The following is a 133,541-nucleotide window of genomic DNA, read 5'->3' as shown; positions in this document are numbered from 1 at the left end:
AAAGTCACCACAGGGTAGATCATCAGCTCAGGAGTCCATCTTATGCAAGGTGTCCGTTCAATAGTTTTATAACAGCAAGATAGAAGTTGTCCTTGACTATGGTGTACCGAAGTTAGGTGACCTGTAAAAGAGATCAGGAAATTGGGAAAAAGTGCTTATCCAAAAAAAAAATGCATTGTGGATATTTTCACTGTTAATGGATTATAAAGTCTTTACCTCTGTTGCTTTTGGTAGCAGTTGTCTGCAGAGCTCATAGCTGCGAACTAGGGGAAAGCAGTCAGAATCATTGAAAAAAATCTCTCTTCAAGGAGGTCACAGAGAAACTGCAAGGTTGCCATGGAGATGAGGGAAAATCCAGCAAAGGTGAGTAAAAAGGGAAACACCTGCCTTCATTCAGTGTGTATGGCCACCCACCCCTTCCCTGCAATCATCAACAATGACTACCGGTACCAAGCTGTAGGTGTGGTCCCAAACACTGCAAGCCTCAATACCATACCTCTTGCAGAGACTGCAACATGATGTGGAATAATGCTGTTATTATGCATTAGGTCTGCACCCAGCAAAAGTTATGGCTGGCAAATACAGGGAGTAGTGCATTTGTGCCTGTTGAACCACCATGGGGCTTGCTCTTGGTGTTCTAATGAGTAATAAACAGGCCGAAGTTCAAAGTATATTTATTATCATAGTATGTATATGCCACCATATGTTATCCTGAGATTCATTTTCTTGCAGGCATTTACAGGGGAAAAAATTACATTAGAATTTGCAAAAGACTACATAAACAGACAAAGATTGACAAACACCAATATGCAAAAGAAGACAAGCTGGGCAAATTAACTGAGAACATGAAGAAGGGCCTCAGTCCCAATTGTCAACTGTTTGTTCATTTCAATAGATGCTGACTGACCTGCTGAGTTCCTCCAGCCTTTTGTGTGTGTTACTGAGAACATGGGTCTGTAAAGAGTTCATAGGTCATGGGATCAATTCAGAATTGTGGTGATTAATGTTTTCCATGCTGGTTCAGGATACTGATAGTTGTAGGATAATAATTGTTCCTGAACATGATGGTGTGGGACCTAAGTACCTCCTGCCTCATAGTAGTAGTGAGAAGAGGCACGATGTAGATGGTGGGGATCTTTGATGATGATGATGATGATGCTTTCTCATGGCAGCACTCCATGTAAATGTAATCAATAGGCTTTGCATGTGATGGACTGGACTGCATCCACCACTTTCTGTAGCATTTTCCATTCTTGGGCATTGATATGTAACACCAAGGAATTTGAAGCTATGACCCTCTCTACCTCTGATCCCCTAATGAGAACTGGCTCATGGATATCCAGCTTCTTCCTCCTGGAGTTGATAACCATCTCTTTGGTTTTTCTGACATTGAGAGGTTGTTGTGGTACTATTGAACCATATTTTCAATCTTCCTTTCTCTATGTCAATTTTTCACAAGCTTTAATTTGGCCAACAAAAGTGGTGTATTTAAATGCTTAAATCTTCAACGTTAAATATTTAAAGTATCAATCAACAAACTTAAGTCATAGGTTGCAGCTTTGAAATCCAGTTTCTGCTAATCACAAAAAGACAACTGTAGAAGTGATGGCATCATTGAGGGTGTACGTGACACTGAGAACATGTAATATTGGGTACAATGGATGCTCCTGAATTAATTTCCAATTAATAACTGGTGTGATATACTTTGCTGAAAATGGTTCTAATGTGTCAGAATCAGAATCAGGTTTATTATCACAGAACTACACTCAGTGGCAACTTTATAGGTACAGGAGTGGAACCCAGTGTGCTCTTGGGCTGCTGTAGCCCCTCCACTTCGAGACTTCTTGTGTTGTGCATTCAGAGATGCTCTACTGCACACCACTGTTGTAACGAGTAGTTCTTTGAGTTTCTATCGCCTTCCTGTCAGCTTGAACCAGTCTGGCCATTCTCTTCTGACGTCCATCATTAACAAAGCATTTTATGCCCATGTATCTGTCCCTCATTGGAAGATTTTTTTGTTTTTCTTACTATTCTCTGTAAATTCCAGAGAACATTCATTTGTGCATAAAAATCCCAAGAGATCAGTAGTTTCTGAGACACCTTGTCTGGCACCAAAAATCATTCCATCGTCAAAATCACTTAGATCACATTCCTTATGCATTCTGATATTTGGTCTTGTTTTGTGGTAGCAGCACAGTGCAAGGCATAAAAAACTAAAATAAGTTACAATATAAAAAAATAAGTGAATAGACAAGAGGAATAGCATGGTAGTATTCATGGGCCATTCATTAATCTGATGGCAAAGAGGAAGAAAACATTTGGTGTGAGTCTTCATTTCTTTGTACCTCTTCCCTGATAATAGTAATGAAAAGAGAGTGTATCCTGGATCTTGAAGGCCCTTAATGATGGATGCTGCCTTCCTGAGTCACCACCTTTTGAAGATGTCCTTGATGGCAGGGAGGCTTATGCCTGTGATGGAGTTGCCTGAGTCTACAACCCTCAGCAGCCTCTTTAGATCTTGTACATTGCAGCTTCCATACCAAGAGGTATGGAGTTTGCAAAACGATGACAAACTTATATATACACAATGGAGAATATCCTGACTAGTTGTATCACAGCCTGGTATAGACACACCAGTGCTTAAGAATGGAAAAGCCTACAAAAATTGGTAGATGCAGCCCACTCCATCACAGGCAAAGACCTCCCCACCTTTGAGCACATCTACAAGGAGCATGGCCATAAAAAAGCATATCCATTATCAAGGACCCCCATCATCCAGGCCATGCTCTCTTCTCATTACTGCCATCGGGAAGGATGTACAGGAGCCTTAGGTTCCACACCATCAGATTTAGGAACACCCTTCAATGTCAGGCTTCTGAACCAGTGTGGATAATTCCATTCACCTCAACTCTGAACTGATTCCACAATTTACAAATTTACTTTCATAAGTCCATCAGACATAGGAGCAGAATTAGGCCACAATTTAATCTTGGCTGATTTATTATCCCTCTCAACCCCATTCTCCTGCCTTCTCTTCATAACCTTTGACACCTTTAATCAAGAACCTATCAATCTCCGCTTTATCTCTCTAATCAAGGACTCTACAATTTATGAACTCAGTTCTATTTATTTATTTGTTTGTTTGCTTATGTATTTATTTACAGTTTATCTTCTTTTGCACATCAGTTGTTTATCAGTTTTTGTGTTTAGGTTTTCATTGATTCCATTGTATTTCCCAGTTCTACTTTGAATTCCTGCAAGAAAATGAATCACAAGTGAGTATCTGGTGATATTTATGTACTTTGATAATAAATTGGCTTTTACTTTGGCTTTTTTAATACAGTCAAAATGCTCTCAACAGTACATCTGTAAAAATTTGTTAGAGTCTTTAGTGACATACCAAAATATAATGTGTGATTTGGCCATTAAAATTGTAAATGAGTCCAGATTTTATGAATGCATATCCTTTCCTTAGCAGGTTTTAGGTAACTTTACTCTGGGGCATCTACTTAAGTTCATTAGAATGCTATTTTGCGTACAAACAAGCCAATTTTCAAATGGCGCCTTTGTGAAACAACCTTCCTAGCATTTCAGAAAGATAAACTAATGTTGCTAACATCGACTCTTCCTGTTTTATAGGACAATCAGAATCAGGTTTCTTATCACCAGCATGTGATGTGAAATTTGTTAAGTAGGCAAACATTCAACATACAATTAACACTCCATGTTATGAAAGTAGACATAATTAAACCTAATTAGTTATTTCAAACACTCTTCATTAAGCTGCTTTATGACATATTTTGCAACATGCCATTTTCATTCTGGCATATGGAATTATTCCAATAGGATTTGTCAGTAGATTTCTTTCTGCTGTATTAGGAATCAAGCTAATTACATAAACATCTCATATTCACATCCATTTAGATCACTTATTGAAGCATATATAACAATCTACAACATGATTTAGACAGTTTGAAGATTAGGCTGACTACTATAGGTTAATTTATATATATATATATATATATAGGTCAGAGGAAATTGTCACTCCAGCAGGGAAAGACTGAACAATGTACCACGATCTTGTATAGAATGAGCATCCAATAGTTTCAGAACATCAACATCCTCCAAGAACATGAAGCAAAGTATCTCATTTCCTACCATGTCAAAGACTCTCCACCATATTTTGGAATGGTTCTGGGATCATTTCTTTTCATGTTATATAGTTTGTGAATGATCTGGATGACTTTTTGATGGCTTTGTGGCCAAGTTTGCAGACGATACAAAGATAGGTGGTGGTGCAGATAGTGTTCATTTGTGACATATATGATTATATGATATATATGTACAACGTTTGAAATACATCTTATGGAAATGTTTGTTTGATGACGAACTTCAATAAAAAAAATAAATTACAAAAAAAAAGCAGTGAGTCTAGAAAAGCACTTGAACAGATTTGGAGAATGAGCAGATGGAATACAATGTAGGGAAGTGTAAGGTTATACACGTTGGTAGAAGGAATAAAATGTTAGACTATTTTCTAAACAGGGAGCAAATTCAGAAATTGGAGGTGCAAATGGACTTGTGAGTGCAGGATTTCCTATAGTTTAACTTGCAGATTGAGTCAATGGTAAGGAAGGTAAATGCAATGTTAGCATTCATTTTGAGAGGGCTGGAATTTAAGAGCAAGGATATAATGCTGAGGCTTTATAAGCCATTACTCAGTCTGCATTTGGAGTATTGTGTGCAGTGTGGGCCTCTTAGCTAAGAAAAAATGTGCTGGTGTTGGAGAGAGTCCAGAAAGAGCTTCACAAAAATGATCCTGGGAATGAAAGGGTTAACATATGAGGATCATTTGATGGCTCTGGGCCTGTATTAGCTGGGTTTTGGAAGAATAAGGGGGATATCACTGAAACCTATCAAATATTGAAAGGCCTTGACAGAGTGAACATTTTCTATAATGGGAGAGTCTAGGACCAGAGCACACAGCCTCAGAATACAAGGATGTCTTTTAGAACAGAGATTAGGAGGAATTTCTTCAGCCAGAGGGTGGTGAATCTGTGGAATTCATTGTCACAGATGGCTGTGGAGGCCAAGTATCAGAATATATTTAAAGCTGAGGTTGATTGGTTCTTGATTAGTAAGGGCGTCAAAGATTACGGGGAGAAGGCAGGAGAATCAGGTTGAAGGGGATAATATGATGGAATGGTGGAGCAGACTTGATGGGCTGAAAAGTCTGATTCTGCTCCTATGTTTTATGGTCTATGTTCTTATCTACAACTCTTTGAATAGTGGATGCTCATGAATGAAACATGGATTATCCTGAACAGTGTTAATTAGTTGGTCTGCACGCTGATGTCAATGACCCTGTGTTTGGGTTCAATAGTCGATGAATGGTACTGATTAGGATTAGCTTTATTTGTCACATATAGATCGATACGTTGAAATGTGTAGTGAAATGTGTCGTTTGCACCAAGTCATATCAGTGAGAAGTGTGCCAAGGACAGCCCAAGAGTGTGGCCTGCTTCTGGTGCCAATGTAGCATGTCCATAACTCACTAACTCTAACCATACGTCTTTGGAATGTGGGTGGAAATCAGAGCACCTGGAGAAATACAGCCATGGGGAGAATGTACACACTTCTTACAGACGGCGGTGGGGATTGAACCCCAATTGATGATTGATGGGGCTATAAAGCAATTACACCAAGCACTATGCCATTGAGCCACTGTGGTACTGTGCAACCAGCAGTTTATTATCCTTTCATTGCCCTTCAGGAACAAGTGCATGACAAAGTAGTGTCAATGGCAGTTTGGAATTATGCAACACACTCTCAATGGGCAATCTGGGGCCGCTGGGAACAGGACAAGCAAAAGCATGCCTCTTCAATCAATTGAAAAATCTTAGAGAGTCTGAGCCAGCAGGTGAAAGTTTAAATATTTAATTCAATTTAAATTCAAATTTTTTAAAAACAAAATAAAGAGAAGGAATGAAAGATTGAATCAGGAGAGAAGGGACAGAACAGAATGAGGAATTAAACTTAAGAAGCAGGTCAAATTAATAGATAGATAGATAGATACTTTATTCATCCCCATGGGGAAATTCAACATTTTTTCCAATGTCCCATACACTTGTTTTAGCAAAACTAATTACATAAATTACTCAGTAAAAATATGATATGCATCTAAATCACTCTCTCAAAAAGCATTAATAATAGCTTTTAAAAAGTTCTTAAGTAGTTTACTTAGATACATTAAATACAATCAACCCCGGCACTTTAACATATCTTACTCCTGGCGGTTGAATTGTAAAGCCAAATGGCATTGGGGAGTATTGACCTCTTCATCCTGTCTGAGGAGCATTGCATCGATAGCAACCTGTCGCTGAAACTGCTTCTCTGTCTCTGGATGGTGCTATGTAGAGGATGTTCAGGGTTTTCCATAATTGACCGTAGCCTACTCAGCGCCCTTCGCTCAGCTACCGATGTTATACTCTCCAGTACTTTGCCCACGACAGAGCCCGCCTTCCTTACCAGCTTATTAAGACGTGAGGCGTCCCTCTTCTTAATGCTGCCTCCCCAACACGCCACCACAAAGAAGAGGGCGCTCTCCACAACTGACCTATAGAACATCTTCAGCATCTCACTACAGACATTGAATGACGCCAACCTTCTAAGGAAGTACAGTCGAGTCTGTGCCTTCCTGCACAAGGCATCTGTGTTGGCAGTCCAGTCTAGCTTCTCATCTAACTGTACTCCCAGATACTTGTAGGTCTTAACCTGCTCCACACATTCTCCATTAATGATCACAGGCTCCATATGAGGCCTAGGTCTCCTAAAGTCCACCACCATCTCCTTGGTCTTGGTGATATTGAGACACAGGTAGTTTGAGTTGCACCATATCACAAAGTCCTGTATCAGTTTCCTATACTCCTCCTCCTGTCCATTCCTGACACACCCCACTATGGCCGTGTCGTCAATGAACATCTGCACATGGCAGGACTCCGAGTTATATTGGAAGTCCGATGTGTACAGGGTGAACAGGACCGGAGAGAGCACGGTCCCCTGCGGCGCTCCTGTGCTGCTGACCACCGTGTCAGACCTACAGTCTCCCAACCACACATACTGAGGTCTCTCTGTCAAGTAGTCCACTATCCAATCCACCATGTGAGAGTCTACTCCCATCTCCGTTAGTTTGTGCCTTAAGATCTTGGGCTGGATGGTGTTAAAGGCACCAGAGAAGTCCAGGAATGTAATCCTCACAGCACCACTGACCCCATCTAGGTGAGAGAGGGATTTGTGCAGCAAATACGTGATAGCATCCTCCACTCCCACCTTCTCCTTATACGCAAACTGAAGAGGATCCCGGGCGTGCCTGGTTTGTGGCCTCAGATTCTGTATTATCAGCCGCTCCATGGTCTTCATCACGTGCGACGTCAAGGCAACAACTTCTGTATTTTATTATATACGAACATAAAAAAAGAGAGGTAGATGTAGGCCATTCACTTTTTGCAAATACTTTGCCATTCAATACTAGATATAGAAAAAGGTTTGAGAGAAGACAACATCCAGGGTGCAGTTCTGAAGATGTGGTCTGCAGAACTAGTTGTTCCTCTAACTGCAGAAGGTCAAGAAGTTTCAACAACATTTGAAGAGCAGTCAATGATGGGACATAAATGCTACCCTTGCCAATGACACTGTGATCTCAAAAATAAATTAAGAAGTTTAAAAAAAACTGGGAGATTTGACTCAGCAATGTCAGAATTGACCACAACTTATTCAATGCCCTTCAAAGTCTGCCAAGGTTGCTTAAGTTAACATTGAATGTATTCTCGAGTGCTTTTCTGTTGTTGTACTCTTACAGAATGTGCTTCAATAATGACACAATGAGCAGCACTCCAGTCCTAGAGCTTTATTTTAGCTTGTGATGGGTCTGGGCCATTGGGTCAAGATGCAAAGTATGTCCATCAATAAAGAACTTACTCTCAGGGAATTTTCAGGGACACAGCATTTTGTCTCGACCACTAATGAGTTATGTGCTTGCAGGCATAACTATTCCAGAAAGTGGCACATGACATTTAGTCAGATAACCTACAGCTATGTTCTTGTGTTTGGAATGCTCACATTATTCAGCTCAAGACCATGTTGACTTTCAGCTTTCCAAACGCCCACGGCAGATCTTTGCATAATTGCTGCTCACAGAGAAACAAATCTGAGAAGGTGGCCAAACAACATATTTGTAATCCATCTGGGGAAATACAACAAACTAATGAAATATACAATAAATACAGGTGAAGTAGAGGAAGAGATGGACCATAGTGTGATTGTTCACATTTCCTTATCGGTAGGAGGACAGGCTAATAAGATATTTTAAAAAGTTACATTATTCTGTCCTTCCTTAGTTAACTATAAATTGTGCCTCTTTCTCATTCACTCTCCCTTTTTTTTTGATTGGGATAGACTCTTGCTGAACATTATAGACCAGTGTTTGAATATCTGCCATTGTTTATCTACTGACATCTGTTAGCTTATTTACCCAGAACATCTTGGGTAAGTCCTCTCTCATGCCATGATGACTGAAGACACTGATTACGCCCCAAAGGTGTTCATTCTCAAACTGCATTTGGAATTCTATCATATTGTGGTCACTACCCCCTAGGGGACTTTAACCAGAAAGTTGCTTATAAGATCAAGGATGGATCTGTAGCAATAGGGGATACCCTTGAACACCAATTTAAGATGGCACTGGTGAAGCCCAGTGACTACTTATGGCAGCAAAGAGTACAACTAGATACCTTATTAATAGCACTCCTTCTTGGAATATTTATGATAAATGATCACCATAAACAACGGAGAAGCAAGCAAAGGTGATGCGGAGTCGAGGGTCAAAGAATGAGGATGCAAGGCAAAGTCAAGGTGAGGTCAAGGCATATTGGATGCAAAGTTGGGTTGAGCAGAGCAGAGCAAAGTCGAGGGAGAGGAGAGGCAGATTCCAGGCCTGTCCACCTAAACCGAGAGCAAGATTTGATGGATCTAAGCACCGACTGATTTGGAAAGGTTGAGCATAGGCTGAAATGTGGCAGTGGGGTCCAGACCCAGAGCCTAGGTCCTATTGTGAGGAGCAACCTGATGTTTGGACAATTTAAATGCCGGGCCAGATGGATTGAAAAGGCATTGTGTTGGGACAGGAGGCAAGGGTTAGGCTGGTTCTGCTCGCTGTTCCATGGTGTTTACTCTGCTCTGCGCTAAACTGAGGCTGAGGTTGTGGCCTGCTCTGGGCTTCGTGTCTGTGGACCCACTTTTGTTCTGAATGCTGTTTGCTTACTTCTATTGTTTGCACAAATTGTTTTTATTTCTCTCTACACACTGGGTGTTTGACGGTCCTTTTTTAATGGGCTCTTTTGGGTTTCTTTGTCTTGTACCTGCCTGTAAGGAGACGAATCTCAGGGTTGTATAATATACACATACTTTGATGGAAAAATGTACATTGAACTTTGAACCTTTACTGCATGGCTCTTTACAATAGCAGGCTCTCCAGTACAGGATCTGGGTGCAGGTACAAAGAGCTACATAAGGGCCAGAATAGTTTTGGGAAATGGCACTGGTCTCTGCTGGATAAGATGTTTTAACCTGCATCAGTCCACTTGCTCACTGTAGTATAGACCTTGCACATGTGGACAGTTCACTGCTGTGTACTGAATATTGTACAACCTCAATAGACTAAAGCCAGTAGCTAATGGCAGAGGAGGAACAGGAGATAATAAACTGCAGATGCTAGAATCTGGAGCAAAATACACAAATGGCTGGAGAGGCTCAACAGGTCAGGCAGCATCTGGAGGGAAATAGAAAAGGTGAAGCAGTGGCTTCTCAGATGAAGGGTCTTGACATGATATATTGTCTGTAATAGAAAAATGAAGTCATAGAGTACTACAACACAGAAACAGGCCCTTTGGCCCATCTAGTCCATGCTGACCTGATCTTCTGCCTAGTCCCATCTACCTGAATCTGGACCATATGGCTCAAAATACCTCTTATCATTGTACCTATTCAAATTTCTTTTAATTGTTACAATAAATCCCATATCTACCACTTCCACTGGCAATTGATTCCACACTTGCCCCACCCTCTGAGTGAAGATGTTTCCCTTCTGATTTATTTAACTATTTCACCTTTCACCCTAAACCTATGACCTCTGGACTGAGGGGGATAAGCCTGCATACATTCACCCCATTTATACTCCTCATAATTTTTGTATACCACTATTAGACCTGCCCTCATTCTCCTGTGCTTCAGGGATGGCTAAAGTCCTGTGTCTATGTGTCTGAATTCCACTAGGAAAGTCTGTGTGTTGTGTGCATGGTTGGCTGGGTGTGATGGAGGAAAGGGGTTTGTTTTGCTATTGTTGTTTTGTTGGTTGTTCTGTCCTGTTTTGTCATATTTTGTGTTGTTCTGCCGAGCATTGTGGGCATGTTAGTGCCGGAACGTGTGATGACACTTGTGGGCTGCCCCTTACATATCCTCAGGCTGTGCTGGTTGTTAACAAAAACAATGCATTTCACTGTATGCTTCGAGGCCCATGCGATAAATAAATGAATCTGACTAAAGTCCTAACCTATTCAACCTTTCACTATAGCTCAGGTCCTCAAGTCCAAGCAAAATCCTTGTAAATTTCCCTCCATAGGTGTTGCCTGACTTGCTGAGTTCCTCCAACAATTTGTTTCTTGTTCCAGAGGAAGAACATAGTGAAGATATGGAGCTTGAGGGCCACAGGGCTAAGTCTGAGGAATGGCAGATTGAAGAAGACAGCAACAGTTCAGTTTGGACAGTCTCATATCTCAGCTAAGGGGAGGAGGAGATCATTTTTGGTATGGTCTATAGGTAACTCAATAACAGAAGGATACTTTCTCTTAAAGAGGCAGCAGAATCAATCACCAACACAAATTATTGGAATTGGTGTTGGTTTATTATTGTCACATGGGTGAAGATACAATAAAAAGCTTGCCTTGCATATTGTTCATGCAGATCAAATCATTACACAACACTTTGAAAAGATTATAATGGTGAGGAGATCTGCAGGGAGCAGCTTGCAATCAGTCGCCACACTCTGGCAATATCTTGCATCAATCTTCTATTCTTTTTTTGTTTCCATCTATTGCACAATATGTATCACAAATCTGTTATTTGTGTCTTAGAAAAGAATATGCCAATATTTTTGAAGCACAAGGTACAGCCAAAAATCATAACAGAAGGAAGGACCAGGATTAATCAGTGGAGTCTACGAGTCTATTGGAGCTTCACTGAAAATGGGATTTGGAAAGATTTGTATAGAATTTAAAACATAAAATAACTAAGTGAGATTATCCACACTCCAACTCCTACCACTGTTATTGTTATATGTCTGTGCGGCTGGTGCAAGTACAATTTTCATTGCAGCCGTGCATATGACAATAAACTCAACTTTTACTTTTGACTTTGACATTGTAAATGAATAATCCAACAGAGGAGCACAGATGGAAAGTAAAAATTCCTTACTTTCTCTTTTTTTGGGTGCATAGATCTCTGCCTACATTTTCTGTACTTTCCCATGATGGGCACTTCACTTGAGGAACCTAATCCACACTTAAAATACATTTTACTGTAAGGATCCCCATTCTACAGGTATAAACAGTAGTCTGCAGATCTCCAAGATGTACGTAGCAATAAGATGAATTGTCTTTTCACACTTGCTTTGTGCAGAGATTTTCATTCCTAGGGCAAACTGCCAAAAGCCTCTCTCTGAGCTCTTCCTGAGCATTCAGGACTTACTTGCTGGCATGTCAACCTAAACTTGCTTATCCCTCTGAATGAATGTGGGAATTGTATCCGTCTCCTCTGGTTCCTTCATGGCAGCCAACATGTGTATTACTACTGTGTGGCTGCAATCGGGGATGTGCCTTTAAGGCTGATAGCTTTTTCTGTCTGCTGCAGTGTTGGGAATTGTGCTACTGTGAGTGATGTTCCATCACAAATTGCATAGTTTTAAAATTTGTTTTCATACATAAACCACCATTAAACTGTTTCAGACCGGATTTTGGTAATTTTTTTCTTTTTCTTTTATAAGTTACCAGCTTGGCTTTGGCACACAGTACAACAATGTTGCAGAACATCAAAAATAAAATAAAATCAATTTCAAGCCATCTGAGACTTGAGCCTAGAAAATCAGTGAAAACTGGATACACAATTGATATACAGAATGATGAAACTATTTGAATATTCACTGGACATTATTCTTAGCACAATACAACCTGGGGCTGGTTAAGCAATGTTCAGCAGGTAAAATAACAGAAATCAATCTTATTACATGAACATGGTTTTAAAAGACCTGGCTTCTCAAATCCATTGAAATCCCTTAAGAAGGAAATTAATTGTTTTGTTTTCCAATAGTTATGTGAGATATGAAAAAGATTGGTATTGCTATTGGTTTTTTATCATCACATGTACCAAGATACAGTGAAAAGCTTGTCTCACACAATGCATTAAAGACTAATTGCATTTTTTTTGGTTGATGTGACAGTAATTGGTTGGATATCAGCAACCGACTTTGGAGATTTTTTTCTGGATCTTGCATTGTTCAGACTATTCATAAATAGCATTGCAATGGATTCCTCTTGTAAAGAAAACGATCATTGATAACATCAAGCAATTTATTGGGCTCGTGACAGCTTGGTAATATATATGTCTCTAGATGTATTACGTAGAGGAGTTAAAGCAAGACTAGTCATTTTGAGACTTTTGAAACATCCCTGCTTTATGGGAGTTTTCCAATTCCACTTTTCTTTACAATTCTGTCTAATCTCAACATTGCTTCTGTTAAAATGCCATTACAACTTACTACTGAAAGAAAGAAATTATCATTACCATAATATTAAGGCTCTGAAACTGTCTCTGACCCATTGAACACAATCTACTAATGGTCACATGCACTATTTAGTACTGCTCAGATCTTCCATAGGCAGCATGGGTGTTCAATGGAATAATTGACTGCATGACTAACTGAGATGATCAAACTACAACCTAGCATTTTGTTTTAATGTTTTATGACAGACATATTATTTGTTGTAACAGGTCTCTGGAAATGGATTAAATAAGTGGGATCATAGAGTGGTTACTTAGTGATTGTTGGACCAGTAATGTAGAGTTCTAGACTAACGATGCAGAGTAGTCAATAATTCTACTATGAGAATGGGGAGATTTAAATTCCATTCATTAAATATTCTGGATTTTTGTTTTAGAAATGAGAGCACTTGCAAAGATGACTTAAAAACTACCAGACCTCTGTAACAAGGTATCCAGTTCATCAATGCACTTTGTTAAAGTCATTTTTTCAGGATGACAAAACAGATAGATATTTTTCCATCCCAATTTTAGGTTTGATAACATTGGTTCTGGGTGTAGTTGTTGTAGGTTGAACAGCATCCCTTTAGTTCTGAAGATTTGTTCCTTGCCTCAGAGGTTTGTTTGAGGTGAAATATCTAGGCTTTTGCTGAAGCTAGAAGATGTTGAGTCTTATTCTCAAAGCCAATTACACTGTCTGTGAGATAAAGGCTTTTTGTTAATCTGCTCCTGCTGTGGCACATCATTCACCAATAGCCAATAGGAAAATGTGGACCTCTTTTGGCAAAGGCAAACCAATAATAAAGTTCAAGCTTCAAAATGCTAGCACAGTTTTGGGTGTTTGAAGATCAAAATCTCATAATTGGCATACAACTTACGATCTAGCAGGCAGCAGTGATCTGTAACCTCCAATCTGCTTCTGAGACCTGGACAGGAATCTCAGGGATCTGTTCATCAATACTACCAATGCTGCCTTTGCAAAGCCATCCAAGTTCACTGGAAGATTAAACAAACCAAAGTTAGTGTCCACTCCCAAACCAACATCCCTAGAATTCAGGCCCTGGTTGTACACTTCCTGATTCTTCTGCACATTACATGTTGTTCACATGTTGTTTTCATTGAATTTTTGAAAAGGAATCTCTATTCAGAGCTCTGTTCTGGGGAAAAAAAATTGCCATGTAAATAGAAGAAAGACATTCAGGACATCCTCAAAGCTTCCTTGAAGAAATGCAACAACTCCATTTGCTTCTGAGAATCTTTAGCCCATGGGTGTTCAAAGTAAAGAATGAGTATTTGGAAAGTTATCGTGAATTTCAAAGCCATGAATCAGAAACAGTTGACCATGGTGGTGTAGCTCTGTTGGTAAAAAAAATGAAATCAAATCATTAGAAAGAGGTGACATAGGTTTGGAAGGTGTTGAGTCATTGTTGGTCAAGCGAAGGAACTGTAAGGGTAAAAAGACCCTGATGGGAGTTATATACAGGCCCCCAAATAGTAGTAAGGATGTGGTCTACAAATTGCAACAGAAGATAGAAAATGTATGCCAAAAGGACAATGTTACAATAATTGAGGGGATTTCAATATGCAGGTAGATTGGGAAAATCAGGTTGGTGCTGGATCCCAAGAGGGAAATTTCTAGAATGTCTATGAGATGGCTTTTTAGAGCAGCTTGTGTTTGGGCCCACTAGGGGATTGGCTATTCTGGATTGGGTGTTGTGTATTTAACCAGAATTGATTAGAGAGCTTAAGGTAAAGGAACCCTTAGGAGACAATGGTCATAATATAGAATTCACCCTATAATTTGAGAGGGAGAAGCTAAAGTCAAATGTATCAGTATTACAGTGGAGTAAAGGGAATTATAGAGGCATGAGAGAGGAGCTGGCCAAAATTAATTGGTAATGAACACTGGCAAGGATGATGGCAGAATAGAAATGGCTGGAATTTCTGGAAGTAATTCAGAAGGCACAGGAAATATACACCCTAAAAAGGAAGAAGTATTCTCAGGGCAAGATGACACAATCATAGCTCAAAACAAGAGAACTCAAAACCAACATAAAAGCCAAAGAGATGGCATATAATGGAGCAAAAAGTAGTGGGAAGTTAGAGGATTGGGAAGCTTTTAAAATCCAACAGAAGGCAAATAAAAAGTCATTAAGAAGGAAAAGATGGATTACATAGGCAAGCTAGCCAATAATATTAAAGTGGATACCAAAAGTTTCTTCAGATACACAAAGTCTTAAAGAGAGCTAAGAGTAGTTATTAGACCACAGGAAAATGATGCTGCAGAGGTAGCAATGGGGAACAAGGAAATGGCAGATGAACTGAATAAGTATTTTGCATCAGTCTTCACTGTGGAAGAGAGTAGCAGTATGCCAGAAGTTCAAGGTGTCAGGGGGAAGAAGTGTAGGAGGTTGCCATTACCAGTGAGAAGGTTCTTGGGAAACTGAAAGGTTTGAAGGTAGATAAGTCACCTGGACCAGATGCTGTACACACCAGGGTTCTGAAAGAGGTGGCTGAAGAGATTGTGGAGGCATTACTAACAATCTTTCAAGAGTCAATTGATTCTGCATAGTTCCAGAGGAATGGAAAATTGCAAATGTTACTCCACTCTTCAAGAAGGGAGAGAGGCAGAAGAAAGGAAACTATAGGCCTATTAGTCTGACCTCAGTGGTTGGGAAGATGTTGGAATTGATTGTTAAGTAAATGGAATACTTGGAGGCAGATGATACAATAGGCCATAGTCAGCTTGGTTTCCTTAAGGGAATATCTTGGATGACAAATCTGCTGGAATTCTTTGAAGAAATAACAAGCAGGATAGATTAGGAGAATCCGTTTTGTTGTGTACTTGGATTTTCAGGAGACCTTTGACAAGGTGCCACACATGAGCCTGTTTAACAAGTTAAGAGCCCATGATATTACAGGAAATATACTAGTATGGATGAAGCAGTGGCTGATTGGCAGCAGGCAAAAAGTGGGAATAAACAGAACCTCTTCTGGAAGGCTGCTGGTGACTAATGGTGTTTCATGGGGGTATGTGTTGACACCGCTTCTTTTTACATTATATGTCAATTACAATTACTTGTATGACAGAATTGATGGCTTTGTGACAAAGTTTGTGGACAATATGAAGATTGGTGGAGGGGTGGGGAGTTCTGAGGAAGCAGAGAAGCTACAGAAGGACTTAGACAGATTAGGAGAATGGGCAAAGAAGTGGCAGATGGAATGCAGTATTGGGAAGTGTATGATAATGCACTTTGGTAGAGATAGCATTGCTATGGGGTCAAGGTGCCAAAGACATGAACAGTCACACACAGTAAGTACATACAAGTCAACAAACACATATAGATTATCAGTGAAAACACAATGCAGAATATGCATATATGTATATAGTCCAGATCCTCAGCCCACCGATATCATCTGCTGACTGGCTCCCGAAGCCCGCCAGGCCATGCTGTGGCTTTGAGGCCCAGTCCTTGCTCTGATGCCTAACTCCTGCTAGGTGAATCCATGGTTATGAGGCCCAGTTGTTGCATATACAAGTGCATATAGAATATTAGTAAAAACACAACTAGACAAATATATAAATATGTATATTGCCCAGACCTCCTCAGTCCACTTAAGTCTTCAATTGCCACAACTGCACTACACTGTCCCCAGTAGAGCGCAATGGCTCGGACACCTCTCCTCCGGCGGCTAAAAAGCAAGCAATCTGCAGCTTGAGCCCTGAATCCATTGAGTGCCACTATAAAATCTGCAGTTGGCCACAACAGAGCTTGTCTTCTGCCGTGCACAACTCTGGGAGGGCAGTTCTGACTCCATTCTGGACACCGTGCCGTACTGCCCCCCCAGGGAAGCGTAACAGCTTCATCCCCTCACTCTGTGTGGCTGTAAACAGACAACACTGTGGCTTCAGGCCAGGACTCACTAGACCCAGGACTAGGCCCCTCCATCCACCCGTGCTCACATCCAATAAACCAGCGAATTGTACTTGCGGCGTACCAAATTAACAGTGTCTGAAGGGGTCTTGCGATCATAAGAAAAGTGACAATGACGGCCACTTGCTATTTGACTGTAGGCCTCCATCGACTCAGGCAGCAGCACGTTGCACAGCTCATTCATTATCTCCACCAGCAAGCAACTCACTGATGGTGTAGACCTGCAGTCCTTTGAGTTCTTAACTTATAGCAGGACCTTGTGATCATAAGACGTTCATTTAAGTAGAACGGTAGCACCTTTTGTCAACCCTGATGAAGCCACTGCGACCAGTCACGCTGCCATCTTGCCGGAATATAAAAGCAAGGATGCAATGCTGCGGCCTTATAAAGCACTGGTGAGGCCTCACTTGGAGGATTGTGAGCAGTTTTGGCCCTTCTTTAAGAAAGGATGTGCTGAAGTTGGAGAGAGTTCAAAGGAGGTTTGTAAAAATGATTCTGGGATTGAAGGGCTTGTCATATGAAGAGTGTTTGATAGACTATACTCACTGGAATCCAGATGAATGAGGGGTGACTTCATTGAACCCTATCGAATGGTGAAAGGCCTCTATAGAGTGGGTGTGGAGAGGATGTTTCCTATGGTGGGGGAGTTTAAGTCCAGAGAACACAGCCTCAGAATAGAGGGCGTCCTTTTAGAATGGCTATGAAGAGGAATTTCTTTATCCAGGGAGTGGTGGATCTATGGAATTCATTGCCACAGGCGGCTGTGGAGTGCAGGTCTTTGGGTATGTTTAATGCGGAGGTTGATAGATTCTTGATTAGTCAGGGCATGAAGGAATACAGGGGGAAGGCAGGAGATTGGGGCTAGGAGGGAAAATTGGATGAGCAGTAATGAAATGGCAGAGCAGACTCGATGGGCCAAATGGCCTAATTCTGCTCTTATATCTTATGGAGTTATGATCTTATGTTATGGAACACCCACTTACTTGTCCTTATTCGGTACCCGCTCCATCAGTGAAAGAATCTAGTTTCTGCATTGGCTACATTTGCCATCTCATAATGGTGAAGAAGAAGAAAGATTATTATAATTTCCTTTACCTGCTTTGCTGAATACACTACTATCCTTCTACACTAAAACTTTGAATTAACTCCTTAATCCTCTCTGCTACTGCATCTCCTTGTATCTTAAAATCTGAACAAGCTTTTGGTAAGCTTCCCTCACCTTGATGTCACTTTTTTGTTTGACTACATTCCTATAGAGTGCCTTAGGATATTTTTACGAATTAGAATTATATTAAAAATTCAAATTCTTTTTGTTCCAGTTAACATACCATGACATTAGAAGACTAAGTACAAACAGAAAATGCTGTGAATACTTTAACTGGTCATCAATTTCAATGGAAATAAAAGCAGGACTGCTTCTTTTCATTTATGTTGCTTGACCTGTCAAGTTTTTCTTATAATTTCTATTGATATTTCATATAAAGGCCAAAGAACATGAGGAATACAAGCAAGGTAGGCCATGTTTGCTCCACCATTTGATCTTACAGTATGCCTTAAAACCTGCCTTCCTGCTTGATCCCCACATCCCTTCAATCACCTGAATTCTAATTGAGTATTATGTACATAATTAGAGACTATTCACAGCCTTCTGTGGACAGAAGATTGTAAAGACTAACAACCACTTGAGTGAAGCAATTCCTCCTGATCTCTGGCCTTATTGGCTGACCTTTACCTGAGACATGCCTCCTAATTATTATCCAGTTTCTTAGATATCTATCATCTCAGTACCTATTCCAGCTAATATGCTACCTCTCACACTTAACCCATCAACACTTTCAGAATCTCACATACAGTACTTTGATATATATCCTTTCACTCAATCTTTTCTCATAAATCAACTATTCTAGGAATCAATCAAGTGAACCTTTGTGCATTGCTTTGAAGGAAGAATATTCCTCAACAGAGAAGGATAAAACTGTACATATACTCAATTCTTCAACTTCAGAAGTGTTGGAAAACTTTTCTCTGACACTCTAAAGCCAACTCACTTTAAATTTACATTCTATGATGTTGTGAGAAGACACAAACATTTTTCTGAATGCTAATATCCAATTATTTCTCTTTCTTAAAAATTATCCCTTCTGAAACCATACCTACCACTAAATAACCTTATATTTGTCCACGATACTGCATTCTTCCCCTTCTTACCCAGTCACCTAACCTGTCTAAATTCTTTTGAAACTGCTTTAAATATTCTGGTCACCATACTGTAATCTAGATGTGATTGTTTTGAAGACAGTGCAGAGAAGATACACCTAAATGTTGCCTGTGTTCGGGAACATCCTGGAGGTATGGTATAGAGCAAATCACTATTTGGTATATTCCATAACTCCAGGCCACACCGTGACACTGGCAACTTTTTGGTGTATTGCATTGTAGATAAATTGTAACTATAGAATTGTCCTGCTGTTACCTTTGATCTTCAGCATATAAAAATGTCAGGTAATATTGGGTCAGGGAGACCACTTCTTCAAAGAGTGTCTCAGTATGATTCCTGCTTGTTCGGCTGAACAAAGACTTCTGCATCCACCAGCTTCAGTGTCTCTGCAGTGACGTTATTCACAGACACAACATCATCCCTCTCTTGGCCCTTCTGGACAAAAATAATTTTGATCCAGGAATGGCCAAACCTTAAGGGAGATCTAATGAAGTAGGGCAGCAAAAATGCCCTGATCTTCGGACCCCCTTCCCCAATTACCTATCATATCTCTATGTGCATCTACATCTACACTGTCATCCCTAGTGTTGGCATGTGGCCAAGTGGTTAAGGCGTTCGTCTAGTGATCTGAAGGTAGCTAGTTTGAGCCTTGGCTGAGGCTGCGTGTGTGTCCTTGAACATTGCTCTGTGATGACACTGGTGCCAAACTGTATGGGTCCTAATGCCCTTCCCTTGGACAACATCATTGGCATGCAGAGAGGAGTCTTGCAGCTTGGGCAACTGCCGGTCTTCCATAAAAAAACTTTGTCCAGGCTTGCACCCTGGAAACTTTCCATGGTCTATCGAGACTAATGGAGGCCTACACACACATCCCTAATGGCTCCCTACAAGACTCTAAGCAGAGATTGTTCCAGAAATTTGACCAACAGTCTTTAAAGTGCAGCTTTGTCATTCATATGCCTGTTGCCCCCTTCCCTGCTTGCTTTGCGATTTAATCATATTCTTCATCTTCACCCCTCATTCTCTAAATAGCTAAAAATCAGAAGTGGCTATCAGTGGGTGCACCAACAACTAAATGTATCTGGTTCACAGGCAACAGTTCATACTCCACGCCATGGAAAAAGATTGTCGGAATACTGAAAACTAGTCTCTTGGACCTGTGATGAGCAAGCCAAGCTAAGATGGGCTCCAGAGTTGACCCCCCTGTGAACTATGCTGCTAATGAGAGAGAGAGAAGAAGAGGGGGGAGGCATCCTGCTGCAGATGAGAGAGAGAGACATGATTTAATATTATGTCTTTGGCTGATTGTTTACCTTTGCTCCAAGGACACTTTCTTTGCCTGCTTGTGAGGATTTTTGCTGAGACAGCAAGGCGGGACCAGGTGATGGACGGCCGGTACCCTGCAAGTGGAGATAAAAAGCAGGTCTACGAAGACACAAGCAGACACACTACGGGACACTGAAAGAGCGTTGTGCACCCACAGGAAGGTGGGGTTTGGAGGATGGATTCGGGGGAATTGATTAGAGGCTCACAGTGTGTGAAGGTGTGACCGGTGGGGGCTTGTTTTGTGTGTCCACTCTTGCCTGGGTGACAGGCCCACCACTGAAGAACAGTCGTATGTGGTATGGTCACAGTCAGTGACTGCAACAGGAAGATAACGGGAAGATAGACGGCAACTCCATTATCTATCTCTCTCTCTCTCTCTCTCTCTCTCTCTCTCTCTCTCTCTCTCTCTCGCCCCCTCTCTCTCTCTCTCTCTCTCTCTCTCTCTCTCGCCCCCTCTCTCTCTCTCTCTCTCTCTCATGTTACAACAGAATTACCTTGACCTAAACTGAACTGAACTCTTCACCATCATAAGACTATCCATTTACCCCTAGACTTTGAAAGAGCTTGGTTTTGATTCCTATTTCCACACTTCTGTATATATCATTGCTAACCTGTTTCATATATTTGCATTTTGATAGTACTGTATTACTTAGTTTACTAATAAACACTATCAGTTACAGTAATACCGGACACCAATGTGTATTCCATTTCTGCTGGTTTGGTAACCCGGTCACGGGGTACTCGACCGACCCTCTCATTGATATACAGGAGGGGTTGGCGAGGTCTCGATTTGAATGACTGCAAGGACCTCACCCCGTGGCACACCCTTCCAGACTATCCATTCAATCCTTGGCCCAAACACTGAAAGGGACAGCTCGTTTGTATTCACTCCCCGTTCAGGCTGGGTGACTGCTTTCAGATGCTGTGTGTAATTCCTTTACTTTCTCAGTCTTGCACATCATTGAAGTTATGCAACCTGATGTCTCTGCTGTAATGCAGAACTCTTTCCATCTATTTTCACCAATAGTTTTTCCATTCTATGCTATGCAACTAATCATCTTTCTTCAGCAACTAGCCTTCATTACAGAGTACAGTTAACTCTCTGTAACTCTCAGTTGCTGCCTCACTTCCCCTTTAAAGGAGTGATATCCCTCTTCATTGCTGGCCCATGTACTTCTCGGGCACTTTGCTTTCCCCAATCATATATACCTTTGGGTTGCATCTGGTGAACTTCATTAATTTCCTCGAGCTTGCGCCACAATTCTGCATTCTTGCAGGTGACTTTAAGTAATCAAATGCTGTGTTTCTCCCTGGGGGTGAAGGGCTTATGGATAGTTGTAATCAAGGTCAAGGGTAGGCTTGGGTCATCAGGGTTTTCAACCTGACATTGCCTGACCTCAATAGGTGCCATCCCAACAGATATATCTGGGTATAGCCTCTCCCTCAAATATCTCCACACTACATAAAATAGTGATGTTTAACAATTAAACAGTACATTTCTAAAACCACAAAGTATGTACTCTGCAATCTGCCACCTATATGCATCTGAACTCAAAATACCTGTTGTATTCCTTTGCTTTTAAAAACTGTTACACCAAGGTTACGAACTTATTCTTTAAACACTCACAAATGAGCCTGCTACCTAACAGTTCCATGAACGAATATACACACACCCCACTGGCGTCCTCAGCGGTCAGTAACTACCCTTGCAACTGGTGGCCTTGTCTCACTAAATTACACAAACTTTTCTAGTACCTCACATAAATACACAAGCATGCACATACACCACACTGCTTGTATATCTACCAGTTAGCGCTCTGCCATTCTCATGACACTTCATAATCCCATGGTCACTGACTCAAACAGATCCATGTGAGTGCTAATCTTGAAACTACTCACCTACTTAGACTGCTGAGATTGCTGGCCAAGTGATGGGTCATGAACTTATCCTGGATGAGCCCCCAAATGCTGTGATTGTGAACAAAGCCACAGGAAAGACACTGAAGCTGGTGGATGCAGAAGTCTTCATTCAGCCAAACAAGCAGGAATCATACTGGAGACACTCTTTGAAGAAGAGGTCTCCCTGACCCAACATTACCTGACATTTTTCTATGCTAAAGATCAAAGGTAACAGAAGGATAATTTTATAGTTACAATGCTTCCTTTGAAACACATATAATTTTCATACACCTCCATCTTCACACCAACACTCCAGACCACAAAAGGGAATGTTAATTCCCACTGACTCTGGGATGTTTTCATGCATATGCCAGCATCTCAGATCAAATAGAATGTTTCCTTGTTTGCAATCGACCCCAGTCTGCAACTGCAAGGACATCATTGTTCTGGGCTGCACTTTAAACTCAATCTACAACCCACACTCAGGTCTGAAGGCTGGTTGTTGCTGAAATCAGTATTTGCTATATATCATAATTCCAGAATATGCCCTAAGAGGTTGGATTGGATTATCTCATCTATGAAAAAAGATTGGACTTGTTTTCTTTGGATCAGAGATGAAGGGAAAGCTGTACAAAATTATAGGGAGCATAGATGGGGTAGAAAGTAAGACAATATTCCTCTTTAGAGCAGTGTGTATATCTAGTGGCAACACAAACCTATTTACAGATTGCTGACCTGAACATGACTAGTTTAATTCCATTTTGTTCATTAAAGAATAGTGCTATTACATCTAATCTCATTAGCTTTCATCTTCTGTAACAACATTTTGTGTGGCACCTTACTGAGTGCCTTTTGAAATGATCCCCATCAGTTTCCGCTGTGAATGAAATCCTTGAAAATTCTCAAGTCTCAAGTATAAGTTTCTCAAATACAGTTTTCCTTTCATAATACCTTTTCATGCCTAATTATGTCATTTGTTAGTATTATCCAGTGACGGACTTCAGCATTTTCTTTTCAATGAACATTAAGCTAACTGCATAAGACCATAAGATATAGAAACAGTACTAGGCCATTTGGCCCATCAAGTTCTGCTCCACCATTTCATCACAGATGATACATTTTTCTTCTCAGCCCCAGTCTCCTGCCTTCTCCCCATAATCCTCATCTGCATTTCCCCACTTCCGTGATCCCTCCTTTCTTGACTAAGGGTGTTATTTTTTGCTATTTTCTGAGCTGTTGAACCTGCTGGAGACTCCTTATCACTAGAGTTGCCTTTTTACACCTGATGAAGTACTTATGCAGCCACAAGAAACTGAAGATACCGGAATCTGTGGCAACAAGTAAGATGAGGGAGGAACTCAACAGGTTGAGCAGAATCTGTGGTGGGAAATGATCGGTTGTTGCTTTAGTTTGAGCCCCTTCATCTGGATTGAAAAATACGGGTGAGATATCTAGTATAAAGAGACGAGGAATAGGAGTGGAGTTTGGTGAATTTTGGTGAGGGGAGGTGACAGGAGGAGGGAAGAATGGAAATTGTGACAGAAGCTTGGAAGTGATAGGTGGAGGCAAAAAAGGGCTGCAGATGGAATCTGGTATGAAAGGAAGATGAAGAATGGAAGCAAAGCAAGTGAGTTAGGCAGTTGTGAACAGTAGGTTGAGATGATAGGACCATATGTGTGATGGACCAATGGCAAAGGTGGAGGAGGGGAAAGAGTCAGGGTGAGGGGAACTGGGTAATTGTAAGAGAAATTGGGTAGATCAGGAGTAGAGGGAAATTGGACAGATTGTGAGCAATCCAAGATGTCAGGTTGTAGACCACCCAGGTAGAAAATGAGGTGCGGTGCCTCTAATTTGTGTTTAGTCACATCTAAGCAATGGCGGGGGCTGTGGATAGACAGGTAGGTGTGGAAATGGGGAGGAGAATTAAAATGCCTTTCATTGGGGTCACCTGAAGACTACAGCAGATTGAGCCCAGGTGGTAAGGCAAAGTGATTGCCTTGTCTGCACCTGGCCTCACCTATGTAGAGGAGGACATATTGAAAGCATTGGATGCAATAAACATGTTGGAGGAGATGCATGTGAATGTCTGCTTCACCCAGATGGTCTCAAACACCATTTATAAATTTGCTGATGACTCTACTGTTGTTGGTAAAATCTCAGATGGTGATGAGGAAATATATGCAAGTGTGATCAATTAGCTGTCTGTGTAGTGTGTTGGAATAAAAACCTCATACTCATACATGGCAGCAAGGCCAAGGAATTGATTGTGGACTTCTGGAAGGGGAAGTTGGGATAACACCAGACCTCAGTGTTGGGACAGCAGTGGATGAGCAGCTTTAAGTTCATGGGTTCAACATCTCAGAGGATTTGTTCTAGGCCCAGAATATTGATGTAATCATGAAGAAGGCATGTCAGTGGCTCCAATTCATTAGACATTTAAGGATCTGGCATGTCACCAAAGAGTTCTAGCAATTTTCTGCAGAATCAGAATCAGGTCTAGTAAACGTAGAAAACCTACAGCACAATATAGGCCCTTCGGCCCACAAAGTTGTGCCGAACATGTTCCTATCTTAGAAATTACTAGGTTTACCCACAGCCCTCTATTTTATTAAGCTTCATGTACCTATCCAAAAGTCTCTTAAAAGACCCTATCGTATCTGCCTCCACCACCGTTGCCGGCAGCCCATTCCACACACTCACCACTCTCTGAGTAAAAAACGTACCCCTGACATCTCCTCTGTACCTACTCCCCAGCACTTTAAACCTGTGTCCTCTTGTGGAAACCATTTCAGCCCTGGGAAAAAGCCTCTGACTATCCACACGATCAATGCCTCTCATCATCTTATACACCTTTATCAAGTCACCTCTCATCCTCCGTCGCTCCAAGGAGAAAAGGCCGAGTTCACTCAACCTATTCTCATAAGGCATGCTCCCCAATCCAGGCAACATCCTTGTAAATCTCCTCTGAACCTTTTCTATGGCTTCCACATCCTTCCTGTAGTGAGGGGACCAGAACTGAGCACAGTACTCCAAGTGGGGTCTGACCATGGTCCTATATAGCTGTTACATTACCTCTCAGCTCCTAAATTCAATTCCACGATTGATGAAGGCCAATACACCATATACCTTCTTAACCACTGAGTCAACCTGCACAGCTGCTTTGAGCGTCTTATGGACTCGGATTCCAAGATCCCTCTGATCCTCCACACTGCCAAGAGTCTTACCATTAATATTATATTCTGCCATCATATTTGACCTACCAAAATGAACCACTTCACACTTATCTGGATTGAACTCCATCTGCCACTTATTAGCCCAGTTTTGCATCCTATCAATGTCCCGCTGTAACCTCTGACAGCCTTCCACACTATCCACAACACCTCCAACCTTTGTGTCATCAGCAAACTTATTAACCCATCCCTCCACTTCCTCATCCAGGTCATTTATAAAAATCATGAAGAGTAAGGGTCCCAGAACAGATCCCGGAGACACTCCACTGGTGACTGACCTCCATGCAGAATATGACCCGTCTACAACCACTCTTTGCCTTCTGTGGGCAAGACAGTTCTGGATCCAGAAAGCAATGTCCCCTTGGATTCCATGCCTCTCTACTTTCGAAATAAGTCTTGCATAGGGTACCTTATTAAATGCCTTGCTGAAATCCATATACACTACATCTACTGCTCTTCCTTCATCAGTGTGTTTAGTCATATCCTCAAAAAATTCAATCAGGCTCGTAAGGCATGACCTGCCCTTGACAAAGCCATGCTGACTACTCCTAATCATATTATACCTCTCCAAATGTTCATAAATCCTGCCTCTCAGGATCTTCTCCATCAACTTACCAACCACTGAGGTAAGACTCATTGGTCTATAATTTCCTGGGCTATCTCTACTCCCTTTCTTGAATAAGGGAACAACATCCGCAACCGTCCAAGCCTCCAGAACCTCTCCCATCCCCATTGATGATGCAAAGATCATCGCCAGAGGCTCAGTGATCTCCTCCCTCACCTCCCTCAATAGCCTGGGGTACATCTCATCCGATCCCGGGGACTTATCCAACTTGATGCTTTCCAAAAGCTCCAGCACATCCTCTTTCTTAATATCTATATGTTCAAGCTTTTCAGTATGCTGAAAGTCATCACTACAATCACCAAGATCCTTTTCCACAGTGAATACTGAAGTATTCATTAAGTACCTCTGCTATTTCCTCTGGTTCCATACACACTTTCCCACTGTCACACTTGATAGGTCCTATTCTTTCACGTCTTATCCTCTTGCTCTTCATATACTTGTAGAATGCCTTGGGGTTTTCCTTAATCCTGTCCACCAAGGCTTTCTCATGGCCCCTTCTGGCTCTCCTAATTTCCTTCTTAAACTCCTTTCTATTAGCCTTATAATCTTCTAGATCTCTAACATCACCTATCTCTCTGAAGCTTTTGTAAGCTTTTCTTTTCTTCTTGACTAGATTTATTACAGCCTTTGTACACCACAGTTCCTGTACCCTACCATAACTTCCCTTCTCATTGGAACATACCTATATAGAACTCCACACAAATATCCTCTGAATATTTGCCACATTTCTTCCATACTTTTCCCTGAGAACATTTTTCCAATTTAAGCCTCCAATTTCATGCCTGATAACCTCATAATTCCCCTTACTCCAATTAACCGCTTTTCTAACTTGTCTGTTCCTATGTCTCTCCAATGCTATTGTCAAGGGGACAGAATTATGATCACTATCTCCAAAATGCTCTCCCACTGAGAGATCTGACACCTGACCAGGTTCATTTCCCAATACCAAATCAAGTACCAACTATCCTGGAGAAGCCCATCAAAAGCCTCGGACGTTGGTACAATGCAGACCTCAGAGACACCGAGCAGGTGGAACAACTAAGGCAGGATACAATCAGTGTCCTCAAGCTAATCAACAACATGGCTCTCCCAGGGAGGTTGGAGCTTTGGTGCTTGTAGATTGGACTGCTGCCCCAAATTATGTGGCCAATTACCATCTATGAGGTCACTATGTCTCATGCAAATTGGCTGGAGAGGCTGGTGAACTCAAATGTGAGGAAGTGGCTGGGTTACCGAGATGCCTTAGCAGCACAGGACTTTACAGGAATGGAGCCTTTTTTTCTGCCAATTTCTAGCCTGGTGGAGGAACACAAATGTGCCAAAGCAAGGCTGGAAATGACACTCAAAAAATCTCGGGACCCAATCGTAAGAGGCGTTGCTCCTGCTCTAGAAATAGGGAAGAAATGGACCCCAGCTGTAGCAGTACTGGACCCAGAAGCCGCCCTCCGACTCTGGGACATAGTGGGCTATGTCCAACAGGGCAGAGGAGGCTGTGGCCTTGGAGTAATGAAACCTACCTGGCAAAAGGCTACTACAACTGAACGCCGGCACCTGGTGGTGGAGGAGGTGCGCACCAAGAAGCAGCAGCCAGATGTGCCAAAGCAATATCCCAAGCCAAGCGAGACTGCTGGATGAGGTGGGAGGGTGTTGTGCAGAGAAAAATCACATGGAGTGAGCTGTGAAGCATGGAGCCAGATAGATTGAGCTTCATCATCAGAGCAACATATGATGTCCTGCCCTCTCCTACAAACCTAAATCTTTGGCTGGGAGAAGATCCAGCCTGTCCTCTGTGCGCAGTTCTGGCATCCCTCAAGCACATCTTGGTTAGTTGCAAGACCAGCCTAATACAAGGCAGATACACCTGGCGACACAACCAAGTGCTGAGGTGTTTGGCAGCTGAACTTGAGTGTAAGAGAGTAACCACCAACGCCAGGCCTCTCAATGCCCAGACAACAGTCCCACAACTACTATCCTTCATCTGGGAAGGAGAGAAACCAGGCGCTAACCCCTTGCCTCACAACTCATGCCCACTGAGTGCAGCCAGGGACGGGGAAATGTGTGTCGATTTAGGCCGGAAACTTACCTTCTCATCTGAAATTGCAACAACCAACCTGCGGCCTGACCTGGTCCTTTGGTCCAACTCCTGTCTTTATCATTTGAAAAGATCCCACATAGGAGATTGGTGGGTAAAATCAAAGCTCATGGCATCGGGGGGAAGACATTGACATGGATAGAAAACTGGTTGGCAGATAGAAAGCAAAGGGTAGCGGTGAATGGGTGTTTCTTGGAATGGCAGGTGGTGACTAGTGGGGTGCCACAGGGCTCAGTATTGGGACCACAGCTATTTACAATTTACGTCAACGATTTAGATGAAGGCATTGAGAATAACATCAGCAAGTTTGCTGATGATACTAAGCTGGGTGGCAGTGTGACATGTGATGAGGATATTAGAAGAATTCAGGGTGACTTGAATAGGCTGGGTGAGTGGGCAGATACTTGGCAGATGACGTTTAATGTGAATAAGTGTGAGGTTATCCACTTTGGGAGTAAGAACAGGAAGGCAGATTATTATCTGAATGGTGTAGAGTTAGGTAAGGGAGAAATACAAAGAGATCTAGGTGTCCTTGTTCATCAGTCACTGAAGGTGAATGAGCAAATGCAGCAGGCAGTGAAGAAGGCTAATGGAATGTTGGCCTTTATTACAAAGGGAATTGAGTGCAAGAGCAAGGAAATCCTCTTGCATTTGTACAGAGCCCTGGTGAGACCACACCTGGAGTATTGTGTACAGTTTTGGTCTCCAGGGTTAAGGAAGGACATCCTGGCTGTAGAGGAAGTGCAGCGTAGATTCACGAGGTTAATTCCTGGGATGTCTGGACTGTCTTACGCAGAGAGGTTAGAGAGACTGGGCTTGTACATGCTGGAATTAAGGAGATTGAGAGGGGATCTGATTGAAACATATAAGATTATTAAGGGATTGGACAAGATAGAGGCAGGAAATATGTTCCAGATGCTGGGAGAGTCCAGTACCAGAGGGCATGGTCTGAGAATAAGGGGTAGGTCATTTAGGACAGAGTAAAGGAAAAACTTCTTCTCCCAGAGAGTTATGGGGGTCTGGAATGCACTGCCTCGGAAGGTAGTGGAGGCCAATTTTCTGGATGCTTTCAAGAAGGAGCTAGATAGGTATCTTATGGATAGGGGAATCAAGGGATATGGGGACATGGCAGGAACTGGGTATTGATAGTAGATGATCAGCCATGAACTCAAAATGGTGGTGCAGGCTCGAAGGGCCGAATGGTCTACTTTTGCACCTATTGTCTATTGTTTATCATTAAGCTGACGGTCCCCTGGGAGGATGCTGTTTATGGGACTTATGAACGGAAAAGGCTGCGATATGACAACCTTGCAGTTGAAGCAGAGGAGTGAGGCTGGAACGTAAAAGTGTGCCCAGTTGAGGTGGGGTGCAGCAGCTTTGTAGCCAGTTCCACTGTAAGGCTGCTGAGAGAAGTAGGAGTCAGGGGGCAGGCCCATAGGGTGCAATCAAAGCACTTGCTAATGCCGCTGAAATGAGCAGTCACAGGTTGTGGCTGAAAAGAAGGGATGCTGATGGCCAAGTGACCATCTAGAGACTAACCATGTGACACACACCCAGGCCTGATCAGCCTGTGGTGGGCTGCCCCGGCTGAGGGTAAAAGGCCGAAACACCCAGTGATGTTGAGGTACACAACTGAAGATGTGTTGTAATGGTAGTAACATAATCTAGTGGTCATCTTTAAGAACTACTTCCACTCAAGTCAAGTGCAGTGCAGAAACTTTAGGGATTGTAAAATCCAGTCCTATTAATCAACCTGCCTCTCCTCTTGTAGGCTTATCTACATATTGTGTTGAGAAACCTTCCTGAACACACCTAACAAACTCCACCCCATTTAAACCCCTTGCTCTAGGGAGATGCCAATCGATATTTGGGAAATTAAAATCTCCCATCACAACAACTTTGTTATTATTACACCTTTCCTGGATCTGTTTCCCTATCTGCTCCTCGATATCCCTGTTACAATTAGGCGGCCTATAAAAAACACCCAGTAAAGTTTTTGACCCCTTCCTGTTCCTAACCGCCACCCAGAGACTCCGTAGACAATCCGTCCATAGCGTCTACCTTTTCTGTAGTCATGACACTATCTCTTAACAAGAGTGCCATGCCCCCACCTTTTTTGTCTCCCTCCATGTCCTTTCTGAAACATCTAAAACCCAGCACTTGAAGTAACCATTCATGTCCCTGAGCCATCCAAGTCTCTGTAATGGCCACCACATCATATCTCCAAGTACTGATCCACGCTCTGTTCATCCGCTTTGTTCATGATGCTTCTTGCAATAAAATAGACACATCTCAAATCTTCAGCCTGAGCGCGTCCCTTCGTTAACACCTGCCTATCCTCCCTCTCGCACTGTCTACAAGCTTTCTCTATTTGTGAGCCAACCTCCTCTTCCCCAGTCTCTTCAGTTCGGTGCCCACCCCCCAACAATTCTAGTTTAAACTCTCTCCAGTACCCTTAGCAAACCTCTCCACTAGGATATTGGTCCCCCTGGGATTCAAGTGAAACCCGTCCTTTTTGTACAGGTCACACCTGCCCCAAAAGAGGTCCCAATGATCCAGAAACCTGAAACCCTGCCCCCTGCTCCAATCCCTCAGCCACATATTTATCCTCTACCTCATTCTATTCCTACGCTCACTGTCTTTATTCCTGTTATCACTGGCATGTGACATGAAATTTGTTAACTTAGCAGCAGCAGTTCAATGCAATCCATACTATAGAAGAAAGAAAACAATAAAATAAAAACATAATAAATAGATAGATAGATAAATAAATAAATAAATTGTAATATATGTATATTGAATAGATTAAAATGTACAAAAAGCAGGAATACTGTATAGTAAAAAAGTGAGGTAGTGTCCAAGGGTTCAATGTCCATTTAGGAATTGGATGACAGAGGGGAAGAAGCTGTTCCTGAATCGCTGAGTGTGTGCCTTCAGGCTTCTGTACCTACAATCTGATGGTAACAGTGAGAAAGGGTATGCCCGGGGGCTGGAGGTCCTTAATAAGGGACGCTCCCTTTCTGAGACACCGCTCCCTGAAGTTGTCCTGCATACTTTGTAGGTGAGTACCCAAGATAGAGCTGACTAGATTTACAACCCTCTGCAGCTTCTTTTGGTCCAGTAGCCCCCCCTGCCATACTAAACAGTGATGCAGCCTGTCAGAATGCTCTCCACAGTACACCTATAGCAGTTTTTGAGTGTATTTGTTGACATACCAAATCACTTCAAACTCCAAATGAAGTATAGACATTGTTTTGCTTTCTTTATAACTGCATCAATATGTTGGGACCAGGTTAAGTCCTCAGAGATCTTGACACACAGGAACTTGAAAATGCTCACTCTCTCCATTTCTGATCCCTCTATGAAGATTGGTATGTGTTCCTTCATCTTTCCCTTCCTGAAGTCCACAATCAGCTCTTTTGTCTTACTGACGTTGAGTGCCAGGTTGTTGCTGCGACACCACTCCACTAGTTGGCATATCTCACTCCTGTACGCCCTCTTGTCAACACCTGTGATTCTACCAATAATGGTTGCATCATCAACAAATTTGTAGATGGTATTTGAGCTATGCCTAGTCACACAATCATGGTTATATAGAGAGTAGAGCAGTGGGCTAAGCACACACCCTGAGGTGCGCCAGTGTTGATCATCAGCAAGGAGGAGATGTTATCACCAATCCGCACAGATTGTGGTCTTCTGGTTAGGAAGTCGAGGATTCAATTGCAGAGGGAGATACAGAGGTCCAGCTTCTGCAACTTCTCAATCAGGATTGTGGGAATGATGGTATTAAATGCTGAGCTATAGTACAGAGGTACTGTGGCGAGTATTCTGACGTTACATTGGTAAATTGGTTTACTGTGTTATTGTCACATGTACTGAGGTACAGTAAAAAAAACTTTCATATGTCCATCGCGTCAGTAAACCGGGGTAATCTGTTTTGAAAATGTTTCAATGAGGAATAGATGTTGCCAGGATTTCGACTGAAACGTTGACAGTCCCATTGCTCACATTGATTTTGCTGGACCCCGTTAGTTCTTCAGGCAGATTGTTTAGTCGTTCTTTTCACAGATTCTGTCTGACCTATTTTTTGCTTTTACTGCTGAAACAAAGTTAATTTTTCAGATCCTCGCCGACCTGTAATCAGAACCCTCTGCTGGAGAGTTCCAGCGGTTCCAGAGCGATTCCCTGCAACCCCCGATGATGCGAGGCGCTCCTTCCGCCGCCCGAAGGCTGGCCACCGGGAGCGTGCTCGCTCCGGCGACCGGCAGGCGCGGGGCAGGCCGGCGCGCTCCGGGGATCTGGTCGGGCGAGAGTGCGCGCACGTCGACGTCCTGCAGAGCCGGAGAGTGAGACGGAGCGGCGCCGGGGGGTGGGGAGGGGGGAGGGGGAAGAGGGTGGGAAAAAAATCGGATAAAATAAGCATCGGGCGCCATCAGGCAGCAACTCGGTGTCCCTGTGAGCCGACCATGGCTAAACTGGAGCAAGTGTTGATACTAGATCCGCCTATCGAGCTCAAATTCAAAGGTGACAGCCTGCCCGGCTGGACTTTTATTTATTTAATTTTCAATTATTAATAATTGTGTGAAATGTATTTTACTCAGCGGGCAGCGCTGAGTTGTCTTTCCGCCCTTTTTCTACCCTGCTGTACTCCCGGTTCTTTCCCACACCAGGCTCCATTGTAGGTGGAGGGGAGGGTGGCATGCCTGGCTGTCAGGAGTGGCGGAGTAAGGGAGGGGCGCGGCGTTGTCGTGGTCCCCGGCCCGGCCCCGCAGAGCGTGGGCCCCGCCGGCTCTGACTCAGGGCCGCCGGCAGCCGCCATTTTGGGCCAGGCGAACCTACAGCCCGGCTCAGGCCGCGCACAGTGCCTCGGCCTCTCGTAGAAAAGGGGCCGCTGCACACCACGCCCGGCGTGGAGTGAGACGGTGATTTAAAAAAATATCTGAGGGGTTGGTGTCCTGTCCCAGCTCGCTTGAACTTAAAGCGGCGATGGGGGAGGGTGGGTTGATGCGGAAAGCGGGTCTGCAGGCTCCAGGCAGAGGCGGGGTCCCCAGTCTTCATAGCTTACACCGTTGCCACTAAAATCTTGTTCCACAGGCACACATATCCACATTTAATTTCCAAACAGGTCTCTCTATCTCTGTTTAACACTGTAGTGGAAGGGGAGGGGCTTATTTCCACCTTGAAATGGCAACGTGCCTTGCGTACTTGAAAATTTCAAGGAATTCCAACAAAATCTGAAATGCTGCATGGTTAAGAATTAATACATTCTGGCACAAGGTGTCTCTTCTCCCATTTAATGTTTTTAATATAGTTTGGGGGTCCTACTTACTCCAAACACCATAGAAGTTGGGCGCAGGTTTCGATTACTGTTCTTTATTTTTCGATTCTAAATATATAGGATTTGTTGAGACAATCGATTATACTTAATATACTTAAGTATATTTTATTTGATAGAGTAAGGTTCTTTGCTGAAGCAAGACTCAGTTTGTGTTACAGGCTGTGGGAGGTTTCGAGGGGTCAAGGTAAAAATAGTCTTGTCAAAAATTTATTTTCATGACTGGATGCCAAAATTGGGCTATGGCTAGTTGATGAGGAGAAATTCAGTACTGCACATTCTGTTTGGCTGCCTTAATAAGATATTGCTGTGGTGGTCTCATTGACTCTATACTATGGTAATGCCTAGCTCCGCCCAAAGTGCCAACGAGGCTGTTGGAAGCGCGACTGAGCTGCAATCTATGCCCTTTGACACCAGGTGGATTATGTTTCTTCTCAATATCGCTAGGCTTCGTTCCAAAGAATACACACATTTTGTACTGTTGCAAGTTTATTACCGATTTTCAGATAAGGTTTGAGGTTTGACTTTTAAAATTGTGCTGCTTACTTGCAAGCAGATACGCTGAAGGAGGCTGTGTTTCATCATAAATTTTACATAAGAAAAATATCAGTATGAAAGATACAAACAGATTTATGCTTCACTTGCTATTTAAGGTTTATTGTTTTTGGATTTATCTTATGAAATTGCCCTGTTTTCAGTTTATGACTTAAATTTATTCTCAGACTTTGTATGTGATGGATTTAAATCACATTTTTTCCAAACAATTTGATAATTGTAGCAGTCAACTTCTCATAAAGCGGGCCTTTCATTTTGCATTTAATCTTTACTCTGGAGAGTGATTTTAAACAAATAAAAACTTACATCCCAGTTTCCAGCAGTGGTGGAGCTCCTGATGCAGGAGTCTAACCTTCTGCCTCTCTGCATGTCTCGTATTCAGGGAATAGATATTAAGAATTAGTTAATACCAAGAAGTAGAAGACAGGAGGTTGGTTAGAGGCTGACTGGAACATAGTAATCTAATGGTGCTTGAAGTTTTTGGCATAGCAGTAGTTGTAAGTAATGTGAGAGAAATGTCAAAAGATGATCCTTGTGATTGAAAGGATATTGGATTGAATGTGATGTCAAAGTTATGAATAGTTCATTCATGTAGCTTATGTTTCTGGATGCTGTCATTCATAAGGAATATGAATAATATAGGATACAGGAAAGATGATTTGGTTCCCTCATCTTTAAAAATATTGCAATTCATCCAGGAAATGTTGGGAGTGGACTCAATATTTGACTGTCATGTCACTGAAAACATTTTTCCCACATCTCACTGCTGTTTCACTTCTGCTTCAGCTTAACTCCTGAAACTGTTAACCATACCCTCTTCTTAACTTTGGAATTGACTGTACAGACCTGTGTATATTTGTACTAATGCAAAGTGCATCTTAACTCACTGTTAAGATTTTACTCATCACTTAGGGCCATCCTGTAAGGTGTATTTGCAATGTGGAGAGTCTGTTGAGCTGTCTTTGTCAGCCACTGAAACGAATCCTTGCAAAACCATTTCGCAAGGAGTTCTAGAATTTTGAAGTAAGTGCAGTGTAGTTCTCTTGCTATCCAAAAATCTTTCATTCTTCATTTAAAATAAGCACAATTACTGAATCTCCACATTCCTCTGGAGTAGAGTTTCCAACATTCACCCTTTGAATGAAGAAACCTAGCTTCATCACAGTTTTAAATGGCTTATTCTATCATCTGAGACTGTGACTCCTTGTTCTATACTCTCCAGCCAGGAGAAAATTCTCTACCTTCATCCTGTAAGAATTTTGTATGTTTTAATGAGGTTGCTTTTCCTTCTAAATTTTAGAGAATACAAGCCGAGTCTACTCAGCTTTCAGACTTGCTATCTCTAGAATCAATACAATGAATTCATAGTAAGCAGAGTCTTTTTAATAAGGCAGAAACTAGACAGTACTCTCGGTTGATGTCTCCAAGGCTCTACATACTTTTACTCGTGTATTTAAATCCACTTGTGATAAAGTGGTTTATTATCACAGGTCCAGTGAAAATCTTTGCTTGCAATCCGTAGAGATCATTTCATTACAATGGTGCATTGGGATAGTAAAGGCTTACTTGTTACTTGCATTCCTAACTGCTAGTTTCTAGTAATTTTGTCACTTTGAACATGATTATTTTGCATTCAGTCTCAAATAGTTCATTTATTTTGTATGCCTAATTGAATTACTCACATTTTCTATCTTGTAAATTGAAGCCTTGAAAATAATAGTAGCTGGACTGATAAATGTATATTAGTGGATAAGTTCAATGTTAAATCGGGTACTTAAGGTTGGATTCAAAGTGTAGAAACTTAAGTTTTCAAAACTTCAGTATCCAGTTGTTGAAAGAATGAAAATCCACCTGTAAAAATTTCTGTATGAGATTGTGTTTAACATTAATGATCAATTAGTATTATTAAAATTGTACTGTTGGTTGTAATAGCAATATTACTTTCTACAGCACATCTGTAATGGAAATGCTTCAGATTATTCAAGGCATGTCAGTGTGAGGGAGGTTTGCAAAGTGATGGAGTGGTGTAAATCTTAACAGCAACTGGTTTATATTTGCATTTAAGCTGTGCATTTATTCTTGGGATGCATAAGTTAGTGAGATTGATATCCTCATTATTTTGATGATAAAATCTGATATATTGTACATATGTAGGCTGACCAAGAAAAGAAGAGGGATCAAGATAAATGCCAAAGGTAATTTGCTGGAGGAACTAGGCAGTTTGAACAGCATCTGTGTGTGTGTGTGTGTGTGTTCTCGACATTGCAGGTTGAAGCCCTGCATCAACATCTGCTGTCTCCTGTGTCTCTAATGTTAGGAATGATACTGAGCAGTTTGATCAAAGGAGCAAGGAGGTATCAAAGATACCAAGAGATTGTATCAGACCTAAATTGAGGCCAGACCAGCCATTAATGGTGGCAGGGTTTATTTGCTATAGTGGACACAAAACAAAGTTGGTCAGCATTACTGATAACAGCACATCCCTTCCTGATGAACTTAACACATTCTATGCAAATTTTTAACAGAAGGGAGTTGGATGTATAACCTCCCACCTGGATAACCTTCAGTGCACTGAACCCACAGTCACTGCTGCAGATGCAAGCTCAGTCTTCTAAAAAGTCAACCCACACAAAGCATCTGGCCTAGATGGTGTACCTGTTTGTGTCCTTGGATATTATGCAGATCAGCTGGTGGATGTAATTGCAGACATTTTTAATCTGTCCGTGGTTCTCACCTGCTTTAAGAAGGCCCCTATCATCCCAGTACATAAGTAAAACAAGATAACAAGCCTAAATGACTGCTGCCAGAGCTTGAATGTCTATCATCATGACATGGCATATATTCAGCCTTTCAGGCAAACCTGCCCCAGTGCAATTTACCTACTGTTGAAGCAGGTCTACAGTGGACACTATCTTCCTAGCCCTACACTCCTCTCTGAAGCATCTGGACAGTAAAGAGACAAAAATCAAACAATCGTTTATTGACTACAGCTCTAACTTCAATACTATAATTTTAAGCAAACTCATCACCAATGCCTCCCTATGCAATTGGATTCTCTATTACCTGATGAGTAGATTGCTATCAGTAGGATAGGCAGCAATAGCTCTGCCATGATTATTGTAAACACTGGAGTTCCACAAGTTTGTGTCCTCAGCCCCCTACTCTACTGCCTATACACTCATTACAGCATGGTAAGTTTCTGTTTTAACTCCACGTACAGGTTTGTAGGTGATAGCATAGTAAGCTATAACTCAAAAACTCCTGACCTGGAGTACAGGAAGGAAATAAGAGCTTAGTAACATTGTGTAATGACAAAAAACTTTGCTCAATGTCAGCAAAACAAAAGAGCAAGTCTTTGACATCAAGAAAATTTGGGGGATAGGGGTAGTGCACATGCTTTTTCTACATCAATGGTGTTGAGGTTGAGAACTTCAGGTTCCGAGGAGTGAACATCACCAAGCCTGTTCTGATCCAACCACTTGGATGCCATGGCCAGAAAGTTCACCAGTGTCTCTACTTCCTCAGGAAGTTAATAGAAATTTGGCATGTCCCCATCAACCCATCCCAATTTTTATCAATACACTATAAGAAAGTACCCTATTTGGAAGCATACTGCTTGGAATAGCAACTGCTGTGCATGGGGTTGCAAGAAACTGCAGAGCATTGTGGGCTCAGCTAAAGTATCACAGAAACCAGTCTCTCCCCCCCCCCCCCCCACCCCCACTGACTCGTGTATACTTCTCACTACTTCAGTAAAACAGCCAATATTGACCCCACTCGCCTTGGACATTCTCTCTTGTCTCCTCATACATTGGACAGAAGATATAAAAGCCTGAAGGCCAGGCAGCATCTATAAGGAGAAGCACTGTTGACGTTTTGGGCCGAGACCCTTCATCAGGACTGGTGAAGGGTCTCGGCCCAAAACGTTGACAGTGCTTCTCCTTATAGATGCTGCCTGGCCTGCTGTGTTCCACCAGCATTTTGTGTGTGTTGTTTGAATTTCCAGCATCTGCAGATTTCCTCGTGAAAAGCCTGAAGGTATGGGTTCAAGGAAAGCTTCCACCCTGCTGTTGAATGGTAGACTATTGATTGAGATGACTATAGTATGACTAGATGGACTCTTAACTTCAGTCTACCTTATTTTGATCTTGCACCTCATCATCTACCTACACTGCACTTCTCTGTAACTGTTACACTTTATTCTGCATTATGTAATTGTTTACCTCATCTTACCCCGATGTGATTTGTACTGATTTGATCTGTGTGATCGGTATACAAAATAAGCTTTTCACTGTGTCTCAGTATATGTGACAATAATCCAATTCCATTTTTAATTTTTTTTTTGAGATACAGCCGTGGAATTGGCCCTTGGAGCTGTGCCACCCAGCAACCCTCGATTTAACCCTAACCTGATCACAGGACAATTTATAATGACCAGTTAACCTACCAACCGGTAAATTTTTGGACTGTGGAGGAAACCAGAGCACCTGGAGGAAACCCACGCAGTCACGGGGAGAACATACAAGTTCCTTATGAACAACTGTGGGAATTGAACCTGGGTTGCTGATGCTGTGCCTCCAGGATGTCTTGTGACAGTTATGCAAGATCTTGGTGATAACACAGAGAGAGCTATATGCAGTTTTAATCTCCTAATTAAAGGATATAATTGCCATATGACCACAGTGAAGGTTGGTCACACTGATTCCTGGTTTTACCAAAGAAGGCTATAAGGTTTAAAAGGTGTGAAGTGCTTAGTAGCTACAGAGAAGACAAGATCCAGGACATGTGTTTCCCGTGTCTGGGTGGGTGGATTTCTAGATACAAAACACTCAAAGGAGCATAGATTAGTTACTGAAATATACTATTGAGGTAGATAATATGATAATTGAATAATGGAGCAAGCTTGAAAGGCTAAATTATGTACTTTTCCTTTTTCATGTTTCTTGATGAAAATGGTGCTGGGGAATGGTATGGTCACTCATACCATATACTTCAGTGAAGATGAGGAAAGCAGCATAGGGCAACTATTCAAAGTGATGTTTGTCACTTGATCGAGATTACTTGCATAGAAATTTGATTTGACAAGGAGCTAGAGAGTTGGAAAGCAAGCGCAGAATTTAAAATAGCTTTGATAAATAAATTTGGTGATAGAAAGGGAATTTGAAACCAGATATTCTGAGTGCTGTGGATTTGAAATGAAAAGATATCTGAAGAAGGGAATTATTAATGATATTGGTATGTGTGAAAAGGGAAAGGTATAGTGGGAGCTTATTAGTGCAGGTTGTATAATCTGGAAGTTTGAGAATGGCTTTGTATGAGATGACACTGGAGAGAGAATGTAGGAGTTAGAGGGAAATCTATCATGAACTCTTTTTATTTTCTTGTGGAGAAAGAACAGCACTTGCCATGTGCATAGTTGTCCTGTGGTAGGAGTGAACTGAGAAATGCGTAAGGGGATAAGCTTAAGGAACATTTGGTGGAGAGATGAGTCATGGATAATGAATGATCTTTTATCACTGATAGAGTAAACTAAATTGCTCGGGTTTACACAGATTGCCTCAATGGTTGGGATGGATGAGATGAGAGCTCACTGAATCATGACTTTTGTGCAATATGCTCTTGGCAATTGACTGTATGATTAGATGAGTACAAAATTCAAATTGGCTACTAGATCGATTTATTTCTTGTATTAGTAAGTACGCTAATTCAGTTTAGGTTATTGCTCAGTAATCAAATGTTTTAATCTGCAAAATGAATATTATGTAAACTTAATAAAATTTGGTCACATGATTTGTATTCAGTTAAGCATTTTTAATATTTATACACAGAGAAAGTAAATTATGCATAGACAGATTTCTTTCATGGTTTTAAATTCACCAAAGGTATCACAATCTGAAACTGTTGCTGAATATTTGATTACCTAATTCAAGTCATTGAGTTCTTTAACATTGTATATGAACTACACCACATAAAATATATTAAAATCTTAATATGTATAATGCAGTTTTCTTTATGGACTGCACTAATCAAATTATTTAGAGTAATTATGAAGTGGTCTAAAAAAAATTTCCCTATGATATTAGTAACAACTGAAAAAACATGGTCTCCTCATTCTATCTTTGTGAAGCTTCATAGTGTTTCAAATGGGCATCCCATTAAAACAAAATGGACTGGAAGTGATATTTGAATGTATGCTGAATGGAGTTATGTCTGCCTCCTGTATTTGCAAATATTGAAGCTTTTGGCATCAAAATGTAATATTACTCTGATTAGTTCTGAGAAGAAAATTAAATTTAAATGCAGAACACCATATAGGTTAAAAGAAATTGGACCTATGTAGTCACCATGATTAGTCCACTGCTAGACTGCCTTGCATGTTACTAGACTGTTGCAGAACAACATATCCTCTGTAAATAACAGATGAATTGGAAGCTGGGGTGGATTCTCCTCCCCCTCCAAATATACTCTTACCATTTTTTAGTTTCTTGGGATTGAGGATAATTTGTGATGCACTCCTCATTTTCCATAGGTTTAGCTTTTGTATGCTCACAGAACACTGAACTCGGGATTCTTGGTAACATCCCACTCCACTTTGAGTGAGCAGTCCTGGACAAAGAATTCCCATGAATTAGTCTCACTAATCTTGTACAGCTTGTCTTTGGATAGTGAACAGGTTTCGTTTTAACAGACGTCCATAACTTGATTTTTATCTGTAAGTCTAAATATTCACTAGATGTTGTCATATTTCCACAGAATTCTGTTTGGCATCAAAATCACATAAAACAAATTTTAAAGAAAAGAGCAATTACTAAATATAGTAGGGGTGGCGGAGGAGAGAGAGGAAGCCAGTTCTATCATTCACTGGAATAATGGAGTTTGCCCGTATATTGGGGGGAAGGGGGTTGGCATCTTTAAGTCAGGCAGTTGTACCCCAGTGGTGGCCTGTACTCATTTTTCAAGGATTTATCCACCTGTGCCTTCAAAAATTCATATCACTTCCTTAAAGGATAATGAGAGGATAACGAAAATCACCTCATCTCTTTTAAGTGTGGAATCCCTTATTTTTAAATAGTGACTCCCAATTTGAGATTCTACCATAAGAAGAAACATTTTCTTCACATTAATTCAGTTTAGGGTCCTTTTCCCTTTTGTAAATGTTAGTGTTTATAAACTTGTCATGTCCTACCTCTCCTCAGAAGTGCAACCTACCCATTCCAGATATTAGTTTGAAACCTGCTTGAATTGCTTTCAATGTATTGACATCCTTAGATTAGGACACCACAAATGTACACCAGAAGTTATTTTGCCACGGAAATTGAAGCATATCCTTTGCCTTCAATTCCCTGACCAATAAGTGCTAGTATATTGTTAACTTTCCTAATTATTTGCTGTACTTACATATTAGTTTTACATTTCCTACATTGTACTGTTTGCCAGATTTTTGCTGAATCACTTAATCTATTTCACTTTATAGTTCTCTTCATATCTTTTTAAACCTATCTTTGTTTAGTTATTTAACAACTTAGCAATTTAGCAACTACGTCTTCAGTGTCTTCATCCAAGTTATTTATATAAAATTTATGTAAAAAATGCTAAGGATATTAGTATCTTGTCAAACAGAAAAAAGAAACATTTGATTTTACTGTGCAAACACAAGGAAATCTGCAGATGCTGGAAATTCAAGCAACAACACACAAAATGCTGGTGGAACACAGCGGGCCAGGCAGCATCTATAGGGAGAAGCACTGTCGACGTTTTGTCAGGACGAAGGGTCTCAGCCCGAAATGTAGACAGTGCTTCTCCCTATAGATGCTGCCTGGCCTGCTGAGTTTAACCAGCATTTTGTTTGATTTTACTGTTTTCTGTTTACCAGGCAATGTTACAACTAATTTCTATTTCTCAGCAGTTGTTGATGAGGCATCAAATACCTTTTGAGAAATTGACATCCCTGTGTCTACAGCACCTGATTTACTACAAAAATATTCTAATAAATTGTTTAAATCACTTTCACAAAATTTATCTTAAGTTTACCTTGAATTTTTCCAGGTGTCATCATGACTTTTGTTGCCTAATGTTTTCTCTTTAACAAAGCTGGCCTACTTTGTCTCTGTCTTTTTGAATGAAGGAATTGCGTTTACTATTTTCTTAGGAAATGGAATGGGCTTCAAATGTAGGTAATTTTGGAAAACTGAAACTCATAAGGACCAAGGAAGTTCAGTCAATTGATCATTAATTCAGTCCTTGATGATCAATTTTTCTGGGTTGTTTCTTCCCTTCCAGTTCTGTCCTTGAATGATGGGTGTGTAAATTTATTTTTGTGCTCATCATGCTGTGTCACAGTGCAATATCATACACCATCTATTTCAGATATATTTTGTACACAATTGTGTCTGTGACAATGAGTAAAATCTACATGCATCTCCTTTTTGGTGTCTGCTTAATATTGCTGGTCTTCTGCTTTCTACTCTTGTTAACATAGCAGTCAATTTGTACATAGCAACATCATTAGGGAAGATTAGTGTAGGTACAGGTAGCTGTTGATGGATAGTTCCATCTGATACTTCTGAAACAATGTGTGCAAGTTGCAGTGTTTTCAGTCTTAATTTGTTATGCAAGAGAATTTCTGAGAATTCAGCCTGAGAATTTCTCTTGCAGTATCTTCTCCACCCCCCCCCCCACCAAGGAATATTCACAAATAAAAGATCAATTGTCTGGTTTAATCTGTTGAGAGTTTAAGATAATAGGGCATGGTTTCTTCACAAATTCTGCAGATGCTGGAGGAACTCAGCAGGCCAGGCAGCATCTATTGGAAAGAGTAGTCGACATTTCGGGCTGAGACCCTTCAGGTGGGTCTCGGCCTGAAACGTCGACGACTCTTTCCAATAGATACTGCCTGGCCTGCTGAGTTCCTCCAGTATTTGTGTGTGGGATATGTTTCCATAGCTATATTGTAGAATTGGTAAGACTTAACCTCTTAACTCTACCTTTACAACTTGTAATTGAATTGCATTTTGGAGTTTGTAGTGGTTTATATATTTGTTTGGAAATGAGCTAAAGATACTATCATATGGGTTGATTGGCCCTGCAGTGTTTATTCACTGTTGTGATGTATCTTCTGCAAAGCATGGAATAGAAAGGTGCTACTATCAGTACCCTCTATGCCGCAAAATTTCCACTGCTCCCATATTCCCTATGGTTTTCTTGGTGCCTGCTGTGCCCTGATGCATATGTCTTATCCAGTATGTTACAGTGAGTTAATTTGATCTGATTTTCTGTCACACAGTGATTCCAGCTCCCTGCTGATGTCAAGCAGTGTGTATTTAACCCAGTTTGATGAGATGAAAATTCAACATTCAGAATCTTGCTGTGCATTACCCACCACATGAAGGTTGATGTCTAGTTTTAAAAGCTAGTAGGCTTTTTTTTTAAACACATGCTCTTTCTTTTGTTTTGGTGGATTGTGCCTTAAAATGCTGCCCTGACAGGCAAAAGCACTAATCGTGTTCCTGGATGTTTTAAGGTAGGTTGGGGAGTCATTGCGTAAGTATTTCATATGCACTCATATGTACAGCAGACCATGTTTAGTTTATTTCATCAATTTAGTTATGGTAATTTTCGCAATAAACTAATGTTAATGTAACCCCAGGTTAAAATGCTATCTCTGCTGACATGAAAATATTTTCCAATAATTGGTTTTAATGTGATTGAATACATCAGATTTATTACCAGAATGTTAGTGACAAAGAATATGGGAAGCACTCAGTATTTAGCATGCAGTTCTCTGTTCAAGGTTAATGCTGGAGGAGCTCCAGCAGTGTCTATGCCGTGATGAAGGGTCTTAGCTCAAAATGTTGACCATTAATTCATTTCCTTAGATGCTGCCTGACCTGCTGAGTTCCTGCAGCATTTTTGTGTGTTGCTCTGGATTTCCAACATCTGCAGGATCTCGTGTTTATAATTAACTGTTAAAGGTTGTAAAGTCTTTGAAATACTGACAAATAGTTGTCAACTGTTGCCCAGTACTCTTTCTATCTGCTGAGTGTTCCCAGCATTTCCTGTTTTTAAAATCTCAAAAGCAACTGCTGTTCTTAATGTCATTTACTGACTTTTAATCCTTTTAAGTACAAGTAATTAGATTTATGATGTATTTAATTTTGCATACAGCCAATGAAATAAATTTTGATAGTACCAAACTAGCAGATTTTCTTATTGATTGAATGTATTAAATATGAGAGATACTTTGCCCATGTTTGGCCATAACTTTCTAAACCATGTACTGTCCAGATGTCTTTTAAATGTTGTGCCTACCTCAACTACTTCTGTTGGCAGCTTATTCCATACACCTTAAGTTTCCTGTCAAGATTCAAGATTATTAAATGTCATTTCCAGTATACAGTGTGAAGGAGATATAGATGGAGAGAGATACACACAGGGCAGTTGCGTAGGGTGGATTCCTATGGAAAGTAAGGAGAAAGGAAAGATGTGCTTGGTGGTGGGGTCCCGTTGGAGATCTCTTTCCTTCCCCCCCCACTTCCCACTTTCTGCAAGTTCACATGTCGTTCCCCACTGATCTCCTTCCTGGCACGTCCTTGCAATCGGAACAAGTGCCACGTCTGTCCCTTCACCTCCTCCCTCACTACCATTCAGTGCCCCAAACAGTCCTTCCAGGTGAGGCGACACTTCACCTGTGAGTCTGTTGGGATCATCTATTGTATCCGGTGCTCCTAGTATGGCCTCCTGTATATCAGGGAGATCCAACATAGACTGGGAGACCACTTCACCGAGCACCTAGACTCCATCCGCCAGAAAAAGAGGGATCTCCCGGTTGCCTCCCATTTTAATTCTACTTCCCATTCCCATGGCCTCCTCTACTGCTGCAATGAGGCCACATTTGGAGGAATAACACCTTGTACTCCATCTGTGTAGCCTCCAACCTGATGGCATAACATCAATTTCTCGAAATTCCAGTAATTGCCCACTCTCGCCCTCACCATTCCCCATCCCTTTTATCATGTCTCTTTACCTGCCTGTCATCTCCCTCTGGTGCTCCTCCCCCTTCCACAGCCTTCTGTCCTTTCCTGTCAGATTCCCCCTTCACCAATCAACTTCCCAGCCCCTAACTTCACCACTCCCCATTTCCTGGTTTCACCTATCACCTATTACTTTACTTCCTCTCCTCCCCCAACCTTCTTATCACGAGATGCAGATGGTGGAAATCTGGAGAAAAACAAACCCCCCTTCCCAAGGTGGGGATAGGAATTTAGAAAAATTTCATTTTAGGTCAAGATCCTTCATCAGGACTGTAAAGGAAGGGAGCAGTAACCAATATAAGAAGCTGGTAGGAGGGTGAGCTGGCAGGTGATAGTTAAAGAACAGGTGGTTGGTTTGCAGAAAGAAGCTTGAAGAGGATAGATGGATGAGGTAAAGACCTGAAAAAAGGAATCTAGTAAGGGAGAAGGGAAACCAGGGGAGGTAGAAACATAGAAAATAGGTGCAGGAGTAGGCCATTCTGCCCTTCGAGCCTGCACCGCCATTCAGTATGATCATGGCTGATCATCCAATTCAGAACCCTGTACCTGCTTTCTCTCCATACCCCCTGATCCCTTTAGCCACAAGGGCCATATCTAACTTCCTCTTAAATATAGCCAATGAAATGGCCTCAACTGTTTCCTGTGGCAGAGAATTCCACAGATTAACCACTCTCTGTGTGAAGAAGTTTTTCCTCATCTCGGTCCTAAAAGGCTTCCCCTTTATCCTTAAACTGTGACCCCTCATTCTGGACTTCCCCAACATCGGAAACAATCTTCCTGCATCTAGCCTGTGCAATCCCTTTAGAATTTTATACTTTTCAATAAGATCCCCCCCCCCCCATCTTCTAAATTCCAGTGAGTCTAAGCCTAGTCGATCCAGTCTTTCTTCATATGAAAGTCCTGCCATCCCAGGAATCAATCTGGTGAACCTTCTTTGTACTCCCTCTATGGCAAGAATGTCTTTCCTCAGATTAGGGGACCAAAACTGCACACAATACTCTAGGTGCGGTCTCACCAAGCCCTTGTACAACTGCAGTAGAACCTCCCTGCTCCTGTACTCAAATCCTTTTGCTATGAATGCCAACATACCATTTTCCTTTTTCACAGCCTGCTGTACCTGCATGCCCACCTTCAATGACTGGTGTACAATGACACCCAGGTCTTGTTGCACCTCCCCTTTTCCTAATTGGACACCGTTCAGATAATAATCTGTTTTCCTGTTCTTGCAACCAAAGTGGATAACCTCACATTTATCCACATTAATTTGCATCTGCCATGAATTTGCCCACTCACCTAACCTATCCAAGTCACCCTGCATCGTCTTAGCATCCTCTTCACAGCTAACACCACCACCCAGCTTCGTGTCTTCTGTAGACTTGGAGACGCCGCATTTAATTCCCTCGTCTAAATCATTAATATATACTGTAAACAACTGGGGTCCCAGCACTGAGCCTTGCGGTACCCCACTAGTCACTGCCTGCCATTCTGAAAAGGTCCTGTTTACTCCCACTCTTTGCTTCCTGTCTGCCAACCAATTCTCTATCCACATCAATACCATACCCCCAATACTGTGTGCTTTAAGTTTGCACACTAATCTCCTGTGTGGGACCTTGTCAAAAGCCTTTTGAAAATCTAAATATACCACATCCACTGCCTCTCCCCTATCCACTCTACTAGTTACATCTTCAAAAAATTCTATAAGATTCGTCAAACATGATTTTCCTTTCACAAATCCATGCTGACTTTGTCCGATGATTTCACCTCTTTCCAAACGTGCTGTTATCACATCTTTGATAACCGACTCTAGCATTTTCCCCACCACCGATGTCAGACTAACTTGTCTATAATTCCCCGGTTTCTCTCTCCCTCCTTTTTTAAAAAGTGGGGTTACGTTAGATTAGGTGATGGCATGTGAGGAGAAGGGATGTGAAGGTAACCAGAATGGGGAAAGGGAAAAGAGGAGAAGGGAGGGGGGGAGAAATTACTGGAAGATGAAGTAGTTGATGTTTATGCCATCAGGTTGGAGGCTACCCAGCAATTTGAGATGTTGGTTCTCCAACCTGAGTTTGGCCTCATCATAGCAGTTGAAACCGAATTGAAATGGATGGCTACCAGGAGGTCCTGCAGACAGTCAAAGATGCTTGACAAAGCTGTACCTCATTCTGTTTTAAGCCTTACTGATGTAGAGGAGGCCCCATGGGATACAATAGATGACCCTAGCAGACTTGGAGGTGAAGTGTTGTCTTACCTGAAAGGACTCTTTGGGGCCTTGGATGGTGGTGAAGGAGGAAATGTAGGGATGGGTGTCATACTATAAGGATAAATGCTAGGGAGGAGATCAGTGAGGAGGGAAAAAGGGAAGAGTCACATATTGAGTGATCCCTGTGGAAAGCGGAGGCAAAATGTGCTTAGTGCTGGGATCCCTTTGGAGATGGTGGAAATTACAGAGAATGATATGCTGGATACAGAGACTTGCGAGGTGAGGACAAGGGGAACTCTATACAAATATCCCCTGCTTTATGAAAGTTCGCTTTATGCCACTTCGCTTTTACGAAAGACCTACATTAGTGCTTGTTTTCGCTAACCGAAAGAACTCCGAAGAGGATTTTCGATTTAACGAAAAAAGGCGAAAAGGGAAAATAGCATTCAGCATTTGTTTTTGCAGTGAGCCATTATAGAGGTAGTGAGAGCAGAGCAGGGTGCCCCGAGCAGCGAGACGTAATTAAGTGTTTCGATTGTGGTGAACGAAATAAAGTCATTGTGTGCGCGTTGAACTTTCCTTCGTAAGTGAAGCTACACTGTACATATATTATTTCTGCTTTATATAGGCTGTATTTATCATATCATTCCTGCTTTTACTATATGTTAGTGTTATTTTGGGTTTTGTGTTGTTTGGTAGGTTATTTTTTTGGGTCTGGGAACACACAAAATTTTTCCCATATAAATTAATGGTAATTGCTTCTTTGCTTTACGTCATTTTGACTTGTGAAAGGTTTCATAGGAACACTCTACATTCGGATAGTGGGGGAAACCTATACTTGTTATGACAGTGGGAGGATGGAGTGAGGGCAGATATCCAGGAAATGGAGATGATGCAGGTGAGGGCAGCATTGATGGTGGTGGAAGAGAAACCCCATTTTTTCGCTTTTATATGTCCAAAGGAGTTCTTGCTAAATTTAGGTATAAAATTGTCAATGTGGGCTGTGCAGAGGATGCCAGTAGACTTGTGGCGATAAGGAGATGAATATAAAAGCAAAGTATTTTGTTTTAAATAGTTAAGAGATTCAGTGGTGTAGCTGGGAAAAACTACTATTTCACAGACCCAGTGACCAGGATTCAAATCTAATTTCTGATGACTTTTTGGAGATTGCATTCTTTCTCTATGAACTCTTCCCCCCCCCCAGAAACATTCTTCCTATATCAGTGGTCCCCAATCACTGGGCCGTAAAGCATGTGCTACTGGGCCATGAGGAAACGATATGATTTGGTTATATGAAACGATATGAGTCAGCTGCACCTTTCCTCATTCCCTGTCACGCCCACTGTTGAACTTGAACACGCGCGAGGTCATCAGTCGGTCATTAACCCACAACTACACAATGAGTAAAAAACAAACGTCGCTTGAGAGTTTCTTTGGAAGAGGTGGTAGGGACAAAAAAGGCCTAACGATGATGATAACGCAGAGACTGCTAAATCCGAGACTGCAAAAAGAAAAGAAAACTTCCTTCAACAGAAAATACGACGAGTTGTACATAAAATATGGCTTTATTGCGACTGGTGACTCGCACGCTCCAAGCCCCCTGTGTGTGATATGTGGAGACAAGCTGTCTAATGAGGCAATGAAGCCCTCAAAACTGCTTCGGCACCTTGAGTCCAAGCACCCTGCACTTATAGACAAACCTGTTGAGTTTTTTGAGCGAAAAAACGTGAGCAAGCGTGACAGAAGCAAGTGCTGAGAGCCACCACCTCCACAAATGCTGCTGCTCTGAGAGTGTCGTACTTAGTGGCTAGCCGTATTGCTAAGGCTAAGAAACCTTTCACTGTTGGTGAAGAATTGATTCTGCCTGCTGCCAAGGGCATGTGCTGTGCACTGTTGGGAGAAGCTGCAGCTAACAAGATGGCACAGGTTTCTCTTTCAGCTACCACAGTTTCAAAGAGAATTGATGACATAGCAGAGGACATCGAAGCACAGTTGTTGGAACGGCTTAACGAGTCACCATGTGACGAGGAGTGGATAGTAAAACCCGCTTATCTGTATGACATCTTCAATTTGCTCAATCATCTCAATTAGTCACTTCAGGGGAGAATGACAACTGTCTTCAAGTTGGCAGATAAAGTGCTTTCAAGGCCAAACTGGAACTGTGGGGACGGTGAGTAGACAGGGGCATATTTGACATCTTCGCAACATTAGCTGAGATTTTGGGAGAGACTGAGGCTGCACCTTCCTTCTCTCAGCTGGTGCGCGATCACCTATCTTCGCTGTCGACAGAATTCGAGCGTTACTTCCCAACAGCAAATGACCCAGGACGTGCAAAGGAATGGGTCTGTGACCCATTTGAGAATGTTCCCGGTGAATCATCCATGTCAGCGCGGGATGAATATCAACTCCTTGAGCTTGCAAATGATGGTGGGCTGAATCTCTGCTGGCATTCTGGATCAAAGTCAAGGCTGAATATCCTGAGATAGCCATGAAAGCACTGAAAACGTTGCTTCCATTTCCAACATCACATCTCTGCGAAGCGGGGTTTTCTGCAATGAATGCAACGAAAACTAAATTGTGGAATAGACTGGACATGAGGAACCCCTTTCGAGTATCGCTTTCTCCCATCACCCCTCGATGGGACTGTCTTGTTGCAGGGAAACAAGCTCAGGGCTCCCACTGATTCAGCGATATTGGTGTGTTGCAATGATTTTATATGTTCATACGAGGAAAATATGCGCTGTGTGTTTAATATCCAAACATTACTTAAAATGTTATGCTATTGACATAAGTGACGTATAATTGACTGATCACTATATTCATGCGAGGAAACTATGCGCTGTGTGTTTAATATTAAACTTGTTAGATAAACCCTTTAGAAACGAAATTGAGTGTGTTAGCCACTTGTAAGTGACTTATAGTTGATTTATCACCCATATTCCTGTTGTGATTAACACCACCACTCCCCCACACGCCGTCGGCCGGTCCACAAGAATATTGTCAATAATAAACCAGTCCGCGGTGCAAAAGGTTGGGGACCCCTGTCCTACATGTCATAGGTGTGTGGATTGCTAGGTTAATTGGTCCAATTAACAGAGTTCAGGAAAAACTTTTTCACCCAGAGAGTTATGGATCTATGGAATGCTCTGCCTCAGAAGGCAGTGGAGGCCAATTCTCTGGATGCTTTCAAGAAAAAGTTAGATAGAGCTCATAAAGATAGCAGAGTCAAGGGATATGGGGAGAAAGCAGGAACGGGGTACTGATTGTGGATGATCAGCCATGATCACATTGAATGGCGGTGCTGGCTCAAAGGGCCAAATGGCCTACTCCTGCACCTATTGTCTATTGTGTCGGTTAGTAGTAAGAATTTGGGATGAGTTGATGGGAATGAAAGGAGAATAAAAATGGAATTGGTGTAAATTGCTGGTTTGGCACAAATATATTTGGCCCAAGAGCCCGTTTCTGAGCTGGATGACTGGCAGCTGTTGGTGTTTGGTGGGACCTAGATGCCTTGGTATATGCATCACATGCAGGTTGGTAAGCAGTTAGAAAGATGATATATTGGCCTTTATTACAGAATGATTCAAACACAAGAGTAGAGGTGTGTATTGCTTTAATTGTGTAGAGACTGCTCCTGGAATATTATGCTGGGGTCTGGCTTCCCACTTAGGAAAGAAGCCATTTAAGATTACCCGATTAGTTTATGACTTAGAAGTTTGTGACAGAGGATAGATTAGAGAATCACAAAATTCTGGAGGAACTCAGCAGGTCAGGCAGCATCAATGGAAAGGAATAACAGTCAGTGTTTCAGGCCAAGACCCTTCCTCAAGAAGGAAAGGAAGAGGGAAGAAGCCAGAATAAGAAGGTTGGGGGGGAGGGTAAAGAATGCAAGCTAAAGGTGATTGGTGAAGCCAGGTGGGTGGGGGAGGGGAATTAAGTAAGAAAATGGGAGGTGATGGAAAAAGTAAAGGGCTGAAGAAGTAATCTGATAGAAGAGGAGAGGGGACCATGGGAGAAAGGGAAGGACGAGGGCCCCCATGGGGAGGTTACAGGCAGGTGAAGAGAAGAGGTAATAATGCAGCCAGAGTGCAGCGGAGGAAAGGCGGAAGGGCAGAAATTACCTTTGCTCCATCTGCAACAAGCAGGATTTCCTGCTGGCCAAATATTTAAATTCTAATTCCCATTCACATTCTGACTTGTCGGTCTATGGCCTTCTCTACGGACGTAATTAACGAGGCCTCTCTCCTGTGGAAGAGCAACAGCTTGTATTCAGTATGGGTTGCCTCCAACCTGATGGCGTGAACATTGATTTCTCTAACTTCAAGTAGTTTCTTCCCCTTTGCCTTCCCTCCTCATCCACTACCCACTCTGGCTCCACTCTTACCACTTCTCCTCACCTGCCTATCACCTCCCCATGGGATCCTACTACCCATTCTCCCATGGTCCACTCACCTTTCCTATCAGATTCCTTCTTGGGTCCTTTACCTTTTCCACTTATTATCTCCCAGCTTCTCACTTCATCCCCCTTCCCCTATGCACCTAGCTTCACCTGTTACCTTCTAGCTTGTACTCCTTCTCCTCCTCCCACCACCTTCTGGCTTCTTCCCCTTTCCCTTTCCTGACCTGATGAAGGGTCTTGGCCCAAAATGTCGACTGTTTATTCCTTTCCATAGGTACAGCCTGACCTGCTGAGTTACTCAGCATTTTGTAAATGTTACTCTGAATTTCCAGGATCTGCAGAGTCCCTTGTTTAGATTAGGCAGTCTTTTTAATATAGTTCTAGAAGGATGAGAGATAATTGAAAATTCTTAAGTTTGATAGAGAAGATGCGTGGTTTGGTTCTCCTTGGCTGAGGGCCACATTCTCAAAATAAGGTCTCATCCATTCAGGACTGGCGAGAATAACGAATAGAATAGTGATTCTTCAGAATTCCTTATCCATCAGGGCTGTGGAAGCCAAGTATATACAAGGTGGACTTTGATACAGTTTTAGATGATAATGTGATGGTATTAAGGGAGTGTGGCTACTGCCGAAAAGTTGTACCTTTTGTATATGATCATCATTGATATTTATTGGCAGAGCAAGCATGATGGGCTGAATGCTTTGATTTATTTTTATAAACCTTAATCTATAAACATCTTAAGAGAAAAAAGAGAAGACCCAATAGACTCACTGTAACTGTGAAGGTGGAATATGCAAGAACTCTGAATATTTTGTATCTGCCTTCACAGAAAGAGAAGTAGCAATGTAGGTCTGAAATAAAATGTATCCTAACCTCTTAAAAGAAATAATAAAGGGTTTGGCTATTAGAAAGTGCCATTTTCCAAAAAAAGTTAAAATTTAACCCAAAATTGATGGAATTTATGCCAGGATGGGGGCTAGAGTGGGAGAAGTGCCAAAATTGGACAAAAGTAACAAACAGATCATTGGCCTGGTTGGGTGAGTGGGAGAAAGGTGTCATAGAGAAGTGAGTTCATGCATTTTGAGAAGAGCAGAAGAGGCAAGCAGTTTCAGCAATTACAGGCTGTTGAGAATTTTTTTGGGGTCATGCTCACTTTTATGAGGACAAGCATACAAAATACTTGCCTTTTTATAGCTGAAGTATAGAAAACGAGAACATTATGATCATGGTAGAACAATATAAAATTTCCTTTATGCCACTTCATGGATACAGTGTTAAGTTGTGCTCACCACTATAGGAAGGTTCAAGATAATTTAATGTCATTTCCAGGACACAGCTGTAAAGGAGAAGGAAATGATTGTTACTCTGGTTCTGATGAAGCTCAAAATAAGCACAAGATAAAGAACACAATAAAGAATAAAAAAAACAATAAACATGTAAGACCATAAGATATAGGAGCAGAGTTAAGCCATTTGGCCCATCAAGTCTACTCCTCTATTTCCTCATGGCGGGGCCATTTTTCTTCTCAGCCCTAAACTTATGCCTTCTCCCCATATCCCTTAATGCCCATGACCAATCAAGACTCTATTAACCTTTACCTTAAATATATATAAAGACTTGGCCTCCACAGCTGCCTGTGACAAAGAATTCCACAGATTCACCACTCTCTAGCTAAAGAAATACCTCCTCATATCCATACTTAAAGGACACCCCTCTATTTTGAGGCTGCATCCTCTGGTCTGAGATTCTCCCACCATAGAAAACATCCTCTCTACATCCACAGAATCAAAGCCTTTCACCATTCAATCAGTTTCAATGAGGTTGCCCCTCAGTCTTCTGAATTCCAGTGAATACAGGCCCAGAGCCATCAAACATTCTTCATATGACAAGCCATTCATTCCTGGAATCATTTTTGTGAGCTTCCTTTGAACCCTCTCAGTTTCAGCACATCCTTTCCATGATAAGTTTGTAAAGAACTGCAGCTGGGTGCACTTCATACAGATGGTAGTTATCAGAGAGACTGGTGGACTCCCAGAGTACTTCTATCTCTCACAAAGAACATTCCATTGACCCTAGACTCATTCTCACTACATTAGCTATGTACTAATAGACAAAGAAAGATAAAAACACACTAGAAATCTTTCTGGAGCCTTTGTCACTTCTCTTGTAAGCCTTTAGGGTCAAAGCCAGACCACTCTTAATAGTGTCCACTCCCACAATGGCTAATGTGCTTAAACCTAACCTCTTTTTATTGGCTTTTGACAAGTGCCTAATAGAACGTGGTGATTGAAGCTTGTCAAAAAGTCCCAAAGGGCTCTGAGGTTTTTAAACCTCACATCGCCTCACCAACAAGTGAGTGCTCATGGCGAGTGAAGCTTTCCGATTAGCCCCCACCCCCATATTTCCATGCTCTGTGAATCTGATTCTATGCCCATCAATTATCCATTTAAAATCTCTGAAGAAATGGAATCAGCACTGGGGCAGCACCATAGTGTAGACAGTATTACTGCCGTTATATAGCTGTAGCGACCTGGATTCAATCCTGTCTCAGAATAGTGGTTAATTTTACTGTTACAGGGTAAGACTTCGGGAAGGGTGTGGAAGACATTTTATTGAATGGTGCCAGCAAGGAAGCAGTGCTTTGAAGAGATGGATGAATCTTCCATAATTTTGTATACTGTTAAAAATTTCTCTTAACCCTTGCTGTTTCATTATAGCAGAATTTCCAAGATTTTAGAAGAAGAAAACAAAGGCAGAAGTCAAGCTATTTAGAATGAATTAGACACCAGTAATTTATGTTGAAGGGGTAAGAGCACATTTTTTTTGTAATAACTAGAATGAGGGTTTTGAATTTCAAATGTAGAGAGAACTGTGTTGTTACGAACATCTGTGCTCTAGGATAATGATGCAGTCATTGAGCAAAATGAAAGTGCAGAGAGTGTTATTCTAGTTTAGGGATTCCCAACTGTGGTCCACAGACCCCTCGGTTAATGGTAGAGGTCCATGGTGTGAAAAGCTTGGGAACCCCTGTTCTTGTTGAAGTTTAAGAACTAGTTGAGCATGTCAAAACTGTAGGGTGAGTCCAAGAGCGAGGAACAACCCGAGGTTTAGCTGATTTACCGTAGATTCCGGACTACAGAGCGCACCTGATTAAAAGCCGCTGGCTCTAATTTTAGAAATAAAATCAATTTTTTAATTGTAAAGGCCGCACCGGATTTTAGGCCGCACCGCTACTTTTAAATATACATACGTATCGGTAACACAAATTACGTTGCATATACTTTTTTACTGAACAGCAGGAACAACATTCCAATATCTCCTAGCGACTGGTAAAAATATATATACTGCAGCCTACCAGGAAAAGTTATTGATCGCCTTTAACTTAAAAGCAGCGTTTTCGCTCGGGTCTGACGCGCTCGCGTAACGCGATCGGGTCTAATCGGGTCTGATGCGCTCGGGTCTGACGCGCTCGCGTAACGCGATTGGGTCTAATCGGGTCTGATGCGCTCGGGTCTGACGCGCTCGCGTAGCGCGATCGGGTCTAATCGGGTCTGACGCGCTCGCGTAACGCGATCGGGTCTAATCGGGTCTGACGCGCTCGGGTCTGACGCGCTCGCGTAACGCGATCGGGTCTAATCGGGTCTGATGCGCTCGGGTCTGACGCGCTCGGGTCTTGCTTTTCTTCGAGTGTTTTCCATGTTGATGAGGGTGAGTACAAATGACTGATTTACAATAATTTAATTGTGAAAGTGCGCTTGATTTATCGTACAATTTCATTGGACCTCTGTGAACTACTCATCAATTTTATTGGTCTACTGTTACGAGGCAAAATGTTTACGAGGCGGCATGAAAAAAACCCATGTATTAGCCGCTCTGGATTAAAGGCCGCAGAGTTCAAAGCTGTTCAAAATGTGGGAAAAAAGTAGCGGCTTATAATCCGGAATCTACGGTAAATGCCAAGCTAGATTGAAAAGGTCAGGGTTTCAGAATCAGAGTAGAGGTACAAGCTGGTGTTCAGCTCGAGTTTTACTCGCCTCTACACTGAACTGAGGCTGTAGCCTATTTCCCCATGGGGATGAATAAAGTATCTATCTATCTATCTATCTATCTGTATTATCTGGAATGATGACTGGCTTTGTGGCTGTGGACTCACTTTTGTAAAATTCAATTCTGATTGTTATTTGCTTACTTTTATTGTTTGCGTGATTTTTTTCTGTACATTGGGTGTTTGACGGTCTTTTTTAAAAATAGGTTTTATTGAATTTTTTGTTCTATGGCTGCCTGTGAAGAGACAAAATCGCAAGGTTGTATATAGTCTACATACTTTTATAATAAATGTACTCTGAGATGCAGCTTGGAAAGATGGCAAGGATTTTAAAGCAGCAATTGAATATTAAATTCTAAGGATTGAAAGGAAGAGTGGTGTCATTGGAGTTATTGTTTCTTATGAGCATTTAGACATGCAGGATGCTACTCAATAACCCGCTTGCTAACTAGTGAGAAAAGAGCTCAGTCATTTTGGTAACAGTGGAGAGAGTCTAGACTATTTTGCATGTGTGAGTTTTGTAATTAATTCCAGAGCTTGGGTATGAAAACATGTCTGCTAATGGAAAACTATTTGTGCAGTGATAAGACTGAGGGAAAACTAACATTTACGTCCCAAGTACTAGGCGATGAATATCTCCAGAAAGAGAGAATCAAGTGACTTCTGATATTTGATAGTATTATTACTGTTGAATCTCTGAGGGGGGTTGGGGGGGTTCTGTATTACCAGAAACTTCACAGAGAACCATGCAATGTGTGTGTGTGGGGTATCCGTTAGTCTCATGAGACCATGGATCTGCACCCTCTCCAGGGCGCAGACCTGGGCAAGGTTGTATGGAAGACTGGCAGTTGCCCATGCAGTGAGTCTCCCCTCTCCATGCCATCGATGTTTTCCAAGGGAAGGGCAAGGGCTGATACAGCTTGGCACCAGTGATGTTGCAGGAGTTGCCAGAACGAAGTTGAAGGCAACGTCAGACTGCATTAGGGACTCCAGCTGTGGATTTGTCCTTAGGGTTTACTCCTTAAGCCTTTCCCATAAGTGGGTATGGCTGCAAGGCAGCAGAGCTTTGAAATCAGAGTTTTCCCTTTTTTAGATGGACTACCTTCCCAGGCTGATGAGCTCCATCTACCCGAACCATGCATTATTGATTATTAAAACAGAGGCTTCGTCATCTTTGTCAAGTGACTTGTCTCCTAATGTCACAAAGTCCACCAACAGCCTCAGAGCACAAGCTAGGAGCTTTAAAATATACTTGGTGAAAGTTGATATGAAACAAAAGTATGAAATATGAAACAAAAGTAGAGAATGTTGGAAAAACTCAACAGGTCAGGCAGTACCCATGAAAAGGGAAAAAAATCTACATTTTTGAGTCTGTGCCCTCCCAGTTACATTTCCACTCAATGCAAACCAGAACAAGGCAGCCACAATACATTCAGGATGAAGTTGATTCAGTACCTACAAAATGGCTGCCGAGTGCGCCTCCTATGAGATGCGATGCAACCATTGCAAGGTAGCTTCAACAGCATTTTTCAAAAGCACAACCTTTACTACTTGGGTGGACAACCATTAGATACTTAGAAATAATGCCATCTGCAGATTCCCCAACTTGAACCATTCTGAATTGATATCTTGCCTTTGTTTTACTGCTATAGGTCAAATTCCTGGAACTTGCCTTCGCTTGAGTTGCAATAGTTTAAAAATAATGGCTCATCACTATCTTTTGCAAAGGAGGGAAATATGTTTAATACAATTAATATCTTGCAAGTAAATTTAAAAAAAAACAGTAATTAGAAAAGCAAATTTGCTATAATATAAACATTAGGGGGTGGGGGTTAGTTTTGAGGCATCAACATTTATTATTACGGCTTCCTTCACAGCTTAGCATTTATGTTTACAAAAATAAGCTTCCATTTCAGTATCGAAATGCATAAATTTGAAAGTTGCAGCTGCAGTAATATTAGCAGTTGCAGTTTACTTTTGCATGTGGAAATGTGGGCTTTTAAATGAGCTTAAAGTTTCAAAATAGCTGGTAGAAAACACAATAATTTCTATTGAATTAGGAATTGGTAAATTTCATCCAAAAGTTCCTGAACAGAAAAAATTCAGGGTAAATTTTAAATTCTGAAATTATGAGCATATAGTTTAGAAGTAAGCCACTTAGCCCCTCAAACTTGCTCCACTGTTTAACATAATTGTAATTTTGACTTTACATTCATGTCTCTTCAAGGTAACTTTTCACACTCTTGTTTATTGAGTATCTCTCTATCTCTGCATTAAAAATCATTGAGTTTTCTTTTGTCAAAGTCAAAAGTGGGAATATTTGCTGATTGTACAATATTCAGTTCTGTTCGTAACTGTTCAAATGAAGTAGCCCATGTCCACATGCAGGAAGACTTAGACACCATTTTGGCATGAAGCATAAATGGTAGGTTATATTTGTGCCTCCAATGTGCAAGGTAATGGACACTACTTTTGACAAAATGCTTCATATGACATCAATTACACTGGTAGTGTTATTGACTAAAACTTAATCTCCTATTTTGGTTATTAATGAGCAGTATTCTGCAGTGAGTAGTTCACTTTCTCATAGCCCCAGGGCTGCTTCACTGTCTAAAAGGCTCAATTAAGGAGCTAAGTGAAATGTGTTCTGGCTGAAACATTGAGGGATGAGGCTCCCTCTACCCAGCATCTTGTTAGCAAATGTACTGTTGCTGGAGAACAAAACTGAGGACTTCAGAACAAGATTGCTGTATTGAAGGAAAATAAAAAATTATTTTACCAAGACGTGGCTTACACAGAGTACGTCTGATACGGTGATCAGACCTACAGGCTTCTTGATACACAGGATGGACCGGACTTCTGATTCAGAAAAGGCAAAAGGTTGGAGGCGTGTGTTTCATGGTAAACTCTGTGGTATTCCGATTGTGGAAGTGTTGTCATGATCTTGTTCCTTGACCGTAAACACCTGATGATCAAATGCTGACTTTTTTATGATCAGGCACTTGAAAGACTGCATGATGCTGTTACCAAACAAGAAACAGTCCACCCAATGCAATTCAAATTATAGTCAGGGATTTCAGTCAACTTGTTTGAAGAAATCCCTGCCCAGTTCCATCAGCACATAACCTGTAACACCAGAGGACTGCTATACTAACATTCCTTGCCCAGACTGCACTTCAGGAAATCTGATCACTTGGCTGTCCTTCTGCCTGCATACAGGCAAATGCTAAAGGGCAAAGCTCCAGAGATTAGGACAACAAAGAAGTTTCCTCCATGGTCCACCATCCTCTCTTATTAGATTCCTGCTTCTGTCCTTTACGTCATCCACCTATCTCTTCCCAGCTTCTTATTTACCCCACCCCCTCACCATTCACCAACTCTCCCCTAAAATGTCTTCACTTAGCACTGGCAGCACACACGCAATGTTGGAGGAACTCGGCAGGTTAAGCAGCATCTATAGAAATGAATAAATAGTCGATGTTTCGGGCAAAGACCCTTCCTTAGGACTGGAAAGAAAGGGGGAAGATCCCAGTGTAAAAAGGTTGGGGTGGGGGGAGGAGGAGGACAAGCTAGAATGTGATGGGTGAAGCCATTTGGATGGGGAGGAGAGATGAAGAAGGAATCTGGGAAGTGATAAATGGAAAAAAATGGAAAAGGTGATAAATGGGTTGGAGAAGAAGGAATCTGATAGGAGGGGAGAGTGGATCATGGGCGAAAGGGGTACCAGGAGGAGGTGATGGGCAGATGAGGAGAAGAGGTAGAAGGCTAGCTTGGGGAAATGAAGCAGAGGGAAGGGGGAGGGGGAAAATTTCCAGAAGTTGGAGTATTCTAGACAGAATATAAGGTGTTTGTTTCTCCTCCAATCTTGAGAGTGGCCTCATCATGACAGAAAAGAAGAATATGGACTGGTGTGTCTGAACATGAATGGGAATAAGAATTGAAACGGTTGGCCACTGGGAAATAATGTTTTTTGCAGGTCGAACTGAGGTATTTGACAAAGTGGTCCTCCAGTTTACTTTGGGTTTCACCAATGTAGGGGAGGCCTCATCAGGAGCACTGGATACAGTAGACGACCCCAACAGATTTGCAGGTGAAGTGTTGCCTTACCTGGAAGGACTGTTTGGAGCCCTGAATGGAGGTGAGGGAGGAGGTGAATAGATAGACGAGCACTTCTGCTGCTTGCAAAGGTAAGTATCGGGGGATATTGGTGGGGAGGGATGAATGGACATAGAGAATCACTGAGGGAGTGATCACTGTGGAAAGCAGAGAATGTTGAGGGGGGGAATAAAGGTTTGTTTGGTGATAGGGTTGTGTTAAAGATGGTGGAAGTTACAGAGAATAATGTATTGGAAGCAGGTTCATGAGGTGGTAGGCGAGGACAAGAGAAACTCTATTTATGTTCAGGCAATGGAAGATTGGGTGAGCCTGGATGTTTGGGAAAAGGAGGAGATGCAGTGTGAGGGCATCTTCAGTGATAGAGAAAGGGAAGCCCTGTTCTTTAAAAGAGAAGGACATTTCTTCTGTCCTGGAAAGGAAAGCCTCATCCTTGGAACAGATGCAGTGGAGGTGTAGGAAATGAGAAAAAGGCTTTTTGCAGGTGACAGGGTGGGAAGATGTATAGTGGAGATAACTATTGGAATTGGTGTGTTTATAAAAGATATTGGTTGACAATTTGTCTCCGGTGATGGAGGTAGAGCTATTGAGAAAGGTACAGGTTATCAGAAATGGACCAAATGCGTATAAGGGCAGGGTGGAAGTTGGAGGCAACTTTGATGAAATTGACAAGCTCAGCATGGGTACATGAAGCAGTTCTTACTGTAATGTAGAAATAATTGGGGAGCATTACCAGGGAAGACTTAGAACATGGACTGTTCTACGTAGCCAATGAAATGGCAGGTGTAACTGGGATCAGTGTGGGGTGCTCATCACTACACTTTGGGATTGGAAAAAGTGGGAGAAGCCGAAAGAGAAATTGTTGAAGGTGAAGGCCAGTTCAGCCATACAAAGGAAGGTGGTGCTGGAGGGGAACTGGTTGGGTCTGTTCTCAAGAAAGAGAGAGCTTTAAAGCCTCCTTGATGGGGGATAGAAGTTTATAGGGATTGGACATCCATGGTGAACATGAGGTGATCAGGGCCTGAGGATTGAAAGTTGTGCAGATTGGGAGCATGTGAAGTGTCGCAAATGTATGTCGGGAGAATCTGAACCAAAGGGGATAAAATGGAGTTAAGGTATGTGGACACGAGTTCAGTGGGACAGGAGCAGACAGAAACAATGGGCCTGTTTGGACAGTCAGGTTTGTGGATCTTGGGTAGCAGGTAGAAATGTGTATTGCTAGGTAAGAGAACTTTGAATTTGGTGGCTGTGGATAGCGATCTCCAGAGTTGATGAGGTTGGTGATGGTGTTAGAGACAATGTCTTGATGGTCCTGAGTGGGGTCCTTTCCAAGGGGTAAGTAAGAGGAGGTGTCTGAGAGTTGCCACCTATGCTCAGCAAGATAGTCTGCCTATCACTTGCCAGCTTGTACTCCTTCTCATCTCTCCACCTTATTCTGGCTTCTTTTCCTTAAGTCCTTATGAGGGGTATCAGCCTGAAATGTCGACTGTTTATTCCTCTCCATAAATGTTGTCTGTTGACTTCTCCAGCAATTTCTGTGTGTTTCTCTGGATTTCCAGCATCTTCACAGTCTTATGTGTTTATCTCATATCTGCTAAGCATGAGTCCAGAGCATCTGTCTGTCTCAGCAATTAGCAATGGTTCTAAATGTAAGTGATCTGGATTGAGTAGGGTATCATGGCTTTAGTGTTAGGTTCACTAGTGTTTTATAATTTCTCTTTGTGATCAGTGAGGTGAATGAGCGTAAATATAATTTAGGTAAATATTTAAAGCCCCACCTGTAGAACAGGTGTAATATATTTCTTGTAATTTCAACAACTGAAAGAATGAAAGTGATCTTGATTCGTGGTGATACATTTGATTCTTTTTCTCTTTTTCACCACTACATTACAGCAGAAACAAACCAAAGTGGATCAGCAAGTTATTGAAAGTGGTCATCTATAGTTTGCTTTTTATTATTCTCTGAAAAGTTTGAAATTAATTTCAGTAACTTAGAACACTTGTCTCTTTTACCATTGTTTATGCAGACAATACTGTATACTGCCTAGAAATGTAGAAGCAAATGTCAACTGAAGATAATGTATTTTTCATGGGACTAATCATAAGTAATGTAGCAGTTACCTCAAGCACTCCACATCTACATAAATGAGATGGCATGATTTCTCTCTGTCTCTCCCTTTTTCTCCCTCCTTTTTCTCTCATTGAGGTCAACAGATCAATTCTTAACATCATTCACCTTCATTCTTCATTGAACTATCCAGCTTGCAATATAGGCTTTCCTGAGACAAGCCATGCATAAAGTTCTCCTGCTGAAATAATTGCTTGGAGTAGGTCAGCTGGTGCTTTGAGACTGTTTCACTATTCACTAAGATTAATGAATTCAAAGTGAGACTTCACAGCCCTCTAGGGATAGGGAATTCTAAGGATTCAGCAGCCTCTGGATGGAGAAATTTCTCCTTATCCAGTGCTAAACAGCTTACTCTTATTTTGCAATGATGAATCCTGGTTCTAGATTCCACTAGAGAAAACATTCTTCCTTGATTGATCATACTTATTATTCCTTGAAACTTCAGAGAAAACGGGCTTAATTTCGATTTGTATGGCAAACTCACCATCCTTGGAGCTATCTGGTGAATCTTTGTCTTGCTCCCTTTATGGCAGGTATATATGTTTTTAGGAAGGATGCCATATCCTTCCCATATCAGTATACATTAGGTGTGATACCTCTAACTTATATGGTTCACATTTTATTGTAATAAAATCGATCATTGCCCTCTTCTTTCATCAGCAGGCTGGGTCTCAGATAACATATGAGGGCAGCTAGGACCTGTCAACATCTCCCAATTTGTCTTCATTTTAAAAATACTATGCTTTCTGTTTTTTGAATAGAAGAGGATATCCTTACCTTTTACTAACTTGTATTGCATCTACTGTGTTGTTGCATACTCTTAGCAGAGCTGAATTGTAGAAGTTGATTTGCATATTTAATTTTTGGAATCTTGCCTCTTGTTTTTATAACAAAACAGTCATGCTATATCACTACCTTCAATTGCCTTAAACCTTCTGGTGAAGGTTCACCCTCAATGTTTTTAGGTGAGGGGTTACAAGATTTATGATGATGAAGGAATGGCTATATACTTCCAAGACAGGATATGCATTTTTTTCTAAATAACCTACATTCTTGTTGCCTTTCTTTCTTGGTGGAAATGATCAGAGGTTTTTTAGAGTACCTTCTGAGAATTTTTTTTCAGGTCTTAGATGTGTTGAGCTGCTGAAGAATATTCAATCATAAGCCTTATTTTGTTATTTGTAGATATTGGAATGGCTGGGATTTAGGGATGTGACCAATTTGCTCACCAGGCTATCCAACCACGAACCTGTTCTTGTAGCCTTTTATTATGTTGTTGGTATATGGAGTTTGTTGTCAGTGCTAATCACTGGGAGATTAATGTTTAGGTACCTGGCAAAGGTAATGGCATTTAATATTGAGGTTGATGGGTGTACTCTCATTGACCAAGTCTTTCTGCATGCTGGTGTGGGTTGCTTCATTCACTGTGGAGTTAATGAATGGGATTGAATGTTGCACAAATGGTAGCAAATATCCCCATACTAAATCTTAAGAGAGAAAGATAGTAATTTTTGAAGCAGGTTGAGACTTACCTGAGGAACTTTTGTACGGTCAAGGGTGATCAACAACTAATGGCATTTTTCAAGATGACTTGCACCTTTGGAATGCTTTACTATTGTTCTGCGATGATTCCACTTTTAGCAAGGTTTCTTGAAAACAGGTTTGTTCAAATGCTACCTTGATGTCAAGGGCAGTTGAATTTCTCTCAGAACTTTGACTCATTTTTTGGATCAAACCTGTGCTAAGGTCTGAGACCAGGTGCTCTTGGCAAAACCCAAATTGGACTTCAGTGAGAGGTGTAGTATGTTTCACTTTCTGTGATATCTTCCATCACTTTGAATAAAGGTAGATTGTTTGGTTGTCATCAACTCTCTTTATGAACATAAACCCGCACAATGGTTAAGAGGCAGATGGGGGTGGAGTTGTTTATTCTTGGCGATTTCAGTGTTTAACTTCCCATTTAAATACTACTTTATTGATAGTTGTATGTATTGTGGCATTGTACTTGAAATGTCAGAACTAAAATAATCCCTGGAGATACCATGAAATTCATGGCTGTGGAGTTTTACTATTCTGTTTTTCTCTGTGAATCAGTCCTCGAATTTAATAGTACGTGTAACTGTCTTTGACTAGCATCTTTTCAGGGTAATGGTTAATTGCGGCTCCTTTGGCTGGGAAATCGAGGCCCAAAGTGATATGCTGGTGGCGGGACAGGGTCCTCGTGCAAGGTTCAGACAATTTAAATGCTGGCCCAGATAGTACAGGAACTTCTGTCTCCATGATGCTAAAGCAGTGAGACTGCCTCTGGCGGCTGTGCTTTGTGCCTGCAAACTTTGCAGTGACTGAATATCGAGGCTTTGGGCCTACTCTGGGCTGCTCCAGGGATTTGAATCTAAGGAGTCCGTTTGGTTCAGAATGCAGTTGTTGCTCGCTTCTATTGTTTATATGAATCTGTTCTGTTTTTTCTCTTTTTCTGTAGGCACTGGGGTGGGTGCGGTGGTTGGTCTTATTTTTTAATTGGGTTTTTTGGGTTCCTTGCTTTGTGACTGCCTGTAAGCAAACAAATCTCAAGGTTGTATAATTTATACATTCTTTGATAATAAATGCACATTGAAACTTTGAAACCTGGGTCTTTCCAGGCTGAAGACTCCTCAGAACTTGCTTTTAGACCATAAGACATGAGAGTAGAATTAAGTCATTTGACCCATCGAGTTACTCTGCTATGGTTAATTTATTATCCCTTTCAACCTCATTCTCCTGTCTTCTGCCTGTGACCTTTGCTGCCCTGACTAATCAAGAACCTATCAGCCTCCGCATTAAATATATACAATGACTGGGCTTCCACAGCTGTCTGTGGCAACAAATTCCACAGATTCTCACCCTGTGGCGAAAGAAATTCCTCCTCATCTTTGTTCTAAATGTACATCCCTCTATTCTGAAACTCTAAACTCTTGTCCTAGACTCCCCTACTATAGGAAACATCTCAACATTCACTATATCTAGGGTTCAATGAGATTTCTCCCCTCCCCCCCCCCCCCTTTTGAACTTCAGCGAGTACAGGCGCAATGCCATCAATTGCTCCACATAGGTTAACTCATTCATTCTTGCAGTCATTCTCATGAATCTCCTCTATATCCTCTCCAGTGCCAGCATATCCTTCCTTAATTAGAGGGCTCTAGTCTGTTCAGAATACAGGTTTCCCCCACTATCCAAAGGTAGAGCGTTCCTCTGAAATGGTTTGTAAGCCAGAATGTCGTAAAGTGAAGCAGCAATTACCATTTATTTGTATGGGAAAAATTTGTGAGCGTTCTCAGACCCCCCAAAAAAACCTACCATATCATGCCAAATAACACATAAAACCCAAAATAATAGTAATATATAGTAAAAGCAGGAATGATCTGATAAATACACAGCCTATATAAAGTAGGAATACTTTTCTGCAATCATTGCAGCACTGTCCACCCTAGCGAAAATCTCATGCAAGTGCTCTCGGCAGGAACACTCGGCGCAAGCACTCTCTCCAGTAATCTTTAAGCTATGAACCTGCCAAGTCATACCAAATAACAAATAGTACCAAATAACACATAAAAATACACAGCCTATATAAAGTAGAAATAATGTATGTACAGTGTAGTATTACTGGAATTGGAAAGACAGCGAGCACACTGATGATGGTGTGTTAGGCTGAGTCGTCAGAGGTTGGGATGGTGTGAGACTGGGGCGTCATCTCATTGTCTGCCTGCCTCGATGTCAAAGGTCGAGGTTCATCGTCTGCTGTGGCTGATGTGGAAGGCTTGAGAAATGACAGTATGCTTGACTGCTTAGCCTTGCGCATTTTTCTATCATACAGTTTTTTGTAAGCAATCAAACCACCCTGCAAATATGGTTTGCTCCAAACCTACATATCCTTTCAAAATTAAAGTCCTACTTTTCTGCAGTCATTGCAGCGTTGTCAATCGCAGCGAAAATCTCACGCAATTGCTTCACGTTCAGTTCCTGGACAACTTCACCTTTGGGCCATTCGCTACTGCGTTCGGTTTCGATTGTTATCCTTTCCTCTTGCAATTGCATCAGCTCTTCATCTGTCAGTTCTTGGTCATGGGATGCCAAAACCTCTTGAACATCATCTTTGTCAACTTCCACAAACCCAGCCTCCTTAGCCAAACTCACTATGTTCTTACTTCGTTCAGCACGATCGAAACAATTATGTCTAGTTTTTACGCTAAGTGTAACACCCTTATGTGCTCTTTTAGTCTTTTCCGATACCTTAGAACTCATCTTGCTAATGGATGCACAAAATCAAGCATAAAGCACAGTTGCTCACAGGCATGTATTTAAGCAATGCCGGCTAGAATGCAGTTCCGGGGGAGGAGTTTGGCTGCTCGGTGCGTGCGCTGCCTTTTATCGTAGCAGTGAAAACACCTTATGTTAGCGAAAACAGGTAACTAATGTAGGTCTTTCATAACAGCGAGTTGTCGTAAAACGAACGTTTGAGAAATGGGGGACAATTGTACTCTTAAATGCGGTATGACCAATGTTGTATAAAGCCTTAGCATTACATCCTTGCTTTTAGTAACCAGTCCTCTCGAAATGAGCGCTAACATTGCATTTGTCTTTCTTACCATCGACTAAACCTGTAAGTTAACCTTTAGAGTATTCTCCATGTGGACTCCCAAGTTCCTTTTGCACCTTTGAATTCTGTCCCCATTTAGAAAATAGTCTGCGCTTTTATTCCTTCTACCAGAGTGCATGAATATACTTCCCCTACATTATATTACATCTTCCATTTCGTTGCCCATTTTCCCAATCTGCCTAAGTCCTTCTTGCAGACTCCCTATTTCCTTAACACTACTGTGCAAACTTAGTCACAAAGCAACCAATTCCCATCATCCAAATCATCATCATATAATGTGAAAATAAATGGTCCCAGCACAGACCCCTGTGGAACACTAGTTGTCACCAACAGCCAGCCAGAAATGGCCCACTTTATTCCCACTCTTTACTTCCAGCCAGTTAGCCAATCTTCCTATAATGCCACGGGCTCTTTTCTAGTTCAGCAGCCTTATGTTTGGTACCTTGTCATAGGCTTTGTGAGCATGCATCATCCATTGACTCTCCTTTATTCCATTGACTCTCCTTTATCAGTTTTGCCTTTATTTCCTCAAAGAATTCCAACAGATTTGTCAGGGAAGAATTCCCCTGAAGGAAACTATGCTGACTTTTGCCTATTTTATCATGTGTCTCTAAGTACCCCCAAAACCTCATCCATTACAATCAACTCCAACATCTTCCCAACCAATGAAGTCAGATTAACTGGCCTGTAATTTCCTTTTTTCAACCTCTCTCCCTTCTTAAAGAGTGGAAGAATATTTGCAATTTTCCAGTCTCCGGAACCCTTCCAGAATCTAGTGATTCTTGAAAAATAACTACTAATGTCTTCACAATCTCTTCAGCTGTCTTTTGCAGAACTTGTGGGGTGCAGTACACCTTGTACAGGTACCTTATCTACCTTCAGAACTTTTCACTTCTACTAAGCAGAAGATGCATGGAAAAGAAACTACACTCACTTCTGCCCCCTGACACTCGAATTTTTGGCATACCATTGGTGTCTTCCACAGTGAAGACTTGTGCACAATATTTAGTAAGTTCATCCGCTATTTCTTTGTTCCCCAATTACTACCTCTTCAGCATCATTTTCTGGCGGCCTGATATCTACTCCTGCCTCTCTTTTACTCTTATATTTCTGAAAAAACTTTTGGTATAAACTCTTCTTGGGCTTCCAGTTGGGTACAGGTATTGATTATAACTGATGTTTCAATGACAAACTGTGCCATCTTCTTCAGGGGTATCTAGTCTGGTGGTTTTATGCCTCACTGTCCATCCCTTCTGCTTGGTTACTACTCATCCAATCAGGTTTCTGCTCTCCCACCTTGAATACAATCGAATTCCAGTTCTTAGAGTGAGACCTTCATCTTCGTTAATAGTCTTTTCCACCAGTTTTATTTCAGTAGATTTCTTTACTAGGCTGTCTAGAAAGCCATTGGCATAGCACAGTAATTTGTGCTGACAAAGTCAATCTTATGGCTGTTGTAAATGCATTGTTCTACTACTGCCAATTTCTTCAGATAACCCAAACAGATATACCTCCTGTACTCCTTGATGCGGATTTCCAAGGTGCGTCTGTCTGGCCGATTATACGCTGCTCCATATTCACAGAATCCTGTAAACACCAGCCAATTTGAGTCCCAGGTCATCTCTGACCTGCATAAACTGTAACTTGAGCTTCCTTACAGGTTTGTGGATGACATTAATTGGTTTTCTGTGTTTGCTTCTGGTCACGTCACTACAGGAAGGATGTGGAGACTATAGAGAGAGTGCAGAAGAGATTTACAAGGATGTTGCCTAGATTGGAGGATGTATTTTATGAGAATAGGTTGAGTGTACTTGGCCTTTTCTCCTTAGAGGATGAGAGGTTACCTGATAGAGCTGTATAAAATAATGAGGGACTTTGTTCATGTGGATAGCCAGAGGCTTTTTCCCAGGGCTTAAATGGCTAACCCAAGGTGGCATAGTTTTAAGGTGCTTGGAAGTGGGTATCAAGGAGATATGAGGGGTAAATTTTTAAGTTTTTGCACACAGAGTGGTGGTTGCGTGGTATACACTGCCGGTGGCGGTGGTGGAAGCGGATACAATAGGTTCTATTAAGAGCCTCTTAGATGGGTACATGGAGCTTAGAAAAATAGAAGGCTATGTGCTAGGGTAATTCTAGGCAGTTTCTAGATACATGGTTGGTACAACATTGTGAGCAGAAGGGCCTATAATGTGCTATAAATTTCTGTGTTCTATGTCTATGTTCAATGTTTTTCTTCAGGATCCTGGTGATCCTTCCAAAAACCCTGGAAATGTAGGGAAGATGGGTGGTAGCGATGGGTTCCTCCTCATTGTTGGGTTTCCTAGTATTTTATGTCAACCCTTTTAAGAGCCCAATTGATTTCCTTAGGCTTGTAGACATTCTGTAGGAACATCATGCATAATCGTTTTATTTCCTTGGGGTGACTGTCCAAGTCTGAAATAGTTCTTGCATGGTTAGTCAAAGAAAGAATCACTTTACGTTGGGAGGCATGATGATGGCTATTATTGTTGAGGTACAAGTCCGTTTGAATGGGTTTCCGATAGATGCCATGTCTGAGGTTACTATCCGGTTTCTGTCGTATTAGAATGTCCAGGAATGAAAAGCAACCATTCTTCTTCATCTCCATTATAAATGGAATGTTTGGATGTATACTGTTCAGATGGTCGTGGAACTGTTGGAGTGCCTGGAGTCCATGAGGCCACACCACGAAGGTGTCATTGACGTATCTGAAGAAGCATTTGGGGCATCAGGGCTATCCCATGTCCACTCTGTCCATTTGTTTATAGTAATTCCTCTTATACAGGAAGTACATTGATGTAAGGGTGTGTTCAAAAAAAGTTAATAGTATCCTTATCAAACTTTGACTGCAGGAGGACTAAGCTGTCCTTAATGGGAACTCGTGTGAATAGGGACACCACGTTGAAACTGACCTTATGTCCCTTGGGTTCAGCTGGATGTTGGTTATCATTTTAACAAAGTCAGTTGAATTTGTGATCTGATGCTCACAGCCCTCAACAAAGGGAGACAGCATGGTCATTAAATGCTTAGTACTGAGTCGGAGAATTTATCCCACTCACAACAGGTCTCTGAAGAACCTTCCTTAGGGAGTCCATAAAGTCTTGATGGTACTGGCGTCTGAGGCAGAAGTGTCTTGCCTATGTCTACTGGCAGTCTGGATTTCTTCAGTAAAGTGGAGGTCATCCTGACTATGGAATCCTTGGGATCCCACTGCAGAACTCCTGTAGGTGGGGTCATCCAGAACCTGTTGGACTTTCCTGTGATATTCCTCAGAGGTAATCAGAACTGTTGCATTTCCCTTGTCTGCTGGTAAAATCATGATGGCTAGGTTTTGCTGTAATGCCTGGAGGGTCAGTTGCTCTTGTAATGCCTAGTTTTGACAAAACGGCTCTTTTTAGGGCCATGCAAGCCTCTATTCTTACCTCCTCTGTGGTATCTGGTGGTAATTTTCAGATTACTTGTTCTACTTTGCTAATGTTGTCCTGATAAGGTACAGCTCTGTGGACTGGAGTGAAGTTTAGCCCTCTGACAAGGACCGATCTATTCACCTTGTTGATGCTTTGTCCGGTTTGATTGATGACAGTCCTTTCTGGGATGGCTGCACTTTTTTTTTTTAGATAGTTTGTTGTATTTCCTGACCTGCCTTGAAGTGTTCCTTCATGAAACTAGTTCACCTTGGGCAGCGGTGGTCCTGTTGATGCACTCCCAGTCACTGGGAGACAAGAGGGCTGAACAATTCCAGGTTAATAGACAGTAGTCAGTGGATCTGATGTAATGGAGATGCTCCCTAATCTGTGCTTGGCTAGCTCATCATAGAGTGTGTTCAGCCTCCGGAGAAACCACTGTAGAACACAACCTTACGAACTTGGGGATGATGTCTTTGTCGCGGCATCTCAGAAGGAAGGCTGAAGAACAAAGAAGCCTGGCCTTCTCTTTTCGCAATGATTCAAAGTGATGAATATTGCGGTTAACTTCCTCCCTGTAGAGGTAAATGAAAAAAGGATCTAGTGCTTTCTTAGTGTATATGATGAATAAACTCTTGTCTGGCATCCAGCTGGGTACAGATATCTGTTATAACTGATGTTCTGTTGATAAACTCGTGTCTGCTCTCCCACCTTGTTTGCAAATCAAATTCCAGTTCTTTCTTACAGTGCGATTTTCATCTTTATTAAAACTTTTGTTATATTTTGGCTAGCTTACATTAATCATCTTGTCTCTGTATGTCTTTTTTTAGTTGCCTTCTGTTGGTTTTGAAACCTTCCAATCCTTTTTCTCCACCCTCCACCCTCTTTCTTTTAAGCAGTCTTTGACTTCCCTTGTCAGTCACAGTTGCATTACCCTCCCTTCTTTCTGAATTGCTCCCTGAATTTGCAGGCATTGCTGACCTGCTGTCATCCCTGCTAGTGCCCCCTTCCAATCAACTTTGGCCAGCTCCTTTCTCATGTCTCTAGTTCCTATTTCTCCACTGTAATACTGCTACATCTGACTTTAGCTTCTCCCTCTCAAACTACAGGATGAATTCACTACCTCCTAAGGGTTCCTTTCAGCTTAAGCTTCAGAACCAAATCTGGTTCATTACACAACACCCAATCCAGAATTGCTTTTTCTTTAGTGAGCTCATCCAGAAACTGCTCTAAAAAGCTACCTTGTAGGCAAATTCCATCTCAGGATCTAGCATTAATCTGATTTTTCCCAATCTACCTGCATATTAAAATCCCCCTTGACTATCATAACATTGTTTTTTAATATCTCCCATTGTAATTTATGTCTAAGATCCTGGCTACTGGCTAAAGGCCTGTATATCACTCCCATCAGAGACTTTTTACTCTTGGAGTTCCTTAATTCTATGCATAAGGATTATACATCTTTTGATCCTATGTCACCTCTTTCTAAGGATTTGATTTCATTTTTTGTCAACAGAGCCACCCGACCCTCTATGCCGACCTATCCAGGAGCCTCTTAAAAGACCCAATTGTATCCACCTCCAGCATAGTCACCAGCAGCCCATTCCACGTGCTCACCACTTTCTTCGTTTTTAAAAAAAAACTTCCCCGACGTCCCCTCTGTGCCTACTTCCAAGCACCTTAAAACTGTGCCCTCCAATGCTAGCCATTTCAGCCTTGGGGAAAAAGCCTCTTACTATCCACACGATCAATGCCTCTCATCATCTTAGACACCTCTATCAGGTGTCATCTCTTCTGTCGCTCCAAGGAGAAAAGGCCAAGTTCACCCAACCTATTCTCGTAAGGCATGGTCCCCAATCCAGACAACATTCTTGTTCTGGATATATATCTCCATCCATCTCCCGTGATGCTTCAGTCATCGACATCAGCAAGGAATCAGGTTGTTCACAGGGCCCCACTCTGAAGATGCACGTCTTCCAGGCCACACCTGAAGATATCGAAATGCCAGGCCACTTGACAAGTTCCAAGAGTGAAAACCCACCGCTCGTGAGCATAGTTTGAGATGTACATCAAGGACCCCAGTTGGATCCCGGCCACCTTGAAGAGGAGAAGAGAGATATGTGAAGAGAATTAAACAGTTTCATGGATGAACTGGAAGAAATCATCCAGGTCTGCAAAAACCTCTGGTGCCATCTTTCGTTCCTCCCATTACAGGTCATCCAGCTGCAGCTCCATTTCCTTAACACAGTTCTGATGTGCAGACTTCAACCTGAGAAGTTAACTTTTTCCATAAATGTTGCTGTGCCTGTTTGGTGTCTCTGGCAGTTTCTGTTCTTAATTTAAAAAATTTAGTATCTCCAGTTCCCTTTTTTTAAATTTCATGTCAAGCTAATTACTTAATTTCTCAATTTGTCATTATGGGATATAGACATGTGTTTTGGGAGTCATTTTAATTGAAAATATACAGTCTTAAATTATGCAGACTCTTACTGCTTTCTGAAAGCTGAGTGACCAGTGGTATTCTGAGCTATTTAAATTTCTGTCATTAACTGCTTCAGATAATATTTGTGGAAAATATGTTTAAATCTAAATTTTCTGGGGATATATTTTAGGACTTCAAAATTCAAATCTTGTAACCACTTGTTAACCATATGTTGTGCTACTAAAATGGAATATTTGAATATTGAAGTTGTATAATACTAAATTATTTGTGAATTTTCTTAATTTCCATATATTAAAACAGAAAAAAAATCAATTTTAACAATCCCAAGAATGACTGGAAACTACAGTAGAAAAACTGGAATTGAACTTGGACAGCATCAATGGTAAAGTGAAGTGTGAATTGTTAGTGTACTACTTTGCAAATACAGAAATTAAAGTCATTTTCATCACTTGCTATGGTCGTCATTTAATTATTTTTGCTATTAATTGTTACAGAGAAGTTGAATTGTATTGCAAGGATGCACATTGTAATTTACTCCACTTTGAAGTGTGCTTCATTAATAATTTGTGTGCATGTGCAGCAATATCTTGAAAAAGAATCCTGTGCAAATATCAAGAGCATGAGATGATGAGTACTTGAAAGTGAGTCCATAGGTTGTGGGAGCAGTTCAGTGTTTAGAAACATAGAAAACCTACAGCACAATACAGGCCCTTCAGCCCACACAGCTGTGCTGAACATGTCCTTACCTTAGAACTGCCTAGGCTTATCCATAGCCTTTTATTTTGTAAGCTCCATGTCCCTATACAGGAGTCTAAAAGACCCTATCATTCCTGCCTCCCCTGCCGGCAGCCTATTCCACGCACTCACCACTCTGCGTTTTAAAACAAACAAACAAACTTACCCCTGATATTTCCTCTGTACCTTCTTCCAAGCACCTTAAAACTGTGCCCTCTCGTGCTAGCCATTTCAGCCCTGTGAAAAAACCTCTGACTATCCACACAATCAATGCCTCTCATTATCTTGTACACCTCTATCAGGTTACCTCTCATCCTCTGTCGCTCCAAGGAGAAAAGGCCGAGTTCACTCAACCTATTCTCATAAGGCTTGCTCCCCAATCCAAGCAACGTTCTTGTAAATCTCTGCACCCTTTCTATGGTTTCCACGTCCTTCCTGTAGTGAGGCAACCAGAATTGAGCTCAGTACTCCAAGTGGCATCTGACTGGGGTCCTGTATAGCTGCAACATTACCTTGCGGCTCTTAAGCTCAATCCCACAATTGATGAAGGCCATTGCACCGTATGCCTTCTTGACCACAGAGTCAACCTGCATAGCAGGTTTAAGTGTCCTATGGACTCGGACCCCAAGATCCCTCTGAACCTCCACACTGCCAAGAGTCTTACCATTAGTGCTATATTCTGCCATCTTATTTGACCTACCAAAATTAACCACCTCACACTTATCTGGGTTGAACTCCATCTGCCACTTCTCAGCCCAGTCTTATATCCTGTCGATGTCTTGCTGTAACTTCTGACAGCCCTTCACACTATCCACAACACCTCCAACCTTTGTGCCATCAGCAAATTTCCTAACCCATCCCTCCACTTCCTTATCCAGGTCATTTATGAGAATCACAAAGAGTAGGGGTCCCAGAAGGGATTCCTGAGATACATCACTGGTCACCGACCTCCATGCAGAATATGACCTGTCTACAACCACTCTTTGCCTTCTGTAGGCAAGTCAGTTCTGGATCCACAAAGCAATGTCCCCATGGATCCTATGCCTCCTTACTTTCTCAATAAGCCTTGCATGGGGCACCTTATCATATACGCTACATCTGTAGCTCTACCTTCATCAATGTGTCTAGTCACATCCTCAAAATTCAATCGGGCTCCTAAGGCATGAGCTGCTTTTAACAAAGCCATGCTGACTATTCCTAATCATATTATGCGTTTCGAAATATTCATGAATCCTGCCTCTCAGGATCTTCTCCATCAACTTAACAACCACTGAAGTAAGACCTACTGGTCTATAATTTCCTGGACTATCCCTTCTCTCTTTCTTGAATAAGGGAACAACATCTGCAATCCTCCGGAACCTCTCCCTTCCTCATTGAGGATACATAGATCATCACTAGAGGCTCAGCAATCTCCTCCCTCATTTCCCATAGTAGCCTGGGGTACATCTCGTCTGGTCCTGGTGACTTATCTAACTTGATGCTTTCCAAAAGCTCCAGCACATCCTCTTCCTTAATATCTACATGCTCAAGCTTTTCAGTCCACTGCAAGTCATCCCTTTAATCACCAAGATCCTTTTCCGGGGGGGGGGGGGGGTCACACTTGATTGGTCCTCTTCTCTTGTGTGTTATCCTCTTGCTCTTCATGTACTTGTAGGATCAGAATCGGGTTTATTATCACCAGCATATGATGTGAAAGTTGTTAACTTAGCAGCAGCAGTTCAATGCAATACATAATCTAGCAGAATGAGAGGGGGAAAAAAAATAAAACATAATAATAAATAAGTGAAATAATTACATATATTGGATAGATTATTTCTGTTTTTGCACATTTTTTAATACCGTATGTTTTAAAAAAGTGATGTAGTGTCCAAATGTGATGAAATGTTCAAAGCCCATATAGGAATCGGATGGCGGAGGGGAAGAATCTGTTCCAGAATCGCTGACTGTGTGCCTTCAGGCTTCTGTATCTCCTACCTGATGGTAATAGTGAGAAAAGGGCATCCCCTGGGTGCTGGAGGTCCTTAATAATGGATGCTATCTTTCTGAGACACCGCTCTCTAAAGATGTCCTAGGTAATTTGTAGGCTCGTGCCCAAGATGGGGCTGACCATATTTACAACCTTCTGCAGCTTCTTACAGTTCTGTGCAGTAGGCCCTCCATACCAGGCAGTGATGCAGCCTGTCAGAATGCTCTCCACGGCCTTGGGGTTTTCCTTAATTCTGTTCACCAGGGCATTCTCATGGCCCTTTCTAGCTCTTGTAATGTCAATCTTAAGCTCCTTCCTGCTAGCCTTATAATCTTCCAGATCTCTATCATATACCTTTTTTTTTAACCTTTCGTAAGCTCTTGTATTCTTGACTAGATTTACAACAGCCTTTGTAACCACAGTTCCTGTACCCGACCATCCTTTCCCTGTTTCGTTGGAATGTACCTACGCAGAACCCCATGCAAATATCCCTGAACATTTACCACATTTCTTCCGTACATTTCCCTGAGAACATCTGTTTCCAGTTTATGCTTCCAAGTTCCTGCCTGATAGCCTCATAGTTCTGCTTACTCCAATTAAACGTTTCCCTAACTTGTCTGTTCCTACTTCTCTCCAATGCTGTGGTAAAGGAGATAGAATTGAGATCACTATCTCCAAAATGCTCTCCCACCGAAAGACCTGACACCTGACCAGGTTCATTTCCCAATACCAGATCAAGTACAGCCTCTTCTCTTATAAGCTTATCTACATATTGTGAAAAGAAACCTTCCTGAACACATCTAACAAACTCCAACCCCTCTTAACCCCTCACTCTAGGGAGATGCCAATCAATATTTGGGAAATAAAAATCTCCCACCACAACAACCCTGTTCTTATATCCAGAATCTGTTTCCCTATCTGCTCCTTGATGTCCCTGTTACTATTAGGTGGTCTATATATATAAAAAAACACCAGTAGAGTTATTGATCCCTTCTTATTCCTAACTTCCACCCACAGTGACTCTGTCAAGAACCCCTCCATGAGTTCCTCCTTTTCTGCAGCCATGACACTATCTCTGATCAAATGTCCCCACTTCTTTTGCCTCCCTCCCTATCCTTTCAGAAACATCAAAAGCCTGGTACTTGAAGTAGCCATTCCTGCCCCTGTACCATCCAAATCTCTGTAATCGCCACAACAACATAGTTCCAAGTGCTGATCCATGCTCTAGGTCCATCTGCTTTATTCATAATACTCCTCACATTAAAATAGACTCATTTCAAACCATCGGTCTGAGCGCGTTCCTTCTCTATCACCTGCCTATCCTCCTTTTCGCACTGCCTCCAAGCTTTCTCTATTTGTGAGCTTTCTCTGTTTGGGTGACTGAAATTGAATGAATAAAGATACCTGACAATAGACAATAGGTGCAGGAGTAGGCCATTTGGCCCTTCTAGCCAGCACCGCCATTCACTGTGATCATGGCTGATCATACACAATCAGTACCCCGTTCCTGCCCTCTCCCCATATCCCTTGACCCCGCTATCTATAAGAGCTCTATCTAACTCTCTCTTGAATGCATCCAGAGACTTGGCCTCCACTGCCTTCTGGGGCAGAGCATTCCACATATCCACCACTCTCTGGGTGAAAAAGTTTTTCCGCATCTCTGTTCTAAATGGTCTACCCCTTATTCTTAAATACTTGCTCTGCTTTAAGAGCCTGATGGTGAGGACTAATAGCTGTTTCTGAACCTGGCGGAGTCATCCCAATGCTCTTGTATCTCTTCCCTGATGACAACAGTAAGAGGAGAGTATGGCCCGATGGTGGGATTGTTTATGAAGGATGCTACTTTCCTTTAACAACCCTCCTTGTAGGTGTGCTCAGTAGTGGGGAGGGTTTTACCTATGATGGACTGGGCTGGATCCACTACTTTATGTGGGCTTTTCTGTTCAAAGACATTGGTGTTTCCATACCAGGTTGTGATACAATCAGTCAGTGTACTCTCCACCGCATATCTATAGAAATTTGTCCACGTTTTAGATGACATGTCAAATCTTCACAAACTTCTGAGAAAGTAGAGATGCTGAATTTGACGTAATTGCACTTGCGTGTGGGACCCAGGTCAAATCCTTTGAAATAATTTCAAGGAATTTAAAGTTGCTGACCCACTCCACCTCTGATCCCCTGTTGAGGACTGGCTTATGGCTCTCCAGTTTCCTCCCGTAGTCAATAATCAGCTCCTTCATTTTGCTGACATTGTGTGAGGTGGTTGTTGTGGCATCACTCAGTAAGATTTTCAATCTCCCTCCTGTACGCTGAATCATCACCACTTTTGTTTCAGCCAACAGCGGTGGTGTCGTGAGCAAACTTAAATATGGCATTGGAACTATGCTTAGCCTAGTATAAAGTGAGTAGAGTAGAGGGCTAAGCACAAGGCCTTCTGGTGATTGTCGAGTAGATGTTGCGAATCTGAACTGACTAGGGTCTGTAAGTGAGGAAATCGAAGATCCAGTGACCAAGAAGGTATTCAGGCCAATGTCTTGGAACTAGTTTTGAGGGGATGGTAGTTTACTGTCATGATCGACTGATTTACCAATTTACCCTTGAAAACTGAGTGCTAATCAGATTGTGTGTTTAGAGATCCTCTGCTACCTAGTGGTTCACTCCCCCCCCCCCCCCCCCCCCCAAGATAAGGGAAGTATCAAAGCTGTATTGTCTTAAGTTTTGCTGGTTTGGAGATGCATGCGTATAGAAAGGATACTAGGTCATGCATCAACTTACCTTAAATTGTAACAGGTTTAAATATTAATCTGAATATAGCTATTTTCACCAGTAAGTTTTTTTTGTGTCCTTTTCCAAAATCCAAGTCCTGGACAATGTGGTGTGTTACAGATTCTGGTTAGAAACTGCATACTGATCACAGGTTGTTTGTTCTGCTTTTGGAAGTTCAAAAGAGTTAATTTTTAATCTTCTGAAAGGAGATGTCAGTATAATCACATACATCTATTTTTAGGTGAGAGCCTCCTCCAGTTTTTATTCAAAGTTAACTTACTGGATGTCATCCCATGAATACAAATTTTAATCTGGATTTTGGCAAGCTAGCTACTAGTGTCTATTTTATAATTGGAATATTATCAATGATATGACTACAATCTATAGAACTTTGAAAAGGTAATCTTAGTTTCAGTTTGTGATAATTTGCTTTATATTACTTTAAATTAGCACATTTCATTGTTCTGCTCATGGCAACAGATAATATTTTAACCTAATAGTTTGTGTTGCACCTATCTACTTCCTAATACAGTTTGGTTCTCTTTTGCCTGGCTCCACACTTCCAGCATTCAAATGCAGCTACCACATCTCTGGAAGTAGCTTCTCTACCCAGGCCTATATTGTGTCTGTGGAAGTGCTTCAAGCAACCACATTACTCTTCCCCCCCCCCCCCCCCACCCCCACCGCACTTTATTGTTCCCCATTTTGTATTGTATACATATGACAAAAAAGATCTGATGAGGAAGTAGAATTTTTTTTTTAAAAAGGGAACTATGTCAGGAGAGATTATTTAACCTTAGTGGGAAGCTTTCAGTAACAATAATCCTACTTGGATTTGTAAAGGCAAGTAATTTTTCATTAGCAGTTTGTTAATTATGCAAATAAGAGGAATGATTTTGACCATTTGTGGTGTCAAAAAAGAACCTAGAAGATATCTGATAATGCAGCGGCCAATTCTACAAACCAGTTGCCGCAGCTAGTAATCCCCAAGGATTTGTTATCCTTGCATGAAGCGCCCTCCAATCACTCCAGTAATGATGTCCAAAAAAGTCAAAGAACTATATTTGATCCTTTATTAGCAACTAGCAAAACATACAATCTTGAAGAGATGAAACTTAAGCATAGTTAAGCGTAACTAAGTAGTTAATGAAAGATGTGACATCTGTCAGTCTCTAGCTCCAAACAAAACTGCTGAGAATAAGCATGAATATGTAACTTATCACCAGCCCCCTAATTATTATACTATAATAATACATACTACCAAAACATAGGAGACCTTAAAATCTTAATATTCACACAAATGTCCTCTTTTGGTAAGTGGTTTATCCTGGATTGTGATCTTCTCTTGATATACCAGGTTGTTCCTCTTTACTGCATTCTGGGAAATCTGACTTGAATTGCTGCTGCAGAGTTAAAAAAATAAAATCTTGTTAACTGTCAGCTCTGGCTGAGCATGGTCTCTTTCACCACCATGGTCTCCTTTCAATGGTCCATTAACAGTCCAACCCAGCATTGTTCTGATTGCATAGGGTCCACCATTAACACTGCAAATCACTTACTGCAGCTCCAATACTTTAGTCACATTTGTCCTATCAGCAGCTCAATTTCTGAATCAGTTCCCGGCAACCGAATATGCTTCAGTTGAGACCATTCCTGAAGATCTTTCTGAGCAGGAGTATTCCTTTGTGGACGGGCATATGTTCCTGTGTATAGATGTTAAGCAGTGTTTACATGATCTAAACCAGCCACTTCCAATCCTGGAATGATGTAGCTATTCATAACCTTCTCTTCACCTGTGGTGCGTAAGAGAATGAGCTCCTTTTCCTATCAGGTTGATCTTGTTCATGAGTTTCGCTGTGCAGAACACAGCAGTACTTGATCTAGGAAAGCATATGTAACCACTATCTTGTTACTCTTCTTGGACTTCATCTGAACTGAAATTATAGGAAGTTTACAATCCTGATCACTAGCCCCCTAAGGACATTTGGTACCAGGGCATTACTCACTGCTGTGTTTGATTCTTTCATGGTTTTTTTCGAATCTGCAGCCTTTTCATCAGAGTCAATATGAAGTATACTGGGATGCTTGCCACTGCATACCTTGAATGAAAGACTTTTCGTGCAATCCTTGCTGACGTGTCCTGTACACAAACAACCAAAGCAGACACCGTTTTTTTTAGGACGGCAATCTTCTCCTTGTAAACCTTTTTTCTCCAGCTGGGAGCACCCTGGGAGAACAAACTGACCCTTTCATTAATTCCAGGCTCAGTTTTAGCTTTACTCTTCACAGTAGTCACAGCAGTGGGAAAGCTGCTTCCTTGAGCTTAGGAATGAATTTATGACTTGGTTTTGTTTACACCTTTGCTTACTGCTGGTGGTGTACATTGGATGTGTAGAAATCCTCACTTGTTTTTTTGATTAAACTCGACTAGAGTGATGAAAGTAGCCTCATGGTTATGATTATCTAGTAACTCACGGGCAAAAAATCTTTATTTATCCCTAAGTATATAAGGCTACAACAGATAAGGCCTCCGTCAGTCAGGGTCAACTGTGGATGTTGCATCCTAGCTGTCAGACATGCAAGCCAGGATAGTACAATATGGAGAGCAAGCTGTTGCCCATGTAGCAAGCTCCCTCCTCTCCACACATCTGATGAGCCCAAAGGAATGGCAGAGGCCGATATAGTTTGGTACTAGCAGCGTCGCAACAATTGATATATTAATAGGCTTGTCCAGTTCTTGTATAAGCTGAACTTCTCCCATTTCATTACAACAAGGCTGTCGTCTTGATGAGCTTTCACGTCTTCTGATTTGATATGCAGCCAAGAAAGAGCCTTTTGCATGTAGGCTAACTCAATTTTGTGCTTGTTATCAAAATGTTTCTGCAGTATAGCTTAGGCCTTTAGATAACCCTTCTTCCAGGCTGGCTTGCTGGCAACTTTTGACAACCTCCCTAGGGTAACCTCCAGTGAACTGTTTAAGAAAATGGAGACAGCCGCCATAATGATCTGTCTTGCCTTCAGTGCTATTCTTGAAAGCCCTTGTAAATGAATGATACTACAATGGATCACCGTCAAAGATTTGAATCTCTCTTCAGACAGATGCAGTGCATTGTTGTTGCACCACTAAGCTTGCTAATTCCTTTCGCGTCCTTATGGCTACCAGAGCACTATTTAGACTTTTATCATCTGAATCATGAGTGTTACCATACTTGTACATTAATGTCCTTAGAAGCACCCTGTGCTATTGGATATGGCAGAGGTTCGGAGTGCCCCCTTGGTGCGGGCTGAGAGCTGAACACCCTAAACTCTTCCTTGGGATCCAGACTTTTTGAGGAACCGGTGTATCCACATTGACATAGAGTATGTTGGATTTTCTCTGCCACGTCAGCATGGGAACTCACAGCATAGAACTGTCCTGCTGTAGCTCACTTAGCACCCACAGCATTTGAAGCGCTTACTGTAACACTTCGACTTTGGCCATTTGTACTGCAATTTCTTCCTGCAACTTTCTTCTCCTCAGCTGCTCCTTTGCTTTCCATAGCTGCTCTCTTGCTCTTCCAATGCATGCTTGTCTTTCAATAATTGCCGTGTGAATAATGTAGCTAAATTAACCTCCATTTTAATGCATGTAGAGGAGGTATCAGACACAAGGGATGTTCTGCTAGCAATATAACTTGCTGCATGCATGTTAGATGGGCTGTCTTTAGGGTGTATGTCATCCTGAAAATCATCAGTTTTATACATAGTGACAGCATGCTCTGTAGCTTTATAAATATTTTCATTTCCTTCAGCAATTTGACCTTCAAAATCACATGTTTATTTCAACTATTGTTCAACCTCTGCTGTGACTGTATTAATAAGAGTATCACTATTTGCATAGGTTTTGGTTTGTTTATTTTGCTCTGAGATGGGCATTAAAGATGACAGCAAGTTAAGTTGCTTACCAACATCTTCACGAAGATTTTTAAAATCGTCCAAATGAGACTGCATTCACGAAACATCTTGTTGCTCTTCTCTGGTACCAGGACACTTCTAATTAACAGTATTAAATTATTAATCTTAATAATGCTATTGTAGTTCTTCTGAACATTGTCAGTTCTAGTTACCAGAACTTTCCCAGTAAGCTTAATTTGTCTTAGCCATGACTTTTTCAAGGTCACTGTATCCAGTTTGGCTTGTGTTATTTTCCAAGTGTGTGAATCAGACAAAATACTTCTTCACTTCAGATGTCGACAGTCGGAAGTATTTCAGTGTTTCAACAGAAACAAGCGCCAAGCTCATAGGCAAACACCGCACTGTATCGAGCTTACAGTGAGCGATGACCATTTGGAACTGTGTTCCAAACCCAAACACGGCATGAATCAACAAAAGGTTGTTCCTGTCTGTGGTGCTTCTAATTTTGCAGACACATCCAAATGCTGGTACTCTTTTGATATAACTGTTGAAATCTTTTGTTGACAGAATGTAGTGGCCAGTTCTAACAAACTGATTGCTGCTGCTGGCAACCACCTTGGATTTATTATCCTTGTATGATCTGCCCTTCAATCACTCCAGTAATAATGTTCCAAATAGTGGAAGAACTGTATTCCTTTATTAGCAACTAGCAGAACATACAATCTTGAAGCCATAAAATTTAAGCATAATTAAGCAGTCAACAAAAATTATGACATTTGTCGGTCCCCAGCTCCAAAATAAACTGCTGTGAACAAAACGTGAATATGTAACTTATTCCCTTCAGTTTACCAAGCCCCCACTCAAGTGATGCATTGTTATAATACACATAATAAACGTGCAACCATATAACCATAACCATATTACAATTATAGCACGGAAACAGGCCATCTCAGCCCTTCTAGTCCGTGCCGATGCTTACGCTCACCTAGTCCCACTGGCCCGCACTCAGCCCATAACCCTCCATTCCTTTCCTGTCCATATACCTATCCAATTTTACTTTAGATGACAATACTGAACCTGCCTGTACCACTTCTACTGGAAGTTCATTCCACACAGCTACCATTCCCTTGAGTAAAGAAATTCCCCTTCGTGTTACCCTTAAACTTTCCCCCCCTAACTCTCAAATCATGTACTCTTGTTTGAATCTCCTCTACTCTCAGTGGAAAAAGCCTATCCACGTTAACTGGATCTATCCCCCTCATTATTTTAAATACCTCTATCAAGTCCCCCCTCAACCTTCTACACTCCAAGGAATAAAGACCTAACTTGTTCAGCCTTTCCCTGTAACTTAGCTGCTGAAACCCAGGTAACATTCTAGAAAATCTTCTCTGTACTCTCTCTATTTTGTTGATATTTTTCCTATAATTCGGTGACCAGAACTGTACACAATACTCCAGATTAGGCCTTACCAATGCCTTGTACAATTTTAACATTACATCCCAACTCCTATACTCAATGCTCTGATTTATAAAGGTCAGCATACCAAAAGCTTTCTTCACCATCCTATCCACATGAGATTCCACCTTCCGGGAACTATGCACCATTATTCCTAGATCACTCTGTTCTACTGCATTCTTCAATGCCCTACCATTTACGATGTATGTCCTATTTGGATTATTCCTACCAAAATGTAGCACCTCACACTAATCAGCATTAAACTCCATCTATTATTGTTCAGCCCACTCTTCTAACTGGCCTAAATCTCTCTGCATACTTTGAAAACCTACTTCATTATCCACAACGCCACCTACCTTAGTATCATCTGCAACACAGAATACAAGGCTGATAGAAAACAGATGCATGGATTCTACACGTAAGTTTGTAAAAAGTTGAAGCCCATGGACTAAAAAAAGAAACTTACAGCTTAGTGAGAAATTATCCCAGAAACAGTAAGTTGTTGTATTGGATAGAACCCGAGAATTAAAGCCCTATCACTGCACAAATTGCAAATTCTTTCATTTGCACATTTAGGGGTTGGGGGGGGCGGGGGAGGAAGAAATATGGAGTTGGCAGTTCAATACATTTTACTGGTCACTGAATTATATGCTTGCAACATCTACCCAGCTTTCTATCAAAATATTCCTACTTGTAAACACTGTCATACCTCATCTTTCCCAAAATCTTGTGATACCTGCCACTTTGATCCATGATTATTCCGAAACTCCACAGTCTCTTGATCTGGCATTCAAATTGCTTTCCATTTGTCCTTGCTCATCTACTTTGCTCTGTATTTTCTAAAATTCATTTTCTGCTGTTCAATTCTCTTTGCTCTCTTCATGTTTGATCCTAGAATTAAGATTAAAGATGTGATACCACAGGGATACTTGCTTTATTTTTATTAATGTTTTTTGTATGTGTGCTTATTTACATCTACAGGTCCATTTACAGATGTAGTAACAACAAACCTCAAATTGAAAAACCCATCGGATAAGAGAGTTTGTTTCAAAGTAAAGACTACAGCACCACGCCGGTATTGTGTACGGCCTAACAGTGGAATAATTGACCCAGGATCAATGATTACAGTTTCTGGTAAGAATGATTGTAAAATAACATGTTTATAACAAGTGTAAGATGATTGGGTTAATTTTAACTAGCAATTAGAAAACTTTCATCTTTCAAAATTAGCCAGTCATTTCAGCAGGCTGTGTACCTCTCCTCTTCTTCCCCCCACTCCCCACACAACCATCTTGCCCAGCAAGTTCAATATAGGCAAGCATTACAACAAAGGCCTATGATAGCAGCAGCTGCCTGTTGTTCTTTGATAACAGCAGATTGGATGACGGGCACTTGATATCTGTTGTGCTTCACAATTAGTATTTTTGAGGTGGGTGGGATGTAGTGGTAGTGGAGTGTTCTGGAGGAGGATATGTTGGCATGAGGTATGCTGAATTTGGGCCATGAGAGATAATGTACAACATGTTTTCTGAAAGCTGCAATGCGGATTTTTCCCTTATTAGAATGTGCTGTTGAAAATGTTTAAAATATTTGTGATTGTGGTAATTGCTGGCATTAGCACCACCAAACAAACAGTCCTAATTATGAACTATTTGTACCATAATTTACTAGTTCTGTTTGATATCAAGGAAGATGTGATACTCCTCACAGGTGTGCACAGTGATGATGAATTTCAAATGGATTCGGTAGAAGTTCTATATAGGGATGTTCAGATTAAACATGGGCGACAAAGTGGAAATGGGCTGAAGGGTAAATGAAGGTAAATACTCATTAGAGAAGTTAGATGGTACATTGAAGGGGGGTGAGTGAAATGAGTAGGATAGAATGGCCTCTACATTGGTTTACAGCAGATGCAATCTCACTGGCTCTACATTTTGCTTTGAAACACCAAGACAACTGCATAGCAAATATTTGTTGATTACTGCTTGCTTTTGTAGAATATAGAACATAGAATGGTACAGTACAGGAACAGGCCCTTTGGCCCTCACTGTTGTGCTGAACCAATTAAATGACTAAGTAAACTAATCTCTTCTGCTTACACAATGCCTATATCATTCCATTTTCCTCAAATTAAAGTGCTTATCTAAATGTATGTTACGTCTCTAATGTTTCTGTCTCTACTACCACACCGGGCAGTGCATTCCAGGCACTCACCGCTCTGTTTTTAAAAAAAATCTTGCCCTTCTCATGCCCTTTAAAATTACCCTCCTTAAATGCATGCCCACTGGTATTAGACATTTCAACCCTTGGAAAAATATATTGTCTGTCTATTGTATCTATGCCTCTCATTATCTTATAAACCTCTATCAGATCCCTCCTCAGCCTCTGCTGCTTTAGCAAAAGCAACCCACATTTGTCCAACCTCTTGTTACAACCCATGCCCTCTAATCCAGGCAACATCCTGGTAAACCCCTCTGCACCTTCTCCAAAGCATCAACATCCTTCCTACGATGGGGGGACCAGAGCTATGTGCACTACTCCAGATGCAGCCTAACTAGAGTTTTATAAAGCTGCAACATAACTTCCTGATTTTTGTTTTCTACACCATCATCTCTTCACCAAGCCTCAAAACGTTAGGCATCTGTACCTTATTTTGCAACTGGATCCTCAACTTCCTCCTTAGAGGACCACAGTCAGTGTGGATTAGTAATTACATCTCCATGCTTGCAATCATCGCAGGCATGCATGTTTTGCTCACTGCTCGGTTCTTCTCTAAACTGATAACTGTGTGGCTAAGCTCAGATCAAATGCCATTTGTAAATTTTCTGATGACAGAAGTGCTGTTGGTAGAATCTCAGATAGACAACGAGGAGGCGTACAGGAATGAGAAAAATCGTCTGGTTAAATGGTGTCCTAACAATAACCTCACACTCAATGCCAGCGAGATCAAGGATTTAATTGTGGATTTCAGGAAGGGAAGATGGGAGAACATATAGCAGAGTACATTGAGAGGTCATTGATGGAAGAGATGACCAGCTTCAAGTTTCTAGGTATCAGCATCTTGGAGGATCTATCCTGGGCATTGTACATTGCTGCAATCATGAAGAAGGCCTACCAGCTTTGTTCAAATGTGAGGAGATACTGTATGGTGCCAAAGACTCATACAAATTTCTCTTATGTGTTAAGTATAGAGCACTCCGACTGGTTGCATTGCAGCTAGGTATGGAGGCTTCAGTACATAGAATTGGAAGACTGTTAGAGATCAGACAACTCCAACACATGCACAACCTACCCCACCCTTGTGGACATCTTCAGGGTGTGGTGCCTCAAGAAGGTGACATCCATCAGGAAGGAGGTACTGGAGCCTGAAGACCCACACTCAACAATTCAGGAACAGCTTCTTCCCCTTCTGCCTTCAGATTTCTGATAAATGTATGAATCAATGGTTCTTTTTTTATTGAGCTATTTATTTCATTTAATAATAATTTTTTAAAACTGTACTACTGCAAAGCAGCAAATTTCATGGTCATATAAGTTGGTGACAATAAATCTGAGGGGATAATAGAGGAAAAGAATACTTGGAGGAGAACCTCAATTTGGTGTTGCATCCACCTCTTTCTGATTTGAATCTCTTTCAGTTCAAAGTAAGTTATTAAAAGATGATGCTAAACTTGGAGCATTACTGGATAAAATTGCACAGGTTGAGAGGTACTGAATTCACTAGATTAAATGAGTAAGCAATAAAACATTGGGTATTAACATTTAATACAGAATCTATGAACTTAATGTTGGTTTTAACAGATTACATATTATCGAAGGCAGTGGATATACATGGATTAGAGATGATTTGTGACTCTGAAAATGATCTAGAAATAAATACTGAATGAACAAATAGTTCCCCCAGTAAATCTTCTTATTAATATGCTTATCACCTTGGGGAAGACTAAGGGTTTGGAGAAAAATAATGTGAAACAAAAACAGGAAATGTTGTAAACAGTGGTTTAAAATTGACAACAGTATTCTGGTTAATATTTAGGTTTGAGACTTGGAGATAATGTTCATAAAATGGGATCAATATATACAGCAAATTAGTGTGATGTTCTTCTCTGTTCTTTCACTTCATTGTATCCTTGCCATCATGAAGAACAGGTAGTGGAGAGGTTGTGGAAACATGTTATTAAGACCTCAGACAAAGTCAGGAATCAGAAGGCTGAGTATGGTGCAACTAATGTCTTGGACTATGTATATTTCAATGCAGGAGGCATAGAAAAGGTGGGTGAGCTCAGGGCGTGGATCAACATGTGGAATAATGATATTGTAGCCATTAGTAAGACTTGGTTGCAGGAGGGGCAAGACTGGCAGCTCAATATTCTCAGGCTCTGTTGTTTTAGATGTGACAGAATGGGAGGGATTAAAGGGGGAATGGTGCTGTTAGTAGTTAGGGAAAATGTCCTGGCAGTGCTCAGTCTGTACAGACTTTAGAACTCTTCCAATGAGGTTTTATGGGTGAAAATGAGGAATAAGAAAAGTATAACCACATTAGTGAGGCACCCAACAGTCTGTAGGATTTAGAGGAACAAATTTGTAGAGAGCTCGCAGACTGTTCCAAGAGACGTAAGGTTGTCGTAGTAGATGATTTTAATTTTCACATTGACTGGGACTCCCATACTGTAAAAGGACTAGATGGGAAAGAGTATGTTAAATGTGTACTTTTATCAGTACATAGATATCCCAATGAGAGAGTGTGTAATACTTGATCTGCTATTAGGGAATGAGATGGTGCAGGTGACAGAAGTTGGTGTAGGGGAACATTTTGCATCTAGTGATCATAATGCCATTAGATTCAAAGTCAATATGGAAAAAGGTAGGTCTGGTCCGCGGTTTAAAATTCTAAATTGGAGAAAGGCCAATTTTGATGGTATTAGAAAGTATCTGGCAAGCGTGGATTGGGACAGGCTGTTTACTGACAAAGGTATACTTGATAAATGGGAAGCCTTCAAAAGTGAAATTTTGAGAGTTTTCAAGAGATATTTAGGCAACGCACACAAAATGCTGGAGGAACTCAGCAGGCCCTGCAGCATATAGGAAAAGAATACAGTTGATGTTTAATGTCTACCTAGATGTTGCCTGGCCTGCTGAGTTTCTCCAGCATTTTGTATGTGTTGCTCAGATTTCCAGCGTCTACAGGTTTTCTCTTATAAGAGATTGAGGCCCTGTTTAAGAAAAGGAGGAGGTACATAGCAAGTTTAGACAGGTAGGAATAACTGAGGTACTTATGGAGTATAAGAAATGCAAGAGAACACTGAAGAAAGAAATCATGAGGACTAAAAGAAGGCATGAGGTTCCCTTAGCAGACAAGGTAAAGGAGAATCCTAAGGGATTCTATAGATATGTTAAGAGAAAAGTATTGCAAGGGACTAAATTAGTCCTCTGGAAGATCAGAATGATAATCTATGCGGGTTGCCGAAAGAGATGGGAGAAATCTTAAATGGATTTTTTTTTTTGCATCTTTATTTACTCATGAGATGGACACAGTCGATAGAAGTGAGACAAAGCAGCAACAAGGCAGTGGATGTAGTCTATATGGACTATTCTGACTAGAGGCCCGTGACTAATGGACTGCTGTAGGTATCGGTGCTGGGTCTGTTTGTCATCTATAGCAGTGAACTGGATGATAGCATGGTTAAGTAGGTCAGCAAATTTGCAGACTACACTAAGATTTGGCGTGTATTGGTTAGCAAGGAAGACTATCAGCTTCCATAAAGTACACTGCAGATGCTGTGGTCAAATCAACACGTACAAACAAGCTGGATGAACTCAGCAGGTCAGGCAGCATCTGTTGAAACGAGCAGTCAATGTTTCGGTCCGAGATGAAGGGTCTCAGCCCGAAATGTTGACTGCTCGTTTCTACGGATGCTGCCTGACCTGCTGAGTTCATCCAGCTTGTTTAAGACTATCAGCTTGTAGTGGGATATGGACCAGCTGGAAAAATGGGTTGAGAAATTGCAGATGGAATTTAATGCAGAGAAGTGTGGGTGTAGAACCGCAGTAGGACCAACCAGGGCAAGTTTTGCATGGTGAATGGTAGGGCACTGAGGAGTACAGTAGAACAAAGTGATCTGGGAATACAGATCCATAATTCATTGAAGGTGGTGGTGCAAGAAGGTGGGGTTGTAAAGAAAGCTTTTGGCACATTGGCCTTTATAAATAAAAGTATTAAGTACATAAGATGGAATGTTATGTTGATATTGTTTAAGACATTGGTGAGGCCTAATTTGGAGTATTTTTTTGCAGTTTCGGTCTCTTGCCGATAGCATTGATACAAGTAAGATTGAAAGAGTACAGAGAAAGTTTACAAGGATGTAGCCGGGACTGGAGGACTGAAGTATATGGAAAATGACTGAATAATTTAGAACCTTATTCCTTGTAATGTAGTAGGTTGAGAGGAAGTTTGATAAAGGTATACAGAATTATGAGGGGTATAGATCGGGTAAATGCAAGTAGATATTTTCCCACTGAGATTAACTGGGACTACAGCTAGAGGTCATGGGTCGGAGTGAAAGGTTAAAAGCTTAAGGGGAACATGAGGGGAAACTTCTTCATTCAGAGTGATGAGAATCTGGAACAAGCTGCCAGTACAAGTGGTGGATGTGATTTTTGTAAGAGAAGTTTGGGTCCATACATTGATGGTAGAGGTATGGAGGGCTATGTTCCGTGCTCAGGTCAGATGGAGCAGACAGGTTAAGTGGTTTGGCACGGACTAGATGAGCCAAAGGACCTGTTTCTCGTTGTACTTTTCTATGACAATGACTCATTAAAGTAGATTGAGAGATCAAGATTCTGATAACTAAAGGGATAAAAGCTGTTTTTGAATACTTACTCATTTTCAACTGTAGTCACTTGCTTCTGAATATCTTACTTTTCACCCCTACGAATATGTAACATTTTTGTATATTGCTAGGTCTTCTCAAGTCATGAAAAACCTTACTTATGGAAATCTTATTTTATGCAAATCCTCCCATATACTTTTTAAGTACTGTATAAGCTGGTAATAATAAAATTTATCATAGTATTCACTCAGTAGTGTTGGGTGATTATTGAATAAAATGAATTTTAGCAAGTATTGTTTGCATGATTTGTTTTTTCCTCTTTCTGTGTGTGCATTGGGAGTTAGTCTTTTTTTAATTGGGTTCTTTCAGGTTTCTTGGTTTGTGGCTGCATGTAAGCAAACATATCTCAAGGTTGGACAATTTATACATTATTTGATAATAAGCATAGTGTGAAGCTTTGAAGTATATAGTGGCAGGATATAGAACATGAATATATGGGTTAGATTTTGGATGTATTTATCACATGTACATTAAAACATACAGCAAAATGTGTCACTTGCTTTAAAAGCCAATGCAACCTAAGGACGTACTGGAAATGTCACCATACATTCTGGTGCCAACATTGCATGCCCACAATGTTTTAAACCACACAAGTAACAGCAACAACAACAGCAGCAATAAAAGAACAAAATCAAAACAAGCCCCTTCCTTCCCTACCACACACTCACCCATCCTCTCACACACACAAATAAGTCTCTTCCCCCAGGACAGGCCACCTCTGGGCCTCCAGCACATTTATGGACTCACAGACATTGGGCTTCGGTTATCAGGCCTCGACTTCTGGACTTGCTGACTTTGGTATTTGACTTTTGGGCTTTGATCTTTTGGTGTCAATCTCATAACTTGCTGATGACGGAACCTCAAATTCCAGGCCCTCTTGCCTCCTGCCTGCATGGACTTTGAATCCTGAGACCTGCTGACGTGGGTTGTGGGGTGGGTGGGGGAAGGTCACCAGCTCTTCATCGCTGGCCTTTGTCCACAGTGCTTGCCAGTCTGACTTCTATCCATGAGGATCACTTGCTTTCGGCATATGGAATACTCTGACCTGGACTCTGGCTTGACCCTTAGCTCCCACACATCCGTCCTTAAACCCTAACCTTGCCTCTTAACACTTTGCTCTGTCTCGAACACCATCCTTAAGATCCAAAAAAATAAACACGAATGGAAGGGACCTTGGAAGGGACCATAGCTCCATGGCATCTTGACCAGAAGTTACAATATCCTTGCAAGCCAAAAAAAACTGAACCATGACCTTGACAGAGACCATAGCTAAGTGCCACTGTGACTGAAAGTTATTATAGAAAAAAGAAATTACTAACTTTGTTTGGATTTTTATTGCCCATCTCCAGTTGCTGCCACCTTTGAACTCTGCTTCCATTTTGGTGATTATACTCCCATATTGCTGTTGCTGGAGGCAGGTGGGGGTGGGGTTATGATGTGGTTGCAGGGTTTTGGATGATGGAGCAGTAACAAGCCTCCACGCCTATGGCCTTCAAATCTGAGTGTTTTCCATGCCTTCATTTGTTATCTAGTCACCATGGGTTACATATCTAGTATTATCTTTTGTTTTATTGATAAGGTTTGATGGAATTCAGTGATTTGTAGTCTGCTTCAAAGGTCAATTAAGAGTTAACTATAGGTCTGGTCTGGGATAGTGCATGTAGGTTGGAAATCAAGGTGGCAAATTTCCTCCCTTGACAAATATGTGTACCAGATGTGTTTCTTTATGATCACGTAGGGTTTGTGATCAGCATTTCTGAGATTATTTTTGTTTCTGGCTAATTTAATTAATTTCACAGCTGCTGCCTTCTCTGGATTACTAATCTGTTAATTTAATCATTGCTATCAATTTGCCTCTTCTGCACTGTTCCCTGAATATTTTAATTTGTATTCACAATATCTTAATGTACAGTATATTTATAAGATTTAAAAAATATTTTACCATTGCAGTTAACTTACAGAATTTAGTTCAAGTACTTTTGTGATCTTTTGAGCATAGAAAGTAGAAGAATACACAACTTTTATGTCACTGTGATCTTTGGAACTAGATTCTAAAATGATGCATTAATATAGCTACTTTTTTGCACCAATGGAAAAAATCTATATACCGTAGATTCCGGATTATAAGCCGCTACTTTTTTCCCACATTTTGAACAGCTTTGAACTCTGCGGCCTTTAATCCAGAGCGGCTAATACATGGTTTTTTTTCATGCCGCCTCGTAAACATTTTGCCTCGTAACAGTAGACCAATAAAATTGATGAGTAGTTCACAGAGGTCCAATGAAATTGTACGATAAATCAAGCGCACTTTCACAATTAAATTATTGTAAATCAGTCATTTGTACTCACCCTCATCAACATGGAAAACACTCGAAGAAAAGCATTGTGCTGCCTTTATGGCAGTTACTTAGTTTATAATATTTTCGCTTAGTAATTCATTTGTTAGTTAAAGTTAGAAGTGTTTTAACTACCGGGTATATTTGTTTTCTGTACTACATCCCGGGATGCTATGACGTCACACCCGGTTTCGCCGCGTCTTGTGGGATATATACGGGAAGGTGGGGGCATTACGCGAGCGCGTCAGACCCGAGCGCATCAGACCCGATTAGACCCGATCGCGTTATGCGAGCGCGTCAGACCCGAGCGCATCAGACCCGATTAGACCCGATCACGTTACGCGAGCGCATCAGACCCGAGCGAAAACGCTGCTTTTAAGTTAAAGGCGATCAATAACTTTTCCTGGTAGGCTGCAGTATATATATTTTTACCAGTCGCTAGGAGATATTGGAATGTTGTTTGTGCTGTTCAGTAAAAAAGTATATGCAACGTAATTTGTGTTACCGATACGTATGTATATTTAAAAGTAGCGGTGCGGCCTAAAATCCGGTGCGGCCTTTACAATTAAAAAATTGATTTTATTTCTAAAATTAGAGCCAGCGGCTTTTAATCAGGTGCGCTCTGTAGTCCGGAATCTACGGTAACACTAAAGGAATCTAGACTGGTTCCTTTAGCAAACAGCGGGCTTGGGTAGCTATTTTGTTTAATGTGAATATACATATTGTATTTTAATTTGGGATGTGAGCACAATCACATCCTGAACAGCAGCTTTAAATGGTAAAATTAATTACTAATACCTGGCCTCTTCAAAGCTAACATTTCTGTTTTCTCTCTCCAGTAATGTTGCAGCCTTTTGACTATGATCCCAATGAGAAAAGCAAACACAAATTCATGGTACAAACAGTCTATGCTCCACCTGGTGCTGCAGATATGGATGCAGTAGTAAGTATTATATTTTACCTGATAAAGGATTTGCTGCTAAAATATTGTTTTCCACAAAAACTGAGACTGATTTTTCTAGGGCCTACATTTTACAGAAGGCATTGATTGGTTTTAATGTACCGTACAAAGCATTACTGACTATAATTAGTGTATTAAACAAATCCTTCCTAGTCCTACACCTAACCTAATGTCAATATAGAACATAGAGCTTTTATAAGCCCTTCTGCTCATGATATTGTGCCAGCCTTTTAACCTACTCCAGGATCAATTTAGCCCTTCCCTCCAACATAGCCTTCTATTTTTCTTTCATCCATGTCCCCATCTAAAGTCTCTTAAATCTCCCTAGTATATCTGCGTCTACCATTACTCCTGGCAGTGCATTCCATTCACCTACTACTCTGTGTTTTAAAAACAAAACTACCTCTGACATCCCCCCTGTACTATCCTCTAATCACCTTAAAATAATGCCATCTTCTATTACTGATTGCCTTCCTGTGAAAATGGTGCTGACTGTCCATTGTGTCTGTGCTTCTTATCATTTTGTACACCTCTGTCAAGTCTCTCATTCTCTTGCTCCAAAGCGAAAAGTCTTAGCTTGCTCAACCTTTTCTCATAAGACATGCTCTCTAATCCAAGCAGCAACCTGGTCAATCTCCTCTGCATCCTCTCTAATTCTTCTATAATGTGACCAGAACTGAACACTGTACTTCCATGTGTGGTCTAACCAGAGTTTTATAGAGCTGCAACATTACTTCATAGCTCTAGTACTCAATCCCCTGATTAATGAAGGCCATTGCAACATGCGCCTTCTTAACCACCCTATCAACTTGAGCAGGAACTTCAAGGGATCTATGGAAGTGGACCCCAGGATTCTGCTGTTGCTCCACACTGCTAAGAATCCTGCTATTAACATTAGATTCTGCCTTCAAGTTTGACCTTCCAAAGTGTATCACTTCACTCTTATCCTGATTGAACTCCATCTGTCATTTCTCAGCTAAGCTCTGCATCTTATCTATGTCCCTTTATAATCTGTGACAATCTTCTACATTGGGGGTTCCCAACCTATATCCAGGAACTCATTGGTTAATGGTAATGGTCTATAGCATAAAAAATTGGTGGGAACTCTACACTATCCACAACTACAACAATGTTTGTGTTACCTGCAAACTTACTAATCCACCCCTTCCACTTCTACAGCTAAGTCATTTATAAAAATCACAAAGAGTAGTGTTTCCAGGACAGATCTACAGAACACCACTGGTCAATGACCTCTAGGCAGAATATGCTCTACCTACTACCTCCCTCTGCTATCTGTGGGCAAGCCAATTCTGTATCTACACAGCCAAATTTTTTCTTAACATTTAAGAAAAACTTGGACAGGTACATGGATGAGAGGTGTATGGAGGGATATGGTCCAGGTGCAGGTCAGTGGGACTGGCAGAAAAATGGTTTGGCATAGCCGAGAAGGACCAAAAGGCCTGTTTCTGTGCTGTAATCTTCTGTGGTTCTATTTCCTTGGGTCCCATACCTCATGACTTTCTAAATGCATCTACCATGGGGAATATTGTCGAAAAACACCTTACTAAAATCCACATACACGCATCTACTGTTCAATTTGTTTTGTCACTTTCTCGAAGAATTCAATCAGGCTCTTAAAGCATGATCTGTCCCTCACAAAGCTATGTTGACTATCCCTAAGCAGACTGCTTCTTCAAATGCTTGTAAATTCTGTCTCTAAGGATCTTCAATGGTTTGCTCACTACTGATGGTCTCGGTGGTCTTTAGTTCTCAGGATTACCCCATTACCTTCATGAACAAAGGAATAATGTTTGCTACTGTCCAATCTACTTCTACGACTCCTGTGGCCAGTGAGGATACAAAGATCATTGCCAAAGGCTTAGCAATCTCTTCCCTCGCTTTCTGTACCTGGGATATATTGTGTCTGGCCCTGGACACCTAATTCTGATTCTATCCTAATGTTTCAAAAGTTCCAGCAAGTGTTCCTTAACATCGATGTGTTCCAGCATATTAGCCAGTTCTGTATTGACCTCACATTCATAAAGATCCATCTATCTCCCTGGTGAATACTGAAGCAAAGTATCCATCAAGGTTTTCCCCTATCTGCTGTGACTCCATATACATTTCCTCTTCTGTTCCAGATCAGTCCTACCCTCACTCTAGTCAACCTCTAGTAATTCTACTCACCAGGATCTTCTCTTGTCCTCTTCTAGCTCTCTTAAGTTCCTTCCTGACTGCCTTATAACTCTTGAGCCCTGTCTGAGTCTACTTCCTAAACCTTAAGTATGCTTCGTCCTTTCTCTTGACTAGATTTTTTGACTTCTCTTGTCAAACATGGTTCCTTCACCCTTACAGCTTTACCCTGCAGCAGTGGAACAAACCTATGCAGAAACCCATGCAAGTGTTCCCTAAACAACATCTACATTCCCATTGTACATTTCCCTGAGTACATCTGTTCCCAATTCTTTCCTAATGGCATTATAATTCACCCTCCCCCAATTAAATATTTTCCCATTCTGTCTGTTCCTATCCTATACAGGGCTATGGTAAAGGTCGGAGTTGTGGTCACTGTCTCTGAGCTGTCACCCACTAAGGGATTTGTTACATGCCCAGGACTAGATCCAATATGGTCTCTTCAGTCAGCCTGCCCACATATTGTGGCAGAAATCCTTCCTGGGCATATTTAATAAATTCTACCCTATTTAAACATTTTGCAGTAAAGAGGTCTCAATCACTATTGGAGAAGTTTAATTCACTGATGACAACATCCCTGTTATTTTTGCACCTTTCCAAAATATGCTTTCTGATCTGCTCCTCATTTTTTCTGCTGCTATTGGGGCAGGATGGGTTGTGGGTTCCATAGAATACTCCTAATAGAGCGATTGCTCTCCTACCATTTTTGACTTAGTAGACAATCCCTCTACAATGTTCTCCCTTTCTGCAATACTATCCTTGATTATCAATGCCACTTACCAGCCTCTTTTACCTCCCTCCCAGTTCCTTTTGGAACATCTAAAGCCCAGAACGTAACAAAAGCTACGCTTTTCCTTGTGACTGTCAGGTCTCCTTAATGACCACAATGTAGTAGTTCCATGTACTGATCCATGCTGGAAGTTCATTACCCTTGTTTCTGGTACTTCTTGCATTAAAGTATACATTTAAATCCATCCAACTAACTTTATTGGTTATCCTTTATCATCATCTCAACATGTTGCATTTACCTTTACACCAACTGCTCTGTCCTCTGACCTATAACTTCAGTTTACATTCCTATGACAACCTACTTTAAATTCTCCCCAAAAACTCTAGCAAACCTGCCCTCAAGGACATTGGTCTCACTTGAGTTCAGGTTTAACACATCACTTTTGTGCAGGTCATACCTTCTCCAGAAGGGACCCCAATGATCTACACATCTGAAACCCTTCCCTCTGCAACAATTCTTTAGCTACACATTCATCTGCCAAATTATCCTCTACTTACTCTTATTTGCACATTAAGCAATCCAAGATGACTACCCTTGAGATCCTGCTTTTTAGCTTTCTACCTAGTTCCCTATATTTGGTCTTCAGGAGCTTAACCCTTTTCCTAACTCTGTCATTGCTACCAATATGTACCATGACTTTTGACCACCCTTCCCCTTAAGAATGTTCTGGACCTGATCTGAGATGTCACTGATCCTGGATGGTACATTGCCATGAAGGCAATGTACTATCCAGGAGTTTCTTTGATGTCCACCATTGAATTCCTTTTCACCACCATTCTCCTCCTCCCCCTTCCCTTCTGAGCCACAGAGATAGACTCAGTGCTACAGACCTAGTTGCTGTGGCATTCCCCTAGTAGCTTGTACCTCCACAGTATCCAGAGCAGTTATTGAAAGGAACGGCTACAGGGGTACTCTGCACTGTCTGATTGTTCCCTTTCCCTCACCTAATAGTCACCCAGCAATTAACCTGGTTTTCTGCATCAATTATTCTTAAAATGTGGTCTGATCTTCATCTAAGGCACAATAATAGACAAACACAATCTGCTTAAACTAATAACACACAAACAATTGTTCTTTTCATGTCTTTATTAAACACTTTGTTTAATCATTCACAGTCCAGGCTGGAAAAAGTATGTGAACCCTTGTATTTAATAACTGGTAAAACCTCCTTTAGCAGCAGTAACCTCCACCAAATGTTTCCTGTAGCTGTTGATCAGACTTGCACAACAGTGAGGAGGAATTTTCTTCATACAGAATTGTTTTAGTTCATCAATATTTCTGGGATACCTTACATGAACAGCCCTCTTCAGGTCATGCCACAGCATCTCAATTGGGTTAAGGTCTAGAGTGTGACTTGGTCATTCTAAAACATGAATTTTCTTCTTTTTAAACAATTCTTTTGTTGATTTACTCTTGTGTTTTGGATCATTGTTGCATTATCTATTAAGCTTCTGGTGATGGACTACTACCTTGACATTCTCCTGTAAATGTCTTGATACAATTTTGAATTCATTATTCCCTCAGTGTTTGTAAGCAGTTCAGCCCCTAAGACAGCAAAGCAGCCCTAAACCATGATGCTTGTTCTACCATGTTTCACAGTTGGGATGAGGTTTTGATGTTGGTGTGCAATGCACTTTTTCCTCCAAACATAGCAATGTGCACTTCTGTCAAAATGTGCAACTTTTGTCTTGTGTGGCCACAGAATATTGTCTCAGGAGTGTTGTGGAACATCCAGCTGGTCTTTTGTAAACTTGATACATGCAGTAATTATTTTTTTGAAGAGCTGTAGTTTCTTCCATGGTGTCCTTCCAGGAACATCATTCTTGTTCAGTCTTTTTCTTGTAGTGGACTCATGAACAGAGACTTTATCAAGTTCTAGAGCGTTTTGCAGGTCTTTTGCTGTTACCTCTGAGTTCTTTTTCTCCCCCTTCAGCATTGCGAGTTAGTGCTCTTGGTGTGATCTTTGCAGGATGCTTTCTCCTAGGGAGACTAGCAGCAGTACTGAACTTACTCCAGCTGTAGTCAATTTCTCTTACTGTGGACTGGTGAACTCTCAGGTTTTTAGGAATGCTTTTGTACCCTTTTACAGCTTCATGCATCTCTACAATTCTTCTAAGGTCCTCTGAAAATTGTTTTGATCGAGGCATGGTGCACTTAAGAGCCTAAAACATAGGAGCAGAATTAGGCTATTTGACCCATTGAGTCTGCTCCACCATTTAATCATGGCTGGTCTTTTGATTTTCCCTCCTGAGCCCCATTCCCAGCTTTCTCCCCTAACCTTTGATAAAGAACTTTCTTGAGAAGAGCAGGCTGTATCAGGTCCTGACTGTGTGGCTATTTTATAGGGCAGGGCATCTCTACAGCTCACACCGCAAATCTCATTTCTTGGTTGATAGTTTCTTGATTAGTAAGGGTGTCAAAGATTGTGGTAAGAAGGCAGAAGATGGGGTTGAGAGGGAATATAAATCATCCATAGAGTAGACTCTATGGGCTGAATGACAGTTTTGCTTCTTTGTATTATGGTGTTATTTGACATGTAAGTAATGAAGCTGAGCTTAAAAAGCATAGATCAAAACAGAAAGCAAATTTCAACAATAGCATAGATCCAGCATAAAAAGACTGCAAATGTTGAAATCAAGAGGAGAAAAAAAACTTAGATGAATTCAGCAGGTCAGGGAGCATCTGTAAAAGGAAATGGACAGTTAGAATCAGCTCTCTTGCTATTCATGTAATTGTACCATTACTGATCGTTTGCCTCTTGACTTTTACAGATGGAATTGGTGTCAAGTATTATTTTAAATATCAAGTAAGGTGTAGACCACTTAGTGAATGGAAGCAGGTCGAGTTATGATTCCTCTGTGCCTGATGGTGATGTTGATGACTGACAAACTGTACAGAGATGGAAGGAACAATTTTTAATTGCAGGAATTGCTTGAGCTAATTAAAATTCTAGTCTTTAAGTTGGTGAGAATGGGAGCTAAAAGGCAGACTGAGATAGCATACTGCTGCTGATGGCACATAACTGTACTTCCTTTGAAGTTCTAGATCAATTAAGGTGTGGGGTTTTATGGTGCTCATTAGATGTAGAAGATGGATCCTTATGAAGCATGATTAAACAATGTTGGCCCTACTTTTGCAAGTCGTGTGCTTTTCTGTAATTTTCTCTTGTTTCATCTATCTAGTAACTGCAGTTGCAGCAACAGTTCAGTGAAATGTATTGCAGTAAGCTTTGCCAAATTACCAAACAATTTTGTTAGGATTTGTGATATAATTAGTAAGTGAAATGTAGTGAATACTGAGTCCCTGAGCTTGCTGCAGACTACTAAGCTATTAGCCATGAGCTGGAGTCCTGATTGCAATCCAGAATGACCACCTATCAATGATGTGAGGTGCAAAATCCATTAACTATACCTAATGGACCCCAAAATATGACAGCAATGCTTTACTGTCCTTGGAAAGTTAATGTTTTGTGGGAACATTCAATTCATTTTGCTGTTGCTCCTTTTCATGCCTGAGGTTGCTCACAAGCTGCAGATGCAAGATGCAAAGGAAGGTTTAATTGCTTTGGAGTACCTGGAAAAACTGAGTTGTGCATAAAAACTTGGTGTTTGAAATGGGGGTATAAATGGCATTGTGCTTTCTATTATCACCATTGGATGCTTGAACTGAGTGAGAAATATGATACAGTTTAAGTGAATGGTGCTAGAATATTAGAATGCTCCACATCAGAATGCTCTTTGCTCTATCCATATGTTAAAGTAGCCATTAAAAAAAATAGAAACATAGAAAACTTACAGGACCATACAGACCCTTCAGCCCACAATGCTGTGCTGAACATTACTGTAGAAATTACCTAGGGTTACCCATAGACCTCCACTTTTCTAAGCTCCGTGTACCTATTTCCTTGCATTGTCTGGACTAATGCTCAGTTTTTCTGTGGATCTGTATACATTTTGTATATTAAAAAAAAAAGAACATCCATTTGACAAATTTGAAAATATGACTATTTAAAATCTATATTTTGCTGGAAACTATTTCACTACAAAAGAAACTGAGGTAAGTCAAGTATATTCCCCCTTTCCTCAGTTTCTTGAATTTAAAAGTGTTAATTTAGAAATATCACAGATTTTATAAAATATTACAGAAATATATTTTTGCTGCTACATTCCTAGATGTGAGAATTACCTGAATCTTGGTTAATTTCCAATTTAGTCTTGATTTGCATTGTGGAATTGCATCTAGTGTGCAAACAGTGAGGTTTCTGGAGTAGATTTCTGAGTTTTCCTGATGTGACTTCATCTTTTGCATCAATTTCTGTTGCCAGTTATTAGGTTTTATGTATGTTTAAATTTAAGTTATTCATTCTTTTCTGTTTGTAAATTTCTTAAGTGGAAGGATGCAAAGGCAGAAGATCTGATGGACTCCAAACTCAGATGTGTCTTTGAATTGCCATTTGAAAACGAGAAACCGGTGAGAGAATAATGAGACAAAATATTCGAGTTTTATTTTGATTGATACCAATGTGTTGACTGTTTAACTTTCTGTTTATAACCCTTGAATGTCTGTAAGAGTAAATGCATATTTGATAAATGGGATAATTCATTAATTGCAAAGATGTATGCTGAATTTTATGACTGAATAATTTTCCTGTTTTTTTTCCTTGAACAAATTGAAATATAGGAATACATTTTTAATTAATGTAGAAACACACATTGGGATATGTCACACGAATAATCTCTAATTGAGTCTAAGTCAAATGTTTGTTCAGTCTTTAAAGATGGAGTAATAAGTTAACAAGTGATATGTTAGAAGAGTCTACACTGACCAATATGCCTAACTCTGCTCATCCCATTTGCCTGTGTTTGGACCATATACCTTTAAATCTTTCCCATTACTGTACCTATCAAAATATATTTTAAATGTAATCTATTCCATTGAATTGGTTCAAGAGTTAAGTGGGCAGCCGCTTATTTGAGACGGCTCTTAAAGAACAAAAAAAATTGAGAGAATAGCTGGGATTCCCTTAGTTTATTTGGGACACTATGCTGCTTAATTGGGACAGGAGGCTATGCCGAACAGTTTCTAACTAGTATCAGTCACGTGCAGATGTTAGACACTACACCATGGTTAGAGCAAATAATTTTTAAAGAATGTCAGTGTGTGTATTCAAAAAGCAGTGATTTTTGTTACTGCTAGTTGTCGAGAAATAAACAGTAAGACAATTCAGAACTGTTTAGCTCACTGTGGTTTCAAGCATTTAGCATTAGAGGAACCAGAAATGGCTATGAGTGAAATTGAAATGATTTCACTATTTCAACAAGTTCGGACCTACAAAGAATTTGTACATATTGACATTAATCTTCAATGTTACAATGAAAATGAAAGTTTGGAAAATGCAATCATTTGAAAACATTGTATGAAAGAAGTATTATATACAAAAAATATCTACGTTGATTTTGTTCATTTACAGTCAATCAAAAGAACATGGCAGCATACACTGAATGAATTCCTCAGTTGATAACTATTATGAACTAATACAGTTTTATAGTACTGTAGTAGTATTATTTGTTACTCATTTAAACATAGTTTGTTTTCTATATACCTTTCTAATTTCTATAAAATGTTGGCTAATAGGGACAGCTGCTTAATTGGATAAAATTCACTGGTTCCAGTGTGTAACTGGAATCCATTGAATTGTAATTGGATTGCCTCTGTCACCACCTCTAGTAGCTTGTTCCATGTACTCACCATCCACGTGTGACTGTGCAGTAAATAATTATTCAACAACCTTCTAATGTTCTAACAGTTATTAATGGCATTTAATTTCATAAGAAGTATTTACCACTCAAAGGCATTTTCATTGAATTAATTTATATTTAAATACTGTTATTTTGACACAATTTTTCACAAAATTCTTTTTATACGGTGGATTCTGGTTAATTGGGACATATCAGAACCAGTACATTTTGGCCCAATTAAGTGGCTGTCCTAATTAGCCAAACTCATGGAAATATTTAAAAGATATAAAAAAGACAAACTACTAATTAACTGAGTAGCAATTAATATATTTAGTTGAAATACGGAACAAATTAGAACACTATTAATACCTCTACAGTATTATAAAACTGTATTAGTTCCTAATAGTTATTGATGGAGGAATTCATCTGCCATGTTCTTTTTAAATTGTCCATAAATGAACAAAATCAGCATGGGTACCAAGTGCAGATAATGGACTGCTTTCATAATGCTTTTGATGATTGCACCCTCCAAATCTTCATTTTCACTGTAACATTCAAGGTGATTGTTGATAGTTTTCCTCCGCAATCTGAAGGTAGAGCGTTCCTGTGAATCTGTTTGTAATCTGAAATGTCGTAAAGCGAAGAAGCAATTACCATTAAATTATATGGGAAAAACGTTTGAGCATTCCCAGTCCCAAAAAAAATAACCTACCAAATCAAAGCAAATAACACATAAAGCCTAAAATAACACTAACATATAGTAAAAGCAGGAATGATATGATAAATTTACACCCTATATAAAGTAGAAATATTGTAGGTACGGTGTAGTTTCACTTATCAAACTCGGGAAGGCCGTGAGCCAAAATCAATTTGGAGAAAAAAAATCAGCACGTACACGCATGCGCAAACAACTGCCCGCACAAGGCTTCACGGTCATTGTAGTCTCTCTCGGGGTAAACACACGTATAAAGCGGGCGTCTTTTTTTTGTAAAAGCGAAAATCCTCTGGTTAGCGAAAACAGGTACTAATGTAAGTCGTAACAGCGAGTTGTCGTAAATCGAACGTTCGAAAAGCGGGGGCCACCTGTATGTTCAAATTCTTTATAATTCCTAACTTGTTGAAGTAGTGAAATCATTTCAGTTTCACTGTTATTTCTGGCATCACCAAGCCTGAAAGCTTGAAATTGCGGTGAGTAAAGTAGTCCCAAATCTTCTTGCTACTTATTTCTCACCAACTATCAGTGAGAGTGACAAAAATCACTGCATTTTGAACACAGATACACTCAACTGATGCTATTTTAAAAACTAATTGCTCTAAGCATAGTATACAGTTTAACGTCCACGCAAGTCCATGTGATTGACATTAGTTAGAAAGTGTTCAGCATGTCCCCTGTCCCAGTTAAGTGGCATAGTGTCCCAAATAAACAAAGGGAATACCAGCTATTTTCTAGATTCAGTTTTTGTTCCTCAGAGTTGTCCTGATTGACCGATGGCCTAATTCACTGGAATCTACTGTATATCCAATATGAAACATCCTTTAAGATTAAGAACAGAATTATGAAAGTTCATACTTGTGAGAAAGCAAATTTTTATTGCCCCTTGAAGCATTTGGTTCATTTTTTGTCTCTTAGTTTATGGTTCATTGAAATTTTCTATAGTAGTAAAAAAAAGTTCCTTTTACAGGACTCTGAAATGGCCAAATGTGTTTCTCTTTTACCTGGATGGTTTGTCACTATTATCATTTGCCTTATTTCCTGTTCTCCCCTGAACTTGGTACCCATCATTTTTCATTAGCCAAAAAGCAAAAATAAAATTCCAAAGTATATGTAGTAGTATTTTAAATTTAATTTTATGTGTGCTCTGAAGTATTTTAATAGCATTATTGCAAGAGATTGTAATAATACAGAAGTGGTTTATGATCTTAATAGTTCATTCATAACTAAAATGGAGGTGCTATTGATGATTAAGTGACCCCAAATTGCAATTGGAGATTTTCTTAATTCTTCAAAACATTAGAGGGACAGACATCTAATTAAAGAGCAGTATACCTTTTTATTTACTAAAAGTGCAAATGCATACTGTATAAAGCATCATTGTGACCAGCATTGTGTTGTACTGAACTTAATGAAGTAATTGAATTAGTGATTTGTGATTTATGCAAGTCATGTAATAACAGACTTGGTTCATAAGAAGGGCATGCATTTTTTATAATCTTGTGTATATATTTTTAAATATACCCCCTTCTGTAAATATGCCATTGGTAACAGTGGACAAAACTTTTGCAATTGATTGGGATAATTGAATCAAATCCAGCAGAAGAGTGTGCTATCTATAAAAATAAACTACATTCTTTCAAATAATATTTGCTTTTCTTTTGGACCTCAAAGAAATGCAAGCTCTGCTTATAACAGTCAAAAGAAAAGGTAGTTATTACTGCATGTATCTGAAGTGTTTTTTTTCTATGTAGCAGAACGAGATTGTAGAGTTCGACCTATTAGGCAGTGATTTAGACACCCCATTAGATACAGGAAAGATGGATCTGCACAGCTTTGTGCACTATTATGACAGTTCTCGACTACCTCCACGTGCTGTATCCACACCAGGAAGTGGGCTCAGGTTTCACAAATCAGTTCGTGGTGGCATCCGTCAGACTCCAAGCAATGATAGCCATAGAAGTGACCTGCAGGGATTTGTATCTTCTGCAGCAAGTGAAGTCAGAATGCAAAAGGTCCAGGTCTGTGCTAGTGAGAAAGGATTACTGCAAATATTGCAGCAAGAATTGTACAGTGGATTCCTGTTGTCATTTTTTTGAGGAAAAATTAGTTGATATATTGTCACTTATGTACAATGTATTTATGTCTGATCATTTTTTCATTCAAATTGAGATGCAATGGTCTTGCTTTCCCCAGATGGAGTGCAAAGGGGACAATGTTATAAATTTTGAGGGATTTGCAAGCTAGTATGACAAAAACAAAACTGCAACATAACCTGAACAATTAAATTCAGAAAACTGACAAAAAGACAGTAAGAGGAGTCCACTGTTCTTTTGTTTGCATTTATGTTTGACATTTTTGCAGAAGGTGGATAAGATATTTTGGATTCTGAATTGTAGTCTTTGTATATGCATAAGTAATAGAGTAGAATTTTAATTTGGTTTTAATCTTCTGAGCCAGTACTTTGCAGTTGTAAAAGTTAATAGATGAAAATAGCAACACCTCATTTTCCGTCTAGGTAGCCTCCAACCTGATGGCATGAACATCAATTTCTCCTTCTGGTAATATTTTTCCCTTTCACTTCCCTCTTTTTCTATTCCCCACTCTGGCCTCTTACTCTTCTCCTCACATGCCTATTTCCTTCCTCTGGTGCCCCTCCTTTCTCCCCAGTCCACTCTCCTATCAGATTCCTCCTTCTCCAGCCTTTTACCTTTCCCACCCACCTAGTTTCACCTATCACTGAGCTAGTCTTCTTTCCCCTTTCCCCACCTTTTTATTTCTGGCATCTTTCCTTTCCTTTCCAGTTGTGAAGAAGGGTCTCAGCCCAAAACTTTGGCTGTTCATTCATTTCCATCTGCTGAGTTCCTCCAGCACTTTGTATGTGTTGCAGCAGATGAATGTATTGAGCAGCAATTATCAAACATGGTTTAATTGGACAAATAACAGATGTATTTGCAAAATGTAATTTAAAAATGTTGGTAGTAGCAAGTAGCATCTTAAATATTGCTATTTTTCAAGTATTGCCATATTTCTACTTCTGAAATGTGGAAAATACATGAAAGACGTAACAGATTTGTATAACATAGTAGTTGAATGTTTGCACAAAAGGAACTATCAAAAATTTTTCCTATTTGATATTAATTGAGAGGGCAAATGTACTGTGATTATTTGAGGGATTCTTTTTGAAGAGTTAATACAAGCTAAAATTCAAAATTTCGAGTATCACACTTTATATTAATCTAGTTTGTTTTTGTAACTGATTTTATAAATATAGCATGCAGATTTTGTGTATTTTATGCCACTGTTCTGTAAAATTAATTTTCATATGTCTAAGTAATGATTCTATCTGAAAATCTTCACAGAATGATCTAGAAATAAATAAATCTGCTGCAGTAACGAATGCTCCTAAATCAGAAGGTCCGGCAATACCAAAATCAGCCAGTACTTCAATGGATGACACAGAAGTGAAAAAATTAATGGAGGAATGCAAGAGGCTTCAAGCTGAATTGGTGAAAATAACAGATGAGAATCTACAGTTAAAAGTAAGCCATTATGAATTGATACAAAAAAAGCCTTGGAATATATAAGGCATTCATTCCTGAAGGTGATAAATTGGAGAGTAATACTCTTAATACTAAGTGATTAGTGGCAGATTCTGGAACTTTGCAAGTAAAAGATGCAATAAATGAGAGGATATAAGGTTTGTATCTCAAACAGATTTTGAGATGGGGGAGGGAAGAAACTGAGAATGAGCTAGTACTCCATTTTAAGTTGACTAGGGAATAGGCTCCCAGCTCTGCATATAACTCCCCATGATCAAACTAGTATAATTGGGAGCTTTAGTATTATGCTCATGACTGCCTGACTCAAGAGTACGTTTTACAATATTTTTAAGAACAATTTCAATTCTTGCATTTGCGAGGGGTTAACAATTTGTATTCAATCTTGCATTCTGCTGACAAACACTTTAAAATTATGAAAATTTATGTCATATAACTTAAAATGGCTAACATTCCTTTATGATAAAATTATTAGTATGAACAGTTTGATTGTTTGCCTCTTCAATTAGCATCAACTCTGTCAACAAGATAAAAATCCTATGGTGTTACAGGTAAGATACTGGCATGGATAGAGGAATGGCTGACAGGCAGGAGGCAGCAAGTGGGAATAAAGGGGGCTTTTTCTGGTTGGCTGCCAGTGACTAGTGGTGTTCCTCAGGTCAGTATTGGGACTGCTATTTTTCACATTGTCAGTGATTTGGATAATGGATTTTATGGCTTTGTGGCAAAGTTTGGATGATACGAAGATGGGTGGAGGGTTAGGTAGTGCTGAGGAAGCAATATGATTGCAGCAAGACCTGGACGAACTGGAAGAATGGGCAAAAGAGTGGTGGATGGAATACAATGTTGGGAAATGTGCAAGAATGCATTTTGGTAAAAGGAACGATAGTGCGGACTATTATCTAAACGGGGAGAAGGTTCAAACATCAGAGGTGTAGAGGAACTGGGAGCCCTCATTCAGGACACCCAAAAGGTTAATTCACAGGATGAGTTTATGGTAAAGAAAACAAATGCAATGTTGGTATTTGTTTCAAGCGGAATAGAATGTAAAAGCAATGGGATAACACTGAGCCTTTATTAAACGCTAGTCAGGCCACACGGAGTATTGTCAACAGTTTTGGGCCCCATATTGCAGAAGGGATGTGTTGTCGTTGGAGAGAGTCCAGAGGAGGTGCACGAGGATGATTCCGGAAATGAAGGGATTAACATGAGGAACTTTTAGCAGATTTGGGCATGTACTTACTGGAATGTAGAAGAATGCGGGGAGGATCTCATTGAAACCTACTGAATGTTGAAAGGACTAGATAGGGTGGCTGTGGAGAGGATGTTTCCTATGGTGGGGGTATCCAGAACTAGAGGGCACAGACTCAAATTTGAGGGGTGACCTTTTAAAACAGAGGTAAAGAGGAATTTTTTTCTTAGCCAGAGAATAGTGAATTTCTGGAATGCTTTACCACAGATCACGGTGGAGGCCAAATCCGTACGTATATTTAAGGTGGAAGTTGATAGTTTCCTGCTCAGTCAGGGCATCAAAGGATATGGCAAGAAGGCAGGTGTATGGAGTTGAATGGGATCTGGGATCAACCGTGATGGATTGGTGGAGCAGACTTGATGGGCTGATCAGCCTAATTCTGCTCCTGTCTTATGGCCTCATGGCCCATCAGGATTTTGTATGTTTCAAACCTCCCTCATTCTTATAAAAAGAACATAGATTTAAACTGTTAGCCTCAATCTCATTTGAACTGCCTCCAATACTACAATATTTTTCTGGGGAAGGGGACTAAAGTAATATGCTTCAATCGTAGCAACACTTTCCTATTTTTAAATTCCAGACTTTTTGCAATAAAGCTTAAAGCTTTCTTTCAGCCACAAAGTTTGTGCAAACAATCTAACAAAATGCACATGTGGAAGTCACTGTTTTATTTACTATCTTTTCATTATCCATTCACAGTTTAATACTTAAATAAAATGATAACACTTTCATATTAATTTGGAATTGCGACTTTTATTTTGAAATGCTACCTTGCATGGGAATTGTAACCTTTCTACTCTTTATAGGAGTTCAAAATAATACCTTCAACTTTCAGCTTTCTCTTGTGTCATAATTTTTCTTGTCCCTTGGGACCAAATTGGGTGCATGACTGCACTAGATTCATTTTCAAATCTTCATTTTACCCTTATAATTTAATGCCAAACTGTTTAATTAAAGTTAGTTTTGTATTTTTTTGTACACAGTTGTAAATGAATATTGATATCTGGGGGAAATTGGACAATCTTTAAATGTTTCTGTATAATTAGCTATTCAGTTATTTGAATGTGAAATGTATCAGTTGAAATATTCATGTTAACTACCACTCAGTAAAATATTAAATATTTTTACAGTACTTGTGCAAAAGTTTTATTTAATTAATTTTGTTTTAGTTATATTTTGTCTTGTGAATTAGTATGTCAGTAGAAAAGAGCACATTTTAGATTTCCAAAGTGTAAATTTTCATTTAAATGATAGAGAAATTTTTGCATTTTGTTAAAGGAAGTAGCATATCAAGTCGTAGATCAATTTTCAAATTAAAAACCTCATTACTTTTTAGGTATATAACACTGCGTGATTAAACTAAGGTAACAAAAACAGAATGCTAATGATCAATGAGATAGAGTTCTCTTTCCAATATTTTTATTAATTTACATATAGGAATACAGTACAAGGCAAAAATATATATCAGTATATTATACTAAATTGCATATAAAGACTCCTGACCCTATATTCGTACAGATTAATTAATTTGTAATATTGAATTATAGTAATTTTATTATATAAAAAATCTAACCCACTACCAAGACCGAAGCTGATTAGTAAAGAAAAAAGGGAAAAAAAATTAGTCATCATCTGTGCTTTAACAGCAAATCAAAGGTTTAGAAAATAATTCAAAGGTCCCCACAATGTTTAAAAGTCTTGACTAGATTCAGAGATTGAACATTGAATCTTCTCTAAATTTATTTTAAATTTCCTAAAAGTTCTGATAAGAACCTACTAGATTTATTTTTTACTTTGAAACCTTTTTATAATGGACCTATATCTGATATTTATAATATGTTGTTGGGAATGAGAAGTGTTCCTTTAGATAAAAATAAAAAATCTTTGGGAACAAGATTTACAGACTTCAATTTCTGAGGAAACTTGGAATCAAATTGGTTAACACTTTATCGTTATGTGCCCGGCACTGTCTCCTACAATGACCAATTGTCTCGTTTTTATTTAGATATATCTCCGTATTGTGATAAATATAGTAATGGAGAAGCTTCACTCATTCATATGTTTTGGATGTGTCTGAGACTTGGAAAATATTGGAAAGAATTATTTCAAACTTTCTCGATACCTTTCAAAGTAAACTTTAAGCCTAATCCTTTGACCGTTTTATTTGGTATTGTTGGAGGAAAGGATATTATTTTGGAGTCATCTGATTTGCACATTTTGGCTTTTATTTCTCTTATGGCCAGAAGGACGCTCTTGCTTAAATGGAAAGACGCGGCCCCTCCTGTTCACGCCCAATGGTTATGTGATGTCATGTTTAAATTTAGAGATAATGAGTTGAATGAACTAAACTGATTAACTGCAACTGAAATCGATGTAGAAGGAATCAAACTGGGTGAAGGACAGCTAAACTAAAAGATGAAGGTATGACAGATGTGACAGTTTTAACCTTCAAATCATCAATTTTTACACCATGGCCAGAGTGAACATAGCAACAAGACACAAAGTGGTCATCCTGCATTAGCAAGGTCTCTCCCAAACTGAAATTTTGCAGCAGACTGGTTTCAAGATGTGCTATACAAGCTCTTATGAAGAAGCACAAAGAAACAGGCAAGGTTGAGGACCAAGAATGCAGTGATCAGCCACAGACACTGAGTGCAGCAGGCAAGAGATACATCAAACTGAAGTCTGAATTCAAAGAAGTCCAGCACTGCTATTAGCTCTGAACTCACAAAAACCACTGGAACCCAGTACACCCTTCTACAGTCCAGTGAAGTCTTGACAAAAGTGGTCTTCCTGGAAGAGTTGCTGCCAAAAAGCTATTCCTCCGAAGTAGAAATAAGCCAAGACACTCAACTACGCACAAAAGCACAAGGATTTTGGTGCTGAACAATGGCAGCGTGGTCTAAACTGCTGAGTCAAAATTTTAGTTTTTTTGGCTTAAATAGGAGGCATTTTGTCCATAGAAGAGCCGGAGAGTGCTACATGAGTATCTGCAGCCAACAGTAAAGCACGGTGGAGGTTCACTGCAGGTTTGGGCTGTATTTCTGCAAATGGAGTTTATGATCCTAGATGCTGAGAAGTACAGAACAATGACCCCAACCAAACTCATGGCCAAGGTCTTAAAGAACTTTCTTCAGTGAAAGGAAGAATGAGGAGTTCTGCAACAGATTATGGCCTTCTCAAAGCCCTGATCTCAACATTATCGAGGCTGTCTTGAATTACCTGAAGAGATTGCAGCAATGAGACAGCCAAAGCCTGCAGAAGAACTGTGGCAGGTTCTCTAAGATGCATGGAACAACCTATCAGCTGATTTACTTATAAAACTGTACCACAATATATCTAAGAGAATTGATGCAGTTTTAAAAGACAAAGGATGATCACACCAAATATTGATTTGATTTAGTTTTTGTACTGCACTTTGTAGGAACTTTTTGATATTTATAAATTTTTCAATACACTATTTTTGAAAACGTTCACTTTACAGCAATTTTCTTAAATGTGCCTGAGACTTTTACACACTACTGTATATGCTCTTTAGTGATGTTATACAGCTGATTTGACAGTTGAAGGAGCAAACCATCAATCATTTATGTAGTGAAATGGCACATAATACTATAAGTAAATGTGCCATTGTCTTGCCTGCAATTTCTTTTAAACTATTGTGTGCTTTGTTTAATTGGTAATAATTCAAATCTGATGAATTAATTCCTTTTCACTGATAATATCTCTAATATAAACACCTGCATAAGTATTTTCATATCAGTTATGAAAAATATATCATCCTTAAGTAGACTTTGAACCCAGCTCTTTTTAAACCAAGGGAGAGCACTTCCCATTTTTCATCTGCTTTCTTTTTACATTCTTGTGATTAATTTGTCTAATTGAATGCATTAATTTGAACTTCTAAAAACATCATATTCTAAATTTTGTATGTCTCAATAACTTGCATAACTATTATCATTTTGATATAAATGCCAATTCTTGAAGTACAAGTACTTAATATGGGAGGAAAGGTTTATTTTGTTAGTCTGGCAATTGTTCATGAGATCTATATGCATTGTACAATGGTGCTAGAAAGTTTTTGAACGCTTTTGAATTTTCTGCACAAATATGACCTAAAATGTGATCAGATCTTCATGCAATTCGTAAAACTAGATAAAGAGAATCCAATTAAATAAATAACACAAAAAACTTTGTACTTATTCATTTACCGTAGATTTCGCACTACAGAGCGCACCTGATTAAAAGCCGCTGGCTCTAATTTTAGAAAGAAAATCAATTTTGTACTTGTACAAGCCGCACCGGATTTTAGGCCGCAGGTGTCCCACGTTGTAATATGAGATATTTACACAGAAAGATATTACACGTGAGGATTTTTTAACTTTTAATTAAATCCGTATGGTAACATAAACAAATACATATTGCAAATGCTTTTTTTCGAACCGTGCCTGTAATGCGGCTACTTTTAAATATACATACGTATCAGTAACACACAAATTACGTTGCGTATACTTTTTTACTGAACAACATTCCAATATCTCCTAACGACTGGTAAAAAATATATATACTGCAGCCTACCAGGAAAAGTTATTGATCGCCTTTAACTTAAAAGCAGCGTTCGCTTGGGTCTAATGCCGCTCGCCCCCCACCTTCCCGTTTATCGCAAACCGGTATTTCCCACAAGACGCGGCGAAACTGGATGTGACGTCATAGCATCCCGGGATGTAGTACAGAAAACAAATATACCGGGTACTTAAACACTTCTAACTTTAACTAGAAAATACTAACAAATGAATTACTAAGCGAAAATATTATAAACTAAATAACTGCCATAAAGGCAGCACAATGCTTTTCTTCGAGTGTTTTCCATGTTGATGAGGGTGAGTACAAATGACTGATTTACAATAATTTAATTGTGAAAGTGCGCTTGATTTATCGTACAATTTCATTGGACCTCTGTGAACTACTCATCAATTTTATTGGTCTACTGTTACGAGGCAAAATGTTTTTGGCGGCATGAAAAAAAACCATGTATTAGCCCCACCGTAGTAAAGGCCGCAGTGTTCAAAGCTGTTCAAAATGTGGGAAAAAAGTAGCGGCTTATAATCCGACATCTACGGTATTTATTGAGAGAACTGTTCCAATATTACAGGTCGCCCTTCACTAATCCGGCACCATTGGGACCTGCAGAGTGCCGGATCACATTAAGTAATGTAATGTACCTCATCGTACCTTTAAAATATCATGTAAATCAGTACGTTAGATAATAATGAAACAAATATTAAATGAGTAGCAAGTGAAATTTTAATGAAGTAATATACTGTACAGGCACAGATAAAATAAAGGGTACAGGTAAATGTACAGGAATTCACTTATACAGAACAGTTGAGCACTTCCGCTTCTAAAGTGAGATGTTTAATATACCTTCAGGCAAAGTCACATGTTTGCAGGTGTGCTGTTGTCAGGATCATCAACATCTTCATCTTGAAAAATGAGTGAAGCTTCAGGAACTGGTGCTGAAACTGGCGCAACAGTTTCTTCAAAAACTGTTGATGTTGGTGGCAGCACATCTGGGTGAGCAGAAGCAGAAGTCAGAGAAAGGAGGTTTTCTGTACGCCATATTTCACGCGACTGCCAGGTGGCCGGGGATTCGGCGCTGGGCTCTTCCCTCTTCACTCGCAGTTACTGAGGGAATCCTCATTAGTTTCTTTTCCTCTGCTTAGTAATATGCTTAAATTCAGCGGGTTGCCATGTCTGATCTGAGGTTGTAGGCAGAACAGAATGGAGCGCCGGCTGGGTGATGCAGGAGGGCAGTGCGCGACTGCTGGCAGGCGACCAAGAAGGTGGACCGATGTAGCACGGGCCAGCTCCCCTGCTGCTGGCTGGTGAGACGGGCAGGTGCCGGGTGGCCACGCCTCATGCAAGTGATATTCATAAATGCAAGAAAACAAGCAGGAATTGCCTATCTGTGCTTACAAGAGTGTGCCAACACGTGAACAGATCTAGTGCAACCAAAACAATGTGCAGCAGATTGGTATGGTGGCCCAAGAAATTTGAAATTACAGTTGCGTGGAAAATTGAAGGAACCGGATTACAGGTAGTCAGATTAGTGAAGGTCGACTGCACATGTATTTGTTGGGAAAAAAAATGTAACTTTCAGTAACTGGTGTGTGGTGTGACCCTCCCCAACCCCACTTGTTAAGCAATAACTTCACCAAATGTTTCTGGTTATTGTTTACCAGTCCTGTACATCAGCTTCAAGGAATTTTAGGCCATTCCTCCTTGCAAAACTGCTTCAGCACTGGATGTTGGTGGGCCTCCTTGCATGAACTGCTTGCTTCAAGTCCTTCCACAACATTTCGATAGGATTAAGGTCATCCAAAACGTGAAATTTCTTCTGTTTTACCCATTCTTTGGTAGACTGACTTGTACGTTCAGGGTTGTTGTCTTGCTACATGACCCACTTTCTCTTGAGTTTCACTTCATGGACGGATACCGGGATGTTTTCCTGTAGAATTTGCTGGTACAATCTGCCATCCTTATCCGCAGGGATTGGTTCCGGGACCCCTTGCGGATACCAAAAAACGGGGATGCACAAGTCCCTTATTCAACCTGACTCAATGAGGTGGACCTTGGGACCCAACGGAACCCCAGACCTTATTTGACCTGTTTCAGTGCGGTGGACATTAGGACCTGGCAGTAGAGCTCTGAACCCGCAGTGTCTCTATTCAGGAAGATAATCACGATCACGATTGAAAATAAAGTGGAAATAATAAAGCGATCGGAAAGAGGTGAAATGCCATCGGTCATTGGAAAAGTGTTAGGCTACGTTAGTCAACGATCAGAACAATTTTAAAGGATAAAGTGAGAAAGGCTCTGCCCCGATGAAAACTACAATTATTACTAAACCACGCAGCAGTTTAATTATTGGTTTTTTGGGGTTTGGGGTTTTTGATCCTCTACATCAACCCGGCACGGTGGAGAGCGCACTCGGGAGCAGTCTGTCACTGGATCGAACTCGGGAACTTCCATTCCCGAGCCCGGCGCTGAAACATATGTACTTAAGTGTTTTATATGCATAGAAAGGTAAAATATATACTAAGACAGTAGTTTGACTAACTGACGCTAAATAATACCGGATGTACCTGTTCCGACTTAGTAAGAGAACTTCCGATTTTTTTCGATCCCAAACCACGATAATCCACGCACATCCTCCCGTATACTTTAAATCATCTCTAGATTACTTATAATACGTAATACAATGTAAATGCTATGTAAAATAGTTGTTATACTGCATTGTTTAGGGAATAATGACGAGAAAAAAAGTCTGTACATGCTCAAACAACAAGTGCTGGAAGAGCACTTCTGGGTTTTCACGGTTGGTTGAATTCACACCTGCGGAATTTGCGGATAAGGAGGACCAACTGTACAATTCAGAATTCATGGTTCCATCAATGATGGCAAGCCATCCTGGTCCTGAGGCAGCAAAGCAGGCTCAAACCATGACACTGCCACCACCATGTTTCACAGGTGGGATGTGGTTCTTGTGTTGGAATACAGTGTTTGCTTTTTGCCAAACATAACGCTTCTCATTTAAGCTAAAAAGTTCTATTTTGGACTCATCCATCCACAGAACATTCTTCAAATAGTCTTCTGTCTTATCCATGTGGTCTTTAGCAAACTTTAGACAGGCAGCAATGTTCTTGAAGAGTAGTGGCTTTCTCCTTGCCATGTACACCATTGTTGTTGGGTACTTGCCTGATGATACTCTTGAACATGACATTAGCCAATGCAAGAGCAGTGTGTAGCTCCTTGGATGTTATCCTGGGGTTCTTTGTGACCTCCTGGAATATTACATACCTTGTTCTTGGAATGATTTTTGTTGGTCGAACACTCCTGTAGAGAGTAACAAAGGTATTGAATTTCCTCCATTTGTACACCATCTGTCTGACTGTGGATTGGTAGAGCCCAAACTCTTTAGAAATGGTTTTGTATCCTCTTCCAGCTTGGTGAGCATCAAAAACTTTTTATCTGAGGACCTCAGAAATCTTCTTTGATTGAGGCATGGCACATTTCCAAAACCCTGTGTGGTGAAAATCAGCCTTTGATAGTGAAGGCCCAGGTTTATGATTTTTAAATAGGGCTGGGCCCCCACAGCTGATTGTCATCCCATTGATTGAAACACTTGACTCTTAATTTCCCAATTAAATGAACTGATAATTCTAGAGGTTCACATACTGTTCCCAACAAATTAATGTAATATTGGGTCATTTTATTCAATAAATAAATGAACAAGTATATATTTTTGTGTTACTTATTTAATTGGGTTCTCTTTATCTAGTTTTAGGACTTGCATGAAGATCTGATCATATTTAGGTCATTTTTATACAAAAACAGAGAAAATTCTAAAGGGCTCACAAACTTACTAGCACTATTGCATACATTTTCCATCCTAGGGAATGCTGCCACTCATTTATTTTTCTTACATCAGGTTTTAAATGTTTTAAAGTTTTTTGTTCATTTGATAAATATTTCCTACCCTTGGTGACTTGGATAACATTGTTAATATTACCCTACTTATTGGTTTCTAACAAAGTTTCTTAATTCTGAAGTAGTCAGTTTGAGTTGGATGAAAATTATTTTAAAAAGAGATCATGGTGAGTAAGCTTCTCCTGGAATGGCTGTTAAAAATAAGATGTTGATTTTGGCTCAAATTCATATTTTTCTTGTTGAAATCTGTCAAAAACTTTTTTCAGATTGAATGTACTTAATTTTGCCACATTTTTGGTGTACTTTTGTGCCATATGGAATCGCTATAGCAGAAGACTAAATGGGGATTGTGTTACTTGTTCACACTAAGAAATGTTTAAAGGGTGCCATGGTAGAGTAGTGGTTAGTGTGACGCAGTTACAAAGTTTGGAGTTCAATTCCAATGTCATCTGTAAGGAGTCTGTATGTCCTACCTGTGGAGTGCATGGGTTTTCTTCTGGCGCTCTGGTTTCCTCCCACAGTCCAAAGCCATACCAGTTGTTAGGTTAATTGGTCATTGTAAGTTGTCCTGTTTATAGGCTAGTGTTGAATCGAAAGTTGCTGGGGCAGCACAGCTCTAAGGGTCTACTGCGTACTGTATCTCTAAATGAACAAATGTTTTTTTGTGTATATAGCTATTGAAATACTCTAGGCAATATTGTGACCTGTCTTTGTTTTTTTTGTGAATTATATTGTGTTTTTTTTTGTTTTGTGGCTGCCTGCAAGAAGATGAATCTCAAGGTTGTATATGGTATACATACTTTGATAATAAATGTACTTTGAACTTTGTACACTGGTATTCTGTTTTCTACATTTCTTTCCTGTAGTTCCCAACCTAACCAACCATTTAAGTACAAACCAAAGGAATGAAAATATTTTTTGGAAAGTGTTCAAACAGCCAGAACTGTAGTGTCATAGAGGATTAAGACCACTTAACATTAATCTTCACTAAGCCAGTTTTTTTTGTCCCAAGTTCTAGTCATTTATGTTCAGTGGCTAATGATCACTGAATTGCACTTTGCATTAGTAGGTAAAGAGTGGAAGCAGATCTCCACAATCCCCTCTTCCTCCCCACAACTATTCCCCTGAATTCATTAGCTATTTGCCCTGCATGCCAAGAGTTATTTTTGCACTCTAAAGCCAAGTCACAAATGAGTTTGAGAGAAGCCACTTAAATTCATGCAGAAAAGCCTATGTAACTTCAAATCCACACAGAAATCTACTAGCTCTCTATGCAAGCTCACCAAGAATCCCAGAACTCCAGGCCAAAAAATTAATATATTATTTCTAATTTTGTTAAGTATTCTCTCTTCCCACCCCTGCCCTCTCCCCACCACCCACATGTTAAACCTTGAATCAGTTGAAACCTTGTCTCAATTACTCTATCACTGTCATCTTTAGGATATTGTGCACTTAATCTCTGTAGCATTTCAAAACCATGTATTATTCTACAACTGAAAACACAGATAACTTGTTCTAATTGCCAGAACTGTTCTATAATTGGCCACTAGGTGATGCACAGAACAACCTGTTGATTAGCCTTTACATATGCCTGCAGTTGAACTGTTTTGAGTGAGTTTTGTGTATAAAATCGTAAAAAGGTATGGTGTAGTTTTGAATCTGTGAATTTCCATCATGTATGCTATCTATTTGATATACAGAGCTAATTGAGAATTAGCGGGGAAATTGAATTCTCACTGATCGGACTACGATAATTTTTGAAATTGTGTAATGCAGTGTCTTTCCTTCGTAACTCTACTGTTTGTTCTCTTTAGGATGATGGACTGAGGCTCAGGAAGGCGGTACAGTCAGGCAACCCAGTGTCATCCACATCAAATGTTGCAGTCAGAGACAACGGTTCCACTGCTCTTCCCTCCCTCCTTGTTGTAATTGCAGCCATTTTCATTGGATTCTTTCTAGGGAAGTTCATCTTGTAGAGGAAGCATGCAAGTTAATGGGGCCTGAAATGTTCTGTTGATCTGCCACATTGTTGGCAGTATGGCTCACAGTGACCATGTTCGTGTACAGCATCTTACAGGCCTTGCCTTTAATGATCTCACAGTTAGAACACAAAAAATATTTTCAGTTCTTGGATAATTGGAGTTGTATATTGTCAAAACATCAATAGCAGGTGTCTCAAGGTTTCACATAAAAAATCCTTGGAAAATAATGAGTTGTTCTCTCTGTGGTTTAATAAGAGTTGAATGAAATGTTCAGTGTCTTGTAAATGTTATTTTAATCCTTTTAAATTTTGTTACCTGTTGCTGGATACCTCTTGGAATTTTTCATTTTATAGTCAAGTTGCTCATGCCACTTGTTTGCCAGAAATGAGAGACGTATTGAAAGAAAAAGGTGCCTCCTTGTAAATTATCCCCAATTTCCTTGCTGTTAAAGGCTGATACGTTTATCAATGCAGAGTTTCTCTCTAGTCACGGGGGGGAAAGCCCTGTGAGGCAAATGTTGATTGAAAGCTCTTCATTCTTACCAATCCTGTCCCATGGTATTTAACAAAAATAAAATCTTTAACATGTTAAACTTCGTGTTTTTCCCGTCTCATTTTGAAAATTATACTTTAGTTTTTTGTGGGTGAATATGTGGAAGTTTTGAACTTAGACCATAAGACCATTAGATATAGGAGCAGAAGTAGACCATTCAGCCCATCGAGTCTGCTCTGCCATTCAATCATGGGCTGATCCAATTCGTCCAGTCATCCCCACTTCCCTGCCTTCTCCCCATACCCTTTGATGCCCTGGCTAATCAAGAACCTATCCATGTCTGCCTTAAATACACCCAATGATTTGGCCTCCGCCACTCATGGCAACAAATTCCACAGATTTACCACCCTCTGACTGAAATAATATCTCCGCATCTTTGTTCTAAATGGATGTCCTTCAATCCTGAAGTCATGCCCTCTTGTCCTAGATTCCCCTAGCATGGTGTCTGACCTGTTCAGGCCTTATCAGTTGGAATGTTTCTATGAGATTCCCCCTCATTCTCCTGAACTCCAGGGAATACAGCCCAAGAGCTGCCAGACGTTCCTCACACATTAACCCTTTGATTCCTGGAATCATTCTCGTGAATTTTCTCTGAACCCTCTCCAATGTCAGTATATCCTTTCTAAAATAAGGAGCTGGAAACTGCACACAATACTCCGTGTGGTCTCAAGAGTGAGTGCCTTATAGAGCCTAAACATCACATCCCTGCTCTTATTTTCTATACCTCTAGAAATGAATGCCAACATTGCATTTGCCTTCTTCACCACTGACTCAACCTGGAGGTTAACCTTTAGGGTATCCTGCACAAGGACTCCCAAATCCCTGTGCATCTCTGAGTTTTGAATTCTCTCCCCATCTAAATAATAGTCTGCCCATTTATTTCTTCCATCAAAGTGCATGACTGGACACTTTCCAACATTGTATTTCATTTGCCCATTCCCCTAAGCTAGCTAATTCTCTCTGCAGGCTCTCTGTTTCCTCAACACTACCTGCTCCTCCACCTATCTTTGCATCATCGGCAAATTTAGCCACAAATCCATTAATCCAATAGTCAAAATCATTGACATACATTGTAAAAAGCAGCGGTCCCGACACCGGCCCTAGTGGAACTCCACTGGTAACTGGCAGCCAACTTGATTGATATATGTTGCTGTCTTTCTTCCTTTCTCCATTCCTAAAGCACTTCATGCTCTCTTGGACAAATGGCATCACATGACCATCTGATATGGGATGTACAATTATGGCAGGAGTTAAGTTGCTTTCTGGTTTTCTTCACCTTTTCCATGTTAAGCCTCCGTATTGGTGACACATAAATGTAGTGTATTGGATCATTTTCTGACATCATTCTGAAATATTACTTTCTTTTCAGGTAAGTGTTTGAGAAAATATAGGAGTAGTTTATGATGCACAAGATACTTTTTCTGGAAGCAAAATGAGCTCATACTTTACTAAATTCCCAAGTTTGATGTGTCTGTATTTGTTCCTGTGAACTACAGAATCAGTTTCCTCAAACTAGGAACTCTTCTTGCTGTTGAAATTTGGAATACATTGCCTAAGGGGTGGTGGAGGTGGGTACTCTCATAACAGTTAAATATTTAAATCCACAGTTGAAATGTAATGCCATAGGTGGATATAGACTGACAGCTGAGAAATGAGATTAATAAAGTTAGGTACTTGAAAGTTGGCATAGAGTCAATAGGCTGAAGAAGCTGTTTCCATGCTCTGACTATATGAATCTCGTGTAGACGTTGGGCTAAGAAATGTACGTTTTTACTGAATGGCAGCGTGGCTTTGAGCAGCTATTTGGTGCACCTTGTGTTTATTTGCCTCCTTGATGTTGAAATAGGAGTGTATTTACTGCACTAGTGATCAAAGGTGCTGGGTTAATGGATCAGAAATATGGGTAACATGCCATTACTGCAGCTAGGGGAACTTTAATTAAATAATCTGGATTTAAAATCCCATTTTGCTACTGGAATTAGTGAAGTTACTGGATTGATTGAGAAAAGGAAATTTGGTGTTCTTACCTGGTCTGTTCCACATATGTGCCATATAGATTGTGGGCAATACTATATAAATCATAGCAGCAATGCCCACATCCCCCTTGGAACAATTATGCAGAATGGTAGATGTTGAATGTACTGCCAAGGGGTGGGAGAGCAGATACATAGTTCAAAGTAATTTTATTATCAAAGTACATGTATGTCACTATACAACCCTTGATTTGTTTTCTTGCGGACATAATAAATCCAATAACCATAATCAACTCAATGAAAGACCACACCCTACAAGGCAGACGACTAGTGTGCAAAAGACAATAGACTGAGCAAATACAAAAGAAAAAAAAATAAACAAATATCGAGAGTGTAAGATGAAGAGTCCTTGACTGTGAGTCCATAGGTTGTGGGAACAGTTCAATATCGGGGTAACAGTGAACTTATCCCCTCTGGTTCTAAAGCCTGATGGTTGAGGGGTAAAAACTGTTGCTGAACCTGGATGGTCTGAGTGCTGAGGCTCTTGTACCACCTTCCTGGTGGTAGCAGCAAGACGAGAACATGGCCTGGGCCCCTGTGTGAGGCATTTAGACAAGGACATGAATATGCTGGAAATGGACAGAAGGATCATGTGCAAGCAAATGGGATCAGCTTAATCTAGCATTATTTAAATAATATTTAAAAAAATATTTTTAGCCATGATGTCTATGGTCAAAGTATAATCTGGCAAATATTTTGACCATTGATGTGTCAAAATACTTACTTAAAACTAGTGGCTTAAACTTTTATTAAAAATTTTAAATGAACTTATAGATAGCTAAGGTATAAGAACCACCATATCAAGAAGAACTCAAAATGCTGGAAACATAGCAGGTCAGACAGTATCTGTGGAAAGAAACAGTTAACATTTCAGGTCATTGAAATCTATTATAGGTTTGCTTGCAATTCTTTCCCAATCTTTTTTATTAGGTTTTGAATAGATAAACATAACAATGATAATGATACATAGAGATAAGGGATTACATTAATAACGGTTAACGTATACAGAAACAGACTCTTGAGTAACGTGTTAATCTAAGCCTCCCAATCTCTTAATAACTGAACATGAAAAAGAGTCAAAAAAATTTTGTACAGAAAAAAAAGTCCCCCTAAAAATATAAAAAAAACAAAAGCTGGGCTGTCATGTTTCTTCGGTTAAAATCATTATTTGGCATTAACTCCGCACCTCTATACACGAACAAAAAGCAAACTTTTTGCTTGCAATTGACAGATGGGTTCAAAAAGTGTTTTTTCTTTTTGAATCCATCTGTCAAATTTTCTTCAGTAGAGATGATTTTTTTTGCTGTGTTGTATATTCTAGGCTACCACCACAACTTTATTACTGTTTTTGCATGGCTATATTTTTAATAAGACCCCTTGGTTAAGAACTAGAGTGCTTTTTAAATGGATATGCAATCAAATTTGTTCCTGAAGGTTACACATATATTTTCGTCCAAAGATCTTTATCTACTAAATGGGAGCAGAATTCCTAAATTTTGAAGTTTCACACACTCTGGATGTTTATGCTTGATACAGTCAAAATGGCTGTCTTACCTATACCCAATCTCAGATTAAAAAGGTGAAATACTCATACTCAGGGGTGAGGCCACTTCTTGGGAAGAGACGTTGCATTGCAGTTTTGGGACAAATATTGCCTGTTTTTCTAGATTTCCAATAGCTGTACTGTCTAGCCTTGACTGAAAATAGGCTTCAAAAGAATTAGAACGGTGGAAAATGGTTCACTTTACCACCAGGTGGTGCACAAAGCAAGCTAGTGAAAGTCTTTGCTAGTGTTTGTAATTGGTCTGTTTCAAATGAGCTTTTCATACAAAAATTAAAACGCTAACAACGTTTCAGCTATCTGCATTTCATTGTCCAATGCTATCTGGTTCCGTTAGTTGAAAAACTAAATTCTCACTGCACAATCTTTCCATCATTGAGTAAAGGCATTGAAATTGGTGACTTTCTGGAATAAAATTTAAAAATGATTATGTGATCCTTAAGTATTTCCCATACCATCTACAACTCTGAAATGTATGGATAATTTAATCCATTGCAACATTGGATTGTATCTCAAATTTAAAATTATTTAAATTTACTTCTGGAGTCCTTCGAAATAACCTACATTTAGCAGCCTACAAAAGTCCATTTTGAAAGCTGTTCCAAATAAAGTAAAGGCAAATTGAACTCTATTTGTGACTTGCCTCTCACTGTCGCAACTTCCTTTCATATGCAATAAAAAGCATTCTTGAATGGTGTAGGAGAGGGAAGTCTTACGGCAGTTAGTTTAACCTGTTAAAACTTAAGTGCTTTTTGGACAGGAAATAATCTTTTGCTTTAAAAGTTTCAGCAAATATTGACCTTGTAGATACTATAAAGCTTAGTTTTGTAAATCACTAATTTCCAATAGCAATCAGATGGACTAATTCCCTTGTATGTATTTGAGGTGCTGTTTTTATTTTAAAAGATACTTATAAACCCCAAACCATAAACCTAATTCTAATATTTACATACAAAGACTGTAAAGAGCCTGCTAAATTTCATTTCTAGCATTTTACATTAGATGTTACACCCCAATAGTATTTCATAGATAAGGTAATTCTCAACTAGTACAGCAGCAGATGAAAAATATTACTGTCTGCCTAGCTTGCAATAGATATAAATTACTAGTTTTCATTTAGTTCTATTGGGTACACAGATTGATCAAATATTCTAGTTTACCTTTCAAACAGACTATGCAGCAATCTTAAAATTATTAAATTTGAAGCCAAACTTAGCAAGGCTAAGTAGAAGGAGACTATTTAGTGGATGTCAGCTATTTGCAAATCTGCAACAACTGCATACAAAGTAATTTGAAACATTTGTTTAATCAATGTTGGGCACATATTTCGTGCTACAGATTTTCATTTGTAAGGTTGAGAACATTTCAGAGGAACAGCAATTGAAATCAATTTGCATGAACTGGTGTAAATTTTGCTTCAAAAATGTTGATCTATTCAGTTAATAATGTGAATAAACACTTCTATGACATTTCTGCGACTTCAGTGCTGGACTGGCAGATTTTTCCCAGACCATTGGACATCATTCCCTATTGATACTCAATTGGACTGGTGTGTGCTTCCTTGACTTGCCCTTCCTCAAGTTCCCAATTTGTCGATTCCTTGTCACCAGCTGAGATTCTAGCAACAACAATTTTGTCATGGTGGCATGTATATTAATGATATTTGAACTGTGCTTAGCCACAGTCATGAGTGCAGAGTAGAGCAGTGCATCAAACATGCATCCTTGACGTGCACCACTGTCGATTGTCAGCAAGAAGGAGGTGTCCACGCTGACTGGCCTCTTAAGGAAGTCGAGGACCAAATTTCAGAAGGAGATACAGAAACCCAGGTTTTGAAGCTTTTTGAATAGTACCGAGGGGATGATGGCATTGAACACTGAGGTGTAATCAATAAACAGCAGTCTGACATTGGTATTGCTGTTATTCAAGTAATCTAAGGTCCGGTGGAGAGCCAATGAGATTGCATCTGCTGGAGACCTATTTTGGTAGTTGGCAGAATGCTGCGGGTCCAGGTCCTTGCATATGCAGGAATGATAATGGGATTTGAACTTGTCTCTAGATCAGTAAATCAGTGCTTCCTCTGCTAAGTGACTAGCTTAACCTCTGTATTGACCCAGGGTCTCAGCCTGAAACGCTGACTGTACTTCCTATAGATGCTGCCTGGCCTGCTGCATTCCACCAGCATTTTGTGTGTGTTGCTTGAATTTCCAGGCTCTGCAGATTTCCCCGTGTTTATGAACAAAAACTAAGGATGTGCTGGGGATAGCCCACAAGTATCATCATACATACCAGTGCCAAAGTAGCATGCCCACAATATTCAGCAGAACAATGCAAGCAACAACAAAATAAGCTGCATGGTCATGATAACATTTGATGAATTCTTAAAATGTGAAAAGAAGATATCGGAATAAAATTAGAGTGGGTACAGACACAATACTAAGGAAATAATTATATCTAATTTGAAGACAAAGATCTTGCATGGTAGTCAACCTCATAATTTTAACAAGAATGTGATTTCCTAACCATAGTTCAAATCTGGAATTGAAATTGGGAATTGTCAAATTCCTTGTATACATTATTAATATATGCAAGTAGTTTATTGAGTATAAATGAAATTCTGTAAGGGCTAAAAAATGGGTTCAGTGGAGAAGAGGGGATATTGGACTGCATAATTTATTTTTGTGATGACTCAAAGTGACCCATATTCTAAGGCAGTATGACTTGGGCAAGGGCTAATAAGTAACAATATTTGTAAATTACCTTGAATGAGATGATTATACTTCTGAACATGAGCATTTTCAAACAAAATAGAAGCTGAACCATCAAAGGGCTTATTGAGCATTCAAAACTCACAGAAGTTTGTTTCTTGAGAGCATCTGAACAGAACAAATAAATGGAGTTCAGAACTTTAGGGAGGTAATTATGGAGCTTGTAATGTGGAAGAATAAAGCAAACCTAAAGCTGGTAAATTAACAGATGAACTAGAGCCTAGAAGTAAGGCAGTGCAGATATTACAGATGCTTACTTGACTTGAGATGACAAAAAGGGAAATCACACTTATATCACAGAACTGTTCAAGTGGGGAACCCACAGAGGCAATGAGGTAAATGGTACAAGGGAATGGCTCTCTGCAAAAAGGGGGAGGTTAATAACATCCACTTAAAATTAGACAAGATGGCACTGATGAACAATGGTGACATTCTGTGGGATATGTACAATACTTCTAAATATACCTCTTTTGAATTGCTCTCATTGCAAGCTGTAGCGTGTAATTTCAAGTTAAGCAACGTACTTCTAAATCAACTTAATGATCTACAGATTTCACAAACTGATGAATGAATTGGTGGATCTACGCTCAAGCAAGCAGGTATGGTACCTTTAAGCAGACAGACGTTTTCACCATGGCTGGAAGTGAGGTGGGAAGGGGGGGCGGGGGTGAAATTTCAGGTCAGGCTGAAATGCAGAGGAATGAGGCCCCCTCTACCCAGCAACTTGTTAGCAAACCTGCAGTCACTGGAGAACAAAACAGAACCTGAAGGTGAGATTGCTGTATTGAAGGGAAATGAGAGACACTTGTGTTTTATGTTTGAACGAGATGTGGCTTACTCCCAACGTACCAGACATGGTGATCAGATCTGAAGGCTTCATGATGCACAGGATGCACCGAATTGCTGATACAAACAAAGCAAAAGGTGAAGGTATGTGCTTCATAATAAACTCTCTGTGCTGCTCTGATACGGCAGTTTTGTCAAACTCAAGTTTCCCTGCCCTTGAACACCTAACAGTTAAATGCTATCTGTTCTATCGACCTAGGAAGTTCTCTTCCATAATCCTGACCATAGTTTATGTACCACTAGTGGCTGACAATAATTGGGTGTTTGAGATACTGCACAATACTGTTACCGAACAAGAAACAGCCCATCCAACAAATCTCAAATCAAGAACTTCAACCAGGTTTGGTTGAAGAAAACCCTGTGCCTTTGCCATCAAAACCTGTAGCACCAGAGGTCCCAATGCCCTAGAGCCCTATTATACTAATATAAGGAATGCCTAGTATTCCATGCCCAAACTGTATTTCAGTAAACCTGAACACTTGGCTGTCCTCTTACCTGTATACAGACAGAGGCTAAAGAGCAAAACAAGTGGTCATGGGACTCAGAGGTACGACTATGTGGTTGCTTCGAGTTGATGGACTGGACTGCAATCAAGGACCTGTCTGTGGATCTGAACTAACACCATGCTTGTCATGGACTTTATTACATGAGTGTGTCCCTACAAAATCATTCAGAATCTTTTCCCAACCAGCAGTCATGAGATCTGCAATCTGCTGAGGGCCAAATCAGAAGCATTCAAGTCTGGCGACCAAGAAAGTTATCTTCTAACTGTTTGAAAGCGGTTTTAAATTCCTTTAAGATTTCGTCTCGCAGCTTTCCCAGCGCAACCATCGTCTCGTCCGACGCGGTCATGGCTTCTTTTCTCCCGGATTTAGAACTCTTGCTAGACATTGTAAGTTAAATATATTCACAGGCAAGTAAGAGATACCGAAATAATTCCTAACTAAGGTTTAAAAAATGGAGACATTTAGTGCAAAGGTAGCGACAGTAACGGAACAAAAGTTCGGAGCAGCTAAACAATCGCCATCTTACCGGAAGTCCCCCGCGACCAAGAAAGTTATAAGAGGCCCAGCTACAAATCTCCAGAAAGCCATCTCATGGGTGAAGTAGCAAATTACTTGAACTGCCACTTGAATCAATGAAGGATACACGCCAATTGTGGCATGGCTTGAGTACTATCACCTCTTATAAAGTTAAATCAAGCAACATAGACATGTTCCAGTAGAGCTCAATACCTTCTAGGCTTGCTTTAATTGTTGAAACATGGAGTAACCATCACAAATTCCTATAGCTCCTCATGATCTTGTGATTTCAGTCTCTGAGGCCAACTTGCAGGCCGCCTTTGGGGTGGGCGGTGAACCCACAAGAAGCCTCTGGCCCAAACAGGGTACCTGGCCAAGTACTGAGAGCTGAGCTGACTGGCTGGAGAGTTCATTGAGATCATTAACTTCACACTTTGCCAATCTGAAGTTCCCACCTGCTTCAAACAGGCTTCAATTATACCAGTGCCTAAGAAGAACGTGGTAACCTGCCTCAATGATTATCATCCAGTCGCACTTACATCCACAGTGATGAAGTGTTTTGAGAGGTTGGTGATAAAACACACCAACTCCTGCCCGAGACACCACTTAGATCCACTCAAATTTGCCCTCTGGATCAACAGCTCCACAGCAGATGTCATCTCATTGGCTTTTCATTCAACCTTGGAACATCTGGACAGTAAGTGATGAGATTGCTGGGGTATTGAGCTGTATCTTCATGTACTCTCTAGGCAAAGGCGAGGCCCCAGAGGACTAGTGAATGGCTAATGGCTAGTATATCTCTGTTAAAGAAAGGAACAAGAAAAAAATCTGGAAACTATAAACTTCTGAGTCTCATATCAGCTGCGGGGAAATTGCTGGAGAAAATTCTTAAAACAGGATATATGAGCATTTGGAAACCCTTGGTCTAATTAGCATAGCTTTGAGTGGGGCAAGTTGAGTCTTACCAACTTGATTGAGTTTTTGACAAGGTGATGAGAGAGACTGATGAAGGTAGAGCAGTGGTTATTGTCTGCATGGATTTTAGTGAGGCATTTGATAAAGTCACTCATGGAAGGCTAATCCAGAAGATTAAGATGCATGGGGTCCACGGTGAATTAGCTGCTTGGATTCAGAACTAGCTTGCACACTGACAACGAGGATAATGGTTGAAGGTACTTATTCAAGCTGAAGGTCTGTAATTTATGGAGTTCCACAGGGATCTGTTCTGGGACCTCTGCTACTCGTGATATATAGTATATAAATGACCTGGATGAAAATGTAGATGGGTGGGTTAGTAAGTTTGCAGATGATACTAAGAATGGTGGAGTTGTGGGTAATGCAGAAGACTGGCAAAGTATACAGTGCAATACAGATTAGTTACAGATATGGTCAGAGAAATGGCAGCTAGAGTTTAATCCAGATAAATGTGAAGTGTTACACCTTGGTAGGACAAATGCAAGGAGAGAGCACAGTGTTAACTTAACATGACCCTTAACAATGTTGCTGAGCAGAGAGATCTTGGAATCCAAGTTCATAGCTCCTTGAAAGTAGCAACACAGGTTGATGTTGGTTAAAAAAGCTTATGGAATGCTTACTTTCAATAATTGAGGCATTGAGTTCAAAAGTCAAGAGGCTATGTTGCAACTTTATAGAATTCTCGTTAGGCCATATCAGGAGTATTGCATACATTTCTGGTTGCCCCACTATAGGAAGGATGTTGAGGCTTTGGAGAGGGTGCAGGAGAGGTTTACCAGGATGTAACCCTGATTAGAGGGCATGTGCTATAACAGGTGTTGGACAGATGTGGATTGGTTTCTCTGGAGCGGTGGAGGCTGAAGGAAGATCTGATAAAAGTTTATAAGATTATGAGAGCCATAGATAGACACAAATGCAAGAGATTCTGCAGATGCCAGAAATCCAGGGCAACATACACAAAATGCTGGGGAACTCAGCAGGTCAGACAGCATCTATAGAAATGAATATACACCAATGTTTTGGGCCTAAACCCTTCCTCGGAACTGGAAGGGAAGGGGAAAGCCACCAGAATAATATTTGACCAATAAAAAGAAAGGAGTTGTAAGTGGAGCTGCCACTGTTAGAGTGGTCCAGCTTTAGCTCAACAGGCTTAAGCAAGAAAAGGCTAGGACAAGCACAGATGAAGCTCTAAGTAAGTTTCCAGTATGATTTTCCCTGTTAGTACATAACTAGAGCGCTGAGAATTCCAGAGTCAGTGGTATGCTCCTTGTTTGAGATGTGGGAATTTGGGAATCCAGTCTCCCAGATAATGACATATGCATGAAATACACCAAGCTGCAGCTCCTTAGAGACCATGTTAAGGAACTTGAGCTGCAGCCTGATGACCTGTGTACAGGAGAATGAGGAGGTGAAAGATGGGAGCTACACCCCAAAGTTGCAGGATGCAGGTTCTTGGGTGACTGTCAGGAGAGGGAAAGGGAATAGACAGCCAGTACAAAGTGCCCTGTGGTTGTTCCCCTCAATAATAAGTATACTGCTTTGGATTTTGTTGGTGAGGGGGCGGGAGGTGACTTACCAGGTCAGTACTCTGACTCTGTGGTTCAGAAAGGAATGAGGGAGAGGAAGCGAGCAGAAGTGATAGCTTTGAGTGATTATACAGAAAGTTTGAAGTTAATAACTCATCGGGGTGATTGATAGGTTCATGGCCTATGGTAGAAGATGAGTTATTAATTTCAAACTTTCTGCATAATCACCCAAAGAGTTGACCTGCATGTGCATATAATGAGTTGTATAACTCATCTCCTTCTACCTTAGACCACGAACTTATCAATCACCTCTGCTGTGGACACTTTCTGGAGGTCCAAGATCCATATGCTCCACGACTGCTGGTCTAAGTGTGTAAATGTAGGAGGGGACTATGTTGAAAAATAAATGTGCTAGGTTTTCTAAAATTGACTCCTTCTACCTTAGGCCATGAACTTATCAATCACCCCTCGTATTGTGTGCTGATTTGGTCACCTATCCACAGGAAAGATGTAAGAAAGTTTGAAAGCACAGAAAAAAATTAACAAGGATGTTGCTGGGACTTGAGGACCTGAGTTATAGGGAAAGGTTGAATAGGTTAGGACTTTATTTGCTAGAACATAGAAGATTGAGAGGAGATTTGATGGAGGTATACAAAATTATGAGGGGTATAGAAATGGTAAATGCAAGCGGGTTTTCTCCACTGAGGTTGGATGAGACTGTTACTAGAGATTAAGAGTGAAAGCTGAAATGTTTAAGGGGAACATGAAGGGGAACTTCTTCACTCGGTGGTGGTAATGTGGAACAAGCTGCCATTTTAAGTGGTGGATGTGTATTGGATTTCAACATTTAAGAGAAATTTGGATAGGTACATCGATGAGTGGGAAATGGAGGGCTATGGTCCAGGATGCATGTTGATGGGACTTGGCAGATTAATTTTTTTGGCACAGACTAGATGGGCCAAAGGGCCTGTTTCTGTGTTGTAGTGTTTTATGACTCTAACCTGTGTTGCCTCTTTCAATGAGCAATGAATTTGGACCCCAAGCTCCCTCTACTCATCAACACTGTTAAGGGTTTTGCCCTTAACAGTGTACCGTCTCTTTATATGTAAACAGCCAGGGTGCAACATTTTACATTTGGCTGGATTAAACTCCTTTACCATTTCTCTGCCAATATACACAATTAATCTATATCTCAGTTGTATTCTTTGCAAATCCTCTATGCTATCCACAACACCACCAACCATCATATCATCTGTCAACTTACTAACCCACCCATCTATATTTTCATCTGTGTCATTTATGTACATCACAAACAGAAGAGATCCCCTGCAGAACACCACTAATCACAGACAATCACATAAATGATTCCAAGTAACTCAGCACCCTCAGCCTCTGCCTGTTGTCACCAAAGCTGGACCACTCTAACACTGTCCCTCTCCAACAGTGGCTGCTCCACTCATACCTCACTTCTTTTATTGGTGTTTACCAAGAACCTAATTATCAATTATGATTGAAGGCTGCCAAAAAGTCCCAAAAGGCCCAAGCTCTTTTTAAACCTCATGGTGCCTCTCTGACAAGTGAGTACTTATGATAATTGAATGCCACCAAAAAGTCCTGAAAAAGCCTTGGGCTCTTGTTAAACCTCGCACCACCTCTCCCACAAATGCGTACTTGTGATGTTTAGGATTCACTGAAAAGGATAAGGGATGAAATTGCGTTATCTAGCAGGGAGGCTGTTCTAACCAAGCTATCAAAGACAATCTCTGAGGATGTGTTTTAATTTGTCGATAGATATGGATATGGATATAGAAAATTTGCAGCAACGTAAAGCGCATGGCATTTCCCTCATCAAATAGACCTGCTGCAATAAATTACATGATCGCACTGGCTTCTGCATGAATCTTCAAGCATCTTCCTCCCTTGAAAGCTGTCGGGTTTACCCCAGTTAGAATATTCAGTAAAAATCATGCCATATTTCACAGGAAAAGGAATACCAGATATGCTTTCCTGCAATGCTGATATATGGGTGAAATCCCTATGCTTCCAGGTTCAGGAAGGTGAACAAGATAATTAACTTTACAGCATCGACACAGGTTTACCGAAAATACTGCGGAAGGTTTCAATGCATTATAACGCCTAAATATCATAAAGCCTTGATATTATATTGATAGATATGGCTATTTGTTTTCTTTGGGATGCATTACTCAAAGTCAGTCTTCATATTCATCTTGGGCAGCTTCTTGCCACTTGTTTGCAGTCCCGGGTAAAGCATAAACCCTGCATCTGTTGTAGTTTTTCTTATTGCAGTTTTATTTTAACCTGCTACTAATAAAATGTACAATTCAACCACAAAGTGAGTGAACATACTTAAATTCTAAACTCACTACAATGCACTTGGTTTCTGTCTTTTTTCCTGATAGTGCCAATGTGATGACTGATAGATCGTGTTTTGAAACTGTTTATTATTAAGAATGGCCCAATTTATACTGTTTGCCTTCCATTAGTAGATACCCAAAGGAAACTTTCAAATTAAGGAAATTCAGATCAATGATAAATTGATGGATTGTCATATCTGAGGTATAGTTTTTTCAATCTTAGCTGTAACAATCGGGAGGTACTGAAAGATATTTCTTCACAAAGGATGAGAGGCAATATTTGATGAAAAATATTCTGCTGGCTGACCATACACAGTAGCTGATTGTGATTTCTATAATCTCCCTCTCAATTATATCTCTATGCAGGAATGCTGGTGGAGGGGTCAGGGTGGGGTTGTCTCTGACAGGTACAACAGGTAAATATAGGGATAAGTTATCACTACCAATTACACACTAGCTGCTGTCTCCAGACTCCACCTATCTGTATCTGCCTCTCACCCCTCCTCTCACTCCATTATACTGTCTATCTCTCACTCCTGATTCAGGATCTCTACAAAAAAACATTGATTATCCTTTTTGCTTCTACAGATGCAGCTCAACTCACTGAGTTCTTCCTGCAATTTTGCGTTTTATTGCAGATTCCTGCATCTGTAATTTCTTGTGTCCTTATTCAGTGGCTTGTGGTTAATTGGTCCTTCGGTTAATCAGGGCAAACACTAATTTGAGACAACTCTTAAAGAACAAAAATTAGAGAATAGAGCTGGGATTCATTTATTTGAGACACGATGTGCTTAATTGGGATGGGAGATTTTCTGAACAGTTTCTAACTAGTGTCAGTTGCGTGCTCTTGTGTGGCCATTAGATACTACACCATGCTTAGAGCAAACAGATTTTAAACAGCATCAGTTATGTGTATTTGTGCTCAAAAACAGTGATTTTTATCACTGGTAGTTAAGCAGTAAGACAATTTAGAATTGCTTTGCTCATTGTGGTTTCCAATATACAGGCATTGAAATGCCAGAAATGACCGGGAGTGAAAATGAAACAACTTCGCTACTTCAACAAGTTAGAAACTATGAAGGATTTGAAGGTATCAATAATCATCTTGAATGTTGCAATGAAAATGAAGATATGCAGGATTGAATTTTCAAAAACATTGTGTGAAGGCAGTCCATTATTTGCACTAGATGTCTCTGCTAATTTAGTTAATTTACAGTCAAACAAAAGAACACAGTAACATGTTAGCTGCTCGACTTATCTGAAACTTATGTGGGAGAGTTTGTAAAGTGGAAAAGCCATTGCACAGGGACAGTTCCATTCTCTCAACCCCGGAAGTCCAGGTCCAGTAGTACCAATAGTTATCACAAACTGGGGTCTTCCTTGGTTGCAGTGGATAACTGTGACTTTTTGTGTGGTTTATTATGTCCTTTACTCTACATGAAGTGTTGCAGTATTGCCTTCTTGGCCATTGGATCTTATTGTTGATCTCATCCGCCCAGTATGCTGGAGCTGACTTCACATACTAGGACAGACAAGTCCCTACTTTACTGGGGTATGAGGCCTGCCAGCTACCCTCACCTGGTTTAGCCCACCTTTTGAAGTGGTGTATCAGAGTGTGGCTGCTGTCACATGTGAACAGCTACTGGGAACCACAATCTGGTGGGA

The 133,541-nt window shown here is 40.5% G+C and overlaps 1 protein-coding gene across 1 annotated transcript; it reads left to right on the top strand.

Annotated features, from left to right (window-relative positions):
* The first annotated feature begins 32,583 nt into the window (after positions 1 to 32,583).
* vapal (VAMP (vesicle-associated membrane protein)-associated protein A, like) lies at positions 32,584 to 118,810 on the top strand. The gene is made up of 6 exons (XM_073047222.1): positions 32,584 to 32,716; positions 84,296 to 84,448; positions 93,380 to 93,483; positions 100,874 to 100,954; positions 106,297 to 106,476; positions 118,051 to 118,810. Exons 1-6 carry the CDS (start codon positions 32,659 to 32,661, stop codon positions 118,210 to 118,212), a joined length of 738 nt encoding a protein of 245 aa, XP_072903323.1. The 5' UTR covers positions 32,584 to 32,658; the 3' UTR covers positions 118,213 to 118,810.
* The last annotated feature ends 14,731 nt before the right edge of the window (positions 118,811 to 133,541 follow it).

This window comes from Hemitrygon akajei, chromosome 1 (genome assembly GCF_048418815.1).
Source record: "Hemitrygon akajei chromosome 1, sHemAka1.3, whole genome shotgun sequence".
NCBI classification, from domain to species: Eukaryota; Metazoa; Chordata; class Chondrichthyes; order Myliobatiformes; family Dasyatidae; genus Hemitrygon; species Hemitrygon akajei.
This window is presented reverse-complemented; position numbering and strand designations above follow the sequence as displayed.

What these genes read in the sequence shown, in the direction of transcription:
- vapal (XM_073047222.1), top strand. Translation starts at nt 32,659, where the DNA reads ATGGCTAAACTGGAGCAAGTGTTGATACTAGATCCGCCTATCGAGCTC. An exon ending in TATCGAGCTCAAATTCAAAG is followed by an intron (nt 32,717 to 84,295) that starts GTGACAGCCTGC and finishes TTACATCTACAG; the next exon opens with GTCCATTTACAGATGTAGTA. An exon ending in CATTTGAAAACGAGAAACCG is followed by an intron (nt 100,955 to 106,296) that starts GTGAGAGAATAA and finishes AAATCTTCACAG; the next exon opens with AATGATCTAGAAATAAATAA.